Source organism: Ammospiza nelsoni, chromosome 3 (assembly GCF_027579445.1).
Source record: "Ammospiza nelsoni isolate bAmmNel1 chromosome 3, bAmmNel1.pri, whole genome shotgun sequence".
NCBI classification, from domain to species: Eukaryota; Metazoa; Chordata; class Aves; order Passeriformes; family Passerellidae; genus Ammospiza; species Ammospiza nelsoni.
Genome location: NC_080635.1, coordinates 42,192,582 through 42,336,760, shown reverse-complemented (window position 1 = coordinate 42,336,760; position 144,179 = coordinate 42,192,582). Strand labels below are relative to the sequence as shown.

The 144,179-nt window shown below is 42.2% G+C and overlaps 2 protein-coding genes across 3 annotated transcripts; one reads left to right on the top strand and one right to left on the bottom strand.

Annotated features, from left to right (window-relative positions):
* Window positions 1-38,753: 38,753 nt before the first annotated feature.
* FAM120B (family with sequence similarity 120 member B) lies at window positions 38,754-85,848 on the bottom strand. Of its 2 annotated transcripts, XM_059469575.1 has the most exons (9): window positions 84,811-85,848; window positions 80,315-80,495; window positions 74,244-74,339; window positions 68,038-68,210; window positions 64,064-64,156; window positions 48,651-48,857; window positions 44,680-44,785; window positions 43,299-43,439; window positions 38,754-39,918 (listed from the first exon to the last, which is right to left on the bottom strand). In XM_059469575.1, exons 1-9 carry the CDS (start codon window positions 85,828-85,830, stop codon window positions 39,866-39,868), a joined length of 2,070 nt encoding a protein of 689 aa, XP_059325558.1. In that variant the 5' UTR covers window positions 85,831-85,848; the 3' UTR covers window positions 38,754-39,865. The 2 variants fall into 2 exon arrangements, with proteins under 2 accessions (XP_059325558.1, XP_059325557.1); XM_059469574.1 differs by lacking the exon at window positions 74,244-74,339 and having other exon boundaries at window positions 84,811-85,830.
* Window positions 85,849-93,354: 7,506 nt separating this feature from the next.
* On the top strand, window positions 93,355-102,420 carry DLL1 (delta like canonical Notch ligand 1). Its single transcript, XM_059468195.1, has 11 exons — window positions 93,355-94,276; window positions 94,558-94,869; window positions 95,075-95,135; window positions 95,372-95,629; window positions 98,070-98,130; window positions 98,608-98,738; window positions 98,884-99,053; window positions 99,181-99,397; window positions 100,356-101,148; window positions 101,263-101,377; window positions 101,718-102,420. Exons 1-11 carry the CDS (start codon window positions 94,217-94,219, stop codon window positions 101,721-101,723), a joined length of 2,184 nt encoding a protein of 727 aa, XP_059324178.1. The 5' UTR covers window positions 93,355-94,216; the 3' UTR covers window positions 101,724-102,420.
* Window positions 102,421-144,179: the final 41,759 nt, after the last annotated feature.

The window sequence follows — 144,179 nt, the reverse complement described above, 5'->3', positions numbered from 1 at the left end:
TGCTCTGCTGCCATCGAGGTGGCTTTTAGGCCATGGAGCGGAGGCCACTCCAGCGCACTCGGCAAAGCACACAGAATCCAAGCAATACCTACGCCTTTTCTGCAAGCAATTAACTGAAGAAGTCAGGTTTGGTTTTCTTAAACAAATTAGCCTTTTAGTATTGAGTTATATACACCGTTGAGAAAACAGAGAGTAAAGTAAATATGTCCTTGAAAAGCAGCCCTTCTCCCACGCAGCCCTGAGAGTGCTACTCACACATTTGCCCACTGCAAACAGATGGGCCATTTTCTTGTGTCTCTATTAGGTAATAGGCTCAAGCTGTGAACAAATAAAGCCGAAAACACCCAATATGCCAACGTGTTAATTTTGTCTTCCTGTAGGTGTCCCTGTCGATTGCAAAATTGAGGCAGCCACAACTTTTTCGTTTCTTTTTTTTTTTCAACAAAGACAAGTTATAACCTTTTTCCTTGGCAAAATAAATTCTAAGCATTTTTCACAGTAACACATACATAAAAGCTGTTGAATAAGCCATATGTGAGAAACAACAAAACTAACTCACAACTTGATGGTCTGTCTGTAGCTGTGTTATTTATTTAGATAGCCAGACTCTCCATTAAAAAGTACATCTCTACACACATTCTTTACCAACCCAAAGTTTTAATTGTATGCTCAGAACCACTGTAGCCAATGTGCCTATGAGCACACACGGTATATATAAATATTTGTCACTTGCATAAGGTACATGATGCACTTCACTGGGGCATAGCTCAGGGCAGCATCTGGCTCAGGCTCCACAGATCCTAAAACTAGTAACATGTGTGAATTGTTCATCATTACTTTTATGCACAGACTGTCCCCATGCTTGCACTGGAACTGCCAGAAGGTTTCCACAGGGAGCAAAATGGAAGATGACAACTCCTGAAGAGGTCTAGATATTAACTAAAAAACCCCAAAAATTCAATATTCTTTTTCCAAGGTACTCAGTCCAGTTCTGCAGTTTTACTTATTTGGCTTAGGGAGTCTTTCTCCTTGTAGAGTCAGATTCTTCAGCCCAAGGAGGAGCAAATGCTCAATGCCACAGGGATTTGTGTACTTCCCAACACAAATTCAACAGTTCTTAATGCACTCAGGCCTGTACCCAAGAGATATAAAGGTGCTTCTCTTTCTTTAAAGCTTAACCTGATTAGAGTCACCCCTATGACTCTTAATTTACCACTATCAAACTGCCTCTCCTATTGTTGTAACCTTTCTGTCTTTCATGAGGGCTCTTTGGAAGCTTTTCACATACTTGTTAAATGCTCTTGGTCACAAAGCCTGCTCAAAGTTCCCTTGATCATGTCATTGCTATGGTGTAAAATTGAATTACTTTTACAATGCGTGCTGTACCCTGGCAAAGCAAAGCCTTTCCCACAGTTAACAGAGGTGGAAGGCCTCAAAAATAAATGAATAAGGGAGGACCAAAAGAAATGAATTTTCATTAAAAGGGGGAAAATAACTTTTTCTTGAAATGCAGGGAAGGCAAGCTCAAACAGCTCTTTAGTGAGTGTCTGCCAGACACATTATATCACTGTTTCAAAAGAGAAATGGACAGCTGGGGAGGGGTTAATAAGAGTGAAAAGTAAAACATTTAAAGTTTGCTTGATTGTTTTTTTGTGGTGGTTATAGAAAACATCTTGTCTCCCAAGAAGAATCAAGAACATGAACTGCTTTTTTGTTTCGGAAAATGGCTGTGGGATATTGTAGGGCTGTGCATCACAAAGTTAGTTCTCATCCTTATTTGTGTTTTCTTTATAAGATTGGACATCAAATGAACGAGGTTATCCAAACCAGAAATAAGTATCAAAACTAGGCAAGCATACACTGAGAGCATATTCCCCATACCCCCAGAAGAAACCCTCTCATGCATCCCTTCCTGAAAAATAAGCCAGTCTTTGTTACTTGTATTGTATCACCTAAATGAAGGATTTTGATTAGCCCTGCTTGTTCCAGATTCTTGTTACACTGTGCGACAGCAAGGCCAGACTGGCAGCCCCTTGCTCCCTGCTGGAGATGGCAGAGTGCCCCTTGGAAGGCAAGGCACAGAGACTCCAAAGGAGAATCCAAGCTTTGGGAGAGCTCTGTGGTGTTGCACTGCCTACAAGGTGTGAAACACCTGCAGCAAACCACAGGGACGTGGCCAACATCTTTCTGGAGTTCAGCACAGTCCTCCAGTGACCCCACTGATCAACCACTTTCCCTGGTGTCAAGAACTCAGGCTAATTTTCCTTTCCCCTCTGTTTTTGGTGCCTGACTGTTCATTGCTATTACACTGAGAGGCTCAGGGTCCCTTCTGTCACAGCCACAAATGGTTTCCTTCACCTTCGGGTCTTCACCTACTTAGCAGCACATCCAGTCCTCAGGCCAGGGCCGGGACCCCCAGGAGCTCATGGCCAGGGGGCAGCAGTCATGGCCAAGGCCCTCACTGGAGAGGGTCCAGATGCACCCATTCTTATCTTGGGCAGCTCTTTCTTAGGGTCCATGAGGTTCATGACAGCCCTGAGTGGCTCCAGCCCTGCCTGTCCTGTAAAGGCTCTGTGCTGCCCTATCATGGGTAATTAATAGTCATCCTCCCCAGTGGTGTTCTTGCTGAAAACATGCTTTTGTGAGAGCTTGGTCATGCCAACAAGGGGGGTTTCGTTGTACTATTATCATGGAAGGCGTTTGTGTGGGGCTGTTTCCACAGTGCCCTGCTCTCTGATGCGGGCACAGCACATCTGGACAGATGTGACCCCTCTGTTGCTCAAAGGGATTCCCAGTTAACCAAGCAGCAAGGAGAACAATGGGAGCAACACCCTTTTGACTTGCATGTTTTTCATCTTTCTTTTGCTTCCCCTGGATTTTCTAAGGCAGGCAGTGAATACTGAAGTGTCACCACTTGCACTTAAAGCCTTTGCAGGTGATGGTGTGATGCTTCTTCACACCAGCATGAGAGGAACCCCCCAGCAGGAAGTCAGTTCTTTCAGGCCTCTTTAGAAATGTGTGATAATCTTATAGTGTATCAACACTTTCTCCCTCCCTCTCTCCCTGCCTCTAATTTCTCTTAAACAAGGCTGTGTTAGTCTCTACGTTTTGATGCTGCTGCTGACACAGCTCTCCTTTATATTTATCTGTTTCACACCTCACTACTCAGGGCTTTGAGGACAGGTTTATGCATTCAGTCTGCACCTAGCCTGCTGTGTTGCACTCTCCATGATGCTCTTTCCCCACGTGCTTTGGAAAAGACACATTTGGTGATAGATATGCAGGCCTTTTTGTGTTCTCTTTCTTCCTTTTTTTTTCCCCTTGTGCTTTACCTTCTCTCTAAGTGTTGGTCCATATTTAAAATTTGCATGTATGAATCGCATTCTTCCTATTCTTACTATGTTCAGATCCAGTCAGATTTTTTTTTTTCCTTAACACAACCAGCTTTTATTATGTACCATAATTCTGAAGTTTTCCAGGAAAGGAAAGCCCGAGGTTCAAGACCTTCTCTGAAGTCAATGACAATTTGAATGTGAATCCACATTCCATAGGAAGACACTTACTGTCAAAATTATGTTTGTTCTATGTATGTATTTGTTTCAATTACCAATCCACCAAATAGACTTTGAAAGATTGTTTTATCTTGATGTGCAATAAAGTTGAAGACTTTGAGAAGAGTTTCCTGGCCAGCCCTATTTATGTCACTGAATTTCTCTGAGAGGTTGATTAATTTGCTCATGCAATTCAGCAAACAAGGCAGCAACTTGAGTTTAAATTTGGGAAATAATAACACAGAGGACGGGTTAAGCAATATTCCCAGGGTCATGCTCCAAACAGGAATGTGCTCTGCCACAAGGCTGATTTGGAACATGTCACACCAGGCACCAATGTGCCATGATCATCCTCACCACAAAGCTGAGAGATGAGAGAAAAAGGGCTTCAGAACCCAGACTTGGGCTTGGTTGCACTCAGTGCTACTGCTCTGTTTGATGCAGATGAGAGGCAGCTCAGGAGGAATTTATGTGTGAACAGGTAAGTGTGTGGCTAAACCATCACCTCTGGGAGCTGCAGGGGACACCTCTGCTCACTCCTGACCTGTAACACCCAGTGAGTAGCTCAGATTAGGTTTGAAGTGTCTCTCTGGTGACAGCAGATAAGGTCCCTGTGGCTTGTTTAGGGAAAGACAAATTATGTACAGTGAAAGGCCTGGAGGGAAGGAGGGGAAACCATAATGAGAAAGACAATACATTCAGTATTGCCCTGACCCCGTAGAAGAGAAAGGGGGCAGTGACCAAAACCCTGATCTAGATTAGATCCAGACAACTGGTTGAGGCTACAATAAGATCATCTTCAAAGCTTAAGTTCTGACTTCAATATTTGCTTTCTCATCTTCGGTAAGAGCTGGTTTGAGGGTACTGCTTCAGGCACACCTTGAATACAAAATAGTGTGAAATTCAAAGTGATAAAAATCCACATAGAAGTAAGTCATTTGGGAGATGAGAACTTTTACCAACACTGAATGAAATTATACAAAAATTCCAATATCAGTCAAGTAGGGTATCTTAACATATTTTATTGTGGTTAAATGTCTATTATCATGGGCCTTTCCAGTAAGTGTCTTTTGGTGCATTAGAAAGAATCAGCAAAAGAGCACTTCTCATGGCTCTTTGAAAAACTCCTGATTTTTAAAAACTTAAGTAAGAGTTGGATTTCTGCCTGAAATTCTGTATCAGAGATTGTGTCTCCCAGGGTGAAACTCTGTGTTCAAACATGTGCACACCTTTGCTATATCCAAGCCCTTTATTGTTATGGATTATTCTTTTTAGAGGTCCCTGAGGACTTTTAAGTAATTTTCTTATAATTAGGGGTACATGGTGAAGCATGCACACCAGCACTCAAAATGGAAATATTCCTCACACTGCATTATCTGGCACACTCCTTCTGAGGGGTGTCTGGTTTGGGCTGTAAGGTTTTCCTAGTTCGTGTTTGTAGAGTTTGTCTTACATCAAAAGAGAACCAGGAGAAAAGGGAACAAAATCTTGAACCCACTCTCTTTCCTCTGCCAGGGCTGTGAAATATGTTCCCAAGAATGTGAACAAGAATGAGAGCAGGTCAAATTATGCAGCGCTGGTACATAAGTGCTCTGGGAAGGGTTACTGGGGCATTTCCATTATTTGCCATGGTTGTTCAGTGGTTGTGACATTTAGAGGGTGCTTTGAAGAAAACAGCCCGGCTGGGAAATGACAGCAGAGAAAGGGGAAGGCAGGCAAACGGAGAGGAGGGAAGTTCACAGAGATTTCCTGACAAGATGAAAGGGGAAAGAAAACTCAGTGAGTTCTTATTCAGAAACCATTTTGGTGGCCTCTGTTTGAATGAGAGAACTGTTTCCTAGCATGCTTAACAACTCCTTGGTCCTGTCCAGGAGCAGGCCTCACCAAATGTCTGCTGTGTTTAACACCACAGTCAGCTTTGTAATGTGTGATGAGAATTATTTTTACAGCTGAGCTTCTTAAGACAGGCCCACATGGGTGTAAATCCTGCTGGGTTTTACCACACCTCTGTTGCACTAAAGAGAGAAGTACTGACCTTCACCAGGATTTATAAGGTACACAAAAGTATTTACACCTGATGTTTAAGCCAAATGAAAAGCAGCCTGGGAACCTGGTCTCTCTGCAGAGTGTGCATGTGTTGAGATGAGCACGATGACAGTACTTTCCGTGCTGATTCTCAGCTCAGCTTTGGTCATGTTACATCCAAACCCATACACAGACAATGATAATGATAATTTATGCTAATAATAGGAAATCTTCTGTCTTTTGCTTGTAACAAGAAGTCAACAGTGAAAAGCTTTGGTTTTTGCTAAAACTATGGTGAAATGGGCCGTGGGGTTTGAAGGAAAAGATGCCCAAGACCTTCAGCAGTGCCTCCATGCCCTGGGCAACCTGGCCCCCTCTGTTTTCATTGCAGCCTCTTTGCCCATGTGGAGCTCTTCACCCAACCATCAATACACTGAAGGTCACAATTTCCTAACCTGCCCTGTTGGCTTCCCCATGGGATTCACGAGCTCCCTCCTTCTGGTGATCTCATTTCCATGTGTATGGGATGAGGTGAGAGCGTGGCCATTTCAAAGCCTCGGAAGTGGACCTCCAGCACTGGGTGCTGAGGGAGGACAGGGGCATCAGCATGAGAATGTTATCCTAACACCTTGGCAAGAATGAGAGCCCTCACACAAATGTTTATTCAGAGGCAGAGGGATGGCCCTGCTGCAAAAATAAAATGCTGGCAGCATTTTATTTTTCACTCTTAGAAGTGTGAAAGGGGGACGGGTAAAGAAATTTACAACTTGTAATTCCCCCTCTGAGACCTACAAGATGATACAGAGTTGTGGGGAAGCAAAAGGCTTTTAAGATGTGAGAGGGAATTCACTGTCCACAGTGAGCTTAAACCTGCAGCTTGTTCTTCTGAGTGTGCTTGGAAAGAATTCAGGCATAAAGCTGATGTCAGCAGAGATGGATCAGAAAAGAGCAATGGGATTTTGCCCAAGTCATGGCTTTCAAAATCAAACAAGATCATTCTTGTTTGTGGCTGGAAATGCTCAGCAGCCTGATACAATCTGGCCACAGAGCTGTGCAAGGGGTGAGGTATCTACCCGGAGTTCAGCAAATCTGGTCAGGTAATGAAAGCTATCCTCTGCCTAGCAAAAGCTGTGAGGACTTATCTGGTGCTCCTAAAAGAGCTCAAGGTGTGCTAATTAGTGTTGGACACTAATGAAAGGTTAGCATGGTGATTGCTGCTGAACCAAAGCAGCGGCTGCTCCTGCTGCTACTCAGCGCAAGGTGCAGGAGAAGGCAGAGAAAAGGTCTTGTGTTCTGAACAGCCCAGTTTGTTCTCAGCTCTGTCCTGGGAGCTGCCTTCAGCTCCCAAGAGTTCTCTCTCATCTCTTCCATCTATAACAGGAGCAGAACATGTGGTTTTCCACATTAACATATCACATCTTTCGCCTGAATGAGTGCACATATGTGATACTGCTAAACATTTTGCCCAATTTTTGAGACTTTTGCAAAAAAACAAGCCTTGTCTGCCCCCACAACATCTCACAGGAGACCAGCCTGTAAGTGTGTTTGACATGTGCGGAGCAACAGAAAAATATAATCAGAGTATAGTAGTTTGAAATACTCCTGTAGACAGGAGTATTTCAAACCCAGAAAGTCTATAAGATTTCTCTTATCTGAACACTTGTGTCCCAAGGATCCTGGCTATGAAACTTCAGCCCATCCTTCTGTACTGAGAAGGGCTTTGACTCTGGGAGGATGATAAATTGCGGTGCCCTGAAGGAGATTAAAGCAGGTTAACAGAGAGCATGGCCTTATTTCTCACACAGTTCACACGGGTGAGTTCACCCAATTTCTAAGGTTTACCTGCTTGTCAATGATAAGCAGTTGCATTAGTTTCCTCTTTTAACCACCAGCCTCTGGCTAGCTTGTGTTACAGGGTCATGCCTCATCTCCTGATCAGTGAGTCCGTCCCATGTCCAAGCCTGACCAGCTGAGGAGGAGCTGAAGGGATAAGCCTGGCACAGTAGCTTGATCTTATTGACCAACCATTCTGGACAACTGAAAGAAATTACCACATTTATCTGTACATCAGAAGACAGTGGCACATACTTCTAACCTGTGTTAATGTGATCAGGATGAACATGAGCAAGGCCACTCCTGTAGGGCAATGTGTTGGCAAGTTTTAATTTTTCATGATATTTAGCTTTTAAAATAAAAGCAGGTGATTTAATTAAATTTATAAGCGTGAATGTGTTGTGCTCAGATGTCACAGCAGACTATTTTCTAATCAATATAGCATATATTTTCACTTAATGAAGTCACAGAATCACAGAATCACAGAATTTTCAAGACTGGAAGAGACCTATAAGATCATCTAGTCCAGCCGATGTTCTAACTGTTCAGCTAGATCATGGCAGCAAGTGCCACATCCAGTCTTTTTTTAAATTCTTCAAGGGATGATGCCTCTACCACCTCACTGGGTAAATGATTCCAGTTTCTGACCACTCTTTCTGTGAAGTATTTCCTTCTTACTTCTAACTTACATCTAGCTTGACGCAACTTGAGACTGTGTCCTCTTGTTCTATCCGTTGTCGCCCGGAGAAAGAGGCCGACCCCCAGCTCACTACAGCCACCCTTCAGGAAGTTGTAGAGAGTGATGAGGTCACCCCTTAGTCTCCTTTTCTCCAGGCTGAACAACCCCAGCTCCCTCAGTCGCTCTTCATATGGCTTGTGTTCCAAGCCCCTTATTAGTTTCGTTGCTCTCCTCTGGACACGCTCAAGTAACTCAACGTCCCTCTTAAAGTGAGGGGCCCAGAACTGGATACAGTACTCCAAGTGAGGCCTCACCAGTGCCGAGTACAGGGGAAGAATGACCTCTCTGTTCCTGCTGGCCATACCATTTCTGATACTGGCCAGGATGGCATTGGCCCTCTTGGCTACCTGGGCACATTGCTGGCTCATATTCAATCGACTGTCAACCAGCACCCCCAGGTCCCTTTCCACCTGGGCACTATCCAGCCACTCCATCCCCAGCTTGTATCGGTACAGGGGATTATTATGGCCGAAGTGCAATACTTGGCACTTGGACTTATTGAAGTTCATCCCATTTGATTCTGTCCATTTGTCCAGCCGTTCCAAGTCTCTCTGGAGAGCCCTACACCCCTCTAGTTGATCTAAACTCATACCCAATTTGGTATCATCAGCGAAACTACTAATAAAAGACTCTAAGCCCTCATCCATATCGTCAATAATACTTTTGGAATGGCATTTTTGTCCCATAGATGGTAACACTTCGTCTTTCTTATTTGGGAGAGTAACAGGTCCCAGAGACTTCCAGGGAACCAACAGAGCTCATGGGTTCTGCAAAACGTCCTCCCTCCCTCTACTCTGGTATAAGACTTCAGGAAAACAATCTGGTTTCATCCCAGTGCTATCTGAGCTGCCCATTTCTGACAGCCAAAGGAAAAGCAGCACTTCCCATGCACAGATCCGGGTCTCAAGTGACCTGAACAACCTGTGCAAGAGACTGGCTTTCCCCTAGCTGGAGCAGCAGCAGAGGAACCATGGGGCTGCCTGGGATAACACACCTCAGGGAGCCAAGCCGCCACCACCACCAAGCCACCAGGCTTCTAGCTTGTGTCAGCACTGCAGGCTCCCTTTGCAGTCAGAAACAAAACAGGCAGTCAGTGCCTCTGGGAGAATATTTTCCCACCTATTTTAGGAGGGCCTCAACTGCCCTCTGAAAATACTTGCCATGTCCTGGACTGGCAAGTGAAGAAAGACAGACTGCCAGTTTGGATCTGCAGCTTTCAGACAGCCAGTGCTGGATGAGTGCCCCTAGGTATCACAGGTTAGGTGCCTCCAGTTAGTTGGTGGGAATCTGGGCAAAATACCTTTGTCAGCCTCAGAGAGGAGCTTCACATTTGGAGAACTGAAACCCTTTTATAAAGAATCAGAAAAAAATACCGGAAGAGTAAAATTAATGTTGCAGACTACTTATTGGACACTTAGGTCTTCAGATTGAATCATCTTCAGCTGTGTGGCAGCAAAACAAGAGCAACCAGAAATGGCTGCAGTGATTTTTGCTGAGGGAAGAAGCCTTCCAGCCAGGGCTGAGATCTTGCACACAACCTGGTCACTCTGGCCAGTGCTAATCTCACCAGCATCGTGGAAGGTCAGATGATAAGCTTGCACATCCACATGGAATTTTCCACAACAGCCACAGGCATAAGTTATTTTCAGTGATCCAACCTCAAACTTCCTATCAAGGCATTTCAATTCCCATATAACTGAAGACAGAGCACAGCTGGCTACTGCTTTTGGGGGTAGTAAAACTGTATGGAAAATTTGGGCTATAGATTTAAAACCCTCAAATAATTATAATTAGACTCAGAACACTCTGAGTTTTGTGTCTGTGGCGGAAGAATTATGCAAGCAACTGATAGTGAACCAAAGAAACATTATACATTCTTTACGATGTTATAAAGAAGCATTCCTGATTTCCTTATAAATTATCAGGCTCAGCCCATATCTGGAGATTCAGGCAAAGTGAAGTGATGATCTGATCTGGTGTAGCAAATCCCACTCTGTTTGGTTTCAGCCCCTTTTTTTTCCAGCAGCAATAGTTAATGTTTGATGTGCAGGGCACAGGGATAATTATCACCACATCTGTTTTCTCTGTTACAGACTGCATTTTTAGCCATGTAATCACTAACAATTGGATGGAGGATTCTCAGAATATGTTTATCAAAGGCAAGCATTGAGAGGCATCTGTTTCATTTAGTCTGGAAAGAAAAAAAAAGTAGTCAAAATTGAATACTTACCCTGGAGCAATGATGAAATTATGCTACACACTAAAGTCCGAGCTACTGCTCTATTAAATCAACTTTTAATGCCTCCTTGTTAAATCTGCTAACCTTTCCTGCTCCAGACATGCCCAGATTTCATGAGCATCTTTGCCAATACTAGGAAGCAACTGATGGTAACCAAGAATAGAACGCAGCAAAATTTAATTCCCAGAGTCAAACCAGCTTGTATTTTCCACTGTTACAATAAGCAAACTCTAATTAAGTGTACTAAGCAAAGCCCTGGCTTGCAGAAGCTCTGCACAGACAGCAAAAACTCTGAAGGGCAGGACATGCTTTATTTGACAGCTCCTGCTAGAGAAAATAAAAATAAAAACTTACAAGGAACATTCACATAACCCCTTGCTCATTTCGGAGTCTGTGGTTTGCAGATCGTTGCAGACAAACTGAAATTGCAGTGCTTGGCTAAGTGAATTCCCACATTTCTGTCTCAAAGCCTTGTTGTTCTTTGAAGACAGAGGAAGTTTCAAGTATTAAAATCATCTTTAAGATCTTTATGAGGCAGTGTGACAAGGTACTTGGTGCTTGCAGGGAGATGAAAAACCAAAACCTGTAATTTTTTTCCAGCTATTCTTATGTTACTGGTAAAGCACCCTGGTACTGGGAGACACTCTCTTCTCACCCATCTATTCTCCTCTCACCCCTCATCTCCCCTGCAGCTCCTGGCAGAGCTGCTGGTACAGAACCTTGGGCTGCAGAGCAGAGGCATCAATTGTTTGAGAGCTGACACTTGCTAGGTCTCAGCTGGGCCTCAGCTGTGCCCCATTCTGCACCTGCAGAGGTGTTCAGGTCCCCAGATCCAAACCCTGAATGATCAGGTGGGATAAATTAAAAACATCTCTTCCAGTAGGGAAGATCAGAAGTTGCTTTGGAAGAGTTTTGTGTCTACATTAAAACTCTTAGATGTATGGTGACTTCCAACAGGACCTGGAATTATCTGTCTATCATTTACCCATCCATCCATCCATCCATCCATCCATCCATCCATCCATCCATCCATCCATCCATCCATCCATCCATCCCTACCAGTGTTAACTGGTGTTAATAAAGCACTGCACAGTCAGACTTAAAGAGAAACACACATTTCAGATTAACAAAAATGACCACCAAAGGTTGACTTCATGCTAGTCCCTCAGCTGGCTGCTGCCAGTGTGATGAGCTAACCAATTCCATTTTTTAATGCCATGTAAATGATGGTGCTGTGTTGTGATACATCAATTAAGTTCTTTGAATAAAATAATCAGAAAATTCTGTAAGGATGCTTCTTTGCTTTCTAAAGGGAAGAAATACTAAACCCAAACACAACCCCAGGCTTTGTGTTTATCTGGTGGTTTGTTTTCCTCTGGAGTTAATTCATGGGTTGAAATCTCCATGCATATATATTCACACATGTAAATAAGGAATGAAAGGCTCCACATTCTGTGTGAAAAGCCTCAAAACACTTCTCATAATTTAACTTAATAGATGTTAGAAACGTGCCAACTAAATAAAGTGCCTTACACACATTTAGATGAAGCATCAGTTTTGCAGCTGAATGACTACTGCTCCGTTATTTCTACTAATTACATATTTATCTGCCTTAAGGAGCAGTTCTAACTATTGATTCAACTAGAAACAGCTTGCACAAAGCCAAAAATAAAGCAGCATTATGAAGTCAGACTTTTACATGCAAATACAGGAGCCAGTCAAGAGGGTATAAAGCAGCAGTCACGTAACTTCAGAAAGACCTGCACCACCTCGTGTGACAACTAAAATTGTCAGAACTAACAGAAGCTGATGAAAATGGGAGGAACTTAGGAATGACACAGTGCATGAGGATGTCCTGTGGTCAGTGTAAACACATCAGTGCTACACAAAAGAACAAGAGCCAGATTCATCAATGCTGAGTATTGCTCAAATGATACGAAGAGCTGGGACATTCAAAAGGCAGCAATGCTGTGTTTTGAACAGACCCTGATTTCTCAAAAACTAATAGACTCTTCTTTTTACTTATCTACTACTCACAGAATGATCTGAAATCAAATCTTGGTTATGCTTGGCCTGTGTTTGAACATTATAAGAGCCAATACCCTTCCTACCTAAGTCTGGGCTGCTGCATCAAACTTACACCTTTATGTATAATTTAAATCCCAAATTCCATTTATATAAATTAAATCGTGACTTTCAGTGCTTACAGGTTCTCAGGAGTGGCTCTGGCTATCTGAGGAAATGAGTACAACATTTATCTGTTGCACAGAACTCTCAGATGCTGATTTTGCTCACCCTCTCCAGTTATAACACACTTTCAGTAACTCATACAAGGTGCATCCTATCCCTTGTCTTCCCCAAACAACCATACAAACCAAAAAAAGCAAGCATTACCATATGTCATGGACCTAAATCTCACCTAAATCTCACCTGGCATGGGCCAAGACACTAATGCTGAGTCTGTGGAGTTGCACTGATTTATGAAACAAAGAGACTAGATGCTGAACTGATGCAGTTTCAAATATGTTCCTGTAATTTCTCCAAGACTCAAAGCCCACAAGTGAACACCACAGCCAGGTCAGGCAGTAGAAGTTGAGGTCTTGCTGCTGACAAGACTTTGGGAGGTTCCCTTATACCTTCCTTCCTTCCTTCCTTCCTTCCTTCCTTCCTTCCTTCCTTCCTTCCTTCCTTCCTTCCTTCCTTCCTTCCTTCCTTCCTTCCTTCCTTCCTTCCTTCCTTCCTTCCTTCCTTCCTTCCTTCCTTCCTTCCTTCCTTCCTTCCTTCCTTCCTTCCTTCCTTCCTTCCTTCCTTCCGACACTTCCTTCCGACACTTCCTTCCGACACTTCCTTCCGACACTTCCTTCCGACACTTCCTTCCGACACTTCCTTCCTTCCTTCCTTCCTTCCTTCCTTCCTTCCTTCCTTCCTTCCTTCCTTCCTTCCTTCCTTCCTTCCTTCCTTCCTTCCTTCCTTCCTTCCTTCCTTCCTTCCTTCCTTCCTTCCTTCCTTCCTTCCTTCTTCCTTCCTTCTTCCTTCCTTCCGACACTTCCTTCCGACACGTCCTTCCTTCCTTCCTTCCTTCCTTCCTTCCTTCCTTCCTTCCTTCCTTCCTTCCTTCCTTCCTTCCTTCCTTCCTTCCGACACTTCCTTCCGACACTTCCTTCCGACACTTCCGACACTTCCTTCCGACACTTCCTTCCTTCCTTCCGACACTTCCTTCCGACACTTCCTTCCGACACTTCCGACACTTCCTTCCGACACTTCCTTCCTTCCGACACTTCCTTCCGACACTTCCTTCCGACACTTCCGACACTTCCTTCCGACACTTCCTTCCTTCCTTCCGACACTTCCTTCCTTCCTTCCTTCCTTCCTTCCTTCCTTCCTTCCTTCCTTCCTTCCTTCCTTCCTTCCTTCCTTCCTTCCAACACTTCCTTCTTTCCTTCCTTCCTTCCTTCCTTCCTTCCTTCCTTCCTTCCTTCCTTCCTTCCTTCCTTCCTTCCTTCCTTCCGACACTTCCTTCCGACACTTCCTTCCGACACTTCCTTCCGACACTTCCTTCCGACACTTCCTTCCTTCCGACACTTCCTTCCTTCTGACACTTCCTTCCGACACTTCCTTCCTTCCTTCCTTCCGACACTTCCTTCCGACACTTCCTTCCTTCCTTCCTTCCTTCCTTCCTTCCTTCCTTCCTTCCTTCCTTCCGACACTTCCTTCCTTCCTTCCGACACTTCCTTCCGACACTTCCTTCCGACACGTCCTTCCGACACTTCCTTCCGACACTTCCTTCCGACACTTCCTTCCGACACTTCCTTCCTTCCGACACTTCCTTCCGACACTTCCTTCCGACACTTCCTTCCGACACTTCCTTCCTTCCGACACTTCCTTCCTTCCTTCCGACACTTCCTTCCGACACTTCCTTCCTTCCTTCCGACACTTCCTTCCGACACTTCCTTCCTTCCTTCCGACACTTCCTTCCGACACTTCCTTCCGACACTTCCTTCCGACACTTCCTTCCTTCCTTCCTTCCTTCCTTCCTTCCTTCCTTCCTTCCTTCCTTCCGACACTTCCTTCCGACACTTCCTTCCGACACTTCCTTCCGACACTTCCTTCCGACACTTCCTTCCTTCCGACACTTCCTTCCTTCCGACACTTCCTTCCTTCCTTCCGACACTTCCTTCCGACACTTCCTTCCGACACTTCCTTCCTTCCTTTTTTTTAATAATTACTCTATATCTTTAGAGATTTTCACATCTAGCATTGTGAAAGGTATGTATGTGATCACTGTATGTAAAAGGAGAAAAGGTGTACATTGTATATAATGCTGAAAGTGTACTCACACATGTGTAAATGTCCATACATGCTGTGCATTTCCAAGGGAACCCAGGAGTGCAACTCCTGGAATAATGGAGAGAGCAGTAGATGACTGGGGGGTGGAAAAGTCACTCCATTCCCTTGCAAAACCAAGCATCGTCTGCACTGCAGGCTGGCAAATAATGAGCATTAATGCCCTGAAACAATGTGCGCTTGAAGAAAAGGGATGGATGTATTGAGGGAGGGGAGATTTGTAAATATTGCCCACAAATCATTCAGAGCTGCTTTCACAGTGCACTACTAAAGACAGACTAAATTAGCAGTCCACTTCCCCCGCTCTCCTTCCCACTCAAGTCATGTCTGTTTACCCTCAGTAATGACAAAACGTAGACAACTGTCTGCTAGGACTGTGGTGACATTGGCACACACATACCAGACAAGCAGAATGTTGTGGGAAACACAGATTGAAGCATCTTGATATACGAGAAACAATTATCATGGGAATTGTTGTTTCTCAATGCAACAGCTATAATAAATAGTTGCCATATGCTAAGCACAGATGCCTCCTTGAAAAGCAGCCCTGTGATGGCACTGCCCATGTTCTCCACAGTCTGGGGCTTTGATGAGATGACTGGTTTTTTGTTAGAGCTGCTGCCCCAAAGAAGGGTATCTCAAGACACTGAAGACCTTAAGGGTAAAAAAGAAAGGAAAAAAAAAAGGGGGGGGGGGCAAAGTAGCAGCTTTGCATTTTGCAGGTGGATTTTGCAGTGGGATCTGGAGCTGATTCCTTCAGTCAGCTGAGAGAGCTGGGATGCCTCTTGGTAACATGATTTTCACCTCTGCCTGCTTCTCAGAAATCCAGGTAAACAGAGGGGCACAGAAAACCTTTCTGAGGAAGAAGTGCTGCCTGCATTACACACGTTTCAGACCTGCAGGAGGATTTGGTGCTCAGCAGGGGCCTCAGGCTATGTTTGATTTCAGGACTTATGGGTGGAGTGCTTCATCTGCATCTGTGCAGACATACACCCAGGCACGTATGCACATGTGCACGCAGGCATGTATCTGCACCCATGCATCACAAAACTGTTCTGTCCATCTAGACAGCAAAAAGTTATTTCTGTAGCAGAGGAGGAAAAACAAGCAAACAGAAAGATGATGATATTCTTCCACCTATTTCACTAATACATCTCAGGAGATTTGTGCTGTTCAATAGAGAAACAAAACAAACCGAAAAACCTAACAGGTCCAAATGAACCAGGCAGTCTGACTTGCACAGTGTCCTGTCGAGGCTGCCAGAACTGATGCTATTTTACCACCACTGCCGATTCTGCATCTTTCTAGAGGCCAGGTTCTTTAAAACCCTATCTTCCTGGCATTCACAAAACCCTGCAGGCACATTCCCAGCCTTTCCTTTCCCAGCACAATGCCGAAGCTAGATTGTTTAGGTGCCTGAGAAGAGCCCAGCCCCGGGGCCATTCAGTGTCTGAAGGCAGCTACCTACCAGGTTATAGTGACAGATAGAAGGTTAGATTCTGGAAAAAAAAATCTTATCTTTATCATTAGGCATCAAAAACTTAAAAATAACCCCTGCCTCTGTTTTCTTCAGGTTTTACAGCACTCAGCAGTCTCAACCTTCACATTGTGCTACAAACAGCTACCAACATTTTCTATTTCTTTGCTTGTGCTAAAATGGAATTATGGCCTCAATCTGGGCATCCAGGCATTACTGTAACAGGAACATCTGTTTAACACTTGGGTCTTCCCCGCCAGGACACACAGGACCTGACACTCTAACAGGTTCCACTAAGTGAGAGAAGTGGATGGAAATCTAAACCTGCCAATGATGCGGGGTCTGTGTGTGTGTTTTTGTGTGTGTCACTTTAAGAACATGGCAGGGCATATATTTGGAAAGCCAGCTGTAAACCCCTTAGATAGGCTTTGGAAAAAGCCAACCCATCGTGCACAGCAGATGCTGGCTTCATAAATGTCACAGAAGGCAATGATGTAACCTGCTGTACTGTTTGGCTGACATAATTTATGTGTGCTATCATGCAGAATGCTAATAGTGTTTAAAATATATTTTTTAAAGTGTCAACCAGACTAAGAAATGTGTTACAGAAATATCAGCTAGTTTTTAATTTCTCACATGATTAACACAGCAGTGTTTTACAGCTATGAGGAATTTCCAATAACTTTTCACGTTTTTCATTCATGCAGTCCCTTTTAATCAGAAACTTTCTTTTATCTGAATGCAGTTGTATGCTTTGCTAAGAACTGTTACTTCAACAATACCAGGAACTTCCTTATTATTATCCTATTTATGCCGAGGATTCTGATTGCTACCCCCCACTCCCATCTCAAATTTAAAGGAAAATGGAAAACTGTTAAGGAAAATTAAACCCTGCCGAGTGGTTGCTATGCATTTTGAATGGCCCTTTTGTGCATGTATTATACATACATACATACTACATGAACCTTTTATTGGCTAAATTTGTATCTAGTGTATGTTTATTAAACAGCCAAAAAAAAAAAAAAAAGGCACTGTGAAGAGGCTGCCTGTTTTCAGCCCTTACTGGATTTGCAACAACACAAGATAGCTGAATAAAGGACAAATGCTGAAGTGTTAAAGATCCTCTTTTTTAGCATATGAAGACTTTACAGCTTCACACTTGGAGTTCTTAGAAGTGCCTCTGTTTCCAGGATCTTTTTGAGCTCTTATTTAAACCTGTCAAACATTTTTTTTAAAGTTGACCTATTGGTCATTAAAAAACCAAATCAAATCAAACCAAACCAAACCAACAAACAAAAATCCAACCAACCAAACAAAGAAAACCCCAAAACCCCCCAAAGACCAAAGCAAAAAACCCCCAAACCCAAAAAACTAACAAAAAAAAAAAAAACCAGACAAAAAAAAAAAAAAAAAAAAAAAAAAAAAAACAGGAATTTTCCCATCAGTGGTTGTATTTGCCTGTTAAAGATATCATACCATGATGGCAACATCAATCCACAGGCTACTTTAACTCTGAATTCCACAGTGCTGTTGTGTGTGAGGGACATACAGACCCAGATCCCATGGCTGCACTTGGCTGGTGACAGAGCAGCCTTTTCAGTCTCTCAGAGCTGACAAGAAGGAATTAAGTTCAACACTGGCACTGGAGTCTGCATTTTGCAGTCCTTACCTCAACCTTCTCCTCACAACATTTCTATGGAGAGCAAGGGATGCACCAGCTGAAATAAGACCCCTATTGGATTCAGCTTGTAGCTAATGCCATGCAAAACAAACTTTTTGGTGAACTGAAGTTGCCCTTGACAAGTGTGGCACAATGAAGCTGTTTAGCCCATGAAGTGCTACCCAACAGTACGGGGCAACACCTGCAAGAGAGAGCTGAAGCCATGTGGATATGAGGGAGAAGTTCAGTTACTCCAAATTTAGTGGAATTGAGCTGCAATGCGCAAGTTGGCACTTGCCAGCTGTGAAAAGTAACAGAAGAAGGAGTCAGGAGTCTGCCTTTAGAGTCTGTTTGAAGGAGAAGTTCAGGCACATCAAACAGCATCTATGATGGACCAACTGTGTTCATAGGAGACAGGAAGCATTCCTCCTCTTTTAGCCCATGCTCATTAAGGGGGCAATTTCCTTCTGCTTCCTCTGGATGAGAAGGCTTGCTCGGGAGATATTTGCAAGTGAAAAATCTGACACTCAGATGAAGGGAAGGGTTAGAAAACCAGTAGCTGGTGGAGTTAATGACAAGAGGTATCTGCTCCTGTGTGTGTTGCACCACGGTGTGTGTGAGAGGAGTGACACCAAGCACCCTGCAGGATAGATGCCGTGGAACAGAAGGACACTCACCTGCCAAGCTATGCATTTCACCAAGCCCTGCTAGCAGGAGCCCTGCCCCTGCCTCCCTGTACAGATCTCCTAGCTGAAAACTCTGATCAATCAGCAACACATAGTACTGCCAATACACAGCCTCAAGATCTAAGAGTTGGAGCTTTTAGAAAAGACACATCTCTAAATTTATCTGAAAGATAAATCTCTAAAGATACATCTACATTTCCTCATTTCTTCTTATGAGCTCAGGTAGAAGTATCTTTACAGAGAGTGTTATGGCACACTGTCTGCGAGGAGTTCTCCAGGAATGCCCTGAGCTTGAGCTCTAAATGCAAAGAGGCGTCTCCACCATCCCTCAACCCCTGCAGTGGCTTACAGCACACCCTGCTCCAAGTGTTTCCTGGATGTAGCTGTGGGGCAGGAGAGCTCCCACTCCCATGTCTCACCAGCCACTGGCTGCCATGAAAGGGACGAGCATGGGTGGCACCAGCATGTCCCACTATGGTGCAAATGCCACCACAATGGAAACACTCAGAGAACAAAGGGCCAAAAAAAGACAAGTGCAAGATGTTACTCTTCACTCTTGCCCTAGTGCTTCTCTACAGCCACTCAATTTGGACATTTATTGCATCATCTCTAAGCATCTCAGCTGATTTATTTTAGTAACATATGTGTGTTTTCATGGCAGATCAGATCTCAAATACTGTTGCACACCCTATTGCCAGCAGTTACCCCTTAGCCCTGCTCTGAGTGGGGGTACGGCAGCAATCCCAAGGGACACCTCCTGCCCATGTTGCTCACTGGACTTGCAGGCTCCCTTTCTTCCACCTCCTCTGTCCCAGTGACTCATTTCTGATGGGCACTGAGGCCCCTGGGGAGCAGGGCTCAGCCTGCTGGCACGGTGGCTTTTGTTAGCTCTGCTTTCTGACACCTCTAATTCATGGCAGTCTCTTAAGCTTTAGGCTGGAGTGTCAAGAGTTCCTGTAGTGGGATCTTCGTCTAATCTCCTCTGGGATAGCCTTAAATGCCTTGTTTTCCCTTTTCCTTTTGCTTGGGCATTGTTCTTTTTGGTTTGCATGTGGCTAAATTCTCAAGTTGACAGCAGCTACCGAGAGTATGGAGGTAACTTCAATTACTCCTTTCATGGTGAGAACTCCCTCCTATTTTCCTCAGCTCTGCTTTACACAGACTGAGTGGTTGCTTTGGCTAATTACCTTAATTGTCCTGCTCTAAGACAGATCTACTCCCTGTGTTTGACTCTCAAGTTTTCCAAGGCACAGGAAAAAAAAATAGGCAAGAATGACCAATGGTTTCAAGCATGCAGAGCTGTTTGAAATAGGACAAAACCTCACATTTGGAGACATATATCTGTGTTCATTGTAGTTGCCTAAATTTTCAAAGGAGATATGCTGTTAGGAAAAGTGACCTTCACATCACATTCCTAAATGGACACATCAGCAGATAAGATAGTGCACAAGGCATCAGGGATTCACAACTGCAACAAAAGCAGAAGGAGGACAGAATATTATTAAACAAAGATAAGAGCCTGATGTTTAACAACCATTTTAAAATAAGTTTACTAAAAGAGAGGTTTGTTCAATATTTTTTCTGTACATTTGCCCAGATTCATGTAAACTCAGCCCTTTGAATAGCCTTCAAGTTGACTGGCCACCCTCCACTAGATTTGATGGAAGTTGAAGTTGCACTACAAATTATTAAATTCTTACAAGTCTCTATGTAAATAGACACCTGGGTTGAGGAAGGTGGTTCTGTTTGTGGCCTCACTGAAGACAAGTCCCTGTCAAATGCTAAAGCTTACTAGGTGCAGGGAATCTGCATGGGAGACATCACAAATTTCTCAGACATGGGGAAAAACCTCGATTAGAGACAATATTTTATTAAACATCAGAGTATACAAACACAAAGGAGAAATCCTACAGACATCATGCTCTTCCAGTTTCTCTACTCTTGCTGTGAATTTCTTGCCTCAAATTTTAACTAATTTGCTTAGGTGCACGATTCCCAAGTTTCCCTGCCTTGCTCATTATGGGACTTTTGAAACATCTAAATGAAAGCAAAAATACAAAACATTATAGAGGCAGTTAATTTGCCTTATCAATCAGATTATTTAGTCGTGCGTGTTTGTCCATCCAAATGTAGGTGATCAAAGAAAGGTGAGTGGGAGAAGTGTACTAACAGTGTTCTGCACAGAGTGTTGCTTTCTGAGGGTAATATTTATTTCATTTATGGCACTACCAAATACTGCTCTCTGGGCCTAAAGAGGGCATTTGCAACCCCCATAAGTTTTTGCTATATATGTTGTTTTAATAAAGATTAAATTCTTCCCAGGAACATATTCATTTCAATGATTTTCTGGTCCAGATCTGTCTAGTCACTTCCTATTACAGAGACAGTAAAGAATGAATGGAAAGGTTTCAGTTTTCAAGACTATGAAAATCCAGTAGCAGGAGACTTCTCTATCTGGTTCCAAAGGGGAGACAGAAAAATAATAGAATATCAGAAATTTATATGAGTTGAATACAGCAAAAATTTGAATGAAAGCAATTTGTTCTAATGGAAATACATATTTGCATTATTTTGCTGTTGTATCTTACTGAAGTTGTCAAATTCTGCCTTTTTGCTAAAATTTCACACACTCTGTGTGATTAGGGGAAATCAGAGATAGTGTAAAGAATATCTGCATTCCTCCTCCTATTCCTGTTTGAGTGTAATCTGAGGTGGAAATAGAGCACTGTTATTCTTAATCAATTACTCTGGTAACTAAGTGTACAATTCAAATGGCCAAATTTTAAGTTAGGAAGGTTTTATTAAATTTTTTTTTATATGAATCATCAAACTTTTCATCATCTCTTTGGTTTGGCTGTTGTTACAGAATTTACCTAGGTGTTTTAGTAGCTAGATGACAAATTACTGCTGTCAATCTGGTTTAGCTTTTCCAAGATGGTAACCAAATAAATGAAAACTGAATACCCCAATATCAGTTTTCATGGTGCATGTGCTCATTCTGCTTATGTTTACATGATGGTGAACTTTGCTGCTGCCTCCTGTACACACCTTCTATTGCAAATTTGTAATATCAGTGAAAGTAACCAGTGGAGAGAGAAGTCAATGTTTCTGAAACAACAGAGAAAGCATGTGAGGGTCCAAACACTTCACACAATTTTGGAATGCCAAGCTCCAAGCTAAAGTCACATTCGACTGTTCATTTGAAAATACTCTTCTGAAAGCTGCTCAAATCTGCAACCAGATTCTGTTTCAGGATGTTGCCTGAGGCTTGAACAAAGTGAAGCATCACACATTCAAGATTATGGAAAGTATGAATAACCATGGCCAAAAATGGATCTTCTGGGGTGTCATTGGGTAAAAGGGTTAAAGCAGCAATGGCTGCACAGAGAGACATTTCCAGAAAAACAAAAAGCCAGGATTCAAGTAGTATGATTTTGTCTTCAAAAAGAAAAGAAGCACAAAACTCAAAACCTACAGCCCCACCAAAATACTCCCCTGATATGATACTTGAGAAGACAGAGGAGTAGCAATTGCCTGTAAGATGTAATAGACCATGTGCTGATGCTCAAGGAACATTGCAAAGAACCAGGTCCTTGCCATTTTCAATAGAGAGACTGTGGCTACAAGAGTTCACTAGTTCCTGGTGGTGTTGCTATTTTACTTTCAAGCAAAGGCAACCAAAATAACAGCACTGAAAAATACCAAATGGATAATCCAAATTTTGGATATTTCACAAAAAACCCCAACCTTTTGCATACCAGGCTATCTTTGCATTTTTCATGAAGTGTCTTTGTCAGTCTAGATATGATAGCACCTTATATCTCAAAGCAAGAGTGATTCTATTGAAAGAGAAAAAATAGAAGCCAATTAATAATAGTTCAGCTAAGAAAAAAAGCCCTTGGAGCCCAAAAGACCAGGTTTGAAGGAGACACTAGGTATGTATCAGCCAGGGTGACAAAGGGAAAACAAATCACATATCCAGACAACTTGTTGATGGATATGCTTGCCAAAGATAATTTAGTGCTGAGCACCGAGCTGAAAGCAACCAAGTAAAAATCAATAGGCATCCGAGTGGTGCTGTGTAGAGCAGTTTTACAGAGGACAGCAGACATCAAAGTCTGCAGTGAGAGTGAGCTGTGGCCTTTTCAGTGCTCAGAACTGAATTAAGTCGAACGCACATGGCTTCCTCATACAATGCTAACAGGATAGAAGGAAGACTTAAGCCCATCAGCAAGAACAGAGCAACGGATAAACCTCTTTGACTAAGACTTAGTTTATTTAGTCAGATGGGGGAAAAAAAAAGCAATCCACCAAAGCCCCCCTGAAACCATCACTATCCCATCTGTCTGTGTTATTAACAAAGACTTGTCCAAAGGCTGAGTGGTGTTAACAAGGCATCTCTGCTCATTTGAACCATACGAAGGTGCAGAAAGTCATAAAGTTAAAACATTGTTAAGCATTTACCAGACAATAACAACAAAACGTGCTGAGAAATCCAAGAGGATCCTCTGCCAGCAAATATTTCAAGGATACAACTGCAGGATGTGAAATCCAAATTAGAGACAAGTGGATTTTTTGTCCCATCAGCAAGTCAAACGTCATGAAATTCTTTCTTTAAAGATAGTGTGGGGGTGTGGGTGCAAATCACAACAGTAAAGTACATCTCAATTCCACTGCGATCCTCTCTTGCTCCCTAGTCAGAGACCACCACAAGAACACAGGACTTCTCAGAGAGGGAAGATGTGTGTTATACCACATGCTCAAACAATGGGCACAACCCAGCAGAATTATAGATCTTGGCTAATGCCTGAGAAAGTCAGAAAACAGCCACAAAGCATCACTCCCTGACAGAAATATAATAGTGTTCTCCCCTGGGACTGACACTTGCAGGGCACTGATTGGCCTGCATGTCTTCTGGGGATGCAGTGCTGTTGGTGTTTTTTTCAGACAAAGGAAAACTGGGAGCCTTAGAACTCATGCAAAGAAAATGTCATTATCAATACAACTTCTCCGTGTTTGGACAACCCTGGGAGCTTTCATCAGGCTTCTTTCAGAAATTGCAAGAATTCACATGCCATCTGTTTGTCCCTAAAAGTGCAACAACTGATGCCATTATCAATCCTTCTCTGCCAAAAGGGATGAAATCGACTCCAGCCAGCTTCCCCCATGCAAAGATTGCTTATTCCAGCGTGAACTGCATGCAAACCATTAAGCAGGCATTTGGAGATGATTCCTGCAATGTGAACCCACTCTGCTGGATCCAGCAAGTTATGGCTGGACAACTGATGCCAAAGGGAATTTGGACATTCAGTGGATGCCTGAATCATCATCACCAAAAACTGTCTTGAAGCTTATGAATTACAGATGTGTAGTGTCCCTTCCTGCCAAACTGATGAATGCTTATGCATTAATAATGGATTCAAATGCACAGGGATATGCAAGTTCCAAGCTGTACCAAGTAAAAGACTGAGAGGAACAGTTTGCAAGATCATTTCAGTGAAGATTTGGCAGAGGGATATTAGAAAGGGAATAATCATCTTATACAAGACCTGCGAAGCAAATATCTAACACAATTCCACACGGGGAAAATATAATGTTGTTTATTATGGTTTATTTAAAATTATCAGCTCCCTACTTGTGCTCAGAGCCTCTTTTTTAGCCAAGAGCTATGTACTCTGATAAAGTGAAGGCTGTCAACAAAAGCATGCTTAGCAGCTCTGAACTACCCCACTGAGGAAGCTTGCACATCTACATAAAATCTAGAGGTAGCAGCACCTGCAAGGAGCTTCAGAAGAATTTTGACCACAGCAACCATGAGCAAGAGGAATGCCTGACCTTGACTCACCAGATGTTGGCTGGACAAGACACTTGTGCATGGTAAGATCTCCTCAACTCTCTTCTTTTGAAAGATGATCCTTTCAAAGCTGCTAAGAACAGGAAACTGTCGTTGTTAAATGGAAATTAAATAAATTTCAGTGGAGACAATAAGATAGTGCTAACACAGGGGATAAGTGGCCCCGGTCTCTCTGTGTCCGGGCTCTCACTGTCCATCCTGGTGGTATCTTGTCCTGCCTCCTGAAACATGGACAATTCATGCCATGAATTAGACTGGGCAAAGCAGATTCAGGTACACCCTTGTCCTCTCCCAGCTACAGCTGAATCTGCTCCAGTTTGCCATTAAGCTAGTAAAAGTACTGTGGAAGGAAGAGCATGGCACAGGGTGAGAACAAGCAGTCAGAAGCAGAGGAAGTGTGGATCTACCGCTTTCATCAATACTGACAACTTATGCCAGCTTAAATTATTTGTCTGACTACAATCCTGAGATCTTCCAAATAGATTCTCATTCCAGCTTATATATTACCACTCCATAATCCTGTCATCACCGCCTGAAGCTGGTCAAAACACTGCAAAGGAAAAGTTTTATGGAAAAGAGGGTTTCTTTTTCAAAAACTAAGTTCAGGGCTTTCTCCATGTGTGAAAAGGACTGAATACCTGAAGACTACTCCTGCACATTTGGATCCCCCAAAACCCACTTTGTCTGACTGCCCTTGACAATCACTACTGCCTGATCACTGAGCACTGAGTTTAAAGCAGAGAACATCCTACTGTGAAGGTGATTGAAGAGACTGAGGAAGAAAACCAAAAACCAAAAGCCAAAGCTGAATAAATTGCTCACACTCATTCAGAGACCAACCTAACTTAGCTTGAGCACTTCTCTCCCAAGTTACAGAAGCAAAACCATCCCCCTATTTCCCTCTTTTCTTGTATTCCCACATAGCTTCTTGTCAAGCTCTGGTAGTGTGCAAACCCCATGGAGGGCTCTCATCTTCAGTGGAAAAAACAAGCATTATTCACACAGCTCTGGCTCACTCACTTCTGTTCACTAACAGTGTCAGCAACAAGTGCCAGCTTGAAAGCTTTAGGTCAGGATTTTTAAAGAAAATGTCTTTCTGTCCATTAGAGCTTCCATCTCCAGGATGCTTTGATTTCTACATTGCTATGAAAAGAATTTTTTAAAAATTTTATTAATTTTGTCACAACTTCTTAGTTTCATTTCACTTGTTATCAAATTGACTTTTGTATTAAAATTCTTTTAAACACATTTTAATAAATATTTTGTTTTAAAAACTTACCATAATCTGCCATATTTTACTATTAATTAATATGCCTTTTAATATTGCATTTTTGAGTGCTTTAATATAAGGAGCATAAAGAAATTGGTGTGACTGAAATCAGAACTTCAGCCTTACTGCAATAAAAATATTCACTCAATCTGAAAGAGTAAAAAGTCTCTTCTTTGACCTAGATAAACACTGATTCTGAAAAAAGCAGATTCCTTGCACACTGAATCTGGAAAGAAGCATCCATGGCATTCCTGCCCTCCCATTACTCTCCAGCCCTGCAGAACCTGGCTGTGCTGCTGCAGCTCCTTTGGACAGAGCACGCAGCTCCCCCTGACCCGCAGCTCACTGCTAACAACTTCATGGCCATTGCTTTTTGGTGAAATTGTTTTTTTAAGGCCGAGCTTCTGCATTCAGAACCTGCTGTCCTCTTGATACCTGCTGAAAGTAATTCCAGGAACAGCCAGAGATTCCTCCTGGAGGGAGGCACGGCGCAGGTACCGCAGTCCCCTCCTTGTCCCCAGCAGCTCCTCCCCTGGACGGGAGCGCGCTGGAGAGCTTTTATGAAGTGACATATGTCTAATTGGCTGAAAGGTAATATTCAAAGCTGCTCTTGGAGCTCAGGGACTGCAGCTGGCAGAGTGTTAAATCAGTTAACAGTTGGGCCTTTGCTGCACTGCACCGCTGCTGCTGCTGCTGCTGCCGCTGCTGCTGGCGGGGCCGCTGCCCACTTGGGCTCATTGAGCTCCCCACTCAATGGAGAAGGCATCTCTATTGTGCACCTCAAAGCAGGCTCACAGCCCCTGAAAGAGAAACAGGCCCCAAACTACTGGGGCAGATCGTATGACAGGATTACTTGCTTGCTGTTCCTCTTTCTTTCTTTTTTTCTTCTTTAAAGGACTTCTATTGGGCTACAGGAAGGAATTACGTGAGGGGGAGACCATATTACATAGTGACAGCTGGAAACCCGGGGATTGCAGGCTAGTAACGGAGCTGGGTTCCTTCTGTGCCGGCTGGACACCTACCTAAGGCATCTTTTAATTAATTTGTGCAGAGAGTGATCTCCAGAGCCCAGGCAGCACAGGGCAAATCCTCTCACGACTGGTATCGGTGGCAGCCTGCCCCAGCACTGGGGTGAGGACGGGATTTTTTCACAAAAGCACACACAGCAGCTCCTCGTTGCCAGCCTTAGAGCACAGAAGTGCGAGCATTTGTTGTTCTTACAGGATCCAGACATCCAGGTTCAGGAAATGTGTTAGAGCTGTGATTAAACAGAGTTCTGAATGCCTGACACTCCAGTCACAGCAGAGATCAGGTTCTTGGCTGGCAAAAATCAGTATTTCTCTAATGGTGTCAATAACCATTGCCTAGCTGATGAAGTTCCCTAGCAGCCCAGCAGTGCTTCTGTAACTGGCTCTGGCACACCTGCCTAAAGCAATACCAGACAGGCAATTTGTGACCACCCCTCTCTTTCTGCAGGCTGAGGCTGTGTGTGCACCTCACACCCCTGTACCTGTGCTTCCAGTAAGACATCTGCAGTTTGCCTTCCAGGGCTGTAAACAGGCACAGCACCAGGGACCTCTGGCATTGCTCAAGGGGAGGACAGCACTCATTCCATAGGTGCCCATGATGGCAGCAAGGGAATTCCTATCTGGAGTTTGAGCGTGATCCTTGGTCCCTACACTTCCCCAGAAATGCACAGACATTGCACATTTCTGGTGAATTGCACATATATGCCTCACCTCACCTTGCTGGTAGCATCTCAAGGCTTCAAAGCTCTTTAATTGACCACTCTCACTGTTCAAAGCACTCAGTTAAGACACAGTGCAATCTGTTTTAGCACACGTAGAAAGCAGTGCCACTGTTTAATCTGGGCCTAAGAACTGCACAAATGTGCACTCCTGCCCTGGGTAAAAATAGCACTTTCAGTTGGGAGCCACAAATCCTGCTGGGGGCTGGACTTTTAATGCCTAATTATGTTAGTATTCCTTCACATTTCTGGACTGAGGGAAAATCAAGCTGTCAAATCTTGAAGCGAATTGTTAAATTCGGCTTTGTTTTGATTCAACATGCAGAGTTGTCTAGGTCTGTAAAGATACCAAATCTACCAAGCTCTGTGATGTTCTTGGAGAGGAGAAAAGATCAGCCTAATTTTCATCTACATGCTGGCACATATGCACCGTTCTGGCAAACAACAAGGACACCAAAGTGGATTTAAAAGCAGACTGGCAGGAAACAAGTTACCACAAGAGAAGGTTTGAATTTAGAGTGCTCAGGCTCTGTGGTGATAATTGTGATAAGCTGCAGATAAATGCTTTTGTCATAACCACAATAAAGGCAAGGTAAGAGACCTGGCATGCAGCTCTACACGAGCACAGGGCACTGCCCCAGTGTGCCACAGAATAAGAGCCAACACTCAGGCACTCACCACAAAGCAGATGAGGCCGTGTAAATCCCCACCCTTGCTGGCTTTGTGGTAATTTGTTCATGTGCTTGTCCCTGGGGTGAGTAAAACCAGCCTGTTCTGCCAGAACGTCCTGAAATAGCAGCATTTGCTGAAATTGTACGTTATTATTAACACCTAGGATTACGTCAGAATGGATCATATCTTATCTAGCTCTACCACACATGTCATGTGGTCTCTGAGCACACAACATTATTGTACTATTCAGTCATTTAATTAAAACAATAATTGATGCAGAGGATGAAAAATAAAGAGCCTTTTTCCTAAAAAACTTACAACTTAGCCTTATGAAAAGATGGTATAGATACCTGACAGAAATGGGAAGAGGATTTTGTGCTAGGAACAGAAGAAAAGGGGATTTTAGAAGCATGAGAAGCAAGGGGAGCTGGTTGAAAGGACAGCCAGAGTACAGCTGACTGGCCAGGCTACAGGAACGACTGGATTGAGGTAGGAAACAGAAAGGATAGGCTGCTTTTGCATGCTAGGGACTGAAAAGGGACAATATATTTGAGAAAAGATTTTCAGAAAACTTGAAAGAGGCAAGGCTGGGGGGGAAGGGAATTGAGAGAAATGGAAGGATGATGGGATAGTCTTCAGTTCCAAAATCTGGGGCTGAGACATCATGTCATTCAGGAACCAAAACTCCTGGGTCAGTGAGGAAAACACTGAGGAATATCAACACAGCAAGTGAAAGACCAAGCCATTTCACAACTTCAGAGTGTTTAACATTCCCAAGCACCCAGACTTTCTGTATCTTAATGGCTGACACATTTCACCCTCTCTATCTGGTCAGCTTCACCCAACAGCATTCCTTCATCAGATGCTGCTCAATCCCCTTCACACATAAGATGGGAGGAACGACAGGGCCGAGCCTCCTCAGCCCTGGTGTCTGGAATGCAGCTCCTCCTGGCACCATGGCAGAGCTGGGGCTCTGGTGGCTAATGAAGGGCAATCTGCTCTGGTGATCCCAGCAGGCAAGGCTGGGAGGTGGGCACGCCGCCTGTCCGTGCCAGCTCTCACACTCGCTTCTCCCCCTGAGAGCTGGGAATGCCACCTGCCAGCCCCACAGGCTTGTCATGGGCATTGATTAATGTCTGCAGACATTTTTAAGAGAGGGGGAAGCTCACCAGACAGAGCTGCTAAAAGGCTGAGTGCAAATGGTTTTATCACTGCTATGGCTTAAACTGAGGTCCACACCATAAAAAAGAATTGTTACATTTGGATTCAGTTATATCCAAATGATCTGTGGCTGTCAGGCACAACTACAACATGCAAAAGTCTCAGAACAAGTGACTCTTAACCAAGGGAAAAATAGCCCATCCCTTGCCTTTTGCTTTTCTCCAAAAATCCCTGTGTAGCCTTGCACGTCTCCGGGGCTGCGGGTGTTTCTGCATGATGCCAGTCACAGCTTTGTCACAAAAGCTTTCTGAGCACCACCAGACATGTCCCTCCACCCTGGGCTCCCACTGGAAGCATGCCTGGCCCTGGGTCCTGGCTGTAATGCCAGCAGTTGGTTCTCAGGCCCATCAGCTCTGCTGCAGCCTTCCAGCAGTCTGCCCCAAAAGCTGCACCTTGAATCCTGACCGCGCTCCCCAGCCAGGCCGAGGGGAGCTGCGGGGATGGGGCAGCCCCGGCCACGGCGGAGCTGCCATTCCAGAGCACAGATAAAAGTGAAACCCGAGCAGAAAATGTTTGCGGTGCCACTGGCAATCAAGGGCCGGGTTGTCCCAGCAACGGGAACACTTCATCAGCTCAGCTAACAGATGGTCAGTGAGCAACAGGCAGCATATGTTCCAATAAGCACTGACATCAGCACAGATGGAGGGTGGGCAGGAGGCTGGCCCTGAAACATAACCTGACATTTCCTTCTCATTTGGTGCTGCATTGTTATAACTCACACAGGAAGATTAGCAGGGAAAAGTGAATAGCATTAGGGAATCTGCTCAGGAACCGATTACTAACACTTCACTGCAGTTTTAGATTTTTACTTAACCAGAGTGCAACATTGTTAACAACATTCAGGGGCAGAAAAGGAAAATGCACCGGGTTTTAACGATGGGGCTTTATTTTCACCACAGACAGGTTTTCCCAAGAACACTAGTTAACAGATTGCCACCTTCTAGGAGTCTAGATCTCCAGTTCCACTATTTTTACAGCTTTTCTTTTACTCCTTCCATCCCTCCCCCAACAAAATGCACCCAAATACCCCACAGGATTAAATAAAGCTCCACAACACATTGTCACAAAGGGCATAGCTTTCCTCAGCCCAAAATAAACTTTATTGCTTGCTACAAAAGACAGAAAAACAGCCACAAAAGGAAAAAAAAACAATTAAAATAAAACATATATTCCTGCTGATGAACATTCAATAAAAATAGGATTCAAAGGAGACTGTAGTCCTTGGAATCAACAACTGATCAGTCTGGGATTGAGGGTTTCTGTACAAACAGGTTACACACAAGCTATGTATTTGCAGACTTGCACTGAGGGCAAGCATGCTGCATGGCTCCAAAGTGCCTCTTTGTGACAGGCAGCACGATGCCAAGTGGATGCATGCAAGTGATGTAAGAGTACAGCTGTACCACAGGCAGATATTAAAGGGGGCAGCATGTGCAGCCACAGCCTTCTGTTACCTCGTGAGATACCTTTAGAAGCCTTTTCCTCCACCAGCTCGTGGGAAAGTTTAGCAGGCACCTCCCTTCAATGCTAATGGCACTTGTATGTTCATCCATCTCTGGTGTCAGCACAAGAACAGACCCTCCAGTGAAGACTGTCTGCGGTCCTGGGGGACTGCCAAGCTGTTTTGGGAATGGCAAATGCTTCCATCCCTGCTCCCTGTGCCTTTCTTTGGAAAGCATGAATTTGGTCAGAGATTTGCAGCCTGGATAACCTCCTGCATGTCCTCCTGTTAATTCACAGCTTCTTCTCATGAGCTTTACCCAGATGCTGTGCAGTTGTATTGCCCAATTCTCACAAAGATCTCCTGCCCATCTTCAAACTACAGCATCTCTGAGAGATAAATACAGCTTTTTAGCAAAGAGCTGCACAAGGAGGCATCTGCTGATATTCTCAAGTGGCTCCTAGTGTGGCACAGCTCAGTATCTGGCCTCAGAACTACAGAGCTATTGGGGTAATATTCCACACATTTAGCGTGCAATACACACTGCAGCAATCACTTCCCATGCCTCTCAGCTTCCTAGAAACTTCTAAAGATGGATCTGTGCTCCAGCTGATGACAATGAGTTTCACAAGATTCTGGTATATCTTGAGCAAGGTCACAGAGTCAATAAATGATAGCTCTAGGAAGGTGCAGGGGAATCAATCAGGTTTCCTAACTCTGACCCCCATCCTAATGATTAGAGAGAATCCTCTTAGAGCAGAACAAATTAAATCCTCATCATCTCTGAACACGTGTTCAGTGAGAGCTCCCTAATGAACCCTGTGTGCCACTGAGTGGACAGACACACGGAAAGATTGCTGCATAAGGAGCAAGGAGTCCCAGGACTGTGCTCTTGCTGCTGACTGCCAGGGGCAAGCACTGCAACTCTAGCAAAGCCACTTAAGAACACTTTTAACCTGAGAAGACTGAGCAGCTGAGCCATTTTTGATCAATTTCAAGCACAAGGATGCCAGACTGCTGAGAGACGCTCATTTTATGCTCTGGGCTGTGTTATGCTTTATGCCATCCATGACTTTCAGTATCAGAAAGGCAATCTGCAAGTCTGGGACCATGCTCTTGGAAGTCCACCTCTTCTAGTGCTGTTTGGGGAATGGTGTTCCAGTCGTAGGGGATGTTTTGCTCCTTTCCTCCACTGCATGTACAACCAGAGCTGGTACATACTTACTGATTTGGTGCAGCCTCACTCTCCCAGTTACACCAAAGACTGTGGTTCAGTCATCACCATTGGGTCCTCTGGCAAATCTTCACTGATATTATAGCAGTGCAGATCCTTTATGGTGAACAGTACTCTTAAGTGGAAGTTGGAGATGGTCAATGATAGCTAAAGTCAAAATGAAAAATCCAAAGCATGTGTTTTAATTGCAGCAATAGTGCTGACTGTTTACAAAACAGCTGCAGGGTGAGCATATACAGCCAGTTTCTGCCAGTTAGGAACACTTGGAATCACATTTAACAATTGAAGTCTTTCAGGATCCAGAAGGATTGGTTTGGTTTCATATAATGTGCTTTTTATGAGTAAAAAAATTTTCTGTATCTCTATTTGCACTACATATGTTCAAAAATATGAAGCAAGTGGGACATTGGGATTATTTATCCAACAAGCGTGAGTTGAGGATGCTATTTCTAGACAGAGGTAGTTTTTCTAGGAAAATCAGCAGCCAAAGGATGTTAACATTGCTTAGATCTCCAGAAGTTCCTGCCTCTATGTCTATCAGTTAAGAAATCAACCTGGCCAAGGTACCTGAGCATTCCCTTCTAGTGAGTCCCTCAGTTCTCTGAAGCAGCATGGATAATCTGATAGGTGAGCAGAGGAGTAATCTGAGCAAGGAACAGAAAGAGGGGAGACAGCTTCCACCTCTCCTTCCACTGTCCAACTTCCTGATCCTCAGAATGAGCAGGATATTCATGTTTACTGAAAAAAGAAGACAAGGGGCAAGGAAAGGTGTAATTTCAATATAGTAAATAAATTCTTTACAATGAGAACAATAATTCACTGGAACAACCTCTGCAGGGATGTGGTGCGGTCCTCATCACTGGAGGTTTTCAAGGTGTGATCAGACAGGGTGCTAAACAATCTCATCTGGGCTCCTCCCATTGAAGGTTGGGCCAGAATCAGTGTTCTATGATTCTGTATCTCCCACTGCTTAAAAAACCCCACCAAATAATTTTACAAAATGCTTTTGGGAAGTGAGATTGGTTTCACCTTAATGTGGAGCAAGTCCTTCTCCTAAAGGGAAGGGAAGGTCCTGTGTTCCCTCACCTGCTTCCAGCTACCAGTGTCTGTCCCTTCTTTGTGCTGGCCACAACAGACAGGTTAACAGATCAAAAGTTAGAGTTTGTTCTTCGTTTCTTGGGGAGGTTTTCTCTCAGTCAAGCTTGAGAGCTTGACTCCCTGACTTTGTGAACAAGGCATGAGCAAAGGGAGCCTGTGGACAGTGTTCAGTTTGCTGTAAAACAGATGGCTGGAATTTTCAGGAGAGACAAGAGTAGTGTCCTTTGACTTCTGTGGACACACAGCCGCAAACGTGGCAGACGCTGGTGGGTCTTGCCTTTAGCTGCAACCTCTGAAGCTGCAAAGTGTGACCACGGGCAGGACCTGCAGTGGATGTGCTGCACTCACAAGTGAAATCTTGTTCAGGCATAGAAATGAAACCAGGGCATTGTCAATCCATAAAATACAGAAGAGTCTTTACTGAGAGCACATCTTAGAGCACATCCTGGAAAAGCAGGGTGAATGGTGCAGCTTCTTCTCTTGATGTCCCCACCAAAGTGAGGGCTCCAGTGACAGGTTAGAGAGTCACAAATAGAGAGATCCCAGCAAAACTTGCTCTGAAGCAGCATCAACAGAGCAGTTCTAACAGGGCTCATGCAATGTTAGGGCACATTTGTGCAGGGACTGGCAGTGTCTTACAAATAATTGCAGGTGCCTGATCTTAATGCTAGCAACTGCTTCTTTTTGTCTGTTCTGTAGCCAGGACTTGTGAGTGAGAGAGAGATTGAATGCTTTGTAATGAAGGTATATTGTAACATTTCTCTCCAGGTGGCACTTTGTTAACAACAATTAGATCCTGATTCATCTTTGAAGGGCTAATTCTTATGTGGTTTGCAAGGGTCCTACAAGGAGCAAGTGTTGAGTGGGGGCACTTTAAAAGTATTAGTGAGGGGGGCAAAAAAAAGAATAGTGCCATAAGAAATTTGCAATACAATGCCCAAGCCTCCTTTGCACCCCACAGTAATTTGTTCTTATTCCTGTTATTATCCCCTCGGGCACTAATGGTCACTTTATTAATTAGTTGAAAATTGTATTCTAGGTCAAATGGCAGCTTTTTTCCCTCCCATTGTTGCAAATTGCTAGTGGTATGGCCCAGTAAATGGCAGTGTGACTGCAAAATGGGAAAGATCCTTTGCTTTTCAAGATAAAGCCTATGGACCAGCTGCACTTTCCATGACATTTCTAAGCAGAGCATTTCCCCGGGCCCGCTTTTAAGCAGTTAGGAATTAAACAGAACTCACTGTCATTGTTAAGATTTCTAATCATAGGCTGTTACTGTATTTGCTCTCACTCTCCTCACCCTGCCCCCCATTTTAATTCCAGCCGAGCCTGTTCTCTAAGGTGCATCTCTGCAGTGCTTAGCCCCATTTTCCAGCAAAGTGGGCAGTGTGTTTAGGTGCCTTCATTTCTGGTGCTCTGATGGAAATACTTTAGAGACATCTGCTTTTGCAGAAGAGGACAGATGCTTAGCTTATTTCTGAGAAATAAGGCCATGTCTGTGGCCTCTGAAGTTAGAGACACGAAAATTACAAATCACTCTTGAAAATGTTTGCTGGCTACTGAATGTAGAAATAGAGCAAACCACAGTCTCAGAAAATGAAATGGAAATTACAGATTTTGTGAAAGTTTTTCGTAAAGAAAACTCCTACTGGGGACAATAGATGTTTAGCCTTTAAACCAGAGGATCAGCCCACCAGAAGTGAACATCAAAGCAGTCTATTTTCCATTAACTACTTTCTGCAGCCTACTGTGCTGGATGCAATCTGTCATGCCAGTTTGTAGTCCAGCAGTCAGGGAAACTACCAGAAGTCAGAAGGCCTGGGCTAATTTCCCAGCACTGTCAGCCTAACACATCTAAAAGGATGCAGTTCATGTGAAGTAAGTTGCACAAGGTGCCTGAGACAAAGCACAGCCTTTAATTTTTAGTTTTCCAAAAACCCTGGCCTCATATCTGATTAATTTTCTTTCGTAAAATTACTTTTAAACTTCTGTTCTGGTAGTCCCAACTTAAAACCCACAGAATTCAGAGGAAAAAAAAAGAAAATACCCTCCCTCTGGGCCTTCAGGGATTTTACTGAAGTCGTATAAAAAGCAAGAAAACTTTTTGCAAGGGAGGAAAATGCTACTGAGTCTCTTACAGAAACTTCACACATGCTGCCTTCACCTACCTAAAAGCACAACTGTTTTGAAACTATTTCCTCTCTAAGGATAGATCATTTCCAGCACACAGAGAGGCATCTTATCCTCCAGCAGGCTGAGCACTCTTCCTCTCAAAGCCTCAATGCTGGAGCTGGCACCAGCTGTAGCCCCTAGTGAGCAATACACAGGGCAGCCAAAAACCCCCTGAAACTGCACTCCTAGATCATAGGGACAGAAAAAAAAGCTTTATTTCTCCTTTTTCTTTTTGCCCTCTCCTCTCCACCCTCCCTTCCTATTTTCTAGCATCATAAACGATCTGCCTTGCTAAGCTGGACTCTTTCTACAGGCAGATGGGGGTGTTCATGAGGGAGAGGGATGGTGGAGTGATTAAGCAATAACACCTTAGTGTAAACAAATGCACAGTGACAAATTTGGGATTTCTTTCCTGCTTCCAACAAGGAAGTGTTAAGACATGCAAACTGGCTCTTGTTAGCACTTAATATTTTTTCTTTGATGCTACTTTTTAACTTGCTTGGAGCAAAAGTTTCTTACAGCACTATTTGTTGCCAAGAATTAATATAGTAACCAGCAATGCAAATAAGTAAAACAATTCTCTCCTCAAACAAAAAAAAGAAGGCTGAATTTGCAGGTTAGTATTTCTTTTGTTCAAAAACTTCAGGAAATCATTAAAATCTAATCTTCATTTAAAGCATAAACCACAATCAATGCCTAGATTTGCACTGGTGTCACACAGTTACAAGATGAGGCGAGATAGGCAGGCACTCAATAAAAACCACAAACAAATCTGCATTAAGTGTATTCCAAACCAGTATATTGCTCAAGGTTTCTGATTTGTTTTTAAAGCCTAGAAGTCTTGGTCTAGATGCACTGACCAACTTCTAAATGCTCTGTGCTACTGTACATCAACTGTATAGCTGCTCTCCCTCTTCTGTCTGGAAATGCAATTTTGTAGTGGATTTGTTTGAAACTCTCTTGTTTGCTCCTTTGTGAAATCCCTTCTCTGCATAGGGAAGGTGGAGCAGAAACTAAATCACACCTACAAAATGAAGGCTTTGTTAAAGAGAGGAGTATTGCAAGTTGCTCAAGGACTTGGGGGCAGCCTTATCACCCTATTTAAATGTGGTGATCTTTCCTATGTGTATTATGTAACAAGAGGTTCAGCACCCTGCCTCAGACCTCCACAAATGTCACTGGAATGGAAAACCCTCCAGCAGAATATAGATCAGAAGGACTGAAGGACCTGATGGGTAATTAAAGTAGGGGACAAAGATGATTATCAAAAGGCAGCTCATTATACACTTACATCCCTTGTAGATGAGCTGCATCTTGATCACAAGTGAAAATTAAAGTGTTATCAGGAAGTAGATACAGAGCCTGCTGGTTTTCTGCTATTAACAAACAACCTCTTGCCTAAAATAAAGCTGAATGTCACAAAGGTAACTTCTGAATGGTTACCTTGACCTACCTTTTTCAAATGCCATAAATACCATGCAAGTTTCTCATCACTTTTCTAAAAACTGTGATTGCTTTCACTGATTAATGAGTTTTTAAGCCACTTAAAACATCATAAGGAAACACATCTGATATCAGAACATCTCTTACAGTACAGTTTTGCTCTTTAATATGAGTCCAAAACCCAGCTGCAGACTTGGCTACCTAATTTTTGAGACAGGGTGCACTATCTTCTATTAAAAAGCCTGCAGCTTTATTTCCAGGATTGGTTTCTGTGCCTAATATTTCTTGTGTCTTCTGACATGAAAAAGAGAAGCTTAATACATTTGAAATATCAATTTATTAATATTAAAAAAATCATGCCTAGATTAACTATATTAGCAGTTAATATATCCCTGTTTATCTATGGGACCACTACTAATAAAAGGTCATTTGCTAAGTGATCTAATATGTACCGGGAAAATAAGAATCAATGCAAAGACACATACTCAAAAAGATTCAAAATACTGCAAAGCCTCAAAATACTAAATTGATGGGTTGTGTGCACCCATACCTTGCATTCTGTCTTGTCCTTGCTGCCCTAGCCTGTGTAATTTTCAGGTTTGTGCTTGAATCTGATCACCAAATCAAGTCCTTCATCTCCAAAGGAATGGTAAACAGTCATCACAAATGTCATCACTGAGGAGAAGAGAGTCTTTTGGTGATGCTTATTGGCAAGATACATTTTGATACTGAGCATGAACACCTACACTGAGGAGCTGCTAGGCCATCAGTGTGTACCCACGAGGGCAGCCTCACCAGACTCAGAATCTCACGGCATTCCTGTGCTCCCAAGCACCCTGTGCCTTTATGGCACAAACATACCAAGGCTTCTGCATATTTACTGGGCTCACCATGCTTCCACAGAACCCAAAGTTACCCTCTAAGAGAAAGAGGCTCTGCACCACAGAGGACTGTCCCATCAAACTTCCAAGTGAAGGAGCATATACTAGTCTGCCTGCCAGTTCAGCTGCCAGTGGGGAGTCAGTGTTTAAATGTGAACATGTACACTTTTGATTTTCCTCCCCAGCATTTAAATAAAGATGACCTTTGCAATATAATACTACATGTTGGAGTATCCTTATACTTTTGCTCAGCATGGCACAAAAAGATGTGTAGAGCTCCATCTCAGCACAGCACTTGCTAAGATAGCAGAGCAATTAAAACTGTTGTCTCCTGTTTTATAAAAGAGGCACAAACTATAAGTTTTGATAATTGCAGTGCCATGGCATCATAAGATTAACTCATTGTTTCAGGGTTTTTTTCACTCCAGATTCAGATTCCCAGTGTGATGGTGTCACAAATGAGCAAAGCAATTTGAGAGGAAGGACACATGAAGAGGAAAGCTGATAGATGTGCTCCTGTCAGTCACTCTCTCACAATGACCATGCCACAATTTCTGCTGAGTCACTCTTGACTAGGTTATTGATGCTATGGAATGTTCTCTGGATCCCCTTCCAGAAGGAGAACACATAAAGCTATTAAATCAATTCACAATTTCAGTGAATATTTGATGAAAGGCAGCTACCCAGTGCACGGGCTAGAGAAGACTAAGCAGTACAGCAGAACAGCTTTCTTTACTTCACTTCTTTGAAGTGTTCCTTCACTTCAAATCCATGTCTGTTTGTCCTCTGTAACCGTTCGAAACAACCCTGTGGTCCACATATCAAGGAAACCCTATTAAACTGGAACTTTTAGTTCCAGTTTATGGTTATGATATGATTTCTTTCTAGAGTCCATACACTTTGTGATATTCTGAACAATTCAAAGTTTGGTGAGACAGGAAAGCATCACCTCTGTGTTTCAGCTTCATGCTTCTGCTTTCCCTCTGCTATTCCTGGTGGGAAACAAATTTTCTGGCTTGGAAATAATAATAATAATAAGCAGCTTCTCCTTGTGGTCTAACATTAGGAAGAAAAACAACCTCACAGAGATGCTATCAATTCTTCAGTAATCAGGGTAATTATTACCAACAATTCATACCACAGCTAGCACAGCAAAACTCCCACTCTGACTGTATTTAACTTTGTTTATTGAGGATAACAGACATCTTTTCTCATATCAAAGCCTGAAGAGGGAATTACCAACAAATTCTGGCACACAATCACATTCTTTTAAAATACACTGTTATACATCATGAGATCCCTGAAACCAGAGAAGTCTCCATAAAATTCAGACCACATTATTTCAAAAGGTTTGTAGGGGAGGGATAAAAATGATAGTAAAAAAAATGATAGTACAATTACAGTCAGCGGAAAATCAATTGAAAAAGAAAGCAGAAATACCCCTATGATGACAGTGCATTTCCTGAAACACAAATCAAGACACCGTGTTGTGTGAAATGGTGTCGGCTCATACTTTACATAAAACTAGAAATCCTTATTTCTTTTTTTGTTGGATTGCTCCTATATACAGAGTATGAAAAATATATTTATTAACTATAGAAGTAGAGCATGATAGATTCCTTCCTCAGTTGAAAAAATTACAAAAAGTTCCTTAACTAAAAGTATCAAATGTAAAAGCAATTTTTTTCCTTTGTAAAAAAGTGTTACATTTTACAAGAAAGTCACATTGTTTCACTGGCAGATGATGCTTACAGCAGTGATGTCATGTTTCAAACTTTTCAGGGTTTCAGAAACAATGGTATAACCCTTAAAACACAGATATAATCCACAATCAAGACATAAAGCACAATACAGCATAGACATCACACATTATTCATGGTGAGGAAAGTATTGTAATATAAACAACTATTACAAAAATATGCAAAAATTATAGTTTAAGTCTTAAATTTGCACTCAGGAATATCTCACAACGTTATAAAAAACAATTCAGACTTTCTCTTGTCAAATGGACAAAACAATGTAGCTATACTGGCATGCTATTGTGCCTCAGGTAGCTGTAACTTAAGTTTTGGAGATTCTGGTCTCATAACAAGCTTAGACCTTACATGATAAATGATTAACAAGCTGAACAGCCTCAGCTTTGTGTGATTTTCTCCACAGTCACACTGTCCAGTTACTCTGCACAGTTCACAAAAACAGGTGAAAGCCTGAATAAACAAAAATGATCCCAGTGGCAATTATTCCATCATCCCATTTGCCACTTGTAGACATGAATTCTTTACTGAGGAGGATTGTGATACCTCCTCCCATGTGGATGTCCTGATCCTCTACCTGGAGAGAGTAAGAGAGGAATTAAATCATTCAGTGAACATTAAAGCAAAAAACAAGAGTTTATTAAGATAGCATGCAAGAAAAGCTATAATTATACATATCTTAAAAAAATACATGTCCCTGTCCAATTGGTGTGTAATTATGTATGTATGTATGCATGTATTCTGAGATCCTGGAGGATAAAGTGCATGGTGGCTCTTTTTAAACTCTTGGGTGACTGTAACTTTTAAGCCTAGTCCAGTTAATGGGTTGGGATAGTGAATCTCATCTGTGACTGGTAGATCTGACTGCAAGAATTCAGGTAAGGATAATACGCTGTTTAGAAGCAGACATAAGCTATATTTACAAATATTTTCATACTGGTTTAAGTGTGCCTGTGCACCATACTGCTTTAGTTAGAGAGCTCTATTAGCAAAGCAGCACCCACAATGTAAATTAAATCTTTTCTCAGCACTGAAGTTCCACCAGGTCCCATCTGCATTACAGTTCTACCAAAATCCTATTAATGAGAAGCATGCTTGAAAGCAACACCAGTGTGGAAGACTTGACTCAGTATCTTGCAAATGAGAGGCTGCTTGTATTATCAGCAGTTATGTGTTTTACAGTGTGCTAAGACTGAAGTGAATGTACCCTTTTGATGCACCTACATTCTGTGAAGAAATGCATAATTAACAGTGGTTTCCATAGTTCTTAATGCTCAGTTTATTTTTAGGTTCTTATAGATTGAGTTAATATTGTGATGTAAAAACCAATGTATTAGCGGTCTTAACTTGTAATTAATGAAGTTTGTCTACCAATAGGGTATATGGGCTGTGGTGTGGTGTTGCAGCCACAAACCTAAAATCCACAAATTATCAAACAAGAACTATTAAGGGAAAATCTACCTTCCTGAGGCTTAGATGTCCTGCTCTGAGTAACACAGATGTGCTTTTGTCCATTTGTAACACACAGCCAAGAAATTTACGGAGAGAAGTTAAATGAATACAATCAAACAAACCACTCCCACCCCCCCACCCCAACCTTCCCAAAATGCAGAAAAAGCCACAGCTGAATTCTCTGCACTCAAAATACAGCACAGCAGCTGGGTACAGCAGCTACCACTGGCCATGTAACGAAGGATGCCTGAGTCCAGTTCTTGTTCTGCCTGAGGGCATTCCAGCCATCCTCCCAGAGAAATGCCACTGCTTCTCAGGTTGATGCTGTCTTGGTGGAGGCACTCTTTCCTCCACTGCTGAAGCTGAGACATTGTCACAGAATTCTTAAACATTAACTGATAAGAGAGAGCAAAGGCTGCCTAATCATTATATACACTCCTGATACAGAAGATATGGGTCCCATGGTTACTGTTCCATTACTTTTTACTGTATTTAATCCAATGATTTATGTATTATATGCAACAGTGGGAGCCATAACAGTGTGCCATGGAAAGGTACATAGAGGATGGGATAGACAGATATCAGTATTATTACCAGGGAGTTTTATCACATAAGCTACCATGAACAGAAAATGGCTGTTCTTTTTCTCTCTCTCTTTGCTGGAGACACACATATAACAGACAACAGCTGACACACATATAACAGACAACAATAGAGAAGTAACCTGAATACCTGCGCTAATATTAGCAAACTTAATAGAAGAATTTTGAAAATGAGTCATGTTGGCAGATCACTTTAAAAGGAGCTCTAAAACATTGAAGGGCTCTTTTATAAGGACAGATGTCTTTTTCCAATAAACCTGTTTCACTTATAACACAGGCAATTTAACTGCAGTTATGGGATCATGTTTTAAGAGTGTCCTAAGGGTAAGAAATAGGGATAGTGTAGAAGAAGCCAAGATGTTTAAATAATGCTACTGAAAGACATTTATAACACAGCAGCACAGTTACTGTGGAACATACTTTGTGGAATACACCTAGCCATAAAATCTCTGGAGCTGGTCAGAGATTATCTGACTCCTGAATATCAGGTTTCTTCAGATGGTCAAGAACTGGTAACAATGACCAGTTTGTGTTTTGCATATGGTCAGCATACATACTCTATATTTTAGCTTTATATTTTACACAGAGGATCACATAATATTATTTATGAATCAAATGATATTATCTTACTCTGAAGCATTCAACAGTGGCAGCTGAAACACATTTAAGACTTCACTGTATCTATTTTTTATTTATCTTTACTAATCACATCAGTGATCTTATTTGAAAACCTCACCTGGAAATATAAAAGAAATTCAGGTTCTGCAGACTTAATAAAATAATTGATGGTTTTTAGACACCTCTCTTCCTTATTTTCTTTAATCTACATGTAACGAGGAAGTAAAACTGAATTAACTCAGTTCAACAGTGTTATCCACTGTGGTGTTTCACTGAAATGTCTGCTCTTTTCAAGCAGTGAGACTGGTGAATGATTTAAGATTAATGCCAAGGCAAGACAAAACTTGCATTTGTATCACTTAGGCAGTGACCTGGAAGCAGGGACCCTGATCTAGAAAACCACTTAAGAATGTGTTTAACTTTATTCATATGCTTGAGGGTTTTGTTGAAGTATGAACCAAGATCTGCAGCTAAAGACTTCAGACACATTTCTGTGCAGCTGTGCCAATTTGTTTTAGAACTGTTACAATTTTCAACACAGTTCAGCTGAGACCAAGCATGAAAATTACAAATACCACATGAAAGCTTATTTCCCAGAACACTGTGAGTAGAAGATGACTGCAGATTACAGTGCTACACTCCATCTCACCCTGCAGAGTCGGTTTTTGCAAGGGGCAATACAAAACAGTGTAACTGATGGTGATGCCTTGTGAAAGCTGACCTAGAACAGAGGCTAGACAGAGTTAAAGAATGATGTAAGTATTTATTAAAAGGCCTCAATGGATACACCTTGGGCAGTACAAGAGCCCAGCCAGGGCTACACCCAAGATGAACCCAAAATGGTCACAAAAATGGATGACCGGTCATGAGGTCTCACATTTTTGTAAGTTTTGGTCCATTAGCATATTGGAGTTAATTGTCCAATTACAGCTTTAGGTTATGAAGTCCCATCCTTCTTGTTTTCTCTCTTCTGTCCACATTGTTTATGCTTTGGGCCCGAGACTAGTATGGATTGTCCTTGGTCCCTAGCTGGAAAAGGACTCGTTCTGTCTACCTACTCTGTGAAGAGAGCTTACCAAGCCTTAAGATGAAACTCAGAACTGCACACTAAAGCAGCACAGAATCTGAAAAATATAAAAGCTAAAACTTAAAGCATCAATGCAAGTTTTGTTGCTGACTGCTGGAGGGTTACTGCACACATAAACATGAACCGCAGGCAGACACAGAGCTGTTATACTGGTGGTAGGGACAATTCCAAACCCACAAACATGCACCCATTTTTTACCTTGCGATTGCAGATGTCTTTGTGTGAACTCCCTCATCTGGTTGTGATATGGAGAAACAACATGACTTCTGTGTGGCTGTTGGAGCCTGGGATTAAAATCTCTTTGTTCTTCTTTGGAAAAACCGTGTGCACTGAGCAACTCTGACAATATGTAAGATTAAATGGAGAAAAAGAGGGACAGTGTATTCTTTTTCAGGAAACAGTATTTCTTAGTTCTGTGCCAAAATACTCAAGCACAATTACGATCTTTCCAAGCTAAAGTCAGCCTAACAAACATGGTTCTTGTCCTCATTTCCATCTATGCACATCCTGATTACAAGCTGTTAACAAGTGTATTTAGAAACCAGATCAAAATTTTATGACACAGATTTGGAGACTGCAGTCATTAAAACAAACAGAAATCCCTCTCCAAATTGGAATCACAAATCATAATTAAAATGGTTAAATATAGCTCTCAAGGAAAAGCAGATGCTACCAAGGTCTGGTATTATAAATCACCAACAGATATCCTCAATTTTGAGTGTCCAGCATGAGCTTGTTGTGGAGCCACATCACAAGTATTGCTGCCACATAATGCAAAGTATTGAACTAGCAGAAAATAATTCTGTCTGTTGTAATTCACTCAAGGAATTCTGAAGGGGTAATTTTTATCCTCACAGACATTATAACTGATCAGGTATTAGGCAGGTAATAAATATAATATGAGCATAAACACTGAGATTCAGTGTAAATTATTTCAAAGTCTTGAAGCCTCAACATTCAGGCTGATATGTGATTGATTTTAAAAACCTTTTGGATGTTTTTTACCCCAAAAGTCAGGCAGCTCAGGTAGGGAAAACAAATTTGCAAACTGAGTTCTTTAGCAAACTGTGCTGTAAAGCTGGGTGAAATAGCAAGAACTTAAGCAAGAAAGCAAAGTTTTTCAAATTGCCCAAAAGTTCTCTTCTATTTTGAAATATGTCAGCGAATGCAATAAGAAGTATTTAATCTTCAATGCCTCATTCTGACCTTCAGTTATCAATGTTAAATAGCTCCCCTGAGGGATTGAAAGAAAAAGCTGGACCATTTAATTTCTCCTATAAAAATATCTTTAGTCACTGAATAAATAGTGATGTTTCTGTCAATTGATGATACTTATTGCATATATCTCACTAGCTATGTACCTACATGGTAATATTATTCTATATAAACTTGGGTAATCAAATTCACATAAATTGCTAAAAAGAGTAAATATTTTCTTAGATCTTTTCATTGCTTCTTGGAGAAAGAACTTCAAATTTACTTAGCTTGAGGGCCTGCCTATGCAATTGCTGCTGCTGTAGAAGGATAATTTAGCTCATTTATATATTAACTTGATTGAGAAAATTCACACAATGCTAACCTTCTAATTCATTCCCTCTTGGTCTGCTCTGTATTGTTCTGTTCTTTGCCATGCAAATCTTGCAAATGAGAGATTTCAGATTCTGGAAGGGTGTGTACAAAGACTCCTGCAGAAAACACAGTTAAAAATCAATGACTCTTCTGCTCTTCTTTCTTCAGGTGTAGCACAAATTAAACACATTAACAACAACTATAAGACTTGTCTTAGCCACACTTGTGCATGCATGAAGCTGGTAGATCTGGTTCACACTTTAACAGGAAATAAAGTTTGAACATTTAATATTAAATGTGGATACCTGGAGGAGTGAGTAGGGGTGCAGAAAAAATGCTTTCCCCTTTCTCAGTGAAGTAGCTTTTCCTTCTCTGCTCACATCTGCAAATCCTTTGCTGTCCTGTCCTATTCTATGACCTTGCACCTGTAGATACCCTTAACTAGACTTCCATCTGCAATAGCTCAGGTAGAGATGGTTAAAGCTTCCAGATAAGGACTGATGAACTCATGGGAAACACACCAGTTACAATCTGTCTCTTAATCTCATACATTACAAACACAACTTACCCAACAGTAATACATCTGCCCCAATTCCTGGCTGATAAAATATAACTCAGTCTAAAAAGAAATGGGGGAATTAAATTCAAATGTTTACCTTGTGGTGTGATAAAAAAATCTACTGTCAAAAGGACAAGCTGAAGCTATATAAGGGTGCAATATTGAGAGATGTGATACATCCTTGACTTTCTCTCTGATTTCTGTGAGCTTTGAAAAAGTGACAGATCTTAGAATGTATTTTTTTTTTTCTGATTGGTACCAGGCATGTGGGATTTACTACACATTGAAGAGGATTAGGAAAAGAGAGATTTTAGAATAATATCATAATTTGTTATTTTCATAAAACTGAACTGATTTTTACAGGATGACATTTCCCTTTGAAGATGACAGGATAAAGTAAAAAAATCTAACAGGTAGCAAGGCTGCAGTAACTAGAGAGTTTTCTTAAATTAGAGTCTGACTCCCTGAATGAACCCTGCTGAGAACTTCCCTAACTCCCCCAATACATTTCTTGAGTTAACAAACATCTTCAGAGAGACTTGACTAAAACCCACAGATTTTTTAAAAATTTTGTTTTACCATACAATCTGGGTCCAGCCTGTGAAGAACACAGAGAAAAACCTTTCATTTTATTCCTGGGAGAATAAACTCAGAATGTATGGAGATTGGATGAAAAGTGAGATCAGAAAAGAACAAAACATCAATTATGCCGACCCCATGATGTAATTTGGTTTTAATTTAAAAAAATTGACCATGAACATACTCATTAGTGAGAAGCACAATAAAAAGGCTAATAAAGTGATAATATCATTGCCTCACTTCTTTATGAGACTATTATAGCCAATTTTCTGTGTGGATAAACAAACTAATATGATTACAGTTTTGAAAAACAGAACTAGCATAATATGAGCTTAGCATAATTTTGTAAAAAAACAAGATGGCTCTATTTTTATTCTTATCACAAGCTGTCCATTTTTTTATCTTTAACAGCTGTTAGGCTACAAAGAGCTGAGCTACACAAAAACTTGCCCACAAAAATATCAACTGTATTTAGTGTACACATTTTCTTCTTTTGGTATAAGAACCAAAAGGAAGGTAGGAAGCAAACCCTAAGATGTTCAAAATTTTTGATACACATGTAAATATTTAAACAGGATTGTATTTCCACTGTAATTGTCAGAAACCTATTAACTGTATTTAAGCCTATCAGATTCAAAACAACACTGATTCTGAGATTGCCTCAAGTGCCTGAAGTAATGCAACTGTCCACATAATAGAGAAAGGACCCTAGGACTTAGGAGACAAGCACTTAACAACCAAAGGAATAACTTTTTCATATAATTTTTCTTTCCCATAACAAACATACCATTTAGAATAACTTCTTTTCTGCATACAGTACTGTCACTATCACCAGATTAGATTCGTGGTGCTCAAGGTTAGATTGTTAACAAACAAGTGCTGAAAGATCTTGGCTTCCAGCAGTACATTAAGCTCAGCCAGGAACTAAGTACCATTTTTATTTATTAAAGCTGAATTATAATAAGAGGAAAAACCAATCACATATACTTGTTCCCTTGCCAGTGTTCCCAAGCAAACTGGCATCTCCTGGCAATTCTCCCCAGAACAGATTCTTGCCTCAAACTGATAAGCTGAAAGCTATTTTATTAGTCTGGGTACATATCTCTGCCATATATGTACCATAAAATTGTACCTAAAAAGAAAAAGGTATTTAAATTACTCTGAAAGTTCACATAGCTAGAGTATTTTTCCTCACAACAGAACAGTTTATCTGGAGTTTGTTTAAAACAGAGCATCAGGCTTTAAAAAACTCTAACCTAGATATTTCAGTTGACCAAACATATTTCTAACTCAGTTCTAGGAAAGGAAGATATTTCTTCATCTTCATTATAAAACAGAATAAAATAGAACTCCAACACTAACACAAGATTTTAAAATGTTAGCTAAAACATACTACATGACACATTTAAAAATATCTGTATCAATTAATATAAAAGGTGTACAGATTTAAATTTTTATTGTCAAAGTTACCCACTAACCTGAATTCTACCCAAGAGGAAAACAAGTATCAATTTCATTTTGGATACTTTAACATTTTCCCATTTATTCTTTAAACCCTCTATTGTTTTGTAAAAGTCCTGCATGAAATTCCTGGATGAACCATTAGACCAATCCAAAATCTACTGAAATCAACAGACCAATTAATAGGAACCACAGGATTTGGATAGAGGTTATGGTCCAAATCATATGATTGAACACATATGGAAAGGATTATTCTCCTCCTTCATGCTAAAAGCATGTTCATTCCACCCACTTACAAGAGCTGCACTCCTCACTCCAGACCAGCATGGTATGCAGCTGGACACAAAATCAAAAAAGATAACCAGTTATATAAAAATAACTGGCACTGATGCATAAGATTAAAATAAATCAAAACTGAAACATTTTTTCTCTGCAATTAATTTAACCTCAAGTGATACATTCAGTAGCAGGTAAAAGCATTTAAAAAAATAATTAAATGGTACAGGCTTTTCAGACATATTGATTGAGAAAGACTCATTAATTGAAGGCCTTTAGAGCTACCTTCCCAGATGGGTACAGATCCACCCAAGCATCTCTCCACATATTCTGTGCTGGTGGGGCACAAGGCAGGTCTGGTTTGAGGCTTCCCCAGTGCATCAGCACAGTCCGGCACTGAGCCCAGCAGACCCCACCTGTGAGCCTGGCCATGGTGTCCCTGAGCAGGGCACAGTGCTCAGCAGCACCTCCCTGCCCAGACAGGTCTGAAATCACACTGCTCTTCTGGTAACACAGCTTGCAAATCTTGTAAAGCTCCAGATTTGTAAGATAAAGTGGGACTGAGAACCAAATAAGTACTTAGAGATACAGGAAGGTACTTGGTGAGACTCTAAACGAAATACCCATATTTACCTACTCTAAAAGAATGTACCTTCTTCTGATTTGAAGTTCCTCTTTGAATTTGCCAAACCTTCATCTCAAAATTTAGGTTCCTTAATGCCTTTAAAAATATCACTCTTAAATATTTGGTTTTTTAAAGGTGTTCTTAACATGTTGCTTAAAATCTTATAGGAGAAAGATCTCATTAATATCTCAGTACTAGAAAACTATCGTGGGCATTTTCATTTTTGAAATTGACAACTATTTTCCTTCCATTATTTTCTGAGTAGTGGGAACAAAATTAAAGGTAAAATTACAGCTTCCTTCATAAGCTCAGTATTTCTACTTTTTTTAAAATTATTTTTTGTGGAGAGAATGAAAAAGGAATAAGATAAGAAAATACAAAGAAAAGGGGGAAAGTGTAAACATGAATACAAAAACAATCAACAAAACAGACAGGTACATTTTTACAAAGGATGCAGAACTAAAAGAAAGTGATCACTTACATTGCCTTCCAAAAGTTCTTCCATAGAGCAACCTCGGTGTGCCTTCTGGTATTTTTCTTGAAAAAGTTTTCCATCAAACACTGCCCAAGGCATCAGATCCTCCATCCTGAATGGAAAGCCACAGGCACTGTTGGCCATGAGCAGCGTGGTAAGGCCACGGATAAGGACAGCACCCAGGTGTACAGCCCTGGAGTCCACCTGTGCCAGCTGGGAACACACACACACACACACACACACACAGAGGAAATATGAGCCACCTCATATAGTTTTTGTACCCCATATAAACACACAAGCAGCAGAGAAAATGGTCAGCTGTCCCAATGTTGTGACAATGATGGTCCTCGACTCCACAGCACAATTTGTCTGACGGTTCTGTATCTAGTTTTATTAATAAAGTGGAAGAAGTGAAGTTCAACAAATACAGCATCTCATTCAAGTTTTTTAGACAAATACATTCAAAATGTAAATGGAAAGACAAAATAAATGCCCCCCCCCCCCCCCCCCCCCCAGTATTTTTCAAGCATTAGCAGCTCTGCAGGGAAAAAAGTTCTGTTAGTGGAATGCAAAACATGAACTGGGAGTACAAACTGATGTGTACAGTGATCCACTGACCTTCCAGAGTTTGCTTACCGCGGAAATGTTACAGTGTTTAGACATCATTTAAATTGCAGCATTTGACAGAACAAAGTTTATTTTGTATCCCAGCTTTTATTTTAAACACTCCAGAATTTCCTTTGACTGTAATCTGAAAGTCAAATTATTTCACTTCAACCTGGATGTCTCCAGAAGAAATACTGGAATCGTGTGACCTCATTTAGAAAATGCAAAACGAGAAGCTCAACAAGACAATTAAAACTCACAGCCAAGATAAACTCGATGTGTGAATTTAACATCCTGTTGTGGCAGAGGACAGCAAAATATAAAAACCTTGAATCCAGTATGGGGAAACTCTAACTTTAAGTATTGTTTAAACAGTACAAAGCTCTCAGTGGGCAATGCCTTTTCCAGTCTGTTCCACAGCAGTCTGTTAGGATCAGGAGAGATTCATAACAGTGTGGCCATCCATGCTGTAATCCCTGGTAGCTGGTGTACCCTTAGGGTATAAATTATACCAGAAATGGAATAGTATCCAAAACAGTCCGGAACAAAAAGGGCAAAAAGTGACTCAAATTGTCTTAGCCCTAGCTCCTGCAGAGGTGTGAACTATTTGCTTGAAATGCAATGGAAAGGGTTGGCCATTATTACTACATCTTACACCTTGAAAGATCTCCAAAAGACTTAAAGGTATGAACATACAGCATCACTGCCTTATGTTTTAAAAAATGACAAGCAAAATCAGTGAAATGTAGTACTAATGAATCAGAATTTTTCCTTCCTAAGGCCCACATAACAAAATCAGGTAACCTTTGCCAGCAAAAAAGAGCTACAAAGCTTCATCCAAGAATGAAAATCATAAATCATTTGGAGAATAGAGCCAGACCCTGGTGAAGGAATTAATTTTTCTGCACTATTATACAATGAGCTGAGTTCTGTTGCAAAATTTGACTAGGTGAAGCTGACCTCTGTGATGGGGCTCTCCCCTGCCACAGACTCGGGACAGTAGGGTTCTGTTAAGCTGACTTGAAGATACGAGGTGCATCTCCATGGGCTGCTTTCTGCAAAATGCAGAAGCAGAAGAGGACTCAGATATGAAGCTGCAGGCAGGAAGATGCCAGGCAGGGAGGTTCAGAGCCCTCTGGGAAGAACTTATTCTGTCTCTAGTGATTCCTGGAAAGGCATCAGGCTCACCACCAGGGCACTGACCCAAAATGACAGTCAGTAGCTGAAATTCATCCAGTGCAGACAACTGCTGACAACCACTGGCATCCAGACAAATGCAGACAACACAAGCTAATTTCACAGAACTGTAGGATGGTTTGAGTTGAAAGGGACCTTAAAGTTTATCTTTTTAGTTCATCTAATTTCAAGCTCCTGCCATGGGCAGGGACACCTCCCACTAGAATTAGAGCAATCATTTAGAAAATGAAAGATCCATATTTTTCTGATCATGACATTTCATATTAAAGTAAGGAATCACTCTCCTGCCCTCCCTTTAAAATAAATGTACTTTCAATAGGGGATAAGGCCATTGAGTTTCAGGAAGTTATTGCCTCCAGATGTCAGCTACCATTTTGCCAGCTGAGACTAGTAACTACATGCACACTCATAACTCTCTTGCTCTGGCAAGTAAAGCAGGGGTTTGCAAACTGTTTAACGATGCTGAAGGGTACTTGAAAGAGGAATGTGGTTTAAGTGAACCAGCATTTGTACTGAAGTAAACTGCTAGAGTGCACACAGTCACTTACCATGTTGCAGCTGAGATTCTCACATTGCATTTACCAGATTGTTTCTGATCACCAGATCAAACCTAAAGATCTGCTAAGGAAGTGTGTCCACATCATTTACAACCCTAGTTGTGTTCTTTTCAGTTAAACTTGAGACATAGTGACCAAAAAGATAAAATAATGTTGCTGGTGAGAGCCTCTATGGTTAGAAGACTTCATTGTCTAGGGATATCAGCCCAGGACTTCCCTAAAGCACTTTAGTATTGGGGGGTGGAGGGTTTGTGTGTGTGTGTGAGGGATATCAGGTAAGGCGTGGTGTTTTAATGGAAATTAGTATGAGCAAAACCAATGCAAGAGCTATCAACAGTGATTTCTTTATTTTAAGAGAATAGGAAATACATTGACTAAAGGATAGTTTCTATTTTCCATATCTGGCAATGAAAACGAAAGAAAATGAAAGCACAGTGAGTCTGTAACAATGAGGCTGTGCACATGGCAAACCACAGAGTGGCCTTGCCATGGGAATGCTCACAACTGCTTGGTGTCTGCAAGGTTAAGATGTCATGATGAGAAGAGGAAAATTCCAAAAGAAAAGAAGTCTTGTCTTGCAGGGCATTACACCCTAGAGATTACTTCCTTTTGGAAATTGTGTCCATTCTTTTTACCATTTCTATAAACTCAGGACCCCAGTGAACCACATGAGATGCAGCCCTGTGATCTCACTGCTGCTACTCCTACCACCAGCTGATGACATTTGTGTGAGACACAGGGACTGTGTGAGAACTGCCCCTCCTGCACCAGCTGCCTCTGCTGTGTCCCTGCTGCTGAGCCTCCCAATGGCAGCTCCCCACCCTCCCAGCGCTTGGGGAAAAAGAGAATTTTTTCCTGTTTGAAGACTCAGAACTCAAAAGTTCCCAGTCCTCTAGCGTCATTGCAGCAGAGGTTACTGATATGAGAGGCTTGATCTGAACTGGGTAAGTTACTTGAAAAGCGCAAGAGAAGTGCTACAGCATCCACAACACTATGCATGAAGTTTTTTTCTAACAATTTCAGAAATCTCTTTGCTGGAAGACTTATATCACTGAGTTCAGGCCAATCTCTGTGGCTGTGTGCATGTGCAGTGGTGACAGAAAGAGGCCTGGCAGGGTGGAAGGTGTTTGCTCACAGCAGCACTCTGCAAGTCTAGACCGAGACTGCACATCCTGCTGAAGAGTTTTAACTTACAGGAAGAGAAAATACATGGATCTTGTACATGAAATGCAAATTTCCAGTTCAAATTTCATCTAATGAAATAATAATTAAAGAATAATCAGGATGTAAAAATACTTTTATGTTTAAGGAAATACTATTAGCCCTCTGACTCTTTGTAGATTCAGAAGGGATTTTTTGATAGAGGTGTAAACCTTATTCTATGCATTTTGAAACCTGCACAAACTAATTCCAGGAGCATACTAAAAAAATAATTTGCCCCTCAACTGATTGGAGTTTAAAAGCTTCAAATTCTGTCAAAATGATAAATAGGTTCTATGGCAGTTGAAAAGTGAGGGTGAGTATCTGAACATGCCACATGTCAGCAACACAGCAACATTTCACCAACTGAATTTCTTTAAACCAAGGAGAAAATTATTATGACAATTTCACAGTTCTTTACTTGTGCTACTTTACATGTCCTCTGTATCTCAATGTACTAAATACAACATTTAATTTAAAATGTCTTCCTTTAGTAGGATTTTCAACAACATTCTGGGCATGCTCCTTTTCAATGTAAAAAGTCTGTATTAATAATTGTTACATAGGTTAGAGTTTACTTTTTTCCTGTTCTGTTGCCTCCTTCCTGTGGTGAAGTTGAATACATAAGACATGACTATGGCTAACATTTTGATATAGAAATTTTAAAAGAAAAAGCTTTAAAATTACATAATACATTTTCTCCACTCCTCCCTTCCCCACCTTCCTCACCCACCTATAAAAGAACATACCTGTTTTTGTGATAAAAGGGAAAACATAACACTCAAGGGCAGTTAAAATTAATCAATTCAACAATAGTTACAAATCAATGTAATTTGTCCCATGCAATAAACTGCTGGAATTCAAGTGGTAGTGATCAAAATCTGTGTACTTGTCTAGTTTAACCAACTCCTTTTAGATCCATTTGAACTCAGTCGGTATATCATCAGTATTGCTGCTTCTTACATTAACTCTCCCAGCAGCCACCTGTATCTTAAATGATCAAATATTTAACCATAGGCAATTTGTGCTTGAGCAATAAAGGCAGCAGGTAGATGCTATCTCAGGAACTTGTCACTAGAACAGTCAGGCTTAGCCTTGCCTGAGAGCTCTAAGGCACACCGTGTTCTAAATATAGAGAGATGAACGCTCACTGAGACAAGTCTGCAATGGAAAGCATCACTAAACAACCTCAACCCAAGACAGACAGCAGACTGTCCTGCCTTCAGCCATTACTATAAATTCCCAGTGGGAGCAGGCAAAGGATGCTAAAGCCCCTGCACACTGGAACTCTACTCTCTGCTCTTGAGAAAAGGATACCTACACTGGCGCAATGTTGGTAAATTACAGGAGTGTCACCCTGCAGAGGCGGGCTGGTGAAATAGTGCATTTACTAGGCATCCGTCAGCTTTAAGCAACAAGCTGCTGGGCCCTGTCAAACTGAGGGGGGAGAGGAGTGCCAGTATTTTGAAAACAGACTAAGGTTTATTCTGATGAAAGATTATGGCTTAAATTAAGCTCTTCCTGCTTAAACAAGGTGTGTGCAAAGGAAAACGGGGATTGAAAAGAGATCCTATGAGGGCATTGGCTGCAACAGAAACTAGAAAAACCAGTTTTTAAACCCTTCTAAGACTTTGAAGTAAATATTTAGCTGTAAACAACCCAATTGTTTAGTATTTATATGTTCAGGAAAGTTTATTTACTGTGTTTTATCAGGACTTTGATGTAAAATGATACCTCTCTGTGGAAAAACACTCGTATTTACATTAAACCAAAACCACCACTGAAGTAAACTTTAAAAAAAAATTAAATATGGCTTTTACCATTATGCACCATTAAGCACAAATAATAACACAAAAGTATTACTGCTAACCAATCTGCAACTAGAAAAAATCTCCTTCAGTTCCAAAAAGATTACATCTTGTTTCTTGTTTAATTTTCATAAACAGTTGCTTTTATCAGAAATCTCTATCATATCCACAACAAACCCCAGCATAAGTGAGACTTCTGTGATAATTAATTTCACAATTAAAAAGTTTTGTCCTCTCAGCTTATTTATTCAATTCTGCAATAGACAGCATGTTAACACCTGCAGAAACACTGAAATAACATTACTTCCTTTATTTTAGCCACAACTGCTCAACTCTGATCAAAAGTGCTAGTGACAGTCCCCAGTACCTATGACATCTACAGAATGCTGACATCAATTTTGAATTATAGTCACCAAGCTAACCACCCAACTGTAGCCCAGCCAGCAGCCATGTCCCTTCTACAACTGTGAATGGATTTTAATTTCTAGTGTCTTAAATATTTACTCATGTTTTTGGTGACATACTTATCCTCAAATCTCCTCACCTTTCCAATACATAGATAATACTGAATTTAGTTGGTAGGGAAATACATTTTATTTTTTTGGGACTCTGAAAATACTTGTAGCCTGTAGCAATGTCTCCCTTTCACATGGATGCCCTAATAAAAGTGATGCCACAATAAAGTTTCATCCTGTTGGGCAATTTAGAGTGCCCTCTCCATCTTCCCTGCTGTCTATTTAAAACAACCAGCAGTAAGTATTGCTCTCTCAGACTCCTACATTTCTGTCAAATGCAGCTGAAATTGGCCAACACATCCAAACGTTATTAGGGGACACAGAGAAAAAATTTAGAAAGCATGCAAAAGGTCACTTCTCTCCCAGTAACTTTCCATTGTAAGCCTTCAAACACCAAACTTTATCCCCTCTTTTACTTTCTGACATTCACCATATATTTCTGTATTCTACGCTACACTGTCTAGCTCCATTACCAAAATCTTCAAAATGAGGGTCTTCATTTGCTGCTGCCTCATCCTGACCATACTCCTGACCTGAAGTCCTTATCCACACATTAATCATGATTCTTTAATCATAGGACTGGTCCATGGAACACAGTTTCAGGTGTAAAAATTCTGCCACCAACAGAACTACTGGGCAGAGTGTACTTGGATGCCTTTGCTGATGCAGTCTGTCCTTCCACAGCCCCAGACCCCACTGGCAAATGACAGCTGCTTAGGCCTGAAACTGCTCAGTTTGCTGCTACAATTGTCCCAGGCTTAATTAGCTAAGCTTAAAAATCAGTATTCTTTATTTTTCTCCCTAGATTCAGAGTGGACCTCCAAGGTTTATTCAATTGTCCTAATGTAGGATCATCCTTAAGCTGATTGAGCTTATATTTCTTAAGGGTCTGATTTATTTCACACTGCAAACAACAGAAAGATTGGTGAATTTCACAGAATTGGACCTGGCGAAATTTCGCATGTCTGCAGCACTGCAGCTTCCAGAAACATTATCACAACTGTTACTCATGTCATAAGCTCTTCAAATAAAACTGTCATTGAACCAAGGTACCTTGTGTAGAGAATTCTAGCAGAGCAAATATTGCTTGCCAGTGCAATACAGGTTTTGTAGATTCCCCCCCCCTTTGAGTTTCTTTGTATTGCAAAGCAGCTGCACAGTAAGATTGTTGATACTGCGGTTCACCCTTTGAAGTGATATGGGCCGGCAAACAGCTCTGGCTGAGGAATTTTCTAGGTGTTAAGTCCACAGGTTGAGAAGGAAAAGAAGAACTTGTCTGCTTCTATTTCATGACAATCCCAAGCTCCAAGACAAATCAAATGAGTCACGCAGCACCATTTCAGATGACCTGTGAAGGGAACTGACAAACTGTAACCTGTGATCAGGGATGTTCAAGATGTCAGGATTTCATCTGAAACTAAGCTACAATAGTTTCCACTTCCAGAACACCTATTCCTTTCAAAATGGAAAATTGCCAGACACAGCTTGAAAGTTGCTGCCTTTTGCACAAGAATGCCAACCCCGTGCTGTGGTTTAGATGAATGCATACAGAGAAATTAGAGAAACCTTCTTTGGTGCACACAGCTGTTGCATAAAGATGGTCTTCTGAGCTATTCAAGAACTAACTCAAAATTTAGGTTTTTAATGAAAATAAAATTATTTACAGGTAGTATTCTACATTTTCTTGTGTTAACACTATGTCAGAGCAAATAAAAAATAAGTTAATGTGACAGTAACTTGGCCATTTTTAAATACTTACTGAATACAGAGAAGAATGTTGTTTTAAAGAAAATGCATGCTCTGTAATAAGCCAGACTTCGGCATTGCAGTCCTTCAGCCAGGAGGACTGCAGGCACTTTGCTGATAACATTTCAGCCTCAGGAACTGATACCCAGCCATTTTAAAACAAAGGATACCTTTTTTTTTTCCTTTTTTTTTTTTCTAATGCAGAAGGTGCTGTGCCAAAATAAACTTCCTGCAGAACACCACTATGCTTTCAGCCTCCTGAAATTGAAAAATACTACGTACCATTGCTCCTAGGCTGAACTATTCCTCTATTGTACTGGAGCCTCAGGGTACAAATACAACACACAATTGTATGATTTTGCGATTTTGCTAGAAAGTTAAACATGCTGACATGCTGATGAGATTGTAAACACTTAACTAAATCTCTCCATATACCACTAATTTTCTTTGGAGGTAATACACAACTACCTTTACACATTTGGTGTTTATTGTCCCTGTTTGTTCTTTCCTCACATGTAACATTGCGATTAGAATGTTTTAAGAAGTGATGATGTCTTTGGATGCTAAAAAATAATGCTGGGAAGGGATATTATAATGTACTTTTATCACTTTTCTCTTAATACAGCTCCATTTCTTTAGAAAAAGTTCCTTCAAGGACATCTCAGCTGTTTCTCAGTGAACATCAAATGAAATAATCCCAAAACAAGGATGAAGGGGAGGAGAATACATATATGACATCAATCTTTATGTTAACACATTAAAAGTTCACTTTCACACAGCAATTTTGGCTAAAAAACTTATATCATTGAGACTAGTGTTACAAGCAAGAACTAAAAACTGAACAATTGGACCAAAGTCATAGAAGAAGCAACAGATAGGAACTGGACACTGTCTTGACTTTTAATCCCTGGACAGTGGTCATGCCAATCAAGAACACACTTGAAAAGAAAGGGAACAAATCAGCTCTTGCTGTTTCTGACATCTTCCAGATGAACATTTCTACTATAGTAATTCGAAAACCTCCAGTAGGTCCAGCAAAGCACTGTAGCCACATGCCTATAAATGCATCCACGTCTCATTGGCTCATTTCAGCAAACACTTGGCTTCTCTGAAGCTGCACACAGCCACCTGCTCCTTTTTCCAGGGCCAGCCCGGCCAGATGTGCGGCTGGCATTGCCGCTGGGGCGTGCCAGAGGCGCGGGCAGGTGCAGAGCCCCGAGCAGATGCCGGGCAGGTGCGCGCGTGCCACCGCTTCCCGACAGCGCCGCGCCCTCCCTACCCTGCCCCTGGATGTCACCTGCCCTGGGGGACACGGGGCAGCCCCTGGATGTCACCTGCCCTGGGGGACACGGGGCAGCCCTCAAAGGCAGCGGGGAGCAGCCCCACCCACGCCATGCAAACACCACCTCCAACCCCCACGGGCTGCTGGCTCCTTCCAGCATACGATATGCAAGGAAGGGAGAACTATTGAACTCAGAAGTAAACGTACACTTTGACCAACACAAACTTGGCAGGAAAATGCCAATTGATACCAGAAATATTTATTTTCCCCTCTCTGTAATAAGTTATCTCTGACTTTTTCAAAGCTGTCAGTTTGCTTGATATTTTGGGAGAGCTTTATTACCCTCACTACTAACAAACATGTTTCACTTCCTGCAATATTATTTGGCATGGATTAAAAATTAACAGCAATTTTGTTATCTGAAATTCCAGAGTGTCCTTTACCTTAAGAATCCTGAAATATTCTTTAAGCTATATACAGTCTAAAAACAATTTATAACTGAAATATTGCTGCATTTCCATGTTGTTGAAACCTTGCTAATTATGAGCTACAGGACAGTAAAGGGGAAAACTCACAGAAATGCACAGCAAACTTAACACAATTATGCAGAAACATGCAAGACTATCTTCCACAAAGGAATAAAAATCCTCTTTTTAAGACCCTTGCTCAAAACCTTGAGCAAGATTTTCTCCCTGGGCAAACTGAATCCATGTAAATAAATGAATTTTTTTCACAAAGTAGAAGAGATGACCTACAACTCAGCTCTCTATGGCTACCTGAAAGGAGGCTGTAGTGAGGTGGGGGCTGGTCACTTCTACCATGTTTCAAGTGAAAGGATGAGAGAAAAATGGCCTTAAGCTGCACTAGGAGAGATAAAGATTAGAAAATAGGAAATTTTTTTTTACTGCAAGTTTCACTGGAGTAAGTTGCTCAGGGAGATGGTGAAGTCGCCATCTCTGGAAGTGTTCAAGAAGCATCTGAAGATGGCACTTGGGGATGTTGTTTAGGGGTAAATATGGTGGTGCTGGGCTGATGGTTGGACTAGATGATCTTGGAGGCCTCTTTCAACCTTGACAGTTCTGAGATCTAGTTATGCTGTGGTTTGTATTTGTGCCAGTTTCATATAATAGAATTGACACAGCTATGTGAATTCTGGCATTGGGGCTCACGTCAACTGCAAAAAATGTTCAGGAAAATAGACTCTAATGATACTCATAAATATACCAAATTTTGTCAAGAAGAAAAAGGGGAGAGTGGGGCAGAACACCAACCTTGTCTGCAAGATTTCTTTTTAATATGCGTATGATCCAACAGTATCAAAAAAGGTAGAGCTAGTTGTCAATAGACTAAGAAAACTTTATTCAGAACTTTAAAAGATGGTTATGAAAATAGCCACAAATTTAGAGATGGGTCTTTGAAAAGTGCTGTAAGCAGTGAGTAACTACAGCTCCAGAAAAATCATTGTATTTGCACTAATGTTTGACCCATGTAAGTGCAGTGGAACTGTTCTATTTGGACTGGTTCATTTAAGATCTTGAGCATATGAGAAGACTATTTCTAATTTTGAACAGGGATTGAACCAATACCAACTTGAAATCACATCCCACACTGCTGCACTTTAGTTCCAGATTAGCCCAGAACACCGAGGAAACCTAAAGACCGCAGATGAGAAAATGGGCTGGGGAGCAACGCCAAGATCAGCAAATCACCTCAATCCCCCCCTGCTCTCCACCACCTGCCAGTTACAATCCTGACTATAATTTTTAGAACACTTTTGACAGATGCAAATTTTGAGGGAATATGAACCCTGATTCAGTAAAGCATCTGGGAATGCACTCAAATTCCATTTTAGTTACTACTAATGTACATTACAGAAGTGGTCCCTTTGTATATAAGAAGGGTTTATCCCTAAGATCTTTACAATATTCTTACTTGCATTTTATGTTTTACTCAATCCAATTAGACTTCAAGCAAATATTAATTAGGAAACAGTCATACAGACACAATAAACATACACTCCCTGGGGGGGAAAAGGATTTTTTAAAATAATCATATTTTGACAAATACAGATAACTCACAAAGGCTGTTTGGGGTCTGTTTGAAAAATATCACACATAATGGTGTTGACAAACATAGCCTGGCTTGCCAGCACATCAGGAGATTGAAATTATTGAGTGTTTAGAATCTGGATATTATTTATGTCTTTTAATCTGCATGGCACAGAAGAAAAAACACAGAATAGATGTAGCAACATCCTTTAAATCTGAGGGATCCCTACCAAGACATCCACACCACTACTTATGTCTCTAAAACATAGTGCTATTTTACATGGATGTGGCCAAGTATCCGTCAGGAAAATATTCAGAGAAAAGTACCTTGTGTAATATTGGTATAATACCAAGGTAAACCAAGGTAATTTTGATTCCATGACACTGCACAATGAAAAACACTCAAAAGTTCTGTGCAACTAAAATTCTTGCTAAATGTATTTCAACTAGCTATTTTAACTAGCTTTCAAGCTAGTTAACTAGTTTGCTGAGTGCTTCTTATTATTATTTCAAAAGCTAATTAAATAATACCTAATACATATTGTGTGAAAGTTCATTTGCAATCAAGTAGCAAAGACTCTTTGAATCTTATAGTTTCATCTAAAATGATTGTGCTCATTTCACATCAGTAACAATTTTAAATAACAAAAAACTCTTAAAAAAATTGAAGAAATATATTTCTTCAGTGCTTGACTGTCTTATACCTCATACACAGAAGATGTCATTACTCTTAAGCAGATATTCTGGCAAAATGGGACATTTTAAAGCAAAGCTATCAAGGGTTTGCAAATGCCCTGCATTCCAGCAGTGATGTGTATGTCTACCCATGCACCTGCTATTAACTTTGATTTCCTATTTTCTAACATACATTTTGCTTCTAAAATAATTTATCAGGACCCAAAATTCATCTACCGATTTGCAGTTATTTCCTTTTTAACCAAATTTTTCCATCTCATCTTGGGTCACAGCTTTCAGAAAAGATGTGATTCACAGCTTTACACTTCCAACACAATTTTTTCATATTGTCGCATACTTAGTGAAATCTTAGAAAAATTGTAATTGTGTTTATAAGTCATTACAGTTTTTCCTGTTTGGGCAGTATTTTACATGCATTATTGTAATTGCACTTGTAAACAACCAGGGCCAGCACAATGTAAGAAACAAGTCTGGAAGCACAACTGCTGGTGCCTCTTTTCCTCTGCAATGGCCTCCAAGTTAGACTGATGGCTCCCTGGGCTTTTTGCCAACACCACACACCAGATTTAAATAGAAAGAAGGGAACTAGACAACCTGGGGTCCAAAATTTAATTATGACCTTATGTATAAGCTCTATGGGAGGCTTGGGCAAAGTAGAATGCTAATCTACCATATAAGGGGGGCACCACAAGAAAACTAGAAAAAAATCTAACCAGAAAAATGTCTTTTTTATCATGTGCACATTTTGGTATTTTGAAACCATCGATCTTGAAAAATAATCAAATCTTCATGTATAAACATTATGTTATTCTCAGAAAGTAATATTTAATGTACAGTGTTGTTACATGTTCACAGCCCACTTTCTTTCAGCATGAGCTAAACTATATTTTTTATGGCTTTAACCCACTTTATTCAAACCATAGACTTTTCTGTTTCATAGACTTGTGGGTTTATGGATCTCATTAACAATGAAATATGGACAGCATATTAGAAAGTAGATGTGAAAGTGAAGACTGAAATGCTCTCTTCATTCCATCAGAACGGGCTCTATTTATATCTCCTCTCATATTTCAGATTGGAAGTTAAGTATTCTGCTAAAACATATTTGATAACTGACTTCTTTACAGAAAGAGATATTTTTTAAAATCAAATTAGTGTTATTCAAAGAAATACTTACAAGAAATAAACATTTATTTCTACATTTAAATAATACTATAATGTTAAGTCCAAAATGGCAAATGAGAAAATATCTTTATAAAATTTTGCAGATGCTGACTCATTTTACCATTTTCTTTGGAAGCTCTGTGATTTAGCTGTTTCTAAGAATTGCTTTTAACTTTTCAATGGAGAACAAAAACTATGGAAAACAGATTAAACTCTATTCCTGATTTCTGACAGTAAACTCCTTTTATTAATCAACTACATGCTAGTGTCATTCATTGCACTAGGATCCTTTGCTTTTAAGCACAAATATCTAGAAAATGAAGCTGCTAAATACCTATTGAAACATTATTCACTATTAAAATAACTCAATAACTCTATTGAGCATAACTCAAGTTTGTAAAATAACTAAATAAATACAGTAATGAGTAAAATCTGTTTAAGCTATTCTGAGATGGGATCTTGAAAATTAGATGCTTGAATGGTAATTCTCAGAAAGCTAGCTTTACTGATCATTATTCTTAGAATATTTGTATAAGATATTCTATTTATTTAGTCCCCCGCCCTTTCAAGAGAGAATTCCCAGGACATCATTAAGTTCTCTATTCTTGATACAGCTTGACACGACACAGATACACATGCAACTGAGAAACAGCAATTTTTTTCCACAGGGAAATTCAGGTCATCAAAACACAGGAAAAGAGGTTAATTTGAAGGCAACGAGGGAAAGTTTTGAAACTCCTATTTATGTATTCACAACCTCAGAAGAGAAAGAGACCAAAATCTTTCCTCACTATTCCCTTCAGAAGGATTTATTCTGGCTCAAACTATTACCAAAGGTACTACTGTGAATTTTGACAGAACAAGACAAGGAACTGATCTACAAAGTGGCCTGATACAAAAAATTTCAGCTACGTTACATGGACCTTGTGCTGGTTTCTAGCACAGCAGAAGGCATTGTGGGACAGTGCATGAAGTGCTTATATAAGCAGCAGAGTGACATAACTTTGGAAAGGAGTTGGCAACAGCATGCAAAGTCAATTCCAACAACATTCTGTCCACTTCATAAAGTGGAACATGACACAGTGTAAGACCAGCTTCACACTTCCTGCACCTCTGTGTGCACAGCTGATCTGCCATAAGCTTTGTGGGCAAATAACAAAATCTTGTGAACAACTTTCAATCAGCACAATGCTGATAAGTAGCATACATTGATTAATGTTATGCATTTGGATGCAGATTTGTATTTCCAAAGAGCCACAACACAAATGAATCAAACAAAGGCCTCTAATTCAAGCAGAATAAGCTTAGAAGCACTTTAGAAACTTGTGTAACAATCCCTGTAAATGCATCTATAAACAAGTTGTTTCAACACTTCCTGCTTGGGCTTGATTTCCCTTATGCTGCTGCTGAATGACTGCCATGCAGACTTGAAGTACTGTTCCTCCCAATGCTGAGCGCTGCACTATGTGCAGTAATGTATGACAGAAATAAATCCTACACTTCTGCTGTGTTCCATATTGCCTTCATTCCATTGCGTCCTTTTTGTTACACAGTCAGCTACAAATCAAATTTGTGATGACTTTGAAGAAATTTGTAGGAGCCTGGACTTCATCTGCTATAAGGAATCAAATAATGGAACTGGGATCACACTGGTTTTGTTATTTTGGTACTTGTGCACTAGAAACAAATGGATAGTAACAGGAGTGTAATCTTGAGATCAACAAAAAAATACTTCCAAAATTCTCCCATGGACTGCTCAAAGAAACAGGGAACTTACTGGAAATACAAGCAAGATTTACAGAATGAAGATATATTAAGGTTCTAACAATTTCTAACCCTTTTCTGCTTACTTTTATGTAAACCCACAACTCAAATAGCAACTGACATGTGGAGTCTGTGCTACACATTGCTAATACTTTGATTGCAATTTCAGGCTAAGAAATCAAAAATGCTCTTGCATCATTTCATGCGCAGGAAGAATTTTTTAAATGGTTCTTCTGCAGTAACCATCTAGGAACCTTCAATCCACAGGTAGAAAGGCAGAAGATAAGAAAGGAAAAAAACAGATTTGCATGGAGTATATATAAAATATTTAAAAGAACTTCCAAATAGTTACAGAACAGTGTAATCCAAATGGTTTTCACTGCAGTGAGTCACATTAGGTAACTTTTTTCTGGTTAGGTTTATACTGTTTATATTCTCCCTCAAGCAGTAATACCAAAATTTAATACCAATACAACCCACATCCAAAACCAAAATCCTCCTCAGTAAAAAAAATGAAGCAATGTTGTATGACAGGATTCACGTTACCAATTTTTCATCAGATGGAAGTTTGGAAGCTAAGGAAGGAAGAAATCTGAGAATAATTTGCTCACTCTAGGACTGCAACCACTACAAAATGTCCCTTCGATTTTAATTTTTTGTGTGATTAGCAAATATAAGTATTCACACAAAGTATAGCACACGAAAAGCCTACATCTTTACCCTGACCCTTAGCTCCTGTATCTGTAAAAAAACTAATGTAGAATGATTTATCCCCAAAACATTCATCACAAGGTTTCCATGAGTATTTCACGCTACATAATTATTCCAGTGCATACCTGCAGGCCTTTCAGTTGAGCTGCTGATTTCCCTTTGAGGCAGAGGACGAGTGCCAGAAATGCATTTAAGTCCTCCAGAGAGAGGCTACTGACCTAAAACAGATGAAAAAATGACACATTATCCTAAGGTTCTGAAGAGGACCTTTCTGAAAACTGAATCCTCTTGCTCAAGCACATCAAACTTGGAACAGGGACCTCAATAATGACCACCAGGAATGCATCATCTAGGAAAACACACAGGGAACAAAATACTTTCTTTCACAGCTTGAAGCAAGTGCATACCCCAATGCTTGTGTATAGTGTATACACATAGATTTCCACACACCAAACAAAATACCCACCCTTCATTTTTCCCTTCTCCACTTCCCTTGGAATTTCTTAATAACAGGAAATTTCTCCCTCTCTGTTACAAAAAGCATAGTTTAAAAAATAGATATTAAAAAAAAATTCCTTTAAAATCAAGACATAGGATAAAAATCACCTAAATGAGCCACAGATATGATGACCATCAGGAATTTTAAAAATTGCTTACACATTTATCTGTTAAAAAATTTCAAAATATTCTAAAATATTTCAATTACCTATTTTAACCTGAATTTCAGGATTTATCAAAACATATTTGACTTCTTTCAGGTTTTAAGGCTACTTATGGAAGCAGGGAAAACTTAAAACTAAAATGTAAAATGTTCAAGTTGGGAAAAGGAAATGACAAGTCTATATTGATGTATCAGTTCACTTTTATCCGTAAAGTGAGCACTTTTTCTGCTGTGAAAAAGTGTCTAGAGAGATTGCAGGGGCACATGATCAGCACAGAAGAAACACAGCACCTTGAGAGCAGCTAGCATCATTCCATGACACCACCAGTGGAGTTCTAATCCTTTCCTTGCTCCCATAACACACTGTGTATCACACAAGTGCACCAAGAGCACTTAGCTGTTACAGCAGCTGAGGACATGCAGAGAGCTCCAAAGTGAGATCCACAGAGCATTACAATTCCCCATCATTTGGAACTTGAGGAAAGGTTTCTCTTGCAAAATGTGGAAATGTGCATTGTGGGTGTGCAGAACACTTAAGAGGCAGCCAGAACCTCTGCATTGCCTTTCTTTTAATAGGATAAAAATCATTCAACCACTATTCAGATTTTTTTTTAAATCAAGACCCATTGCTTGTCCCACAGTAAAGTACTTTCTCCTCTATGACACTGTTAAATCTTGCATATGGCATAAGAACGTGAGGGATATCAGAAACATTTTAAGCTTTCAAAATGCTCCTTGGTATTCATTAACTCCACCTGTCTGCTAAGATCTGATAATGGCCCTCCTTTACCCTGTAATTCAAGTCAGCTGTCACCTTTGTGTAGATGGCAACAAGAGAGGTTTACTAAACCCGCACATTTCATGAAGTAACAGAAAAAGTGAGTTTTATCTACAAACAATTCTTAATACCTGCACAATTTTGTCCTAAGAAAAGGAAATCAAAGATTGCTTTCAGGACAACAGCAAGAAAATGCCCCTAACAGAGCAGATCAGCCAAAAATGCTGATGAATGTAAAAACACTTCTTCAGAGAAATATTTTATTCAGTGATCAAACTTGGTGAGTTATCACAGTTCCACTGCCAGATTTAATCCAAAATTGTTAGAGACTTAATGAGAAAATTCTCCTCTGTCTGGAGGCTTCACTGGTTGATTTGAATTCATTTGCTGCTTTGCTGACTTTAAAGACAGACCTAATATTTTGTAATTTTTTCACTATTTTTATTTTCAATTTAGAGACTATTTGAAAGGTATCCTTGAAAAAAACACTTTTCGAACCAACACTCTTTTTACATAGTTAAGGTTTGTTCAATGGATTTCTTTTTCTTACTTAAAAAATGCATCTGAAGTTTTCATTAAATACTTGCACATACATTCTGAGGAAGCCAGATGGGTTGGTTAGTATGCTGGTTCCTGCAAAACCCTCATTTTTAGCTAAGATTCAATTATAAGTAATGAAATTTTAAACAATTTTATTTTCCCTCATATGAGCTGAAGGAAGACTTCAGGCCTGCTTCAAGGCAACCTACAATTTCCTGAACTTAGATAATTTCTGAGGAAACAATTCACCTTCCTTCTCCAATAAAAATTTAAGACCAAAGTGTAAAGACAAGAGTCAGAACACAGCTAGACAAGCCTTGTTTTCTCAGCTATAAAACAAATGGAAGCAATATGGCCAGCTCAAAGCATGGCTACTGACACTCCTGCCCTCATGTTTTCCTCTCAAACATCCCAAGAGAACAAATAGACGATATCAGAGAAATAACCAAAGTTTAAAATAACTCAGCAGTGAAAACCATTTTACTCCAAATCAATTTCCCAGTCTGGTTCCCAGGGTAGATTGTATCAGTGCAACTCCAAGGGCAGAAGAGAATCAGGGAAATGGGGCAGTTCTTGAGAATCTGGCACTGCCATGAAAAACCTTCCATCAAACTGAGCCCTTTGCATGAGCTCTCTGCTGTTACTCCTGCTGAAACCAAGAGCTGTAAGTGTGATTTTGTCTCTGTTTATAACAGTGGCCATTGGATAATAAGTTCTGAAAACCATTTTACTGACAAGCATTTTTTTTATATTTTATTAATACCCTGTGATCAAGGTTCAGTAAATCCACATCTCTGCAGGTGTTCCATCCTGTTACTCCTCTTCTTAATCGCACTAAAGAAACCCTTCTCAAATAATTTAGTTATCATGCTATGAAAGGGTGCACAGAATAAATCAATAAATAGTGGAACATTTATGGTGGAACTATTCCACAATAAAAAGTGGAATAGTGGTAAATGAAACTGCATTTTCATATTCTAATAAGAAAAACACTTCAAGTATGTTGAAAGGTAGGTACATGATATAGATCTTGTTGACCTGAAACTGCAAGGCATGAAATGATGTTTAATAAGTATTATCTTTAAAAAAAGTCAATTTGTATTCTGTTATACAAATATTAAAGAAAAAAAAGACCCACACTGATCATTTGTGTAATTCCCATATGTTCTTCCTCAATATGTCATCTAAGTTTGAGTAAACATATGAAGGGAAATGAAAGGAAAATTCAGGGAGAACTTGTTTTCATGTATCACACACCAGTACAAATCTGTTACTGAGGAAATTGATGCCTCAACAAGCAAAACAAAAGACAAAATGCAGTTCAGTTAAGTGCAAGTGAAACTGAGTTTATCAGATTAGATAAATGCATAATCTGCTCATCCTCAGAGAGGAAAATCTGCTTGTGAGATCACCCTTGGAAATGTGGCAAGTACAGACAATATATTAAATACCTGAGAGAAAAGTAAATAATGAAGCAATATTGTATTTAATCTTGTGTCCCTTTTTATTACAATTAAGGTATGCAGGTATTTTTATTACAATTAAGGTATTGCAGGATGCCAAGTATTTGGGATTATAACAGAAGTGCTACCTAATGATCCCTTATTACTCAGAATTTAATGAGAAGGGCCATATCCTCAATTCTGGCTTGAAAATTAGTAAACTGACAAGAAGGCATGAAAAAGTATTCAGTGAGAGCTGACTAAATATTTATATTGTCTGTTTGCACAGTCTGCATAGTCACCTGAGGGAATGTCTCCTTTTGATGACACAAAGGAAAGACAAAAGGAGCAACCTTAATTTGCAAACAAGTCCCAAAGAGCAGGGGAAATCCCTCAGTTTATATTCTCTCTGCTAGACTGCCCGAGGGGTTTTGTCATGGGCACATGAGAGTTGTGATTAGCTACTAAAAACCCCGAGTATTTCTTGAACAGGATGGTGCATGCTAAGTGGAGTAATTAAAAACACTGTAATGCAGTACTATTAAATTTGATCAGCTATGCCTACAGTAAGGATTAAGAGGAATGCCCAGCACAGGCTAGCAAAAACCATTTTATTTGTCTTTTGCACTTGTCAGGGCTGACAGCCCTGACTGAGGGAAAAGCAACCATCCCTCTTACCTGCATCATAAGATAGGCCAGCAAGCAGCAGAATCCTGCAACAGGTGCTTCCAGAGCTTGGAGCTCTTCCATCTCATCTTGGAGGTGAAAGCATGCCAGAAATGTGCTATACCGTTGCTTCTCCACGTCAGGCCCCTTGGCAAGCCACAGTGTTTTCAAACTAGGTGTTCCACCTACAAAAGAAATACATTATTTTATTTTGGCAGCAACAAGATGAAACATGTCTACCTCATTACAAATCTGAAAGGAAATGACTGCTCTGGCAGGAAAGGAAATGAAATGCTCTTGGCACTTGCCAGGACTACAGAGTCAAAAATAAAATGTATTTGACGAAACTTGCATTTGAAAAAAAATTAACAAAAAAATGGCCTATAATTTAAACCAAATTTATTGAATACAGGCATGTTTAAGCAGAGTGGACTGAATCGAACTCTTAAAATAACATAGACAACCTCGAGACAGCAAGAATTCAACCTATGCAAGGGCAAAGTTTGCCTGCAAGTGTGTTCTTTCCCTTGGGGATGCACAGCATTAATTGAGGCTCACTTCATCGTGAAACAGTGATTCAGTAGAGATCCACCAGGTCTGTTTTTCTCTCTCTCTCTGCTGAAGTTAACATATCAGGGGTCCCCAAAGGATGCTCACACTGCCTCCCTCATGATCACCTGTTTCAATGACCACCTCAGCCACTCGGTGATGAGCAGACCCTCCCCACCAGGCACTGTGTGGGTCTGGCCCCTCTGCAGCACGTTCCAGTTTGGGAACAAAAACCAAGGGGATCTGGTGTTTTTCACTTCCTAAGCTACTGTATGAAACACTGCTGCAAACACACACAAAAGATCTGTCATCAGTTATGAATAATGGATCTTTCCAGACTTTCTCTAGTATCATTCATGCTTGTCTCTAAATCCTTAATATTTACCCCATGCTGCCATCTCCCAGCTTGTGACACGTGTGGGCTAATGCAAAATTTGCTCCTCATTTAAATTACATTTAATCTGTTATCAAAATAAACGCTAAGGCACGTGAAATAACAGAACAGTGAACTGGTTATGCCTGGGAATCTCCATAAGAGACAGAATCGTACCATAAAGTACGGCTGTTTCTGTAGTTAAATAAAACGAGGTGTGAATTTTAAATGTGCACTAATTAAGCTACATTTGGTAACACCTCTTCCTTTTTCATGTGACATGCAGCAGCTGCAGACCAGTTAGGAACACTTGGTGATAATAAATGGTTAAAGTGACATGGTGCTGAAATCTACATAGATGATGTTTATTTAGCCAGGAAAGCCCATTAACCAAATGGTACTAATCCTCTGGAGAGGGGGAAACCAGAAGAAAAGTTAGCACTCTCTTTCTTTATCTCCGTGATGGATGTTTCCTTTACTATTTTCGAGGCTAACTCTCCTGTCAAAAGCTTTAACCATAAAAAGAACTACTATCAGAAAATCCGTAAGTTTCTAACCTTATTTCTAAGGGAAATGTATTATTAAGAAAAAAACCCAATTGCTTGATTGGAGGTAGAAATGCAAGAAAGAGATAAAATAAATAGTGGCAGTGAGTGGGGTAGTATAGACAGCACAGTAAGACTCACATTACTGGTTTTGAGATTGGAAATTGCTGCCTTAAGAAAAAAAAAGAACAGCAGAAACTGACTTCCAGGAAGAAAATGAAATATAACATGAATGAAACAAAAAAAGTCAACTTCTGCTACAAGCAACCCTGATGTGTGAGACAAGCTGTATATGGGTAAACTCAAATTGTTTTGATGGTTTCTGCACATGAAGAGATACACCAAGAATCAGTTAAAAGAAAAGTTCTCTTTTGCATCCAGAGGCATAGCTAAAAACAGAAATCCTTCTTTCTTCAGAGTAAAACCATTAACTTCGTCAATATTCAAGATTATAGATCTATATTGAGAGAGCTCAACAAAAAATTCAAGACATCTCTTCCATAAACAGTTTCTTCCACTTTCAGAAACATCTACTTGTCCCTGGAAAAAAAGGGTACTGATAAATTATGAGCTATTTACTGTGGGAAAGAAAACCTGATGCTGTCTCCTTTAGGAACACACCAACAAAAGGCACTTTTTTTCTGAAGGGTTCTCTTCTTCAAGTAACAGAATTCCGTGTAATACCCAAGACTAATCTATTAAATCAAATGAAAGATAAGTAAAACAAAGAAACAAATATCCTAAAGTTTAATGACTGTTCCACCATAAATGCAGTACACAGCACATCTAAGATTCATCTACAGCAGACCCTCAAAATGTGCTCTGCTTTACACACATCCTCACTACATTATTTACAATAATTAGAAAACATTTCTGAAATAGAAATGTACTTGGAGAGGCAGGAGAAATATTTCATTTTCTGAACATGTCTATACATTTCCTAAATTAACCTGAAAAACAACCAAAACTGAGTAACAAAAGGAAAACACCCCAAAACATATTTCTATCTACCTCATTGAAACATCTTTACTATAAAGACTAGTAATGATAGAATTACCTGTTGAGGTTGTAGGAACCACAATTTCCCATCAATTACACAAACATATGCAAACATAATTACTCTCAACAAGCACAAAATTGCGTGAAAACCATATTCAGTTCACTATGTGAACTGCAGTCCTCAGGAACCTCAAGAAGAGGAGCTTTAAAAAGACCTCCATGGAGGTGAGAAATTACTTGCCTAAACACAAAAACTGACAACCTATCAATTAAATACAAAAAAACATGGACAAATCACTTTTTACCTTTTCCTTTATATTCACACATTTAATACCATTATCATATAGAAAGCAGCATGAGAAACAAAAGCTTTCTCAAAATATAAACATTTATTTAATCTGTTTGAATTTCAAGAATCGATTTATGGATATGCAATACATGCAAAAGTTGTGGAATGCATTAATGCTATTATATAATTTAACTCAACACTTAAAGGTGATCCTTACACTTAAGTTGTAGCAAATTAAGCTGTAGCAACTTAAAACACATCATTACTGCGTATATAGATGTATAACAGTAAATGTTCATGTATATTTGAAGTAAAGACTATTGAAATTTTATTTTATAAAACCACAAATAGAACATTAATACTTCTTCATTTTTACATGCTCAAGTAAATACCAAGCAATAAAAATAAGTCTATAAAAATGTACTTGCTAGGAACACTCAACAGTAACTTCTCAACAACCGTGGCCAAAAAACTCAAATGCCAATTAAATCTGACCATTAAAGACAGAGATAGCTTTTTGAACTTAAACATATTCATGACACATTCATGAAGGATGCAATGATTCGAATACTGAAAGTACATCCAAACTCTGTGGTATGAAGCTACAATATCCTATGCATGTCAGAAATAAAATGAACAGCAGAATCAATACATTTCCAACAAAGACTTTAGAACTTTTTCTGTTCCACATAAACTGCATATCCAATATAGCTGCTGTGTTCACAAGATATGGATGTGAAACAGTATTTTCCTAGATCATGGATCTTATAACAAAATTGATTTGCCAGTGACATTTTCTATCAATATAAGTGCTGCTCTGTCAATGAGTGTAAATCATGATCATATTCATTCAAATGAAAAGAAACATTCTAGCAGGAAGAAAAGACACAGACAATGCAAGAAAGCACAGATGCTAATTCAGAAGACCATTTCTCAAAAATAAAAAATCTAGTTAATACATACTATATTTTAAATATATTTTAAGTTATCATCTTACTTACCATCCTGCCTTTAGGATTCAATATTTCGTTTTTTAAAAAAGCTAATATTCAATCTATCACCTGCAACCTTTCCAGATGTAAGGCAATTCTGCTGTTTTATACACACACAAGTGTGTGTAGGTTAAGTTAGTAGGAATTCTACTTCTTTTTTAAGATTGATGCAAAATTTAAAGTATTTATCATTGTGTACACTACAGTTTAAAGTTCACACTTTCTTTAGACTTTTTGATCTAAATTAAACTGGAAGAGAGTCAGGATTTTCCATATATTCTCAGTACAGCTCTAAGGTAGTTTTGATGATCAGGTTATCAGCTTTTAAAAAAAATATCAAGCCTTCCTAAATTAATTGCACACTTGATGATTCAAGTAGGTTTTTGCTAAAATTATTTTTTATCTTTTTGAGTAACCTGATCTTGATTGACAGCCTTGAACTCTAACTTCCTAAAACAACTTTAAATTTAGCTCTAAATATGATCCCTGTCTGAAAAATGTGATGTGCTGTTGAGAACCTTATTTGGTGAATTAGAGACTCGTGCTGTGGAAAATCAAAGACGTATGAGCGAATGTAAGGCATACAAATATGGACTGCAAAAATTTTAGAAAAATATTTGTCTGCTGAAGGAATGACAACAGAGCACTAAAAATAAACACTAAAAGTCCTCCTCCCTTTTTTAATAGTCTGCTTGAACAGTCTTTCATTACTGAGTTAGTAAAGATTGAATCTGAGAAGATTCTGTTTTTATAAACTCCACTTATGTGGTTGCTATAAACAAACACACTTAAAATCCTGTTTATTGTCAACAGGAAGGTGGGTTCTATGTGTTGTATGTTTGCAGAGCTATAGAACCAGAGTACATGAGATAATTGCATTCTCCAGAAAGGGAGGAAGGAAGTATACTATCTGGGATGGAAAATTCCACAACAATAAATATAGTATATTTGCTAGACAATTTGAAATGTAACTACACAGGTATGGTTTATACTTTTAGTTTTGTTTCCTTGTTTAGCAGCATGTTCCCAGTCCACTGTATGCTGAAATAAAACATTTGCACAGCACCAATTGATGAATTTTCAATCTGCATATTCATATTCCATTTGAAAAATTTCACAGCAATTTCTTGCTATCACAAAGCAAATTAGATAATCACTCTCCTAATATTGTGTCAGGGGTACTGGACAGTGAAAGCACTGTATATCAAATAAAAACTCTTTTGTACTTAGTCTATATAACCAATTTCTTTCTGAACAGTCCTTTAAAAAGGATTTTGAAAAGGATGATATCTAAAAAGCAACTGATTTTCCTTCATCTTTGATATCAAAGACTCATTAAATATATGAGTTTCAAATATGAAGTTAAATATTCAATCTTTGGATACTGAAAAAGAAAATTTACTATAAATTTACAAAGATGCACCTGCATTTCAGCTTCTGTATTTGGATTTGGATCAGATCAGCACAAAGACTGCTACAGAAGGATGTAGGATGCCCAAGGAAGATGTGCGGGTAACTACTCTCCAAAAGCTGAATAACTTTTGGATAGTAACTAGATAGTAACTTTTCTTAACAAAATATCAATGCTATTGTATATCAGTGGAAGAAATACATTTCATGTGAAAGGCTAGAAAAATCCCTGAGCTGCTGATCCATTTGCCAACAGATGACAGAGAGGGAGAACTGTGAGATCAAGGATGACTACAACTGCATGGACAAATGAACACTTAGAACAATTTTCCCCTTGACATAATAAAATTGTTTACTTCCCATCCTAAACTTATACTGCATGATACAATTGTGTGTGTATATATATATATATATATATATATATATATGCACACAATTATATATATACAGTACTCAATCTTTTCACTAAAATGTATGATACTTCCTCATAAATGTAACACATTTCTCATAACTCCAATTTCACTAAGAGTGCTCATTAATGTGTTTTTTTACCAAAGGGAAGAAGATAAAACCACACAATATACCTAAGAGGGCAGAAACAGCTTCAGAGAAACAGTCCATTTTTTTTTTTTTTAATTAAAAGCTGGAATCTCTCTCTGGGTTATCAGAGATGATATAAAAATGACTCCTTTTTACATTCTCCACTGTTCTCATTAACACAATCTGTCAAACAGCTTAACGGATGAGTTTTAACATGGCCCCACACACCACTTATCCTGGCCTCAGAGCAGTATTTAGAACTTCTAAGAAATTGTCTGCATTTTAGAACTGATATTTGAATTAGCACTGGGTTTAACAAGACCCAGCAAAAACATGTATCTCAAAGCTGAATCCTACTATAATTACAAAAGGTAATTAAAAGCAACTACAAGAGTGCAGCTCTTTAGGTCCTTGTTCTCCACAGTCATCCTGGATTCTGTATCAAATATATGATGGATTGTCCAACCTCATTTTAGTGAAGTGGTTCCTTCAGTTTAGATTAATACACATTTTTATTCTACCTGTAAGAGAAGGTTGTACAGGTTGGATCAGGTCTGGCTGCTTGAGAGGATTTCCAAAATAGACAAACCACTCTTTTACAGAAGGACAAGTTCCACCTAAAAAAGACAGAATTGGATCAGTAAGGCAAATGCAAGTATTGACACTACTGTAACAGCTGTGATCAGGATTCCAAATAGAAGGCACTTCTTGATGACTTGTTTGCTCAGCTTTAGAAACAAACCAAGAAAAAATTGTTTCAGTATCTTTATGACAAATCATCAGAACAAATAAAGAGAGTTTCAATTACGTACTATAAACATGAGTTTGGGCTGGGGAACTGCAATCAAAACTGTAAATACAAGAGTCTGTGGAAAACATTCTGAAACAGGCCTAGGCCTTCCCAGCCCAAGGCAGCTCAGGAAGCTCTGGAGGCATGTGGCATGGCTCAGGGACCTGCATAAGCAACCTCAGTCTCTCAGCACTGTTACACTGCCACATATCCAGGCAGAGCTTAATATGATTCACCTTCCAACTTGCCCTGACGTTTCTTGTGTCAGGGTTTGAGCCAAAATCTTAATAGGGAGGCCTTGATGGCTATTTGAAAGCAATGGAGTCATCCCACCATCAGATGCAGAGCTTTTACAGCCCATTGTTCAAGACCTTTTTCGAGCATAAAGGAATTGTTTATACGTAATACTTCAAGTGGCTTTCCTAGTTCCTAACCTGAATCCTGCTCAGCCCCTCTATAGATGGCTCTTAAATTAAAAACTTGACTTCAGGAATTGTGCATCTAACTACTTGATGCTTAAAGAAACCCAAACAAACCAACCTACAGGAAAAAAAAAATCACGCATTTGAGAATTTTTGAAATGCAGACTATCCAATTTACAAAAACCAGCTCAAAATCATTCAAATGCAAGTCTTCATTAAAAAAACCCCAAACAAACATAGAATCAGTGCTGCTATCATGTATTCTGTCCAGATTTTGGTTATGGTACCCGTGTCATAGTGCCCTAAATTTCTTCTCTGTAATCTCGTAAACAGTATGAATTAAAGAGATTTAGCTAGTCCTGGACACTTGGAGTAGAGTTTTCAAATATTTCCTTTTTTTCCCTCCCTTGTCCCTTTCCACATTCACAGGATTGCATCTCTAATTTCTTCCAGCTCTCAACAAATACTGAAGCCATTATCCTTTAAAAATCCCGCCTTTTATCACCAATTCCAAACTCCCTAAAATTTACTGCACAAGTATTTTTGATGCCATGTGAATCCTAACCAAAACTTCCCCTAGATTAAACCAAACCTTTAGATTAAAACAAACCTTTCCAACACTGTCCTTTCCTTGTCCATTCAAAAAGGTTTTGTCACACAATTTCCTGATCTCACTCATAGCTCAATGCTGGAGATAACTGTTGACATGAATGAAAAAGTAGTGTGCTATGGTGCAAGGGCAGAAATTCCTCAGATGAATTTCTAATGTCGGGGTAAGAGAAGGAGAAAAGAACACTACAAAATCTGTTTTACAACCCTGCTTCTTCCTCCCTTCCCCATGGACCTGCAGAACAAACTCCCAATAAAGGTGAGGGACTGAAGAACCAACACATGGAGTATGAGGGCCTGTGTTACACATGACTTGCCATGCTTATCTATTCAGAAACCAATGACATTAAAAATAAAATTTAAAATGCCTATAGTACAGGGGGGAAAAGCCTTAAACTGCACATTCCAATAGCTGAATAATCTCACATCTTGATTATAAATCATTGTCTATGATAACATTATTTCATGAACAAAACCCTTCAATCAAATAACCCAAAGTAACTTTCAGAAACATTCTGGTGTTTTAACATTCAGTTTTAAGATTTAGTGTGTGGATTACTCTGCTTTGTTCAATTTATTCAGTTCACTCAGACTCTTAAATTTTAGCCTGGTTTCTTAAGGAGGCAAACCTAATGCAATTAGGACATCTGTCTTATAATTAATTCATGGATGCACTGGTCTCCTTCAACTAAATCTGCCAAGGGAGAAGTGATTTCAAATGGATTTCAAAAGTCCTAGACATTTTGTGAAACTGAAGACTCAGCTGACAGAGGGATCCTATTAGGGCACCAATTGAAAGAAAGGCAGGAAAGTCAACTTACCTGTTGTATCCAAACAGACTGAATGGCAAATCAATACACAAATATCTGTAGAAGAGCTAGAGGTGAGAGAAAAGCTAGATGGGATTTGGGAAGAGCAGGAAACAATAGGGAACATGCTTAGGAATACCATATACTGCAGGAGGGCATTGTCAAGGACATGAGGAGAAGTTAAGATGGTATAAAGAAACATGGAAATAGAATAACTTCGCTGGTGAGGAGCATTGCTCTTTATGAGTTCTACAAGTCACATAAATACATATCAAAATGTGTCTTGATCCTAAATACCAGTGAGAGATTATTTTTGACATCAACCATTGAACTCATGCCCAGTAAAAAGGGAAGCTGAAGGAAGGTCTACAGTTTCACTCTTTACATGTTTGTGAGTGTAGGTACAGGACATAGTCCCACATCAGCTGAGCGCTTTTCATTACTATAGCCCATTAGTAACAAACATATCACTGTTCACATAAATAGCCAAATAAATATAGCTGAAAGCAAGGTCCTGCAAACTGACAGCCTATGAACATACCAAGAACAAAGTGGAGATATGATTTCTAAATGTCAACCCTCTCTGCATGGAAATGTCTTGGGGAAAAAAAAAAACCCAACTTTTTCCCCATAATGCATATAAAGAATATCACCAATTAAATAAAAAAAAAAGCAGTTCCTTTGTTTAAATAGATTCTGAATGACCTGTGAAAGCACTGCTTAGGCAGCCTAAGGAATCTTCAACTATGTGCAAACCACGAGAGAGCTGGAAAATGCTGTTATGTGTGTTCCTCTACACCTGCAACAGCCCCAGTTCTCCTGAGCAGTCACTGGTGATAACTGGCAAAAATTCTGCTAAGGGACTGGTTTTGACAGTGTCAAAGCAAGAATCAGTCTGGCCTGCTAATGTTAGAACTGGGAGTGATGCCAGGACTTCGAGGAGCTGGCCACGGGCTCAGGCTACATTACATAACCTCCTAATTGGCAATGGACATGCAGGTGCAGGTATTTTCATGGACTGTGTCAGTGCCAAAACCTGCTGGCTTTGTTCTGAACCCTTTGCACACATAAGAAAGCTTGGCTGGCCTATCAGGGTGTATTATTTACTGTTATTTCCCCCTCCTACTTGAATTTTTCCAGAAGTACTTTTTCTCAGAAAGATGCTAAAGTGTTGACAATTTCTATCACTGTATGCAATATTTCACATACCGATCAGAATGGCTCAGTTAATTATAAGTGCACTTTTGAAATATACAGACAACAAATGCCATGTTGTCAGAATCAGCCCCCTATTTATTTCTGTAGGGTCAAAAATAAGGCTGTGATTCTCCAACATTTCCATGAGTAAAGGTACAGGCACCACACACCAAACTATACCAAAGGCAATGTTATATAAGCAATTGTTTCAGCAGCTCTGCTATCTTTTACAGGCAGGCACTGATTTGCTCATTCCCACTCCCTGCCATTCCCTCGGGGTGTTTCAGCACAGCTGCTTGTGGCTACACAGAGCCAGATGGGGAAACAGACAGGTTAGTTACCTGACTACAAAAAAGGCAGGGAAGAGAGACAGAGGCTATTTTCAGTTTCTCAAACTAGGCCACCACACAGCTGCACAAACAGCTGCAACAGCACAACTGAGACGATGTGCAAGGATTGAAATGAGTGGCTGTGCAAGAAAATTATTTCAAGTGGCACTGATAGGAAAAGCAACACATCCCACTATGGCTTCAGGCAAAGTGGCATGGTAAGGGCCAATGGCTTCAAGGGATATGACATTCTGCTCCTATGAATTTGTGGGTCTCCTAAGCACCCTTAAAAATCACAATCTAGACATTCAGCACTAACAGTCTTTTAACAGAGTAGGGCAAACAGTTTACATTAGCTTTAACCTGCTCTTACTAAAACTGTAACCACTGCTTTTACTAACTTTTGGCTGCTTTGCCAATTAATAGTAAGTAAGTAGATCTGCAAACTGCAAAGAGGTCAGTTTCCACCATATTTTAATTGATGATATTAAGGAGTAAAAAAGAGGATCACTAACACATGCATGACCACTGCAAACTGGAACAAACATTGTGTAGAGTAAGTCAAGTTAGCTTCAAATGTGCTACATTAGCAGCTGTAAAATGGTGGCAGACTCCACATGGACTAATTTAATTGGTTGTCTTGTTTCAGTAAACTCTTCAATAATGCTAACTCAATGTCATTCTACCTTATACTACGACAGTGTAGACTACTTCTTCCCATCCTATCCCTTATCAAATTACAAAAACCAATCAACTTGATCTCATCTGAGGGAAACTGGCACAGGATTCTACTTTGTAAAGAACAAAGTTTTGTAGGTCTAGCAGGGAATCCATAAAAACTAATGCTTACACATACCTATGCTTTCCAATACAGACTGTAACTAATGATCTACACTCCTGTCTTAGAAGCAACTATACACTGGAATAAAAAAACAACTCATGAACTACTAGGAAGTGACATGGTTAAAGCAGTTAGAGGTAGACACATGCATTGAAAATGCAGATTTAATAGAGGCACCCATGCAGACACAATCTACCTACCTTTCTGGAAGGGTTAAGGACTGATTTTCTAAACTATGACTTAGTTTAGAAAATTATCACTAGAATTGGAAGCCTGAACTGAGAATAAATAACCCATGCTGTCATTTTATTCTAAAATCACTTCTTTAAAAGAAGACAACTCTCCCATTAAAATTTCATTTTCAATATGACTCTAAATAAACATTTCTGTATTTCAATTCTAATCTTCTCTGAGTACTAAACCCACTGTAACACAAATGCTAACCTGCCTACTACCCTGCCATCCTGCACCCACAACTGTTAATTAGGAATTTTGGCCTGGGTGTTTCTGAAAACATCAATGAATATCCTGCTGTTCAGATGAATAAGTAAAACCCAACCAAGTTATAATTATATACAAAATTTGGAGGCAGTACACCAAAAAATGAAAAATGACAGATGTGCATGATTACTGCTGGGATTTTTGTTATTCTCTCCAAATTGCTATGTAAACTCTGATTCAGTTTTTCCTATTATGGCACAACTTCAACCTCTGGCTGCTGAGTGAAATCATGTACTTAATTACCTTTTTGTGCCTTTCTAAGCAAATAGTTTGAATATTAGGTTTGATGGCGGTGCACTTTCATCAATAAAATGTAAAGTGATTACCACGGAGAAATCAACACATTCAAACAAATAAAGTTCAGTACACTTTTAATTTTCAACTCACTGGCTGAAAGACACTGTAAAGATAACACTTAACTAATGGAAGTCTTAAGAACATGAAATTGGTGCAAGGATGTGAATAAAGACCTCTCTGTCTTCAAGGAGATGAATGCAAGCACAGATGTAAGTACCTGCTACCGAATCTGTTTATACCACTGGATAAGGAAATCATATTTTCTAGAACCTGGATGAAAGAACTAATAATAGCTGGCATGACTACCTGCATTTGTATTATTACAGTAACTGTATTTGACTGTTCTGAAAACTGCAGACTTAAAATCAACAGAAGGTAAAACTTTAACAGTGAATTATTGTTCTGTAAAAGTTTTTGCAACTCACTAATTCATCCAGAGCCACACTTACCCAAGAACATTAGGTTTCATACACCTTCAAACTCAAAAATCTCACAAAGACCATTGCTTTGCTCAATTTTTTGATCATTAACAACTTTCACAACTTCCCATTTAGCAAGGAAAAAAGCTCCAATTTTTAAACATCACTTTAAAAGCACTGAAATGGAGCAGCATGTAGAAAAAGCCCCACAATTTCACATTTTCTCTTACTTCCATAAGAATTACATTTCAGCTGTTCGGAGTTTTTATCCTAAATGCATTTTCTATCCTAAATGCTGATAAAGGCACTAAAGCCATGAATTCAAGATTTCATATTTCAAAATTGAAAGTACAATGGTGTAAGTGGTTTATTCCTTACCTTTTCCAGATTCCAGCAAGATAGAATAAATATGCTGACGAGCAGGGCGGTAGATAAGTGCCTGTCCAGGAATCTCTCTATCAAAGTCATCTTCCAAGGAGTTGCTGCACTCAATCTCTCCATGACTCAGGATATTGAAGATCGAATAATTTTCAGATTGGATATGCTGTTCTTTAGCTAACTGTTAGTTCAAAGAAGCAAGAAGGCATTATCTCCAAAGTAAAGAATAAGTAAAAAGTAACAACATGTATTCACTGTTTGAGGAAATAGATATTTCTTTATCAGTAGAAATGGAGGGAATAGCCAGGGAGGGAACAAGTGCTTTTTCAGATAACACCAATATAGTTTATTTTCATCTTTTTGTGGAGAGGAATCCCCAGGAAAACTGTCATTACCTTTCTTAGCCCCTCCTTTAATTCTAAAAATTTAAAAGCTTGAACAACAGTAATTCTTCTTAAAATTAATTCTGAATTCTAGCATAGCTGCCCTCCTTTGGTCACCTGAAAATGTATCTTCCTTCTTTAAACAGTGAGTGAAGGCATGACAAAATGCAAACTTCCCATTTTATCACAAGATGAACTATATAAGACAGCTGTATTTCTTTCCTGACCTGACTTGGTGTAGTTTACATTCTGGTAAAATTAGAATACCTAATTTCACCATACTTTTACTTTGCAATAGCTCTCCACTGTGAAAAGAAATGCCATGTACTCTAGTGAGGAAAACCAGGTCTGCAGGCATGTTGCTGAAAAGCAGAATTAACAGCATCACCCAGGCTGCACATTAACCATGACTGGATGCAGACACATCTGGCTACAGCAGCTGGCTACAGGCAGCCTCAGTACCAGCAGGGTCTGCTGGTCTGGAACAGCCTAGGTGAGAAAGCAACAAAGATGCTCTCAGCATCATTCTGTGCTCATCAGCACAGAATTCCAACCAGTAACACTGGCAATCTGGATTGGTCAAGTGCACAGACAGACTTTCTACTGTACAACCCCAGACCAAAACCTGGGGTGTTTAAACAGCTGAGCAGAGTGAGTATTTCCATGGGGTGCCACTAACAAATTCTCCAGGACCTGTGCCCTATGGTGAGCAGGCACTGATGTTTCTTTGCTCTACATTCCCTTCATGTGTTGTGCCAGTTGTACTATTTGGGTTGTGCCATCCAGCGGAAGCTACCACAGATTCTTTCACCAGGAGTTACTGGACCACTGGCCAGAAACAAATTCATTTCTGCAGAATTCCAGTATCTGCAAACCTGGGAACTCAGCAGGTCACAGCTGAAGTCATTCACTGGGTAATTAGTGATCAAAAATAATTCTACTAAAATGTCATATTTTCTGTGTACAGTGCCAATCAACAGAGCACTTATACAATAAATTAAAGGTTTCCGTGCCAGAAATACTTCAATATTCCTAATATGTGTAGACAATGTAATCCCATCAAGTATACTTTTGTATAAAATAAAGTATTTCTAAGCATGATTTTAATGAAGCCCTGAACTATTGCACAGAAACCAGATGAGACCATCAACAACGCTAGCTTATTGCAATTTGCCAATAAGCTACATATCCTTATGTACTAAAAAAACTGCAAACTGATTTCAAATGTACTGCTGTATTCAATGTCTGTATCTTGAAAAATATTTCTGATTCATACCTACAATCAGCTAGAAAGTTATGCTCTTCTGAGAGAAACAGCAACATGAGGCTGTGCCCTCATGGTGGGAATTGAGCTTTGTGTGCCATTTACATGAAGCTTAGACAATGTGCAAGGTAAGCAGAACTACATATGGGTTCCAAAACATGAAGCAAAGCACACACATTACATATACAAATATTTGAATACTTGTAACAAAAACAAAAGAGAAGTTAACATGTCTAACATTTTGACTGTAATTTCCTTGGCCCAGGGATTGGCTTCATGTAGGATTCTTGTAGCAACAGGGAAGCGTTGTTCAATGGAGTTTCTAAACATTATTATTTTATTAGAGCAGTAGCTCAGCATGATGCTTCAGAACTTCAACCCTTCAAATTAAAGACCAAGCCAAGAAATAATGACCATTTGTCATAAAGACCACACAATACATTCTCTTAAGGAATACGGATATTGCCACTATTGTCCTGGCCATAATCCAACCTAGATAATTGCATTCTGGTTGTTTATTCCTTGCACTTCAAGCAGAAAGAGATGTTTCAACACCTTATTATGATGTATGGCTGCTGATTTTTTAAAATATCTTCTATTTAACTACAACAGTAAAAAAGTGATATGTACTGTAGCTGTGTGTGGTGAATATAAAAACCCAAATATATCTACAGTTTAGCTGAAATGAGCACTGCATTACAATGCAGTTATAAAATGTTTTATAGTCTTTTTAGAAAGCAAAATGTAAATTATATTGTTACTTTACAGTAACATGAGGAAACAAAAATAGTTTTAAAGAAAATGCTCAAGATAAGCAAGAGAAAGAAAAAGAAACTTCTGTGTTTGAAGTCTACAAGGACCTAATAAAATAGGGAGTAACAGATGGCTAATATAGGGTCTAAAATACACTTCCTTGTATAGATTTTTTTAAAAAATCTCAATATGTTATCTTAATTGCCACGAATTGACAGAATTGTACTCTAGACTTACTGTTGTACCATAAATTCTGATGCAAGGTAGCACATTTTCTATTAGCCAGGTACACCACCCTAAGCTAATATATCCAATTTCCCAGAGTGACTCAATCTGCCATACCGTATCTGCCATACCCCACATCAGTGCATCCCTGTCAATGTGGGATGCCATAACTAAAACTTGCTACTGCACCCCTGCCCTTTGGGAATTAATAAACACATTGAAGTGCTTTTGGGTCATTCAGGGACAAGGAAAACAAGGAGAATTTAACCCGAACCAAAAATACAGACTAATTGCATTTGACACTGTCCTGTACAACATCCTTGTCCCTTAACTGGAGAAGCATGGATTTCACAGATGGGCCTCTTGGTAGATGAGGAACTGGTTGGATGGTCGCACTGAAAGAGCTGTGGCCAATGGCTCGATGTGCAAGGGGAGGCCAGTGCCAAGCGGTGTCCTCAGGGGTCATACTGGGACCAGCACAGTTTAACATCATTGCCAGGAACAGGGACAGTGAGATCAAGTGCTCCCTTGGCAAGGTGACACCAGGCTGTGTGGTGCCATCCACATGCAGGAGCAAAAGGATCCACCCAGAGGAATCTGGACAGGTGGGCCTGTGCAAACCTCAGCAACTTCAACAGGGCCGAGTACAAGATCCCGCACTTGGGTTGGAGCATTCCTAACCACAAATACAGGCTGGATGGAGAATGGATTGAGAGCAGCTCTAAGAAGGGCTTTAGGGTGTTGCTGAGTAAGCAGCTTGACCTGTGAGCTTGACCAGCAACATGCACTAACAGCCCAGAGAGCCAGCTGAACCCTGGGCTGCATCCAAGGCAGCGTGACCAGCAGGGCAAGGAATGGGATTCTCCCCGTCTGCTCTGCTCTGGTGACACCCTACCTGGAATGCTGTGCCCAGCTCTGACATCCCCAGCACAGGAAGGACTTTGACCTGTTGGAATGAGTCCAGAGGGCTGCAAACGTGATCAGAGGGCTGGAATATGTCTGCTATGAGGACAGGCTGAGAGAGCTGGAGTTGTGTAACTGGAGAAGAGAAGGCTCTGGAGACACCTTAGAGCTGCCTTCAAATACCTAAAGGGGGCTACAAAAGAGCTGGAGAGGGACTTTTCACAAGGGTGTGTAGTGACAGGATGAGGGGCAATGGATTTAAACCAACAGAAAGTAGGTTTAGATTAGATATTAAGAAGAAGCCCTTTGCTGTGAAGGTGGTGAGGCAGAGGTTGGCAAGAGAAGAGCTGGATCATCCCTGGAAGTATTAAAGGCCAGGTTGGATGGGGCTCTGAGTAACCTGGTCTAATGGAAGTCTCCCTGCTCAGGGCAGGGCTTTGGAACTAGGTTATCTTTAGTCCCAACCCCAACCATTCTATAACTCTACGACATGATTCTGCAGGAGTTTCCATGTCTCCACCACAAGCAATTTCAACTTCTGCATTCTTAGCGCAGCTACCTTTGATACCTCCACTGCAAGGCACAGCCAAGCAGATCACTGAACAGCTTATGGCTGACCTGTGGGTTCTCAAAGTAAAAACCAAGTCAATACACAAATTATATTAACATGGGAAATCATATAATACATGGGAAGTATGTTTCTGTGTCCAGGTGCTGACCTAGACAGGAGCTGCTCCCCATTACGTGACCTAGCTACCATTCCAAAATGAGAGAAACTACATTTTATTAAATGTGCTGCATCTGTGATCATATTAATGCATGCAATAATCATAACTGGAGCTCTACTTAACAGACAAAAGATTCTTGCACAAGCAAATTGAAATCTATAGGATTGATGTACCCATTACTAACTTCCATTAACTAGTCATGGCAATGAAGTGATCATTAAGGTTTAAAAAATAAGTTACCTGAAAGATTTCTTTATCTTGACAGAGAGGTGATTGTTGTTGAAGGGATAACATTTGACAAATTGTTTCATTGTGAGGAACCCATGGAGACTGCTGCCCAGGCAAAAGGTAGGAGCTCACTCCTCTGCAGAGCAATGTCTTGTCTGATCCCAGAGGTAGAATCTCTTCCAACTTTTTCAGGCTGCTGTAAGAGCATGGAATTTTTGAGATGTAATTTGCTACAGACAGCAGTATGTCTGCTCTTCTGCTGTAGCTGCAGTTCCTGTGGTGACTCTTGGTTAAACATTTGTTCCAAAATCCTTCCAACATGCTTTCTGGAACAATATCATTGCCAAGCAAGCATGCAAAGAGAGGAAGGTGTGTCAAACTAATACCCAGCACACGGCAAAGGACTTCTCGAGAGTACATAACAGTGACCAGTCTGTCCAAACAGAGGTTCTCAATGGAAAAGTAGGGACATGTGTCATAGATGAGGTAGTCACTATCTTGCCCCAGAATTCCTATACATTTGTGCTGCAAACCATATGCAGCCACCTCAAAGTCTGCCTCTTGCAACGTGCAGACTGTTTTCTGACCGAGGGATTTCAGGGCATAACGTGTAAAAGTAGGCAGAGCTGAAGGAAGAACAAACATTTCTCTCCCTGGCTGTATCCTGTAAGTCTTGATAAACTGAAATAATCTGGCTATTTCCTCAGTATTCTTCATCCTCCGTTTGATCCACTCATCTCTCTTTTTCTCTTCTACCACCCCGTCAAAGTAAAACACCAACTTGATACCAGCTGCCATAAAAGCATTGATAAAATCCTCTAAAACAGCAAGGTACTCTCGCCACTGGCCACCGCACACCCAGGATTCTGGAGTGTACCAGCGTCTAACACAGCTCATGGCATCTACCACGATAACAGGTGGGCAGTCAGGATGATCAGTGCGATGCTTTTCTGCCATTTGTCTCAGATCTACCGTTTGGCACGCATGTGGGCATACTCTTGCCACAAATCCCTGCAAGCCTCTAACACCCATGGCTGATCTCCAAAACTCACAGCAGTCTGAAAGAAAAGAAATAAAAACAATGTCCTAAGATGCAATACTGGAAAACAATGAAGTTCTACAATAATACTTTTAAAAGCTGCTTGGAAACAGAACTGTTATTTTTCTGCATTTGCTGATAGTTCATTGCTGTATGCCAGCTTTTAACAATTTGAAAGAGTTTACATCCCCTCTGCAAACCGAACATAGGTAGTCATTCATTTTCCCTTCCACTTCTGGCTTTTATATCAGTGAAAAATATAAGTACCAAAAAATTCTGGTAAGTATGACCAAACAAAATTCACTCATTCATTCACACTGAATGAGTAAGGCTGGAAGGAACCACGAGTCCAAACTGCCTGCTCCAGCAGGGCCATCCTAGAGCACACAGCACAGGATTGCGTTTGGACGGTTCTTGAGTATCCCCAGTGAGGGAGATTTCAGGTTAATAGCGCATAGAGAAGAACACAATACAAGAAAAACGAGGACAGATTTTGTTTTTTTATTAAGAAATATACAAGCTTATGGTATTCAAAAGGTAAAGGAAAGTGAGTTTACAAACTACAGTGATTAGACAGCTTTTAAAATCATTCCCGAAACCTATCAGTTAAAGATCGAGTTCTGAATGCCACCCTCTTTAATCACAGTCTGGCTTAGAAAGGACCTCGCAGGGTGTGGGGGCCGCTGCGTGCAGCCCCCGCAGGGCCGAGTCCCCCGCCCCGGAGTCCGTAAGGCTCCTGGACCGCGCTGCCCGCGCACCCCGGGACCGGGACCCCGGGACCCGGCACCCCGCCCCGCTCCGCCCGGCCCGGCCCAGTCCCGGGGAGTCCCCGGGCCCCGGCCCCGCCGCCTGGCACTGACCCGAGCACCGCTTCCGCTTCCCGCAGGGAGGGCGGCGCCGCGCCTGCGCAAGGCGGCGGGGCGTGGCGTGCCCGTGAGGGGCCGAGCCCGGCCTGTGGAGGGGCCGGGCCGCGCCCGTGAGGGGCCGAGCCGTGCCTGTGGAGGGGCCGGGCCGTGCCTGTGGAGGGGCCGGGCCGGGCCGTGCCTCTGGAGGGGCCGGGCCGTGCCTCTGGAGGGGCCGGGCCGTGCCTGTGGATGGGCCGTGCCTGTGGAGGGGTCGGGACGTGCCTGTGAGGGGTCGGGCCGTGCCTCTGGAGGGGCTGGCGCTGGCAACGGCGTCTGTCCCCGCCCGGAGGCTGCGGTCCCTGGGCTTTGTACGGCTACAATGGGGCCGGAGGGGCCATTGTGCCCCCGAACAAACCCGGCCGGCATGGGGGGACGGGGCGGGGGACATGAAAGCGTCGCGCACCGAAATCGCTTCAAACCCCCCCCGAGTCGCACTTGGGAGATTTATGTCCCCCCGGGCAGCGCGACCTTTGGCGGGGGGCGGGTTCGCTTTTCATTGGGCCGATTGCCAGCGGAGGGGAACCCCCGTTGTCCCCCGGGCCGCACGTTATCCCGGGATAACGCCCTGGGTGCGGGCCGGCAGCGAGACCCCCTCGCAGCCCGCCGGCAACAGGTGGGGACCTGAATAACTTCACATCTTTCCGGGAGGGGCAAGAGGGACACGGGGGAGCCCATGGGAAGATTAGATCAGATGTTATTGCCGGTGAAAAATTAAAGAGAGCGGTGCACTGGGGAGTGCAGATTAATATATTTGGTGACTCCGAGTGCACAAAGCCTCACCATTGTGGCTCTGTCTGAATGCCTGTGAATAGGACGGAGCATATGTGGCCTGTCACCGCAGGTGCCCACATCTGTTCGTCTCCGGGCAGATGCTCTCAGAAAAGGGGAGAGCATTTCCAAAAGCTCAGGCCCACCCCATCCATACCCATCCTCTTTCTCATAATCACCTTCTGCAGAGTAGTTTTTGCCCGCACCTTCTCCCACCCCCTGCCTACCCTGAACACGGAGAGATGAAGAAAGAAATAAAAACTCCACAAATTGGAAGTGGCTTGGAAAGCTCTGGAAGCATGTAATCAAACTGCTGCCCCCTCTCCTCCCCCAAAGTTTATTAGCAGCAAGTTTTGCACTGCAGCCAGCGTACAGTGCACAAGATGCACACACTGTGCAAAGGGGGGGACACAAAAACCCTTCATGCATGAAATGCAACATAGTGCAGCAGCACTCTGTGCTGTCTCAGGGCTCTAGAGAGTGACCTGTGCTGGAGTGGTGGTTTGCAGCTACTATTTATAGTTCTGGCTTAAGATGATGATTAATAATGCCGGGTAAAAGTTTTCCTACAAGAACTGGCAGAGACGGTGAATATTGCTACTGAAGTTGGTAGCAGAACGGGATCTTTCCAGCCATCCAACAGAATCTCGTAGCTGCTATGCAGAACATTTTTTTGAGGAGTGCCATCTCATTTTTTATCACCTGTACACGATCTGAGTCCTGTGGCTCACCCTCCCTCTGTGACCCTGCTGCCAAGACAAGCCAGGCCTCAGCACTGCATGGAGTTACACTGGCCTCGCTTTGCAGGGCAAAAGGGGCACTGGGGTGCAGGATAAATATCAGGATCAAAGGATATTTAATGTGGTAAGGCACTTCAGAAGGTTTTCTAGTTCAGATATGTTCGGTGGCTTCTGGTGTGGGGAAGACCTTGAGTATCCTTGAATTTAAAGGCAGGCAAAGATGCCAGTACTCCAAATGCAAGGCCAAGGTGCTTCCCAAGAGGGGCACAGGCAGGAAGAGCCTTTGAAACTGCGTGTCCCAGAGCAGGGGCAGGGGAAGGAATGGCACCTGCCCAGCTCAGGGCACCCGCAGGAGGTTTCGGGAAAAGTTATGTCCCAGACCGGGGTGGATGAGGGGGGTGAACCCATGGACTAAGGGAGGGCAAGGAGGGGGAAGCCTTATTTCCCCGAACCCCTTTTGTCCTGTCGTTCCCTGGGGGGTCCCGTGGTTCTGGCCCCCCGGGCGGAGGTAAGCAGCCCTTCACCATTCCGACTTTGGGAGCAATGACAGCTCACGCACACGAGTGATCAATTTTATCCCTCTTAGTTTCCCACAAGCTAAATCCCGTCGGAAGCGAGCCAGGGAGCAAACCCAAACAAACAAGTAGCGCAGAGAAACGGGGCCGGGACGGGGGGAGGGGGTATCTGGCTTTCTCCTCGTGTGCAATCAGTAAAACACATATAGGGGCCACTTCGGGATTTGCTCAGGGAAGGGTTGGAGAGCAGCTGGCTGCGGTAATCTCCTCGGGAGACAAAGGAATGCCCCGTCCCAGGATCACAGGTAAACACACAACCATTGTAATGAAAATGAGGGACTAGGATAGGGCCAGAGCAGATGATTTGCGATTTCAAAAAGGGGGCTAGGGGGAAGGGAAGACCCTGAGCTGCTTATCTATCATCTGGCCTCGCTGTGTGCCAGCTGAGCCACGCGACTGCCCTTTCTTATTCTAATCAGCACATGCCTTTGCAACTTTGGGCTAACCTACACGCTAAACTTCTTAATCCTCCTCCCCGCACACGGCAAGGGCGGCGGAGCGCCCCTCCGGCACCGCGGCCCCTCCGCGCCCGTCACGCACCCGCCTCGGGTCGGGGCGCCCGGCGGCGGGGCCCGGGGCAGCGCCAGCGCCCCGGTCACGCCGCCAAGCCTGGGCCAGCGGGGGAGCCGGAGCCCCGGCCCGACGACACCGTGCCTGCCCTCTCCCCGCTCCCCATCCCCTCCCGCCCGGCCCGGCCCGGCACGGCACGGCCCGGCCCGGAGGAACAGGTGAAGGGGCGTGCGGCGGAGGGGCAGCCGCGCACACATACCTCCGTAGGGACTATAGATCTAATTAAAATATTATGCACACTCGGCTACACATAGCTCCACACGTTCACGTCCCTCCGCCAGCGCACCGTTCGCCATATGCCCGGAGCCCTCCGTCCCGGGAAAAATCAGTGTTGCACGCCAGCGATGGCAGCGCGTCGCCCTAATTAATATACGCACATATCCCACCCACCCCCCTTTTTAAGTGACTTTTCCCATAATCTGGCTCCCTTAGAAATAAAAGCTGCGGCTGATGGGGAGCTCTCGGCCGCGCTGGTCCGCGGCGCGACCGTAAATACTCGCCGGAGCAGGAGAGGGGGCCGGCGTTGCGGAAAGGGTCTCAATTAGGGGCAGGGAGGGAGAGCACAATGCCCCACCAGCCCCCGCGAGCCGCTGGCAGGCGGGGCCGGGCCCGCCGCGTCCCGGCCGTGCGGGGTCACCGCGCCCTGGCGGGGCCCCACTCCCCGCGCCCGCCCCCGGGGGTCCCGCTCCCCGCTCACCCGGGGGGCGGGTGCGGCCGCGCAGGGCGCCGGGCGGGACGGGACGGGACGGGACCGGGCGGCCGTGCCCGGCAGCGAGGGCCGGTGGCGGTGCGCGGGCACGGCGAACAGCGCGGGGGCGGCGGGGGGCGGCGGGGGGCGGCGGGCGAGCGCGGTGCGGAGACACGCGGTTGGGAGCGAAAAAGCGCCATTTGGTTGGGAGCAGATGGCTGGCTGGGGGGCTGATCGCATCTAAAGGCGTGTCATCCCCCTTCAGCGAGAATCCCTAAGGGCTCCCCTTGTCTTCGAAATCAATGAAAATTAAAGTGCAGAGAATGGATGAATAGTTAGACCTCGAGTCCCTCCTTTGTTCGCCTCAGCTACTGGTGGGCAGGAGTTAAACTACAACAGCCTCCTATAGAAACACTTAAGTTAAACAGTCTCCCCGTTAGTCCAGCATCTGAAAGAGAGAGGGAGAGGGGGGAAAAAAGCAGAAAAAGGAGCTTTCTGCTTGATTTCCCCAATACAGAATCGCGTGGCATAAATTAAGCCAGAGAAGAATGAGCGCCGTGGGCAGGATCCTGCCGGCTCTCACGGCGCCTTTCAGTCACGCTCAGCAGCGGTAATCGAGAAATCTGTGCCACGTCAATTTAACAAATACCCGGTACCGAAGGGGGGTTGTTAAGGATTTGGGGGCAAGTTTTTTCGGTTTGGTTTTTTTTTTTTCCCCATCGCTAGGTTAAAGCCCTCGCGCGTGTAACTTTTTATTTCCAGTTTTTTAAGCAAGGAGATGCTAATGGACCAACTTTCTATCTCTCGTAGATTAAAAGATCCGCGTTGATATATCACTTCTCGCCTCCGCCGACGGGCCACCACCCAAATTTCAAGAAAGATATTGCCGCTGACCCCCGCCCTCCCCGCCCCACTCGCTTAGTAAACCTCATACGAAGTGATGTTTTCCCCCTCTCTCTCTTTTTCCCGGGGATAACGCCGCAGCAAAGTTTGCGAAGCAGCGACAAGCCACTTGAAAAGATGTTGACGCTAGGTGGCAAAAGTAATGTGCAGTGGAGACCGGCGCTGCTGCGGGATGCGCGCCCCCGCTCCCCGCTGCTGAGGCCGGGCACGGTGGGGGCGGGCGGCCGGGCCTCCGGGGACCCGCTCCGCTCCCTCCTGGGCCGCTTCCCTACGTCCTCGCACCATGCCTGCAGGATCGTGGTCCCCCCTCTGCCCGGACACAACTCCGGGGTAAAAAAAAAAAAAAAAAAATCAAACCCAAACATTCCTGTACACTTTAAACTTTTGCTTATGCGTCGAGGGGCGGGGAGAGGTGAGAGGAAGAGCACCTGGGTGTAGATGGCTCGTTCGACTGCAATTTGATGTAAAGGATGTATGCTGAGTAGCAAAATGTGGCCAAGATCTGGATGCTTGTACCAAGGGTTGGAGTAGGTGGCCTGGGTTTGGGGTAGGTGCCACAAACCCCCAGTAAATGAATGTGGGCAGCTACAGTCCTGGAACAGTCAAGAAGAGCTGGGCTGAATGAACTCATTAGTGATTTTCTTTTAATTGGTATTACTCAATGCTTTTACTTTAAGAAGTCTTTAAGATTTTTTTTTTTCCTAGCGCATTGTAAGATAATTTGTGATCAAGACATCTGCTTCAATGGAAGCCACATTTTGCCATGCAAATGCACGTTTCAACCCAATAAAGTCGCCATAATAAGGCTTTTAGCACGGCATACCTACAGTGAGGTTATTGTAGCCAAATCCTCTCCTTTCGCACACAAGCCTAATCTGTGTTGAAATGATCTGTTACAATTAAAATGACATTTACAGAGACAGTTACACCTTGCATCCTAATGAATCCGCCTGCGCCTACCAAAGGTGTTTAAACAGAGGGCCTAAACAAAGTGGAAAACCCTGCTTCGAGTGACATGCCAGAGTTGCCCTCCAACTTTTATCCCCTGCTTCCATCCATCATTAAGAAGCTGCCCAAATGGTAATAGTCTCTATCCCTTTTTCACCGCACCAGTAAACTCCTTTCCGTATTTTAAGGATCAAAACAAAAGTTGTACTGTCTAATGGGCACGTAAAAAAAATTATAAAGGTGACGACTGGTGTAAATTCGGGCTAGTTTATTTTGTGCGCGTATGTGAGTGTGTGTGTGTATGTGTGTTGCGGAGGGGGGAAGTGCTGGAAGGGATTTCTTTAAAAAATGTGCGGACATTGTTGTAGAGGCAGTAGCGTGCGCCGAGGGGAGCTCTTTCTCTCCCTCGCATTGTGCAGGGAGCAGGTGCTGTCTACATTACCATACAGCTGAGAGCACAAAGAGCTAACTGATTCAGCCCTCACACAATAACAAACGGCCTTAATGACAGCCACGCGAACGACACACACCAAACTCACTTTTTACTAAGCTGAAGGACGAAAAAAGAGAGAGGGAGAGAGAGAGAGACGGAGAGGGAGAGGTTGCTGGTGATGATGATAATAATCATAGAGGGGTGCGGGACGCGGGCGCAGCGAGCGGCTCTCTCCGGCAGCGGTGGCGGCGGGGACGGGACCCGCGGAGCCCCGCAAACGGGTCCCCTCCACGAGTCCCCGCCGCCAGCCCGCCCGCGTCCTGCCTCGCCGCCGGACCCCGGGATCCCCTGCGCCTCCGCCGGCGAGATGCGCGCCGTGATCGGAGCCTCGGGAGGAGCGAACCCCCGGTCACTTCGTCCACGCTCGTTGTTCCCCTCCCCAATTACCCCGGTTACGCCAGGGTAAATGCAGTGTGAATTTCATGGGATGGGACCCCCCACGCTGTGGTTCGATGGCTCCCACCTCCCTCGTCCCTTAAACGCCGGAGAAGCCCCTTGGAGTAATCACGATCACCGAGTCACTTTTTGGGGTCACGGCGGCTGCTCTGCGCGTTCCAAGAGGCAATTACAACCCGCCGTCCCGGGGGCTGCTCTCTGGCCGGAGCGTGTTGCACTGCCTCTCCCCGGTGCGGAGGGGGTGTTACCCTCTCGCCGGAGCAGAAGGGGGATTCTTGCGGTTACCAAATTTGCAGGAATGTAAATGAACACGTTTTGTGAGCGCGAAGGGGAGGGGGAGGAGGGTTGCACATTTTACAGCTCACTGACCATTTGGCGATCCATTGAGAGGAGGGTTTGGAAAAGTGGCTCCTTTGTGACAGCTCTAGCCAGATTGGGGGGCTGCTCATTTGCATCTCATTAGGCATGCAGTCGGCCGGCGGGATATAAGGGCGGCAGGCGCCCAAGGAGAGGCAGATCCTTAGCGCTTCACCCTCGGAGAGAGCCGCCGAGCCGAGCCGAGCCGCGGCACGGAGCGGAGCGCAGCAGCGCAGAGCAGGCACCCCCTCCCCCGTAGGAGCACACCCGGACACGCTCTGGTCGCTGCTGCTGAGACACGAGCTTATTTTTGTTGGCTGGGATTCTTCTCAAAACAAAAGTAAACCCACAACAAGGAAAGAGAGCTTCGCTTCCTTTGCAAAAAAAAAAAAAAAAAAAAAAAAAAAAAAAAGAAAAAAAAAAAAAAGAAAAAGAAAAAGAAAAAAGGGGATCAAGGCTCCGACGTGACCTGCTCGCCACCGCTGCTGTTTGACACCCACCAGCCCCGACGTGCGCTGGGCGAGCGCAGCCGCGCAGAGCCGCTCCCGAATCGCACCGCCCCGGGAATTATCGCCGCTGCCTCCGCCGCTGTCTCTGCAGGGATTTCCAGATCGCCAATTTTTAATCTTCCTTGGGAAGCCTTTTCTCTGCCTTTGTTGGGAATTAAGTTGCTTTTATTTTATTATTTTTATTTTTTCTTCCTGGAGAAAAGGAGGACCATCGTGGATTGCGAAAGAAAAAGAGTTTAACAGATAAATTTTTTTTTCCCCCCGTCCTCTCTTCCTCTCTTTTTCTTTTGCCATCCGAAAGAGCTGTCAGTTGCCGACAGACTACATTTAGAGGTATCGGCAAAAGGGAAAAAAGTCAGACACTCCTGAAAGAAGGAGACCGTGACACTAACTCTTCCAGCTCTGCTGGGACGAGCGGCTTTGGCCGCTGTGTTTTTTACCCTTATCCCGAAAGACACTTTCCCCTTTTCCCTCTGACGAGAAGATAAGGGGGAGGAAAGCGAGGGCACCAGAGCTGCACCTCCAAAATGGGAGGTCGGTTCCTGCTGACGCTCGCCGTCCTCTCGGTGCTGCTGAGCCGCTGCCAGGTAAGTGCCCACGGCGTGGGGGACAGCAATGCCTGACCCGGGGGGTCCCTGCACCGGGAATGCCGGGGACAGGAATGCCTGCACCGGGGAGTCCCGCGGGGATGCCGGGGACAGGAATGCCTGCACCGGGGGGTCCCTGCACCAGGGGTCCCGCAGGGATGCCGGGGTCTGTCGCTGCCGCTTGCAGCCGTGAGGAGCGGGCAGGGGGTGCCCGCTGGGGTCGGGGCCGGGCTGGGGAGCGGGCTGCTCGGGGGCTGACGGCCGCTGTCCCCGCCCCGCAGGTCGGCTCCTCCGGGGTCTTCGAGCTGAAGCTGCAGGAGTTTGTCAATAAGAAGGGGCTGCTCAGCAACCGCAATTGCTGCCGCGGGGGCGGCCCCGGCGCCGGCGGGCTCCAGCAGTGCGACTGCAAGACCTTCTTCCGCGTCTGCCTCAAGCACTACCAGGCCAGCGTGTCCCCCGAGCCGCCCTGCACCTACGGCAGCGCCATCACCCCCGTGCTCGGCGCCAACTCCTTCAGCGTCCCCGACGGCGCGGGCGGTGCCGACCCCGCCTTCAGCAATCCCATCCGCTTCCCCTTCGGCTTCACCTGGCCCGTAAGTGGGGGGCGATGCTGGAGGGGGCGGCACATATCCATCCAGTCCCGTCCCGTGCCATTCCAAGAGGCCACCAATCCCCTTGAAGTGTGAAGATGGGAGGGGGATAATGACTGCTGACTCCTGGGGACTGGTGGCACTGTCCCTTGGGCCTACCTGCTCTCATGCGCTCCTGGTGGGTTGTGTCTCCTTCTTCTTTTCACAGGGCACCTTCTCGCTCATCATTGAGGCTCTGCATACGGACTCACCTGATGACCTCACCACTGGTAAGTGTCCTGAAACACTTTTCCCCATAATAATCCCAGTCCTGCAGCCCTATTTTGTCCCCTCTCTCTGCAGTGTGTAGCACATTCTCCTCTACAGCAGAGCTGTGGCAACAGAGGCCAACCTGTTGGCATGCAGCCATGTCATCCTGCCTCTGCAGCTCCCCTCCCACCAGAGACCCCACTATGCCCTGCCTGCTTTGGGCTCTCTAACCACTCTCCTCTCCACTTCCCCACAGAAAACCCTGAGCGCCTCATCAGCCGCCTGGCCACCCAGAGACACTTGGCAGTGGGTGAAGAGTGGTCCCAGGACCTGCACAGCAGCGGCCGCACCGACCTCAAGTACTCCTATCGCTTCGTGTGCGACGAGCACTACTACGGAGAAGGCTGCTCCGTCTTCTGCCGGCCCCGGGATGATGCCTTTGGTCACTTCACCTGTGGAGAGCGTGGCGAGAAAGTCTGCAACCCGGGCTGGAAAGGCCAGTACTGCACTGAGCGTAAGTGTCACCTCCTTGTCTCCTTGGGTGCCCCTTGCAGCAGCATCTCTTGGGGTTTGCAGAGGGCTGTTTCTCTGACATCAGGCCCCATGGGGAGGGAGAACCAAGCAATAGTGGATGGATGCCTGGTTCCATGCCCAAGCCTTACCAGTGTGAGGGATGGGAGATCTCAGCATTGCCACAGAAAGGCAATGCAGACAGCCCCTTCTCAAGCCAACAAAATGTCAGTGCCAACACTACACTCTTGCTCATTTGCTTTAGACCATTTAATCTGGAAGCAAAATGTTCAGCAGTTGCTTGAGGATTTATTAAAATATATCAGGACTACTTTTTATACCTGCCCACCCTCCTGCCACACAACTTTGATATCATCACCTACAGGGTACAAAGCATCAGGGGAGGGAGCTAGACTTTGGCAACATCCACGTGACAGCCTTGTGGGTAGGCTTGCTATGGTCTGACCCTCTGTGGCCTTGTATTAAGAAAAATATTGGGAAGTCCAAGACATTCTCTATGGCTTCTAGACTATACATTTCTCATTTCTACTCATATGCTGCCACTAACAATTTCTGCACATGGGGCCATGAGAACGTTCAACTTATTCCTCATCTCTCTTCTGTCCCGTTGCCATGATGATTAATACCAATAAAGTAGTGAGGGACATGAAACATACCCCAGAGCTTGAATTTTTTGAGGAATGTGGTGTGTTGGTACAGCAGGAAAAGCTGGGACAGTAAGCAGATCACAGACAGGACAGTCCAGGATGTCAGATACTTTCCGGTTGTATGAGATTCTGCCCTTTGTAGATCCATAGCAGTGTACACCCAAATGTGCACACAGAGCCCCTGCTGCAGCCTGTGATGGCATTCCCTGTTTGTGTGTATACATGGGTCTGAAATATGCTGGCAGATGACGTACTGGCCAGTGCTCCTCTGCAGTCATCAAAGGGCCAGGCAGGCAGGAAGAAAACAGTTCCAGGCTGCAAAGCAGCCTCTCAGCTTTCTTCTTGTTGTGTTTTTGTTTCTCTTTAAACCCACCTACACTGTGGTCTCAGCTGAGCTGCTATCAAACCATTCCTGATTGATTATTCACACTGTTAGTGAGTGCTAGGATGCTTTTAGCAGTTCACGGTAAGATGTTGTACAATAAACAGCAGGCAAAGGGGCTTGCATTTTCTTTGCTAGTGTTTTAAATGAGAGTTACAACCTTTCCTATGATCAAAAGTGCCTAGCCCAGTTGTGTCAAGGGGTGGGGAAAAAGGAAGCATTTTGATAATGAGCTCTTTTGGGGCTGTCAGCACTTTTGAATGCCTGTACATCTCTGCTATTCCCACAGCGAAGCAGAAGGCTGTCCATCTTTCTTGACTCATTACGTACGTTCTTTCCTGTGTTTTCCCTCTCAGAAAAAAAACAGCTTATAGCACTGACACAAACCTACTAGGCAGGGGAGATGTGTTTATGTGTGCATGCAAAAAGAATGTTTTGCCGTTAGTGAGTGGAGCTGCCAGTTGCAGATTGCTTCCCGTTGCCTTGCCCCCAGCTCCATTCTTTCCAACTTGGAGGCGATCTGATTATCAGCACGGATTCTTTCTTTCTTTTTCTTCCCCCCTCCTTCTCCTCACATGCCATTGTCTCCGGCTGGCTTTGTTGAATTAAAACTTTGCAGTGCCTGCTTAATGAGTTCCATAACCAGGCGAAGTAATGAGCAGAAGTTCCTTTTTTCCCTTCTCTCATCCTCCCTCCTGCTGGCCCGCTTACCTCTTTTACCAGGGCTGCACCCACCCGCCCGCCCCTTTTCGGAGCAGGGCGGAGGGGGGGAGGAGGGAGGGAGGAAGAACTTTAGACTTATTTATTTGAATAAGAAAAAAAAGTTTTTTTGCAGCGAAATCACGCGCGTGCCATAGATTAGCTGTGGGCAGGGATAGGCTGCCCGGTCGCCGGCCGCCGGCCCCATTGGCTCCGGGGCCGGGGTATTGTTGCAGTGGGGCAGCTGCTGGGAGAGAATAGACAATAGAGCAGCTGTCTTGCACTGGCACCCTGCACACCAGCTGTCCACTCTTATCTGCACACACACTTTCGGGGGATATTAAGAGGTGGAGCTGTGTGCATAGAATTGGAAAAAAGGACTTCTGACCCTCACTGGGAAGGGAAGGGAAGGGGGGTGAGGGGCTGTGGGGAAGGGAGCAATTGTGAGCCCTCTTTTGTCTGTGTGCAACTGTATTAAGAAGAATGCTCATCCCTGGTGATAAGTAAAGTGCCCAGTTACGGGGCAAGATCAATACTCCTTCAGACTCCAGAGATTAATTCAGCTGCGCTTAACTGCCCCAACCTAGTAAAAGGGACTCATTCCCCACCCACAAGGTGCTCCCAGACTCAGACTTGTAAAAGAGAATTGTTTTGGCACCAGTGCTGATGTCTTTCCCTGCTTGGTTTGTTTACAGCGATTTGTTTGCCTGGATGTGACGAGCAGCACGGCTTTTGCGACAAGCCGGGGGAATGCAAGTAAGTTTTCCACTCCCTTCCTGCTTCCTTCTTTGTCTTTCAGTGTTGATGCTCTGGTGTTAAATAAGCCATTGGACATTTGAAGGGTTGGTTTAAAGGCCTTTCATCATATTAGATGGAAATTTGAAATATCCGGTTGATGCCAGATCAAAGTATTATTCCATAAGTCAAACATCACTGCCATTAATATTAACCTAATGGGTTTACAGTGCTGTGTGTAAGATTTGGCTCTTTGTTATTAGAGTAAGCAAATTAACTATCAGAACCATGGGTCTATCTAAGGAAGTGGAAGAAATAGCTAGGGCTGATGAATGCTGATGCTATGGTTGGACTTGGTGACTTTCTCACATGAAGGATCACTGAGGGCTTTTAGGAAACTTGATCCCTGGCATCGGTGTGCTTGCAGAGTTTGTGATAGGCTTTCCAACTGGGAGAATTCTAAATCTGAAGAGAATTTTTTGTCATCTTTTTTTTCAGGTGCAGAGTGGGCTGGCAGGGGCGATATTGTGATGAGTGCATCCGATACCCAGGCTGCCTTCATGGTACCTGTCAGCAGCCGTGGCAGTGCAACTGCCAGGAAGGCTGGGGTGGCCTCTTCTGCAACCAGGGTGAGTTCTCAGTCCTTGCCTGAGCATCTGTTTTAAAATGCAGAAAGCAGGCAACTATTTTCAGCTCGCCCACTGTCTGCTAGTCTTGCAAAGTAGCAAGCATATTGGCTGCTCTCTTTAAAAAAAGAAAATATATCTTTTACAGACCTGAACTACTGCACTCACCATAAGCCCTGCAAGAATGGTGCCACGTGCACCAACACTGGTCAGGGGAGCTACACTTGTTCATGCCGACCTGGGTACACAGGCTCCAACTGCGAGATTGAAATCAATGAATGTGACGCCAACCCTTGCAAGAATGGTGGAAGCTGCACCGTAAGTTGTTTGCTAAACTCCCCCAAGGGAGGAGTTAATGTCAGTTTTACTAATTTTTAAAATCCCTTTTTGGATTTCAGAGCAAGTTCAGACAATATTTTGATAGTTTCTTGTTTCCTCCCCCCAGGATCTGGAGAACAGCTACTCCTGTACCTGCCCCCCAGGCTTCTATGGGAAGAACTGTGAGCTGAGCGCCATGACTTGTGCGGACGGGCCGTGCTTCAACGGCGGCCGCTGCACCGACAACCCTGACGGGGGCTACAGCTGCCGCTGCCCACTGGGTTATTCTGGCTTCAACTGTGAAAAGAAAATCGACTACTGCAGTTCCAGCCCTTGTGCTAATGGTAAGGCCAAACAGCATACCCTTACTTTGGTGTCTGGTCTGGAGCTCATAACAAGGCCCACTGATCAAGGCACACTGATCAATCATAGAGTCATAGAATGGTCTGGGTTGGAAGGGACCTTTAAGGTCATCTAGTTCCAAACCCCTGCCATGGGCAAAGACACCTTTCACTAGACCAGGCTGTTGAAAGCCCCATCGAATCTGGCCTTGAACACTGCCAGAGATGGAACATCCACCACTTCTCTGGGCAACTTTTCTCTCATAGTAAAGAATTTTTTCATTTCATCTTATCTAAACCTGCTCTCTTTCAGTTTAAAGCCATTCTTCCTTGCCCTACCACTATATCCTCTTGCAAAAAAGTCCTTGTCATGTCAATAGTTGACTTGATGGAGGAGGATCTCTACTAAGAAAGCAGTGGCAAGGCTTGGGCCATTGCTTCAGATTGCATTTTCTGATGGGGTGGCTATGGCCAACTAAGTTGGTCTGAAGCTTCATGCATGAAAACATGGAAGATTATACTTTTAAATCCTTTACAAAGAGTCTTAGAGGTCTGTGGATGCAAATGCCACACAAGTGCTAAACATTACTACTTGTAATCTGGTAACAGTAATTTTCCTGTTTTGATTAAACTAGTGAAGACTTTCTGTACTGTAATCCTCCTTATTCATTGCCACTCAAACTCTGTAACATGAGATGTGGTGTTAATCTGACCCAGACTAGTGTTCTGGTTCAAGCTGAGTGAAATGTTAAAAAAGGAATAGAATTGAGAATGAAAAATAAATCTGCTTAACAAAAATCTTTCTTAAAAACATGTGCTTTTTATGTTGGATTAGACTTGTCAAAGGTCAAGCTGACCTTTCCTCAGCTGCTGGTTATACCTTTTGCCTCAAGAGCAGCAAGTGGGGGGCTGTTGTGTCTGGCTGCCCACCACTCAGCTCTTCCCCCTTGCTGTGTTGCAGGAGCCCAGTGTGTGGATCTGGGCAACTCCTATATCTGCCAGTGCCAGGCTGGCTTCACTGGGAGGCACTGCGATGACAACGTGGACGACTGTGCCTCCTTCCCCTGCGTCAACGGAGGGACCTGCCAGGATGGCATCAATGACTACTCCTGCACCTGCCCCCCAGGATACAACGGGAAGAACTGCAGCACCCCGGTGAGCAGATGTGAACACAACCCTTGCCACAATGGGGCCACCTGCCACGAGAGGAACAACCGCTACGTGTGTGAGTGTGCCCGGGGCTACGGCGGCCTCAACTGCCAGTTCCTGCTCCCGGAGCCGCCGCAGGGCCCCGTCATCGTGGACTTCACTGAAAAGTACACGGAAAGCCAGAACTCCCAGTTCCCCTGGATCGCTGTCTGCGCTGGGATTATTCTGGTCCTCATGCTGCTGCTGGGCTGTGCTGCCGTGGTGGTGTGCGTCAGGCTCCGAGTGCAGAAGAGGCACCACCAGCCTGATGCCTGCAGGAGTGAGACCGAGACTATGAATAACCTGGCAAACTGCCAGCGCGAGAAGGACATTTCCATAAGTGTCATTGGTGCCACTCAGATTAAAAACACAAATAAGAAAGTAGACTTTCACAGCGATAACTCTGATAAAAATGGCTACAAAGTCAGATACCCATCAGTGGATTACAATTTGGTGCATGAACTCAAGAATGAGGACTCAGTTAAGGAGGAGCACAGCAAATGCGAAGCCAAGTGTGAAACGTATGATTCAGAGGCAGAGGAGAAAAGTGCAGTACAACTAAAGAGGTATCTCACATCTGAGGGAAGGGGCAGCTTGGCTTTGAAGGGGGAGTGTATATCTCATAGGTAGCTTTAAGCAACAGTCATCTGACTTGTTCTTTCTCTTTTTGCCTTCAATAGTGATACTTCTGAAAGGAAGCGACCAGATTCAGTATATTCCACTTCAAAGGACACAAAGTACCAGTCGGTGTATGTCATATCAGAAGAGAAAGATGAATGCATCATAGCAACTGAGGTTAGTAGGGTTGGAACAGCAGAGAAAAGTCTGCAGCTCCCATCCAATACATGCCAGGGCAGATAAACTCTTTTCCATAATGCCACAGTGTTTTGTACCTGTTGAAATCCAGACATCTTGAGTTTATGATGCTGTGGATGTTGTAAAGACAAGCTCAGTGATTTGCTGCTGTGCATGTTGTGGGTTTGACAAGTTTTGTAGACTAGGGTACAATGGCTGAGGTGTGCTGACCCACCTCTTGGTGTGCTTTATGCAGAGTCCTGACCCTCTGCAGCCTTACAGCCCTCTTCATATGTTTCATTAACCTCTCCTGATCTCTGCTTGTGTTTTCTCTTTCCAGGTGTAAACCAGAGGTCATATGGCAAGGTGGTTGCTCAGAACAATTTCAGAGGAGACGTGCCCCAATGAATGCTGCTGAAAGAGGAATGGGAGATAGATTCCTTCACTGACTGCTGCTGAGAAACTAAATTCAGGCTTGAGCTGGTTCTCTACTGAAGTTAGCAAAGTGACTGCAAAATAAAGAAACAAGATGGACACCAGGCTAGGGTCTGTGTTCAAGGATTACTGTTGCACTGCCTTTTATGAATTTTATCATTGCACTATGGTCAGTTGCTTTTCTATATATATTTAAATGAATGGACTTAATTACTACATAAGAAGCATGCACTGCCTGAAGTGTATATTTTGGATTATTATGAGCCAGTCTTTTCTTGAATTAGAGACACAAACACTGCCTTTATTGTCTTTTTTGATACTAAAATGTGTTTTTACTAGGTGAGAAAAAGTGTGTTATTTTTTTGAATCTGTAAAAATATTTTCATGATAATTGTAAAGCTTGAGTATTTTGTGATGTTCATTTTTTTATAATTTAAATTTTTTGGTAAATATGTACAAAGGCACTTCGGGTCTATGTGACTATATTTTTTGTATATAAATGTATTTATGGAATATTGTGCAAATGTTATTTGATTTTTTTTACCGTTTTGTTAATGAAGAAATTCATTTTTAAAATATTTTTCCAAAATAAATATTATTAATGATAACCAGAGTGCTATGTTTATTCCATATCTGATGATGAACTGACTGAACTTTGCAACCAGGCATCTGACAGGCCTGTGTGGACGCATGGGGGCATTGAGTAGGACTGAGACTTATTACAAAGATTGGGGAACAACTTGTTGTCTGTAGACCCTTGATCTTTCCCCTCCTAACCTTCTGGCCTTTTGACCCCATGGCTGTGCTCAGTATTACCCCAAAGGCAAATGGCAAAACCTTGAGTAATATTTGCCCCGTCATGTTGGGCTGTGTGTTTATGTAAACACATATGGAGTCACTTCCTGAGGAAGAGCAAGAGTTGAGTGCACTCCATTGCTATCCAGACCTGGAGCATGTCATGACTCAACTCCTCATTTTTTGAAAGCTCAAACACTTGCCTGGAGTCCAGGGGAGTTTGGGACACACCAGCAAGGGAGAGCTCCTAGCTCAGGTCCTTGATGTGCTCCTATGGGCTGTGAGCTTCCCCCACCTCCTTCTCCAGGAAATAACAGTGAACTGTAACAGTGAACTGACTGGTGGCCACAACTCCCCTGACTAAACACCTACTGAAGTACCAGCTGTGTCTTTGGTTTCTGCTCTGCCCCTGGTGCCTGCTGCCTTCATAGCGGGACAATGTGATCCCATTCCCTGGCTTGGCTCTGAATGCTCAGGCAATTTCCCCAATTTAGTTTGCTCTAATGAACTTGCCTTCATGTTGTGCTGCATGTTAATCTGCAGAGACCCTTCAGAAACAGGCAAAGGGTTCTTCCACTTCAGGAAAATAAGGAAAATCTAGGGAATAATCTCATTTTTACTCAATTGTGGGCCACCTTCTGCAGCTTTGCGAAGATGGTGAAAATCCTCTGTCCCCATTCACTTCAGGGGAGGGGGATGATATCCTAAACACAAAGAGTGGGATAGCAGATATAATGAAGCAATTATTGCAGCGGGTGATCTTTATGTATTCCCCTTATTTTAGTGTGCATAAGTACATGAACCACTGGAACTCCACTTTTGTCTGAGGTCAGTGGAAAACTCACACTGACTGCACAGGCTTGTCTGTTTATATGCTTAGCTTTTTGTAAAGTGAAGCCTTACACAAGATATACAGGCTCACTTCCCACAAAGTGTCTTGATGAAGTTATCATCTTCATCTATCCCAAAGTGTCCTTTACAGGAAAGTTTTCATAAGGAGAGTGACATGAGAAAACCATCCTGTCAGTGACAGTCTGAACAGCAGTTTTAATTTGAGCAGTGACATAACAACCTGCCAATAATCAGTAAATGCATCCTATAATAAATGAGGCATGATGGTGTGAATGGCAGCAGGTGCTCAGTGCAACATAATCTCACAGATTGGACAGAAAAGTGAGCCTTGGAAGGTGTTGTTGCTATCTTTGTTGCTCATTTGTTTTTCAACCTTGGCCAAAGTGCTTTATTTCTCTGTATTTCCTCTTTCTCCCAAGCTTTATGGAGCAGGCTCATCTCTCATGATGTACCGCACTTTGCAGTCAGCGCCATGGTCTTGGCTAGGCTTTCTTAATGCTGCTTCTGTAGAAACAGCAGTAACAAAAGGAAGGCCATCAGTGGTTGAGTACTTCTGCAATATCAAGTCTTCAGTGCTACAGCAAGATCTACTTTAATTTACTGTCAGGTAAAGGTCTGGAAAAGCACACAGCTCTGCTCTTGTGAAAATGCACAGTGTGGTGGTGTTCACAGGGATTTTAGGATGAGGGAAGAGATGAGAATCTTGACTTAATGTTTTAGATGGTTGATTTATTATTTTATGATATATGTTATAAGAAAATTATATACTAAAACTGTACTAAAAGAATAGAAGAAAGGATTTCATCAGAAAGCTAGAAAGGAAAGGAATGGAAATAAAATCTTGTGACTGACTAGAGAGTCTGAGACAGCTGGAATGTGATTGGCTATTAATTAAAAACAACTACATGAGATTATTAAAGATGCACTTGTTGCATTCTACAGCAGCAGATAATTATTGCTTTTCTTTTCTTTTGAGGTTTCTCAGCTTCTTAGGAGAAAAAATCCTAGCAAAAGATTTTTCAGAAAATATATCCTTAACAGCACAGCATTGGTATCTACCTATCTTTGCGTACAAATAAAACACTTTTGGAAAGATAAGTTTGTCCAAGCGTGCTAATGATCAGCAGTGCTAAGTTTGGTGAGTGACAGAAAACTATAGGCAAAAGGAAGGACATGGTCCTGCCTTTCTGAAACACCTCCTGAAATGATGGCTACACAGATCAGCCCAATGGCTTCTTCTATTTCTGTCTTGAGCAAGGTTAGGGCTACAGTCACACACAGGATTTATTCTTCTACAGGATCACCAAGTCCCCCAGCCCTGAGTGGCTCTCAGTGACCAGAGTGGGTTGAGGTACGCAGTGTGGAGCACTGGTTCCCTTCTCCTCACCTCACTTGGGCCTTACTGGGTAAAAAAATGGGTGATCTGGGCAGGGGGTGGAAGTGGAGCATGTCTTGCTTGGGAGAGAGGATGGCAGATGCAGGTGTGGAGCCATGTGTGCAGGTGGAGCACACTGCCAAGGGGCAGTGACGGGGCAGTGCTCACTCCAGGATGGGAGCTCTGCTGCCAAAGAACCGCAGGAACCTCCTGGTCAGCAGGGTCTCCGAATGGCCTCCTCATTCTAAAATGGGAGGAGAGCCTTCCTGGGGAGTCCATTTAGCTGGGACAGCTGAGAATTCAGGGCCCGATCCAAAGCCCATTAAGTTAATGGAAAGGTTCCAGCAAACTGCAGGGACATGTGGCACCGTGTCCCTCCTGACACAGCACATCTCCGTCTCTCGCCAGGGAAGCCGCAGGCACTGATGCAGCGCATGGCTCTCCAGGTGGTGGACAGGAAACCTGCGGCTGGTCCAGCCAGGCCTGTGCCCTGGGCATCATCCCCCTGGAGCCAGGACTTTGGGGGCCTGGGGTCCCTCCTCAGGCTGGCACTGTGGCACTGTTAATTCAACCTGCAACATCTCCTTCTCTCCGTCCCCCAGCATCCATCCCTCCTTGTTTGGGGCCAGTTCTCAACAGGGTGGCCAGAGAGGGCACCCTTGTGTCTCTGTGGCAGGTGGCATTTGCATTGTTGGCACAGACAGGATATGTCAAGAAATTAGAAGAAGCAGAAGAGATTAGGTGCTGGGAGGTATTATCTGCCCTGGTGGTAGACAGAGATTTCTTAAGAGTGTGACATCTTTCAATACATAGAAAACTTTAGGTTCAGACAGCAGTCTTAGGTTTAATTGCACGACATAGCTTTATAAATTGATTTAAATTTATATTTGTGCTTCTTTTGTACACAATGCAGGGCAGTTTGTGTATCAGGAAACTTGGGGGCTATTCCTGGCTCCACCACAGACCTGATACATAACCTTGGGAGAGGAAGGATGGTCTTGTGGTCAAGGCACTGCAGAGGGACTCAGGAGGGCCCCCTTCTATTTCCAGCACTCCCTCCAGACTTCCTGTGCAACCTTGGACCTGTGTCACTTAATCTTTCCAGGACCTTAGGAAAATGGGGGCCTCCTGGTTGCTCTAATAGGGAGAAGGTCATTTGTGCTTGCGAGAGGATACCGTGGTGGTGGGGAATGCTAAAACACCCTTTGAGGCAAGTAAGGCTATTTCCTATTTCTGCACATCAGACTGGTTGTCTGTGAGGTGTGAGCTATTTTTGCAGAGCACTTTCAGATGCCTGCATGGAATAGAGCCCCCTCTCACAATTGAAACATCCATCATCTCAGAGAGGATATGGAATCCCTGCACTGGCAGCGACGAGACAAACTGGAAGGGGGAGGGAATGTGTGTGCACAGTGTGTGCAGGGGGAATGTGATAGAGCTGTGTGTCCATGGCCCAGAGAGGATGTCACACACCACAGTGCTGACATGGATGGCCACAGTGGCATCAGCGTCCTCCTGCAGATCAGCATCTGCAATAAAGGTCTGTAATCATCTCTGCTGTAGGTAGGTTCTTTTACAGCAAAACAATTTGGAAAGTAGAGATATAGATTAAACTCAGCTTGGAACTATGAGGGTCAAGGAGGAAAGCTGCAAAAATTATACAGATGGCATTTTTTCACTGACAGACCCTGGGAAGCTTCCCTATTGTTGCAGCCTAACATCCAAAGTCATGTACTCCAAAAAAAAATTATCTGAGAACTATTGCTAGGCCAAATCCCAACCTGAGAAGCAGTCTCTTCTGACACCTGACATCTACTTGTGTCAGAAGAATGAGGAGCCTCTGTTCCCTTCCCTTCCCTTCCCTTCCCTTCCCTTCCCTTCCCTTCCCTTCCCTTCCCTTCCCTTCCCTTCCCTTCCCTTCCCTTCCCTTCCCTTCCCTTCCCTTCCCTTCCCTTCCCTTCCCTTCCCTTCCCTTCCCTTCCCTTCCCTTCCCTTCCCTTCCCTTCCCTTCCCTTCCCTTCCCTTCCCTTCCCTTCCCTTCCCTTCCCTTCCCTCCTTGGGAGGTACATTTTTCACCTTGCTTGTAAGACCTGGCTTTCTGTCTGTGTCTGTGTTACCTGCTATGCAAATCAGAGAAATCAAGAGCCTGGCCAGAAAAGATCCAACAGGTAGAGGCAGATTTTCAGATGAAACCTTGAGCCTGCTGTTGAGACAACAGGACAGCTGATGCTGCTGCTCTCAGTGAAGCAGAGGTGGGTGACAGACCCACTGCCACTGAGGGCTTGCTGCCTTGTCAGTGGGCCAGGGCCGTGTGGGAGGTGGGGCTGGGGGTCACAGCATCCTTGTGACAGGTTGGCATTTTTTCTTAGGAAGAAACACCCTCAGTCTTTTCTCCTGCTGCTGCACCAATCAATTCAACACCGCTGGGGCTGCTCTCTGGCCCTATAGCCAGTCAGTGTGGGTCAGTCTGCAGCCACAGTGATAAACTGCCTTACCCCATCAATCAGGTGCTTACATCCACCCTGCCTGTGAGGGATGCCTCCTGCTTTGTGCCAAGGAACAGCCTAGGACTCTGATAACTGTGGGGCAAAAGCTTGGCAGGGACCACCATAGCAGTCCAACACTACAAATGACTGCATTTTAGAGACCAGAATCTGCTTTTCCAGGACAGGTGTATCCAGAGTATCTTAGTGGTGTGTTCAGGAATGCCTAACTCCTTGGCACAGATGAGGAATGGTGTGTGTCAGCTGTGGGAGTAACTCTGAGGGCGTAGTTAGATGCAGTGCAGATCCATTTCACCTGCTAGGGCAACTATATAAACTGGCACTGCTTACTTTACAGCTTGCCTTATGCACGTGTTACGTGTGAAAAGGGCAATTTTTTTAATGGTATACAACGATTCCATCTGAACAGCCAGTGTGGATGAAGCTATATTGAAAAAAGTTATGTACATCAGTGTAGATATAGGTCTCTGCACTGATTGTTTATCAGTTTCTTTCCCTTGTTTATTTATCTAAAGTGTGCCAGTAAAGGCAAGTTTGTACCACTGTGTTCTCCAGAGCATGGCTGTGCAGCTATAAAGAAGCAAATATCCTTAAAAAATTACATGGCTGTTTGGATAAGGTTTGAGTGCTTACAGCAAGTTAGTCTATCTTTGCAGGGTAATTTCCCAGGGTGCTGGAGGCTGAGCAGGAGAAAGGATCAGAACGGGGCTGACCTGTGTTCTTTTTCATAACATGAAACCAGAACTTTGTGGGGACAGCACTTTTCTGTGGGAAAGAACACAGCAGATAGACAAATCTGACCAGCCCCTATTGCAGCAAGGATGTGCTGCAGAGCCATTTCTTGCTCCCACCACTGCCAAGACATTCATGCTGGAGGCAGCTGATGGTCATTTCTAATCAGAATTTTTATGTACCAGAAAACTACGTTTTATGACACTTACAAGTCAATGCTTTTACAAAGGAGATTTTCAGTGGGGAAAATGTTTTTCAGCAATGGTAAACTGAAATACCCTCTTGAAAACCTCTTATGAGTTTCATTTTCTTCATGAAGCAAGATAGGAAAATGACAAGTGTTTCCCAGCAAACAACAAATTATCTATAAACTTCCTTTTCTTTTTTTTTTTCCCCCAAAAATAGAACTGATCTGGGAATTTTTTCTCATTAAAAAGTTGTATATTTTACTTTTGATTTTGCTTTAGAATGCAAGCATTTTTAAAGATAAGTTCTCCCCCTTATCCCATTTTCTGGCCCTAAGTAGCCCTTCAGGGTCCTGAGGAGGGTTGTACTTAGTATAAGCAAACTGCATTTTTGGACAGATATCAGAAAATACTTTTAATGGTAGCCTGTAAAAGGAAAAACTGGTATTCTCAAGCACATCTAATTACATGAGGCAAAATGTGTTATGAGGTATGAACTTTACTGTAATATTTTACCATTAGTCTAAACAATTCAGGAAGTTTTCAGTGAAAATATGTTAACTAAAACCTAAGCTATGTCAAACCACACACTCATCTACATTTAAAATAAACATTGTATGGAGGAGAACCAGGTCTTCTGCATGATCCATGTTCTGCAACCAAGACAATTTGGCTCTTAGTTGTGTGCTTTCCTTTTTAAGGCACTAAGAGATTTTCCTTTACAAGGTTTTCCGTACATGCAAATGGGGGTGTTTACCAAGGCCACCTGTCTGAAAAATGTGAGCCTCTCACTTCAGTCTGGTTTTACCTTAGTGTGAATCAAAGGGCCCATGGAATTGTCCATTGGCCTGCAGTGGTGATGGCTTGGCACAGCTGCTGCTCCTGTGACTGTGGGCGCCTTTGGAAAAGTTGGATGCCCGTTACTCTCATTCAAAGCCAGCAGGATTGCTCAGAGCAAAAATCAACGTGGAACTACTACATATCCTGCTTGTCACAGCCTGCATCTTAATTTTCTTTCTTTTTTTTTCTGTATCAATTTAAAGAAAGGAATTGTGAAAAATGTATGATGTTGTGTAAGTTCTTCTAATTGACTTCAGGAAGTGTTATCTGGAATGGCAGTTGTGAGCACACAAACTCAGCAGACTTATCTGCGTTATCTAATTACCAGACTATAAAGTTCTGCTGACATTTCCTTTTGATAAATACAATACACTGCTTTCTTTATCTATCTGTATTAAAGAAACAATGTTCTCCTAAATCCAACCCCATGCATACTTTTTACTAAAACAACATTATAAACCCCAAGACTAACAGAAATGTTGTCACAACGTCAACAGTCTTAAATGAAAACAGTGGCTTTCAGATGAAAAGCATTATCTAAAGGTGGTAGGAAACCACTACAAATCTCAATGTTTTAACTGTGAATAAGCATGAAACAGATTTCACAGATATTTATTAATCAAAAAAGAGACCTAGAAAAAGAAAATGGTGACAAAGAGCAGCAGTATTACATGTATGCTTACATTTCTTCACTAGTGCTGTGTTTACACACAGAAATAGAGAATCAGAATCATTTAGGTTGGAAAAGATCCGTAATATCAAGTCCAACTGTTAACCCAGCACTGCCAAATGCACCACTAAACCATGTCCCCAAATGCCACATCTACACATCTTTTATATGTTATTTTATGCTATAAATTACTGTTTACCATAAGGTGTTTACTCCAGGCTAGACTTTCAGGCCTTACTTCTGCACATGCACAGAAGGGTTTTGGAAGATTGTGGAAAGCAGTTGTCCCAAACTAGCTTTGCTGCTGGACGTCTACAGGTAATAGACATCAAGGAAAATGCCTCTGAACAATGCTTGTTGCTGTTTGATTTTCTGTTGTCTCCTGATTCACCAGGCTCAGATGCCTCCTGCATTGGGAAGAGGAAGGGCAAGAGGCAGCCAAGGGTTATTGTAGGGTTGAGGTAAGGCAGGACATGGTTTTGCCTGGGGAATGCTGCTCCTCTGGACAGTGTCAGGGTGGGGAAAGGCAGGTGAGGAATCTCCTTCCCAGCTCTGTGGGGTATCCACAGAATCCACAGTCAATTCCTCCCTGGCTGTGTTTGATCTGAGCAAGGAGCTCTGACAGAAGGCAAAAATGACATGGAAACCTTTCAACACCTGTAGCACCAAACCCCCAGTTTGTACGCTCTCTGCATTTGCATTTACCTCAATGAGAATTCGGCACCGGGGGGGCCACAATGGCTGGGAATCCTTTGGCACCTGCACTCACCCCACAGGCACTGTGTGCCCCCACCTCTGTGACCAGCTAACCAGGACACACCAAAAATTAGAGGCTGCACAAATGTTCAACAAAGGAAATGTGCTTTTAGAATCTATGCTTTAAAAAAAGAAGGAGCTCACAAGTGAAAAAGAAAAGCTGTGATAAGATGTAAATACACGTCGTAGATCAAATGTAGCCACCCAGTTCTGGGGATGTTCCAAAGATCACTTTTCTATCAGTTAGAAAAGATACCCATTTCTGTCAGAAATGCTAAAGGAAGTGTTAATGACTGGAATAAATAACAGGTGCTGGGAGCAGCTGTTACTGATTAATGACTTGTCTTTTTTTAAATAGGTTTTCTGTTGGGGGAATCAGAAGTTTTCAGTAATGCTCCATTGTAAGACATTAGAGGAATGGTTTTTTTTCCTTTTTCTAATAATGTGCTCCATTATTTCTAAAGCTAAACAGATTCAAGATTTAATCTAAATTAATATTTGAATTTCAGGCCATCAATAATTGAGGAGGATTCAAACCACAATACTTCTCAATTACACAAATTACTTGCTTTCTTTAATTTATTTTTTCTGCCAATTTCCTTCTTGTTTTCTCTCACTGTTTTTGTTCCCTGCTCTCTCCTTCCCTTTACCTCTCTACACCCCTCTTTCTTTTTACCTGAGCTACCTGGAGATGGTACTTCCAATGCTGGTTATATTTGGCCCTAAAGTTGGTTTTTTAATAAGCATATGAAGGATGATGAGATTGAATGTCACAAGAAAGACTGCCACTGTTGCCATTTCTCAATGATGAAGTAATTTAGAAGTCACTGAGGACAGCTCAGGGAAAACATCTGCTCTGTGCCTTGAGGCCATCAGGGAAACAAACAAAACAGTGTGATGGAAAAGAATACAGAAAATACAGTAATAATTAGAATTAATTCTTATTAAATAATTTTATATGCATGTAAACCCACTTCAGAAATAATGGCAACTACCATAATACCTCAATTTTAGCAAAAATGGCACCGGGGCTTCTATCCTGGCCCCTTTGAAGTCAATGGCAAGACTGGTATTGACTCAGATGAAGACAGAATTTCTTACAGAAATCTAGGTCACTCAAGACTGCCTTTCCAGTAGTCTAGAGCCCCATCTCCCTGCATCCTGAAATGTCAATTCCCATCTCTGCACTTCAAAGCAGGTGACCTCATAACTGAATGGACTTCAGAACTGGTGGAGGTGGTGGGGCACGTGGAAAGGCTTTTGTGTCATAATAAAATGTTAGAGTTTCCTCACTAAAGAGTAAGTAAATATGAGCAGTAAGAACAATTTCAAGAGCTTAGCATGCTTTAGAAAAGTATTCTTGTTCCTCTCAACTGTGAGGCAATAGTAGAGAAAATAAGGAATAGAATTCAAGCCTTAATAAGGCTTTACCATACCTGAGGCATGTCATGTGTTACATACTCTTCCTAGGTGAGTTTCTGTACTTAATGTTCATTAAAATTCTTTCTCTCTTTCTTTTCAAGTGGTAATTTAAAAACATCACCAAAGACAAGATGCAGTATGAAATAAACACAGAGATTTTTTCCAGTTTAGAGACAGAGCTGAAGTCTTGCTTTGCATCCGGACCGTTTGTGAGCATACAGAAACTCTGAGTTATCTTAATCTGATCTGGTTTTTTTTCATTTACTCGTCTGAAGTCGTTAAAAATGCTGTCAAGCCATGACTTCCATATACTGACCAACTTAATTCTCTGTGCTCACACAAGGAAAACATACTTATTTTGCAACAGAGCCTTAACTGGGGAGAGCGCTGCACTATTCTATACAGCACTGGTTAGTTGTGACAGTTTTGAAGAGAAAGCAGATACAACTGTTAATATGAGGGGAGGAGGAGAAGGTTATGGCTAGGCAAAAGGTAACGACATGCATGACATGGGCCAGTAGCTCATGATCTATGAGGATAAATCAGTGTGCTGTGCACCATGGCACCCACCGAGTGTGGTTTCAGGTGTAACGGCACTGGCTTAGTCCCCAGTGCCATCTCCCAAGTGCTGTGACACCAGGGCTGTGTGTGCTCCCACTGAAACCCAGCACGGCCCTCAGCCCACTTGTAAAATGTGGAGATTGAAGGTTGATGGAGCAAAGACACATGGATATAGTCCCAAACAAGTCTAGAACATCCTGCACAGTGGTGTCTATTTGCCATCCACCGGCTGTATTTCTCACCTGTAACCACATCTAAGATTTTTTTAGCTGACATAACCCAAACAAAAACAGTCTCTACATTTAGAATTGCTGATTCCTATGAACACTTCACAATGGTTCCAAGGAAACATCCTGGGCCTAAAACAGTTTCCAAAAACATATAAAGTACCAGCCTTAAGGGATATCTTTGGCTGTGCATCCAAGTCATGACCATCTCCAACTGTTTTAAAGTTCTTGAAGAAGTATTCCCTCTCCCCAAAGAAATCCATTCCACAGTTTTCAGCATCCCTCTCTGACAACCAGGATTTCAAATCCCTTTATCTGGAGACAAACAGAAAGAGTGTGCTTGTGGTGAATAATTTGAGCTGATATTCTTGCCAGCTGTTAAGGGACACATGCAAAAAAAGAAAAAAAAATCAGTGACATCTGGTCAGCACTGATATGTCCTAACAGAAGTATTTGTTTGGGAGTGGGGAAGGGGTGGTGGGGGTGAAGAGAAATACCATCTCCTTGCACCTCCTTGCCCCCTTTTGAAAACTGAAAGTGATAACATTGACCACAGCAACTGGAACAAAAATCGCAACTTACATCATGGGGAAACAGTGACATTACATTAGCCCTTATTACACAATGGTTGAGCAGTTGCTTTCACACACTAAGCTTTCAACTTTAACTTTTTTTTCCCCTTAAGCTACACAATGGATTTTTTTGCTGAGTTGGAAAATATCAGGAGACAGGCAGAAAACCTTCCTTTTGTTCCTTCATCCTGCCAAGCACCTCATCATAAAGATTTTTTCCCTTCTGTTCTGTTTTTCTTTCCCAACTTCCTTTCCCCTTTTCACCCTCCCCCACTTTTTTGTCAAATAAATGTGACTAATTAACAGCATGGCTCCTCTCCACTAAATTGTAAAACCACCTCCTTTAATTTCATGAAGGTGATAACACTGTATCCTGGTTTCTTCTTGGGAAATAGACTTGTAAACTACCTTCCAAATTGCTTTGATTCAAGTGATGGTTTTCTTGGGCCTCAAACTGGAGGACAAGCTGGCTTTAGTTCAATAGGAACTTCAGCTCTCTCCTTCTCTTTTGGGCCTGCTCACTGAGGTACACCCAGCACAAGGCAGTAGATAATAGAAATCCCAGAATGGAAACGCATAAAAAAAAGTTGTTTCCTGGGGTCAACAAAGGACAGGAAAAGAGCCAACAATCACTTAAATAAACAGTATTCAGAGAAACAAAATAAAACCACTCACAAAAAAACCAAAACTAAAAACCCACAACAACAACAAAAAAACCCCAATGCCCAAAATACCACAAAAAACTCTCAAACCAAAAAATGCCAAAAAAACCCTAACAAATGCCCAACCCCCCCTTGTCTGTACAAACTGACTTACATATGAGGGAAGCAATGGTTTAAAGCAACCCACTGCTCATTCTGCTTATGTTTAATACTGTTAGGAAAAGGAAATCAAAACCAAATAAAATTTGTAGGGCGCTTATTCTCAGAAAAACAACTTTTTCCCCTGCTTCCCATCTCATAATTATAGTCTGTTTTTATATAACACTTTTCATCATCAGAGCAGTAATGTCTGCAGGGTGGACATTTCCTGGGGATTATTAACTAGCTGAAGGTTAACGACTTTCTGCTGCACCTCAAACCAACAGCTCCTCCCGACTTCTCAGTAACTCTTTAAAAATATTGCTTATCAAGATTAGAAGAGTGGAAGACTAATCATGAGTTTTGTACTTGACAGATATCTTAGAAGAAGCACGACAAGAAAGAGATGAAAAATGTCTTTAGCTGCAAGAAAAAGATACAACAGGGGGAATTCATTATTTCGGAATTCTGCACTATGATTTACTGTTAACATGGCAAAAATCACCCATACTAGCAATAATGCCAGTAAGTTCTGACTTCTTAGAGAAACCATAGGGCAATTGCAGGGGAGAAAAGGCAAGTGAATTTACCCTGTTGTGAGAAAATGCTTTGCCTTCAGTTCCAGAATGCTCAAGGAAAAAATCCAGATTTGACAATAGGAAGATGATCTGTAAATTTAAAGCATGGAAGAATGCTCAAGGAAAAAATCCAGATTTGACAATAGGCAGATGATCTGTAAATTTAAAGCATGGAAAGCCATTTGCTCTCCAATGCAATGGCTCAGGTGTCAGAACATAGCTTTGAGAGTTTCCTGGCTGGAAAAGTTTAGTCTTGCAGAAAACAGTTTTAAGGCAGGTGACAAGAGTCAGGGCTCTGAGAAATCTGTGGAAATGGTGAGTCTGGCTCTTCTTGAGAACCTGTGTAAAGAAGGGCACGTGAGGACACGTGATTTATCTTTGTCATTCTTTTGAGCTCTGCTTCTCACATTTCCTCTGCACTTTGGTGTTAGACACTGGCTCTCTGCTCACAAGGTGGGTGAGGTGTTCTGAGTAAACCCAGTAGGTATGAGAGACCTGGAGTCTCCTTTAAAGGAAGGAGCCCTAACTCTTGAATAGCTGCTTCCAGAAACACAAAACCTATCAGAACACATGTAAAGATCAGCTGAGACACTCAATTCTATCTAATCTGCTTCTTCCTCATTGCAATCTCTTCTTGGAAACATGAGTTCAAATGGGTGAGACATTTCAGGCCAAGAGAGAAGAGGAATACTTGTGTCTCCAGTTTGCTGTGGTGCTACTTTTTACCTTGTGAAGCCTTGTGCATGGAACTCATGTCCTGCAGGATATCAGTAAAAAGCTATATACGTCCCTAGCATTTAAGGCCTCAAAACAAGAATTCACTGGCACACTAGTTCCTTCTGTCCATATGTTCAGTGGCTGTCTTTGCTCTATAAGAAAAATCCAGTATATTCCATATCAACATCAAAAGGTTAAAGAAAAGTAATTCTTGACTCTAGTACTTAGAATTACTTATTTATTTTAAATTTATTTATCAAACACCTAGAAATAAAGAAATGAAGCAAATAGATATATATATATTTCTACACAGGTGTATCTTAATCCCTATCTCTGACATACATGCACACATATACCACACACATCACCATATTCTGTTTCTTTCTATGGACTCCTCAGAGATTTTAAAATTTATTTAATGAAATTTAATTGTTCCTTCAAATATTTTTGAGACTGTCTTCAATGAATTTCTGATGGAGTGAGTGGCAGCCATTATCTTCTTTAGAACTCCCACAACTAGAATATATTTTTGGACAAAGGTGTTCTCACAGTCAGGAGAGGGGTCTAGTACTTCTGGATCATAGTTCTCACACTGAATTGATGACAAGCTATTGGGCTAACTCCTGTGCTCCAATTTCCTATCTCCAAAAACCGAGTTGTTGCACTTGTACTTCTTGTAGTGTTTTAGAAGTACCTCTGAACATTAGCACTCCAGTTATTCCCTCCAAAACAAAGCAGAAATAGCAGTGAGATCAGTTCTGTCAGGAAGTAAGTAGCAGCCTCAGAGATGGCAAACAGCCCTTCAGAGAGCATACAGCACTCCAAGTACAGTGTAATCAGCACTTCAGGTGCAATGGCTTGGGAAGAAAAGTGTTGTATAATTAGGTGAGCAGAAGTGGTGAGGTTCAGTGGTGAATGGCAGCAAAAGCCTTTTGGATTATGAGTCCTTTTAGAGCAGCCAGAACTATTTATTTAAATTGTTGATCTTGTGTGGCTGATTTTCAATGTTTTTTATCACTGAAGCAGCATTGAATTACAGAGTGTCACAGGTCAAATATGAGAGCAGAACTATCAGATGATCTGACTGATAAGAAACATTTCTGTGGTAGAATAACTGACAAAATAAAAGCCAGTCACATCAGGAACATTGCTCTGAACTGAGCTTAACTTTATGAGGATCAGTCTAAAGGTTGCGATAACAAATAACCAAATATTAATCTTATTTACATGATTCATTCAACCGAGGCACCTTGAGTCAGCAGTGAAGGATCAGGTACTAACACACAATAAAGTCATAGGATGGGATTGAAATTACACCTTCCAGGAACTTGTACAGGAGCTAAACAAGACTGAGGCACAAAGGGATTGATTTAGAAACTCAGTTCCCCATTGCTGGGTACATGCTTGGTACCATTTAGCTTCTGAGCTTTGGATCACATAGTTCCCTAAAATTCCCTCATCCATAAAGCTACAGGAGCTTTATGATTCTGGGGGCAGGCACTTGCCTTCAGGGCCATCTCACTGAACTTTGGAAACATCTATGCCCTGCCTGAAAACCCTAACAGGGCTGATCTCTGGATCCTAATGCACCCCAAGACATGGAGACCCGTTCAAAGGATGCTAGGTGGGGTGGGGTGGGTGATTGCTTAACTCACTGAGCACAAAGAGAAAGACAAAGTGTGAGCATAGAAGGAAAAAATGTATGGTTTGCAGACATCGTAGTTTGCTGATAAACTGGCAGCAGCAGAAATGATGCAAATGATCCTCTCAGCTGAAGAATTAGGAAATTTAGTGGGGAGGAAGGCAAACATAGTCCTATCCAGAAGAGAGTCCAGTTGAAGATAATGGCATTCATGCAAGCAGTTCATCGCTCATAACCTGCGATGGTCAAGCTGATAGCCAAATTAAATAGCTGAAATAGATTCTTGTTTAAGGAGCGAGAGAAGAAATTCTGCTTTGACAGAACTGAAGACTGGCCTATCCAAACTAGAAATTGAAACAAATGCAGATAACTTCTGTGAAGTTCATACAGAAAAATCTGAGGAATTAGTATGTGCTGAAAAAAAGTCTGTTGGAGACAGTTTGCCAGCAGTCTGTGACTGCACTATTCCTACGAACCTTGCAGAACTTTACAAGCAACTCAGAATTAGCACTAATAGAGGCTATTTTGGGTCACAGAGAATTTTCAACTGTGAGGTATTTCTGATTTTTCTATTCCTCCTTTTCTCTTGATGCTTTCTGATCCTCAGCTGCATTGCAGAGCCTGACATGGCAGGGAGGTCAGCTTCAGCAGGTAAGATCAAAGCCCACAGGCAGGCACAGCTTCACACTGTGCTCTCCGGCCAACCCATTTTCATTAATGGAGACACAATCCAAAGACTGCTGCAACTCTTGGCACATATGTAGCTGTGGGACTAAATCCCTCCGTACTGGTTTTTGCAGAAACACAACAGGGATCTCTGCTCCTTGCTCTGGCCTGTCATCTTTTCAGTGATTGCAAGTAACAAAACAGAGAAGTGTGTGTGTTTGGGGAGAGAGCAGCACATTCTGCAGTAGGTGGACGGGGTCACGGCGCGTGTGCATGGCCCGAGTGGCAGTGTGCAGTGTACGCCTGAAGCAATGTGCACTTACAATTAGTTGAATTTCACTGTGTTGGAGATGGAAGCTGACAGGCCACCACAAAAACCTCCCTGCAGCCAGACTCATGCTGAGATCCAGAGCGGAAAAGGAATTTAACTGAAAGGCTTTGAAGGCTTTAAATATGGAGGCAGTGAATTCATGCACTGTTTACCTTTGCAGGCCTGGCTTTGACTCTGTCTTTCATTTTGTTTTAATGAAGTAGGTGGTCTCATGTAATTCCCAATTACCGTAAAACTCCAGTGCCCTAAACCCCATAGCTTACAAGTTATGAATATTCACTGAGGCTCATCAAATTCTGAAGAGCTGACCATATTGCAGTATTTAGACATAAACAGCTCAAAACAGGTGTGTCTTCACAGAACTGTCTATTACAGGCAGGTAACAGCTTCTGAAGAAGCATGTGCTGGTGACTCCACTGGGATATTGGATTAAGTGGACCAGAGGTCTGAGCCACTGTGGAAATTTGTTTCCAGCTGAAAGAGCATTCTGGCATTCACAGTCTATTTATTCCAGTACTGATCTAACTTAAGAATAGATCAAATTATTCAGAGGAAGGTCAGAAACCTCACAGGTGCAATTCACCTCTGGATGATGTTTCTATCTGTCCCTGAATATTTTTTCCTGGTTTGTAGTCTAAGAGATGAAGACTAGTATATAACATACAATGCATGTTTTAGCTTACCCATTTATGATATCTGAATGACATTCTTCTTAATACAAATCCTCACCCTTTGTAATTCACAGACCTTATATCCCACAGCATACTGTGCAGATGGGCTCATCCTACAAACTCTACATCTTGGCTCTGTCATTTAACTTCCTTGCCCACGGCAGGACATTCATTCCAACTCTTTATCCATGGCAGCAAAAGTTACCTTGCACCTATCCTACTAGTAAACCTCTGAGCAAAGTAAGCTTAACTTCATTTGAACTGAGAAAGTATAGCAGAAAGGCAAGGCTTCAGCCAAAGCCCAGATAGCTCAGTTGTTATCACATATACCTCTGACTTGCAGTCCTCTAAGTGGTTGCTCTTCATCCTCCTGCCTAGAGATGGACTGAGGATCAGGTGAGACCAATGGCTACTAAACCATTACTTCCTCCTATGGCCTTCTGAATACTTTTAGCTAGCAAGCAAGCAACAGCTTTCTTTTAGATTTTGGTAACACCCTGAGAATTCCCACTCTTCAGACTGTGAGCTACAAGGGAATTCAGTGTGCACAGACGGCTTTGCTTGTGGACCATGTTCATTAATGTCCAGACTGAAGCTGCTGAAAGTTTCCATTTTTTTCTTTTGTTGAGAGAAATCAAACTGGGGGATCACCAATGAGAACTGAAAGGGAATATCTTTCATGCAGATGTATCACTTATTTCTCTCCAGCTCTAGAGAAATGCTATAGAGATTATATGTGCTTGTGAGGACCACTTCCAGCCTTCCACATGGATTGCCTCTAGCCACAGTCCATCTGATGATGGAGAGGGAACTGTGGGAGCTCAGGAGGGCACCACATGAGGGATAACCATGTATTTTTTTAATCTGCTTTGACAATTGAGTGCTGCTTTCCTTTGTACCTAGTCTGCCAATGAACAGTGATGCTTGATGTAGGTGACAAGGACATTTGTGTTTGTGTGAGAGGAGCATGTATGGTAAAGACCTGCACAATGCACAAGGTGAAAAAGACAGATTCCTCCTAATTTTAAGGCCTCTCTCATTCCTTGTCCATATCCCATGCATCTATGTGTCATAACTGTACTAGCACACAAACTTCTCATGAACTGAAGTGTTGGGAGTAGCTCATTCAGATGCCAGGTAATCCATGAGCAGCATGGATCCTTCCACTTGAAGACTGCCTGATGGGAACTCACCATCTTAATTCTTCTGTATGTGTCCCTGAAAGGGAAAACAGACACTTACAAGATGCATTTTCCACTTTTTGAGGTTTGGTTTGACAGTGTTGCTGGGAGTTCTGACACCCTTCACTGCTTTTCTTCTTGTCTGCAGTGGGGCAGGCCCAGCTTTACCTTATGGAAAACATCATTGGCCAGTACCAGGCTGGCTTTGAGCAGGCTTTGGAGCACCTGTTGGTGCCCCAGCTAGCCAGACCATCCTGGCATCTCTGATGTCCCGTGGCAAAATCAGCATTCCCAGGAGGTGTCTGAAGGACACAAGGTAGGTGGCTGTGGCTTACAGTGTAATTGAAAGTCCTCCTCACAAAATCTTCTTCCTAGTACTTTATCTCCTCACAACAGGGAAGGTATCAGCTGCTCAGAGAAACACTGATCAAATAAAAGATCAAAGCTCTCCTCTCTAGGGCATTATTTTTTATTAAGCTCTCAAAGTTCACATTTTATTTCTTCCTACATTGTTTTAACATAGATTGAGCTCACTTTGTCAGGTCCCCCTTCACATAAGCTTATTAAAGTTCTTTGGACATATCTGTATGTGAGCCCCAATGTCCCTACATGCACATCAGTGAAAGTTGGGCTTAGGCCTTGGTCCTGCTTTGCAGACAGAATTTTAACTATAGACCCTTAGGTCCCAGGGCTTGATAGCCTGATGGGTCCTTTCAGAGCCCCATGCTCCCACCAACACTCTTCTGGGGCCACCAAAAAGCAATGATATCCACCTGCAGGGCACTGCTGGTGGCCTTACTACCCCTCAGCCTCCCCACGATCTGTGATGAAAAGAGGTATGTACCACTTCAGAGGACTCCCCTTTGCCCTGAAGTCTTTTGTTGGCTCAAAGAGCAGATGTGGTGCAAGCAACAGCAGTGCCAGCTTCCCCCAGCACTCACCTGGAGGGAGCAGCTGAATGAGAGGAGGAGGTGGTTCAGCCCTACTGATTTTTCCATTCTTCAGCCTTTTAGCTGAGCTGGCCTCAAAAAAGCACCAATTACTGCCACCTGTAGCAGTGGCCTTGATGATGTGGAGAGCTGTCAGCTGGGAAGTGGACTGACACAACCAGTTCATTTCACAGAGGTCAGCAAACAGCCATCAGATTAAAATGATTTTTGTTCGCTATCGACCTGGGCTCGATTGGAACCAGTGACCCAGAGATGAAAGGCTCAGAAAGAAGGGTTTCTATCTGGTGTATGGTCACACATCACTTCTGTCTACATCTCTCTCATTTTCTTGTCCAAAATGCTTTCTTTTCTTTTTTTTTCCTCCACCCAAAAAATTAGAAATCCATCCTCTACTCTTTTAATTGCAATGCACCATATGGGGATCTGTTGAGGTTTTGTTAAGGCTTCAGTAATCTATTAGTCATTCTCCCCTTTGTGTTACAAAAGATTTATCCTTCAAGAGGCATGTATTGATTTCAGCATTTCTGCAGCTTGTTTGAATTTGGAGGGTACTTGGGGAAGTAAACCAGAGCGTAGGTTGAAATCAACAACAGTTGCAACAAAGCATGAACAAGAATCAGTCTTACAGAGACTTCAACATGTAAACTATACAAGGAAAAATTAAAATGAATGGGACAGGAGATATGCTAGTAGCCCAGGCCTGCTACTTTTGATGAATAAAGCAATGTTCTCTTGGATCTGAAATGTCTCTAACCATTTTTAAAATATGAACAACTCTTTAATTTTATCTTATCACCCCATTCTCTCTCATTTTTTGTTCCTTAGACTCCCCCTACAACATATAAATGAAGCTTCTAACCTTTTTTTGTTAGAAAAAAGAACATATACTAGAAAATGAATATACTTAACAAGTTTTTTGTGGTAATATACTATTCCAGAGCTTCTTCATTTATTCTTTGTTAGAGAGACCTTCTCTCTCATCTATGCTTAAGTCCCACTGTAATAATAGGATCCCCAATATTCTCCTGAATTGTTGCTTATGAAATTCACAAGATGCTCACAAATCTTAGTTTTATGTTAGCACATGCATAGGTTTATTTTTCTTTTAAAGTCAGGAACAAAACAAACAACAGGACTAAAGTAAAATTTTAGGGCTTATACAAGTGATGCCAGTAAAGATGTGGAACTCTGCAGTGGTTCTCCTTGCCATGATCATGACATTAATGCCCATTTTTTAAGGATGGCAAAGAATATCCACATAAAAATGCTACATTCTTTTTTCTTCTAAATTAATAGTGCAAATATGGTAGCCCACTACTTAAATCAATGTAATTTTCAGGCATTCAGAACAAGGCATTTTTCTAGGACCATATTCCCCTGTAAAATTCATTATCTGTGATAAACTATTCATTTTGATTAAACCTGTAATCCGTCCCCTAAAACACTGGTTATTATCATCCTCACTACAGTTCAGCAGTACCATCATCATCCTCACCACCATCATTACCATATGAATCACTGGTAATAACTGATTTTGTTGGGATAATTGCTTCTTTGTCATGTCTGCAGTTGCATTTCCAGCACATGGGTGATGGTTGAGAACCTGGAATGGGCAGCAGTTAATTTCTCCAGACACTTTCATTTAACCCACAGAAATGTGCAGGCACTAGCCTTTATTCTGAAGCTTTTAGCATTTACAAGCTGGAGCTTGCTAACACACTGGTCTTTGGGTCTTTAGACAGAGAATTCTTTCTTTTTTTATGGAGAGTGTGTCCTTTATATTCAGGCTGTAATACTAGAAACAGAAAAATAGTCTTGGAAGGTACCCTGGGAGGTCTCCAAGTCCATAGCACTGCACCAAGGCAGACTCATCTCCCTTCCTGAGAAATATTTTCTATCTGCTTCTTTCAGACTTTTAGTGTCACAGATCCTGCAACCACTCCTAGTGATTCAGTTGGGTGCTTCACTGTCACAACTGTCAGAAAGATTTTCTCATGTCTGTCTGTTTTCCAATGTCTAAACTCCTGACTTGTGGATGAGGAGAGCAGGTTACTCTCTTCTTTACTGGAGACCTTTGCATATTTGAAGACTCTTATCCTAGTGCCAATCAGACTTTTCTGAATATAACAGGCTGAAATTATTCAGCCTTCTCTCATCTTCTTGGGGATTCCTCCAACTTCTGTGCATCTGGCTTCAACAGCTATACTCAGATTTGCACAGAGCACCAGTAGTGAGCTAACTTCAGGACTGTCACACTGACAACACCTGCTGTAAAGTCATTAGATACATATAACATAGAAAATAAACTATAAAATTACATATAGTTATGAAAATTAGCAGAACATCTTATACAAGCCAAATTAATACAGCAGTGGCATCATTCATTCAGAGTGTACAACAACTGCAGTCTGACACAGTCCTGGCATGAGGCTGGTACCTGTGGCTTTACCAGTTGTTTTTCTTGGGAAGAACACTATTCTGCCCTTGAAAAACTACTGGACTAGATATTTTTGCCTCTTTCCTGGAGAAGTCACTTCCAGATTAGAAGATTTTGACCTGTTTTTGTCTAACTACAACAGATTCTATAAATAAGATTTTTTTCTTATGAATTGTACAGCAATATTTTTTGCTGAGAGGTCTTACTCAATGGACTTTCGAGTGGGTTTTTCCCATCTCTTGTGCACACAAGACTATGCAGAATACCTTTTTGTATGGTGCTGTGTGATAATCTGCTTGTTCAGTGAGGTAACTGGACCCAGGGCAGCTCCAAACTGAAATCTGTGGCTAAAGGAATGCTGAGCCTTTGTTAGGAAGTCCTGTTGAGAGATGCAGGAGAAACCACCTTGGATCCATGCAGCACTAATACAGCTGCATGGTTGCTAGAACAAAGTTTCCTTGGCTTTGACTAGGGTGGAAAGAGTTTGTGCTTCCCTGGAGTGTGGGCAGAGCGAGCTTGTGTTAGCCTACAAAGGTTTTTGCAGCCAAACCCTAAGTCAGTGATGCAGAGTCTAGGCATTTCTTTATTATGTTCTGATTCATTCCAAAAACTCTGTCCCCTGGAGCTTTTTTGAAATACTGCCTAATCAGTTGTTTTCCAGCCTGAGTGCAGTACACCATCAGCTGTCCAAGGAGCTAGTTTATGAAACAGTATTCCCATTGGAGTGCACTGAGCTAAAAGGTAAATGTTTAAGGTTACCCCAAGACAGACAGAAATGTGAATGGCTGTCACAAGTCTCTGATCCAAAATGCCTGATAGCTCCAACACTGAGAAAGTCTCCCAACACTGCATTACTTCTTCTCCAACCAGTAGCTGTTTTGCAAGACCACAAAATCTGGAATTGTTCAACAGAGTGCTGATGCCTAAATATAATGGGTCCACAAATAGGACCCATTTCTGCAATGCTACAGAAAAATAAACAACACAGGAGGCAGTGCACAACACAACTAATGATGGAGTAGTTCAGGTTTGAAAAAGTGTTTATTGCTAGATATTGTGCAAGTTTTTGAAAAAATGTACACATAGCACCAAAGTCTCTTTCTTATTGTGTTTAGTTCCCTTGATGACTTATTTTTAGGCACAGATTCTGTCTAGAAGCTATTTTTGGGTAAACCAGGGATTGCATGGTATGTTGACCAAAACAAATTGTGTGAATGCTGGTAAATGGAAACTGTAGTTTTGTTCAGCTTTCCTGAGTATTTGCTGTGACAGGAAGTTCACTGTCTCTGGCTGAAGCACTAGGAATAAAAATGATGTATAATAATAATAGGAAATATTATAACTAACATATATAACTATAGTCACTTTTGCTCTTTTCTCATTGATTTGCAGGAATAGTTATCTTCATCCCTTTTTATAATATTACATTGGGTTGCAATTTTTTGTTCTAGGAGGCATTAGTGCTGAACAATATAGTGACTCTTCTTAAAACCCAATAGCTTCCTCCAAAGGATGTTATAAGGGACAAAATTTAGAAAATTGATAAGGGAAAGCTAAACTTCACTAAATTGGTGTCTGGAGTAGCTAAAGACAATGAACACAATTTTTTAAACTACAGTAGTAACAAAAGAAATCCTGTTGATATGATAAATATTAAGAGATGAAGATTACAAAAATTGATTACTCAGATGTGGAAAAATAGATATTTCACAGCTTTTTTTCCTTTTCTTGATGTACTCCTATTTTCAAAGAAGTATCTTTCAGACACTGCGTTACTGGAAGAAAAACAAGTCAATATCTTTCAGTGATAGCCATTCATGAAAGATCAGGGATCAGTAACTTACACACAGAAATTCAGAAACCACTGACTGATGAAATCCTCAGTTTGTTGACATTCAGTTTAAATCCACCTCAGAGCCGGATACTCCAGCTGTACAGGGTGCAAAACATTCAAAGAGAGCAAGTAGGATGATTCAAGAAACAGTGACCCAATTAGCCTACCATTCATCTGAGGAAAATAATGCTTAGACTAGTAAAGATTTCAATCAATAAGGAATCAGATGATGGAAATATTTTTTGGATTAATGACACCAAACAAAGTTGAACTTGCCAGATAATTAACAACTACTTTAATGAGATTCAAAGACTTTAAAGTTCAACTTTTAAAAATAACTATGGAAATAAAATATATTTCATACCGTATTGATGCTATAGGAGACAAAATAGAACTGAAATTCTTTAAAATATCACAACAGATGATATTATAAACAGATCAAGAGCTAGACATTGGCATGTATGGAAAAAAAGGTGTCCCTGCATAATTATCTTTCAATGAGATTGTTCCTAGTGTGCTTGTCAACAGCCAGATGCAAGCTTCATCCTGCTTATCTTGGAGTAAAAATTGCCCTTCTAAATGTAAATTTACGTATAAAGATTAGTGGAATGCTTCAGGACTCAGCAGTTCACATGGAGCAATGTGATTGTGCATCCAACAAAACATCTTTAAAACTCCAAAACAGTGCATACTTAGGAGGAAAATAAGTGAGCCACTCCTGGAAAAAGTGGGTTTTCCTCCTGAAATATGACAATTTTGGAAAGGGGGGGCACTTACAGTGGACAAGCTGCTTGAGCTATGGCAAAGGGGTCAAAGCAGTCCTTGGGTGCCTGCACAGGATTTGCATGTGACAGCAGTCAATCCTCACTTAATAGCCAAGAAAGATCAAGGAAGTGGCTTTCACTGAACACCTTAAGGAGTTCAACCAAACAAAAAAAAATATATATAGACACAAGTTTGTGAAGAAATACTTTCACAAGGTGAAAAAGTCAGGTTCAGGAAGGCCAAATCAGGCAAAAATGGACACAGAAGCAAGGCACACTCAAATAAGAAATTAGGTACATGTTTTTCAAATTTAAGGTCATTAAAATACTGGCATAAACTACCACAGGAGGTACCAGTTTCCTTTTTTTTCCCCTTTAATTTCTACTCATTAAAGCAGGATGGGTGATCTGTTTTAATCAAGTACAGGTAATTAGGCTCAATATGGGAATAACTGGGAAAAAATATGATGGCATATGGTACGCAGAAAGAGCAGATGATCTAAAAATCCCTGTGGTCTTTGACTCTGTGCAAATATGAAATCTGTCTGATCAAATTTAGTGCCAGCCAAGTGCAGACCTCCAATTCTGGGCTTGCCCTAGGACTGTCTTCAATGTCTTTGGAGCCAGGCAGGTCAGCCTGTGTTACCTTAGGCATCACAAGTGGATGGACTCATTGAAGCAATGGAATGTTGAAACTGAGCAAGTTTACAGTATCTACCAGCTGTGACTGAGTCTGGCTGGGTTGAAGGAGGAGGTAGGCAGCAGATGTTAACCTTTGGCAGTGATTGTATATAGATCCACTGTATACAGTGGCAGGCCAAATCTAGACAATCAGCAAGATCAGTGGGAGGATTCTCACTGATTTGAGTTGATTTAGGATTATGCCAAACCAGTGTGATGATATTTCCACTTATTTAGATAGGAACAATTCCAATCCAGAGGAAGTGATAAAGGGTTTAATATAAATACCATACACATGCTGCTAATGGAAGCTGATGGCACAGTCATTCTAATTCAGCAGCTATTACGTGCTGAATGCTCCTCTTTGGCATGTCAGACATACTAGGCTTTTAAATATTTACCATACTGTAGACTCATAGATTGCAATGTCATCTTTGCTGTTACCTGTGACACAGAGCCTGGGCTTTGCTTACAAAAAAGCTGTGGGGGGGAAACACTGCAAAACTGAAGAGCACTTAGGGTCAGGCCCAAGCTAACAGGAGGCACAAACCACCAAGCCCAGACTGACACGCAGGCCCCTCCCTGCTCCCCTCGATGCCTTAGAGCAAACGGCCTTGCAACCCATGCAGGCAACAGGACTGTCCCCTAACATCCCAATGGCTCCAGCACATGGTGTGGTGTTGAGTCAAGCTGCCCTCTCCAGGACTAGCCAGCAACATTCCTTTCTCCTTCATATTGCATCCAAGGAATGTATTAAAACTAATCAAAGCCATCTCCTTTAGCAGGCACTTGTTGTCTGCAAGTTAAAAAAAAATGAATTAGTTAAAGGCAGGACATCAGACATGATGTTCAATTTCCTGTCTTTTGTGGTCAGTATCTTACAATACTCAGACATTATTTCCAGGCTGTAGTGGAGAATGATATAGATTTGTATTTATTAATGATTTTAGTGAACGTGGGGCCTAGTCCCTCTTGTGCGCAGTTTTGCTTTTTAGGATTTTTTTCATGTTCTGTTGTTCTTGCTGCTGCAAACACTTGTGCCTGGCGAAAAAAAGAATTAAAACGGGGAGGAAAATAGATCAGCCTCTATCAATTGGCCTGTTCAGCAAAGAAGGAATAGATTTTACTCTAATCTGTACCATTAGCATAACAAGAGAAATGCTGGAGCAGTTGTTAATAACAGCAAAGAGGTTGTTTAAGTCAAGCATGTGTTTCAGCTCCACGGGCTGATTAATCTTGTCACCATTTTTTTTTTTTTTTTTTTTGGTTCAGAAAACTTTTCACTGGAGGCAGTGGGGAAGGGAGGGGGAGTTAAAAAAAAAAAAAAAAAAAAAGAGGCATCAGAATAGCCACGTCCCCGCCTTCAAACCTGTCTCTGTGTCTACCCTTACTTCTGCCTGGATTAGTCGACATAAAGCTGTTTTCTACAGGCAGGGCCCTCAATGGCAAGTTAAATTCAGACAGATTGTGAGGAGTGGAGAACATGGGCCTGAGAAAAGGGACCCGGCTCCCGCCCTGACCCCGCTTTGTTCCCCCGCCGTGGTCACCTGCCACCCCGCACAAAGGCCCGCGCCGCCGCCACCGCCGCGGCCGCCGCCGTGCCGCCCTGACCCGCCACGGCCCCATTGGCTGCCGCCCGCTGTTGCCGGGGAAGGAAGGCCGGCGAGAGGCCAGAGAAGGCCGGCAAAGGCCAGAGGCGGCTGCAGGAAGGATCGCAGCCGGCACCGCTGCTGGGCGCTGCTGCAGTGGCGGCCGGAGGCCTCATGGGCCATGGGAAGGAGGTCGCTCGTGGCCCCGAGACCTGAGGCGAGCACCTGGGCGGCCGAGGGGGCGATCAGCCGCTATCTGCTCCCCTTGTGACCCCTTCCCCATCCGGGCCAGGCCTCTCCTGCCGCTACTGCGCTGTATTTCCAGCTCTGTTTCGCAGGGCGGGAGCTGGAGCCGCTTGGCTAAGCCCACAGCAAACAGAGGGTGGGTGAGCAGGGGCGGCCAGCGGCTCTCGCTTGCCATCCAAACCTGCCCGCACACAGCAGGGGCCCTTTCCAGTTTGCAAACGGATCTGCTGGCAGTCATGCTGCAGGCAGGAGGAGAGGCAACAGCTCCTCACCTAAATACCCTGCACACCCATCCTAAAAGGAATTTTGTCCATACTTGTTCCTGCTGCTGGAACAACAGGGGAAAAAAAAAAAAAAGACTGCTGCAGTATTTCCTGACACGCGAAAACATTTATACACAGGCTTTTCTGTAAATGTGCCAGCGCTGCTCTTCACTCAGGGCAGCTGCTGGCAGCCTGGCTGACGCTGGTTCAGGTGGGTTTTGTGCCCCTGGCTGGCACCTCTCACAGGAGCCGTGTGCTGGCTCCAGCCGGGCCACCAGCAGAGACCGGTGAAAATGAAAAGCTTTAGAGTCTGTGTGGTTAGCCTGAAGCTGGAAAAAGTACCCAGTGAGGCTCGTTGAAGCTGTATTATGCCAATAGGGTGCAAATCTCTTTCTGTCGAAAGCAGTGGCTTATGTGCTTCCTCACATCACATCTGGGGTTTGCTGTGTTTTACTGAAGATCATAGTGCCCTTAGTGTCAGGTCTTAGTTTGGTTCACTTTGTTACAGGAAATAATAAACACACAGGTCCTCCTGCAAAAGTCAGTAAAGGATCCCATATCTTCATGGCAGTAGCAAAGGAAGCAGTGGTGCCTCAGGGACCTACAGACTCAGGAATGGTGGGTGGTAGGTTTGCAGCAACTTAGCTCTCACAGCTGACCTGGGAGGCATCTGTAGCTTCAAATCTGTAGTTCAGAGCATTTGTATGTTAACAATCCTGCTCAACGTCACAAGTCGTGTTTTCTGGCTGCTAAGATAATTTTATTGCTTTCTGCCTATGGATATAAGGTTTTATAAAAGTGGATCATACACAGTTTGTATATGTGAATTCCTTCACATACATGCTTTTTCATCCTCCATTTTTAAAAAAGAACTGGTGAATTTCTCCATTGCTCAGATTTTGTAGCCATTGTGGAGACTAGATGCTAAGTCCAGGGCTCCAGCTCCAGATAGTCTGTGCTTCCCCAGGCTCATCTCATTTTAGTGGTAGAAAAGCTGCAAGTGAGTTACCCAGACATGTTTTCCTGTTATCTGTTGTCTGTGGAAAAAGGGTTTCAGACTGCAGAGAGGACCTTGATCATGGATTCAGCAATGTATTTTAAATGGTCTTAACCAGCAGCAACTCAGCAGATCTGTTGTCTAACATCATACCTGGCTTAGCCTGTAAAGTGCCCTTATTCTCCCTAAACTTGTTACATGCTCAGAGAGAACACAAACCAGTTTTAAATCAGAAGTCCTCATTTAAATTTATGGTAAAACTGAAAATGGACGTTAAATAACTTGCAAATGTTTGAAGGCAAGGTGATCTGGTGCTAAAGAGAGTAGTATGTCTGTACAATACTTGTTCATGTTCCTTCCATGCTCTTACTGCACTTGGCCTTATTTGAACTGGCAGTGTAAAAACACCGTTGAAATTGCTCGAGTCCCATTTAAAATAGGAATCACAGAGATATTAAATGCTACTATTTTTTCCTTTCCTCAGTATTTTTCCACCCAAAAATGTAGTAGAGATGATGCAAAATACAAATGAGACTAAGAAACAGTAGCCAAATGCAGTCTTGTAAATGCTTCTCTGATATTTGTTTTGTCACCATGTGATGTATTGCACTGCCTGACAGTTCCTTGAGACTAAGAGGTAGGAGAGATGATGATCTGGGGAGTGGGGGGCTTAGTTTAAAAAACCTTCTTCACAAGTTCCATTGTTGTTTTTTCCCCTCCCTCTCTCCAGTATTTTGATCAGCACTAAAATGGATTTAAAAATTCAGCTAATTATTAGTACTACTTCCAGAGTCAGCCACCTTGGTTACTTTAACTACTATGAAATTTTAAAAGTACCTCTGAAGGGATTAAGTGTGATTTTATGTATAGTCAGTAGCTCCAAATTAATGAAAAGGTGAAGAGAAAAAAAAGAGGATAAGAGATGCATCAATACATTTGGGGAAATAAAATATCACTTGTGATCTATGTATTATAGGGAGAGATATTTACAATGCTTATGTGGATATAGAAAATGCCATAAATACAGATGTAAGTGATAACTACATTAATGGAAAGTCCACAGTGTTACAGATGACTCGGGGGAATGGCAGAGGCGCATAGACAGGAGAGGTGTGATGTCTCTTTTAATAGCTCCGCTTTTCTACGTGAAGATTTATGTGAACAGACTTGACAGAAAATCCAACCGCTAGGAACCTGGCTGTCTTTTAAGTGGGTTTTGGTCAGAAGGTACATAAGGGCAATAATTTCACCCAATTGTAAACGTGGTTTTACTAGTAACATCTGTTGCGCTTTCTTTCTCCTTGCCCCATAGTGGGCTATTCTGAGCTGACACCAAGGATATTGTCGTGAGTTAAAAGTGGCTCTCTGGAGACGGGACCGTTCTGCGCTTCCAGGCTCGTACTCCAAAAGTTCCCAGGAGAAGTGCTTGACACACTAACTGTTTGACAGAAGGACAAGGCAAGATGACAGCTTGGGACGCCTATGTCCATCAGAAGTCTCAGTCTGTATCCCACTAACAGAGGGTATTTAAAGATCAGACACATAAATAATAGCATTCACACACATTTGGTTACAATGCTTAATAGCCGTATCAGGAATCAGGAGAAAAAACAATGCATCCTTTATAGTATTTTTAAAGGAATTAAAACTGCTAGTTGGGACATTTTTTGCTTTTTGTATCTTTGCTTGTTTTTAAACCTTGACTTAATGCCAAACTGTCACTATTTTAAAAGCAAATAAAACAAAAAGACCAACCCCAAACCTAAACCAAAACAACTTAACAACAACAACAAAAAAATCTGCTTCATTTTCCCGTCCATTGCAAGCTTTGAAGCTTTTTCTACCAAAAATGGTCCAGCCTGTTTCTTTTTATTTTAATGGTTTGATGCATAGGAAAAGGGTTAACTGCATAACTCAATCACACAATATCTTAGATTACAGATAGCCTGCAAGAAGAGGTTTTGCAGCGTGGTAATAACTAGCATTGCATCGTGGGAACAGGCTGTGGCAGACAATGATGGAATTGACAATGGTGCATACAAAGGCCACCTTTGGGAGAAACCATATCTCACAGCATGCTGGGAAAAGTGAGAAATAGTAGCAGATGCTGTCAGGACTATAAGCAACAGATGCCTCCTGGCCAGCGTTCAGCCAGTACAACCAGATCACACCATTCATAAGCAGGGAACATTTTTTTTTTTGTCCCTCTCTTTGTAGGAGGGAGGTAGCAAATACAAATATTGCAGAGGAATTAAAAACAGCAGATGGTGGCAGCGGATTTGATGAGATCAGGGTCAGGTATGGGTATACATTTGGTAGTGGCATTAATCATCCTTTCCCTTTGGGAACTGAAAGTTCAGGCCACTAACACAGCATTAAATTGACCACCTTCAGGTTATGTTTTACTTACCCAGTCACCCTCAATACCCCCTTGTCATCCTCCCCTCTCTTGAACAGCATGGCCACATAGCTCTCTCGTGCAAGGCTCTGGTAGATTTAAGAGAGTTTAAAAGAACATATGTTCAATATTTGGTTAATTCAATTTGTGCTTAAATCATTAATAAGCCAGCCAATCCCGAACAGGAAACATTAAAAGCCTCCTATTAAACCCACTGCATTATCTCCCTCTCTCTCTCTCTCTACTTCTCTCTCTCTCTCTCTCCCCCTCCCCCTCTCTCCCTCTCTCCCTCTATCCCTCTCTCCCTCTCTCTCATGCCAAGCTGGTTGTTTTCACCTACAAATGCTCTCTGTTTATTACCCGCTTGAATATATTTGGTCACCTTTCATCTTCCATGTATTGCTCGAAACATTTAGCTTATAGCTCCTGTCGTAAATGCTCCAAAGGAAATGAGGAGGTAAATAATACAGCTCCTTTGGAAAAACAAAGTTGGAAGTGTAAATGAGCTTTCTTGCATGGGTTGCTCAGTGCATTGGGTTCAATACAGTCAGATCATTAAAGGAATGTAAATGAACAGTTCATTTCAGAAAGTGACACAGATTCCTTTTCAGAAGCTTGTTTCAGATTTTAGTTTTAAGAGTGGTTTGAACTTGTTACAGGTCTCTGTGTGAGGACTTGTCAAACTTCTGAGATAATTTTACAAAACCAAAGTGTATTTTCTCCCAGTCATTGCTCTATTACTGGATTGTTGAGTAAACAGGATAGTGATGAATCGTTCCAGTGCTAGGGTTGTGGGTTTATTTGGCAATTAAAAGAATACAGTCCAGTAATTAGAGGATCTGCATTCTAGCATTGTCTGTGATGCTGGTTTCCTCACCTTAGGTAGGTGATATTTTTTCCATTCCTCCATTTTCTCTGTTGTGAAATTGACATTTTCATTATACCCGCATCAAAGGAGTAGTGTGGATGGTTAAACAAATTATTCTTCATTTGCCCAGTGAGTTTCTGGAGTCTGAAAAACATGCCCAGTAGGCATGTTGTGTCAGATGCCAAAGTCTGACAGTGAGGCGCTTGTAATCTGAAACTTTGACACATAAAATGTAGGTTCTGAAATTCAAGGTGCAGGAGAGGTGAGATTTGACTTCCCTTTATTGAATTTCTTTTTTCGAACTCTGGCCCCAGGCTTGTGCAGAGTGTTCTGGGAAGACACCCAGCATTGCTCCAGCACCCTGATTTTCCAGGCCAGTGGACCTTCCTGGCCACCCAAAGCATTGATTCCCTAGAGACATAACAGGGTATCTGGCAATGAGTTGTGGGTCAAATCAGGTCCTCCAATAAAACCATCAGATTTAACTTGACATTATTTGGTCGATATTTGCTATGTGGATGATAAAGTTCTGCACTCTCATCAGAGGTTCTTCTTTTAATTCTAATTCTAAAATTCATCCGATCCATGCTGGGGATGGATTGGAGATTAGGGAGGTACTATTTAATTTATTAATCTGTCTGTTGCAGAAATATGCTGCAAGAACGAAGAAGATATTTTGTGCCCAGCAGGGGAAGAAAATATTTGCAGTCTCCTTTTCATATGTTTTCCCAGACTGCTATCTTCAGCCTAATGAAATTCATTTGCCTCAGGGTCTACTCCTGCTAAGGCCAGGTGACTCATCACTACTGAAAGGGTAAAAAACATGAGCTTTCATTATCCAACATACTCTTCTGTTGTAATTACTTAACCAAAAATGGGGGAGATCTGTATTTTCAGTGGGAGATTGCACTGGAGATAGATGTTATTTCCTACTTATTCTAGCACACAGAGTACGTGAAGAATGAATTGTCTCCGTTAAAAGGCAGAGGGTGTAAAATTAGCAGAAGGGTATGATTTTTTTATGCTAAATTGTTTCACAGGGCTGTGGGCCAGATGGGACAGCTAAAAAATTTAGTTTGACCTCATGTTTATCAGAAAAGATTACCTTTTTTTTCCAGTTACCTTTCTCTCAAGCCTGGTTGAATGCACGCTTTCCTAAATCACAGCTTGTGCACTCCTGATGCACAGGTGATTATCTAATGAAATTCACAGCTTTGGGATATTAATAAGTAAAATAAATAAATAAAAAAGCAGCAGAGACCTGTATGGATAAAAAGGTTACCTACATGAATGCTATCCAGTCTTTTATTATGAATTGTAGGGCTCTTCTTGGACATTAACATGCAAAGTATCTACACTACAATATTGAGGGGTTTATGATGCATTTTATTATCTTTTTGAAGACTCTGGCTTTGCCAATATATTTCTGATACTGGCAAAGTTATGAGAGAGGAGTATTTATTCTGTTACTGCTGTGATATCCAGCTATATGGCAGGCTTCTGCTGGATCTTATTGGAGGAAATATTTGTATCACAGTCTGGGCAAGCACTGAGTTTACAATTACCAGCAGCTAAATGTCTACAGAGTAGCACAATCTACATGGCTGCAGAGACTGCTTTTACTAGTAGATATGGTTCCTATGACTGAAAGATACCAAGGAACCATCTTGGCTCAGACGCCTTTGAAATTTTGAAATGCATGTGTTTTTTTTTGTACAAAGTGCCAGACTGAAAGTGAATTTTTGTGGAGTCTGAACCATACCTTTCTTTTCCACAGGTATGAATAACACACTAAACTAATCCCTAAACCAGACACTACAGAGCCCTGTAAATATGAATTTGAATGATGGTGTTTTGGTATCCACATTGAGTTGTGGATCCAGCTGTTCAGAAATGGGAAAAAGATTGTCCTGAATCTTGAACTTCAAGGTACTGAAATCTTGCACACAGGGTTATAGATTTGTTCTCCTGAAATAAACTTGCTTGTAACAAAATGTCATGTTTAAATGTGCTGGCTAAATGATCCTATTCCATATTACCCTTTGATAGGATAAGAAAGATGTTCAGTATTATGTACATGCCGCCTGGCCCATAAAAATGCATACTGGGGGCTGGCAACAAATACATTTCCCAGCAGAGAAGGCAGAGCCATGTTCTGGGTGGTGCTGGTGGGCTTTGCAGCATAGAGACAGAGATGAATGTAGTCAAGGATGTGGGCAAGACATGTCCATGCTCCATTGGGAATATGGGATGTAGCTTTGGAGACTTTGGAGTGACTGCAGTGCTCTGTGACTCTGGCAGAGTGCAATCCATGTTGAGATACAGGTTATCTAGGGTTACCTCCTCAAAGATCTGGCCTGTCTTTAAAAATACGGACCTCCCTTTTTAACTTATACAGAGATTACCAAAAGCTTTTTAGTGCCTCTGCAGATCATGTCTTTGATTGAAGTTCTAACAGCTGGATGAAGCTCTGACTTCCCACACCTGTCTCAGACAATCAGCAAGATCCATTCTTCTAATTTCCAAATTGAAAGAAAATTACTTGTTTGAGAACTTTTTTTAAACAGCCAATTGTGTGTAGTCAACACAATTCTTTTCCCTTGCTCTTTCCACAAGACTCCTGTGCTTGCTAATGAAAGCAAAAAATAAAACCCAGATCTTTTGAAGCCTGACCAAGCCTGTGTATTTGTTTTCCTGCTAGTTTTGGGATAAATCCACCCAATAGGAAGTTCTTTTGTTTTAACTTTCTGTCTCAAGGAGCCAATCATCAAACTTCCCCCAGTGCCCACAAGTTCAGCTGTCATTAGTCCTTCCTTCTGAAATGACTAATTTCCATCACTCCATGTCATCCATGAATGGGAAAGTAATCAGCACCATTTAGAGAGAAAAACCACTTGAGCTGCAGGATCCTTTTCTCTCTGTCGGCTGATTGTGATTTCATATCTTTTATGTAAAGCAGACTTTCAGAGCTGTTACCTATTTAAGGAATTTTTCAATTAACATTTTTTTCCTTCAAGAGTGACCAGGGCCTTTCGATTCCATCACAAAGGATTGGCTTACTTTTCATATAACACTGTGCTCAGCTCAGTTCCTTCATCCTGAAAGTCTTTTATTTGGCAGTGATAATTTGGTTTAAACCCTCACCAATCAATAGCTGATCAATGCACAGCAGGAGAGGATTTCTATTGAAAACCCATTACACTTCAAGGGACTAAAAATTTCTCATTTGAACAAAAAGTCCTCCAACCTTATTCAAAATCTGTCTAATTGGCTCTTGGTTAAAAACAAAAATAAGCCTAAATGGGGAAAAAAGTCCCATATGAACATTAAGAAGAGACTGAGGACTTGTCCTGAAAGGTAACGAGAACCTTTAGTTTTGGAAGAACTTGGTCTTTCAGGACATGCCAAGGTTAGGTTCCAATGTTAAAGTGCATATTATGAAAAAGGTTGTATTTATTTTTAAATGTTTTCATTAGGATTTGATTTTTCTGGAGTGTGAATTATATTATTTTTGACTATTAAGTCCTTCATAGTTTTTCTGCCTTCACATTTTGACAAAATCAAATCCCAAACAATGTGTGTAATCCATTATTGCTAGCTAGTTGTTCTCCTAACCAGGGAGTATCTTAATCGCAGGGTGTAAATATTGTAAAGCTGGGCTCAAGACTACTTGTGATGTTTGTGCTTTCCTGCAGAACGATCTTCAGATTTCTCCTGTGCTGTGAGCCTCATGTAACTGACACTGTGGGAAACTTTGTAATTTATTTCTGTATCATTGCTTCTCTGTCCAGCCAAGATCACAGAACCACACTGACAACAGTTTTACAATACTTTCTGAGGTTACTCTGTGAAATGGCCATTGCAAACTCCTGTTTTGGCAGCTGCTGGTGGTATCCTGCTCTCATTTCCCAGAGTTTTGTCTCCATCTCACTTCTCATTCCTGTGCTACTTCTCTCCACTATCTCAGGCAGATGAGGCAAAAGATGTCTCCACAGCTGCCAAGAGCATGTGCTTCTGGCAAAACCAGTAGCTGTATCTGTGCCCCAGCTGTGTGACTGCTGCCACAGAGCAGTGGTGGCTGCCTCCTGGCCTCAGAAAGAAGTACCAGGAGTGCACCTGTGCAGGCAGTGCCCCAAGAAAACCTTCTGCTGCGTGTTACCTCTCTGAACAATGTCGGGATCCCTTATTCTCCTAGATCAGGACAGGCTGTGCCCCACATCACCTCCCTGGGGGATCAGTAATGGTCGCAGGCTTCTCAGAAGTGGGGGAAAATTGTTCTTCTCCACGTAATCTGCAGAGAGAAGGGAGCACCTTGATTTTCTCATTTTTAACTCCACTGGGCAACAGATACTTGGGCTCTGGGTTGCTTTGTCAAACCAGATTAACCAAGAGGCCCCAGAGAACACTGGTATCCTCTTTGATCACTCCTGCAGTGGCTCTCCTGATGAGGGAGACCCCATGTCAATGAAAAGCCTACTCCTCCCAGCTTCCCTCTCTTGTAATCCATGTCCTCTGGAAGTACTGATAACCCCAAACGGTGAGATTCATACCAGACTCAACACTTAGATTTAAATGTCCTTTGTGTCACAGTGGAGTTCAGATTGCCCCTCCTAGGCTGGCATGATGGACTTAGGCTCCTCTGTGTGGAGTTTTCATGCCAGAAGCATCTTTTTGAAGAAGATCCTTTAAATGCCAGAGACAGATCAGGCAGATGTTAGGTAAAATAAGGAAGCATGGGAAATCTGTTGCCAGATTTCAGTCCCGCCTGCAGATCTGCTTGGACCAGAATAATAGTAGTGTAGTAATGATAGCAACAGAAGTAACAGTTGCACATGATGCCTGCTTTACAGTAATTCACTCAGGAAATCACACCATAATGCTGGTTCTTGAGCAGTTTTTGCAGGAAGTGAGGTTTCACAGGTTGTCATTTTAATGCTCTTGATCTTCCATGACACTTTCTCACCCATTAGCCAAGATTTATTTTGTAGGGTGATATTTTGCTTTACTTTGCAGAAGAATTGTATGCCCACATTTCTTTCTTTCTTTCTTTCTTTCTTTCTTTCTTGCTTGCTTTCTTGCTTTCTCGCTTTCTCGCTTTCTCTCTTTCTTTCTCGCTTTCTCTCTTTCTTTCTCGCTTTCTCTCTTTCTCTCTTTTTTCTTTCTCTCTTTCTTTCTCTCTCTCTCTGTCTGACTTAGCAGCAATCAAGTAAAGCCACTGACATTTCCAGCAATGCAATCTTCTACACTGATATAAATAGTGACTATCAACTTTCTATACACTGAAAAATTCCCAGTCTAAGCACTTCCAATGGTGGTTAAAAAGTAGATAAACAAGCATAAGGAAGAGAGTTTATTTTGTCAGGACAAAGTTTTGGCACCTTTACCCACACTCCCTAATCTGTTAACCCAAGCACTGGCTACAGCAGGCTCCTGGGACAAGGTACTATTCAACAGGGCAGACTGAAAGCCCTTACTTTAGTTCTGAGTAGTTAAAATCCAAAAAGGTGCATTGTGCTAGTAGTCCTTTCATAGCCCCTGTGCCTTTAATGATAGCCATTTCTCCTTATTGAACCCTTTCTACTCCTTTTCTTCTCTGTTCCTCTCTCCTCCTTTAAAGGCTCCTTTGAGTAAATGCTGTGCCTCTTATTTTTCTTTTCCTTTTCCTGCTTCCTCCCTCTTATTTGTTTAAACCATTCCCTTGTTCATCTGCTCTCATTTTCTTTCTGCCTTTAACCCCCCATTCAGTGTTATTCTCTGTTGTTTTTTTTTTTTTTTTTTTTTTTTTTTTCCTGTGTGGGTGTGAGCACATTCTCCTGCCTTATCAGCTCTCTGGCCCTTTCTCTACAACATCTGAGTGGATGCTGGAATGATCTTTAGCCAGAATCTCCCTAGGGGTCTCAGTCCCAGGCTCCAGAGCTTCTGAAATGAGATGGAAAAAGAGAGACACCCTGGCAGCAGCTTGTCCCTAATGGCCAGATGGCCAGCACTCACATTAATACAATATCAGGCATTGCTGTAGTTCTGCCCTGGAAACTGCTTGCCTGTGCTGGCATCTTCTCACACTACTCTGACAGCCATGCCAGTCCCAGCACCCTCTTGGGAAAAGAAATGGAAATGACCACATAAATACTTTGAATTCAAGTCACTGTGCAACAAGAATCATCTAATATTTTCATGCGTGAATGTTTACGTTATCCCCTCCCCCTGCACACCCTCCCTTCTGTCCCCCTCCACTTCCATTATACATTGTCCTCTCCTGCATGTTTTGCTGATATTGAATTCAGCTCCCTTGCAGCCTGGGACTGATGTTTTTGAATTTACCCTTGCTTTCATGTGTACATCCTTTCACACTGTGCTTTGTCGGGTGGGACACCAGAAAGTGATTGCACATGTCAGGGCTGGAAGCAGTCAACTATCTACAAAGGAACAGTCAGTTGTTAATGTTTGGCTGTGGTGAGATGGAGGAACAAGCAAACAGGCAGTACCTTTTTTCATTTTTTTTTTTATTGCCTTTTTTTCATGACCTTGTAATGCCATGGGGCTTTGCTTTGTGTCATGTCATTCCCAGAAAAATACAGATGTGAAACAGAAAGTTTTGTGGCTGATGGCAGATCAGAGGAGGCAGAGGTGGCAAAAAGCTGTTGACTTCATCTGCACTCATAACCACTCTTCCTTATGCCACCAGGAGTGCATGACTCAGCCTACCTCCAGGGCCAGAGCTGCCTGTCAGAGTCTAGCTTACCCTGTGCTGAAAAAAACCCCAAAACTGTGCACAACATGGCGCAGTGTGAGCAGGGCTGCCTGTAGGGCTCTTTTTCCTGGCCTTTTCAGGGTATGTTTTGGTTCAGCATTGGCTCTTGTGATCTCAGACTTGGGCTGCTGTAAAGAAACTCATGTGTGGTGTCACTTGAATGTCCAAGCTGCAGTTGCTCACCCCAGAGTGTAGGCTTGTCTGTGTGCAGCAGCCTCCATGCTGTGTGCCAAAGGAGGAGAGTTACCTGCCTGTGTGGGAACACTGTCTCCTCCCATGGATCCTAGACCTTCCCATGCTCACATGTTGGGATGGGTGGGCAGCCCAAGCACATGGGAGCACCTAACACCTCAGTACAGCGTGAAAGCATAAACCACTGAGCAGAAAGGTGAAATGTGAGGCACATTTTAATTCCTCCAAAGGAGCTGTGCATGGAGTCCCTCATTCCCATTGGTAAGGGAGTGCTCAGGTGGACATTACCCTGCTGGTGTGAATAGGGGCACCACCCCAGTGCTATGCATGCAGCTTTGTTTGCTTTTTAACCTCTGCTTGTCTCTTGCTTGTCTGTCTCCCTGACAGCTTTCTAATCTTTCCTGGTTTTCTTTTGCTTGGAGTGGAAAGGGGAGGGAGACTTAATCCTATACTGCTTCCTTTTTTTTTTTTTTTTTTCTGAAGTAAATCCTAAAACTCCCATCTAATTCAATGAAAGCAAGAGTAGACTATTAAACCATTACTGTTATTAATTACATTACAATGATGCTAAATGCAACTGCTATGACTGTGATGTCTTTTATAACTATTAGTATTGCCAGTATCATTATTGCAACTAATAATATAGCATTGCCTATTGCTTTTCTCTTTGGAGCTCTTTATCAAGGCTGGGAGCAACCTATGCACCTTAAAGGATTTCTGGTTGAGAAGACAGAAATTGTTTGGTGAGAATCCTGACAGGAAATTACCTCTTATGCTAGAAGAGGCAACAGCATTTAGTTGAGTTTGCATCTAGGGAGTGTACAGTAGCTGGAGTTAAAAAAGACAGAGGCTGAAGCAAATAGAGCTCGGCAGATCTGGCTCAGCTTTGTTGAAGATGTTTATGAGCCTCTGAAGTGGCTTGAATGTTGTAGGTCTGAGCAGGCAGTGTTACCTTTAGACTTAGGGAGACATAATGAGAGGGGAGAACAGGTGGCCTGTCACTTTATGCACAGAAGGTTAGTAAATATTTATCTGCAAACAGGGCTGGAATTAGCACACCAGTCTGAGTGGGGCTTCATTAAACACAGTTTCTGCTTCAGATCATTAATTCATTTTAATGATGTGTCCACTGGTCAGCGTGGGCTGGGGCAGACGTGGGAGACACGTGGGAGTCTGCAGGGATGCCCCGTGTGCAGCAGCCGGAAGGGTGCCCTCCATGCACCCACACCATGTGCTCCTTTCTCCTCCCTCTTCCTCTCGCCCAAGAGCTAGCAAATTTCACACAGGACATTTCCTCTGGGATTAAATAATGCCTGGCTGGGGTTAATGGCACTTGGCTGTGCTTCATGTCAGCAGCTCCACCTAGCTGGTCATTAATCTGTGGCCTCAGGGGAAGTCCTGTATTTCAATTATTGTTGGATTAATGAGATTAGATCTAGTCTGTACCGCTCAACACTAATTTCTTCATTTGAATGTTTAAAATTGTGTGAGTGATGGGAAAAAATTATGCTCTTAATATATGAAAAATTCTCATCTATGTAAACCACATCTAGGGCCTTTGTTTGATTGAGGCAGCACCTGAGGAGACAGTGGGTATTGAGGAAATCAGGAAGTGCAGGAAGGTTAAGGTCTCTGTTAGAAAGAGAAATTGCTCTAACCATGGCTGTCACATTAGAGCTGGTGCAATGGACTGACAGTGAGTTCCACTTAAACACCAATCAATATTAATGGCAGTGGAGAGAGCAGCTTCTGGCCTGAGTAGCGCGTGCGGTACTTCTTGTGCATATTTATTAGGACATAAGTGTGTAGTATGGGATCCTCTTCTGCTAATCTAATCTGATTATATTGTCCAAGACAGCTAAATATATATAGATTATAAAAGTACATGCTAATATATCATTAACTTCAATGACAAATACGCTATTTGATTTTCTTCTATGGTGGGAGATAATTTTGATTCATCTGTTATCATTTTTATCTCTAGATTGCTAAGCTTCTGTATCTTTTGCTCATGTCTTTTCTCCAGGTTTAAGACAAGGTATTAATCTGCAAGTATTATTCTCAAATTCTAACGTATGTGCACCTTTGTATATGTGTATCCTGAAGCCATTTGGGTTGGTCTTCTCTCCATGCTGGCCTCTGCCTTTACATTTCATACCCAACAGTTAAAAGCACGACTGTTGCCCACTTTTCACTCCTCCATGTTACTGCACACTGATGAGGTGCTGCTGTGTCCCTTCCTGGACTCCAGTCTTTCCCTTCTGTCCTCTGTTCTTGGCTGCCAGTGGGGACAGACAGGAGATGCTGTGGGCTCTGGGGTGCTGTGCAGCACTGCACAATGACTCTTGACTTTCTGAGAAAGAGGAGGGAAACTCACTGATTTCGTAAAACTTCTGACGTGTTTTCAGGCAAAACTGAAGCAGCTGTGAGAGTTCTATGAGAAGAAATACAATATAGGCCTAATGTTCTTTTCAAAAGCCTAACTAAAGACAGGGATATCCCCATTACAAATCAAAACGAGCAACTCCTGTCCAAAGACCGGATCATGTTAAGTACAAATCCACCGAGGGGTAAGGCTGAGAAATTGAGACTCATGTACGCCTTTAAATGTGAAGACTGCAGCACAGGGCTCTGTTTGACACTGCTTCTCCTTCTAGCCCTTGAAGCCTTCATGCAGTGGCCTCTTGTGGAAGGAAAGATGGAGGCACTGCCTCTCTAATCAGCCTCTTCCTCAAGGCTTTCCCTCCCCAGACTGGTGAGAGCATGGGATCAAGTCCTGTGGGAACGGTGAAGGGAACAATCTGGGTTTTCCACTTTCTGGAGGGGTGTTCCTATCCCAAGTTCACCACATCAGAAGGCCAGAGGAGCTGCTGACATTTGTCCTCCAGGTGTGTTTAAAGGGTAAGAAGGTCCTGTTCAGTCCTGGGACATAAAGCATTGAGGCATTAGCCTTTAGAAGGGCAGTGAGGGTGGTAGGTAAGTGTGTGGTTTGTACAATCTCAGTAGCATGGTCAGAGATTTAAGACATGGTTTTTCCCTAGATGCTCTATGAGTCTATCATGGCATAAACTGCTTTTGGAAACCTGTGGGCAAAAAGTGTGCAAAGTGCCTGGGCTGTGGGGAGGCTCTGCACTTCCTCCTTAATGCAGGTGTTGCCAAGAGTCCAAGGGCTGCAGAGACCTCACTGGGGCTGAGACTAAAGAAGGAGAAATGAATGGACAAGAAGATTGGCCACCATTCCTTTTATCAATATGAAAAATTTCAATTAAAAAATAGAAGCAGGTAAGACCTGCAGGTATCATGGGATCTCATCAGTGACCCTATCTAGCCCATTGTCCTGTCTTGATAATGCTACTTTTAGGAACTTGTCTTCATAAGAGGAAAGTGTATTAGTCTCAAAATAGTTACAAAATAACTAATTCTGGCAATGCCACTCATTGTCTGGATTACACTGAAAGCCTACAATTCTGTATATCACATATATATATGTAATGTAAAATGATTCTGTCTGCTGTAACCAGATGTCCCCATTATCCATGGGAAGGATAGAGGGCATCGTGAATTTTTCATGCAGAGTGATTTCCATTTAAGTGCTGATCTGGATAACATTGATCTGTAGTCCCCTGGTCATGCTATTATTCTTTCATAGACACGAACAGTTTTGATTCTTCCAAGGGAAATATAATTTTTTTTTTTTTTTTTTTTTTTGCCTCTAGATTGGTGTAGTGAATAGCACACAGAAAGAAAAAGAGAGGTTGAATGGAGCAGGAAGATTGTGTGTGACATAACAAAGAGAAGAGTTTTTTAGAGAACTTTCTAAAAATGCAAAATGTTGACCAGAAGTATCCTTTAGGAAAGTGATACATTTGATTATTATAGCCGTAACAATGAGCTTTAGTTACAGGAGTGGTAAATTGAGTATCTCACTGGGGACAAGGCTGCAGATTAGACTTCAACTTGGAAATTATATACATTCAAGTAAGCTGAATTTGATCCCAGCCTGACTGTGTAATGTGGTTGGGGGGGGGGGCAGGGAAAGCAAGAAGAAAAAGAGAAAGAGATTATGGGGCGTGTGGACCATATAATGCTGTGTTTGAACTTGATCCACCTGAGGAACCATCAGGATGATATGGTAGGGGCCCACTTGTCCCTTTTGTCTTAAAATTCAGGGAAAGGAACTGTTTGCATCATTATTTTTCCTCTATTAGAGGTTTATTTTGTCATAATCCTTGTCTGTGCTAGACAAGGATGGACAAACATCGTCTTCCATGTAAATCCTCTGCGTTCTCAAACACACAGCAAACATCAGAAGAGCTGCTA

Bases quoted from the DNA above. Each gene is read 5' to 3' on its own strand.
- FAM120B (XM_059469575.1), bottom strand. From the start codon at position 85,830: ATGGGTGTTAGAGGCTTGCAGGGATTTGTGGCAAGAGTATGCCCACAT. The intron at 68,211-74,243 runs GTAGAATAAAAA...TTTCTTTTGTAG, and splicing joins TGTACAACCTTCTCTTACAG to GTGGAACACCTAGTTTGAAA. The intron at 48,858-64,063 runs GTATGCACTGGA...GTGTGTTCCCAG, and splicing joins CTCAACTGAAAGGCCTGCAG to CTGGCACAGGTGGACTCCAG.
- DLL1 (XM_059468195.1), top strand. From the start codon at position 94,217: ATGGGAGGTCGGTTCCTGCTGACGCTCGCCGTCCTCTCGGTGCTGCTG. The intron at 94,277-94,557 runs GTAAGTGCCCAC...CCCGCCCCGCAG, and splicing joins TGCTGCTGAGCCGCTGCCAG to GTCGGCTCCTCCGGGGTCTT. The intron at 99,398-100,355 runs GTAAGGCCAAAC...GCTGTGTTGCAG, and splicing joins TTCCAGCCCTTGTGCTAATG to GAGCCCAGTGTGTGGATCTG.